The sequence below is a fragment of the Lycorma delicatula genome, chromosome 3, assembly GCF_047948215.1.
Source record: "Lycorma delicatula isolate Av1 chromosome 3, ASM4794821v1, whole genome shotgun sequence".
Classification (NCBI taxonomy): Eukaryota; Metazoa; Arthropoda; class Insecta; order Hemiptera; family Fulgoridae; genus Lycorma; species Lycorma delicatula.
Genome location: NC_134457.1, coordinates 203,866,364 through 203,980,981, shown reverse-complemented (window position 1 = coordinate 203,980,981; position 114,618 = coordinate 203,866,364). Strand labels below are relative to the sequence as shown.

At 30.6% G+C, this 114,618-nt stretch overlaps 2 protein-coding genes across 12 annotated transcripts; one reads left to right on the top strand and one right to left on the bottom strand.

Annotated features, from left to right (window-relative positions):
- The first annotated feature begins 19,556 nt into the window (after positions 1–19,556).
- On the top strand, positions 19,557–52,880 carry LOC142322376 (presenilins-associated rhomboid-like protein, mitochondrial). 5 transcript variants are annotated; one of them, XR_012755830.1, is made up of 7 exons: positions 19,557–19,850; positions 22,788–22,912; positions 25,303–25,404; positions 29,014–29,111; positions 37,427–37,550; positions 45,699–45,888; positions 52,646–52,880. XR_012755830.1 is itself a non-coding variant. In XM_075361391.1 (6 exons), exons 1-5 carry the CDS (start codon positions 19,727–19,729, stop codon positions 37,515–37,517), a joined length of 540 nt encoding a protein of 179 aa, XP_075217506.1. In that variant the 5' UTR covers positions 19,557–19,726; the 3' UTR covers positions 37,518–37,550; positions 52,646–52,879. The 5 variants fall into 5 exon arrangements, 4 of the variants coding, with proteins under 4 accessions (XP_075217506.1, XP_075217505.1, XP_075217507.1 ...); XM_075361391.1 differs by lacking the exon at positions 45,699–45,888 and having other exon boundaries at positions 52,646–52,879; XM_075361390.1 differs by lacking the exon at positions 52,646–52,880 and having other exon boundaries at positions 45,699–46,414.
- LOC142322375 (glycine dehydrogenase (decarboxylating), mitochondrial-like) lies at positions 41,237–102,263 on the bottom strand. 7 transcript variants are annotated; one of them, XM_075361384.1, is made up of 21 exons: positions 102,111–102,263; positions 90,941–91,049; positions 86,764–86,842; positions 84,415–84,550; positions 81,116–81,280; positions 78,453–78,678; positions 75,032–75,228; positions 72,382–72,584; positions 71,355–71,494; positions 68,778–68,864; positions 67,600–67,674; positions 63,290–63,466; positions 59,418–59,602; positions 56,159–56,360; positions 53,459–53,575; positions 51,929–52,074; positions 51,595–51,736; positions 49,705–49,915; positions 47,937–48,044; positions 44,560–44,705; positions 41,237–41,658 (listed from the first exon to the last, which is right to left on the bottom strand). In XM_075361384.1, exons 2-21 carry the CDS (start codon positions 90,962–90,964, stop codon positions 41,548–41,550), a joined length of 2,877 nt encoding a protein of 958 aa, XP_075217499.1. In that variant the 5' UTR covers positions 90,965–91,049; positions 102,111–102,263; the 3' UTR covers positions 41,237–41,547. The 7 variants fall into 7 exon arrangements, with proteins under 7 accessions (XP_075217499.1, XP_075217497.1, XP_075217502.1 ...); XM_075361382.1 differs by lacking the exon at positions 102,111–102,263 and having other exon boundaries at positions 90,941–91,307; XM_075361387.1 differs by lacking the exon at positions 102,111–102,263 and having other exon boundaries at positions 86,764–86,822; positions 90,941–91,018.
- Between the last annotated feature and the right edge of the window lie 12,355 nt (positions 102,264–114,618).

Below are 114,618 nucleotides of genomic sequence, written 5' to 3'. Positions count from 1 at the left end.
CCTTTGAAAATAAATAGAATGCAATAAAATATTTTATTAGATTTCATAAATTTTTATCATATTTAAGGAAAAAAGATTTCAATCTACTTGATTCTGATCATTAACATGTATGCATATCTTCTACCTTAACCAAATACTTATGTTGAAACAATGATTAATGAAGTTTTAAGAAATTATCAGTCATTACGTACTTTGTGTATTACTACTCTAATACTAAGCAGCCAATCAGCATTTGGAGTGAAGAAATTAATATCAACAGTATTAAACTCTTTAGTAGTATTTATTTCATTGTTAAAATAACCCAGAAGGCATTTTCTTAAAAATAAAATGGAGAAATAATTAAATGCATTTATAATTTTTGTTTTTTTTGTCTTGGTAAAGAAGGTAAAAAATTATACCACAATATGCAAAAATCTCACTTTACAACTATGTTTATTGGTGATTCAAAACCAAATTTCAGAAAGTAATAAAGATGCAATATTTAGATTATTCTCATTACAAATTACCTTCAGAGTTACATTAGAGTAACTGAAAGTAAGTGGAATAGTGCTAATAGATTCTAACCTGTTGTAAACTTTTAATTTTTGCTGATCTGATAGATTTTAACTCATTAAAATATAAACTTTGATGCCTTTCACTTATGAGAAGCAGCATACAACACTTTCAACATATTCAGATTTAATCTACCAGGGTGAAATTAATGAAACAACAGAATTAGATATTCTTTGTTATACTATTCTAGATTTATTTTATCCCGAAAGTTTATATTAAAAAATAAGTTCTGATAATTCAAATTTTTGGAGAGAAATATTTCCAACTTTGAGGTAATCTTCATGAATCTCCAAGATAGATTCGTGTAACTAGGGTAAAAGAATGTACATTCACCTGTGCCTTCTGGAATTTAAGAACAAAATTCTCATGGAATTTCGATTTTGATGTTAATGATATTGATAAAAGATTCAGACACTTCGATACCCTCTATCTAAATTTTTAGAATATTCTAATTTCACTACTGAAGAACAGAACTCAGTACTAGATGGAGTATTACCTGAATTGGTCCTGCTGGTGTAAATCAATCAATCCTGTAGTTTGATTAATCTTTCATTAGCAAAGATTATAATCCATTTACGCAATAAAAAATTGTATTTGACCCCTCCATATGTTATACAAATTTTGGAAGATGAAACAGTTATGTTGAAAAACTTAATGTTAATTTTAAACTAAATTTGTGAAAATTCATTATTGATTTCAGTTACCTAACAAAAACCAAGTTTTATTAAAACAAAAAAAGATATGAAGTGGAACTTGCCAGACATTAGTGTGTAGTAGCTCTTTCCCACCTTAACCATGTCACCTAAGGTAACATGCCTGCTTCTAGCCGAAGCAGTCAGTTGTAAGAACATGACTGGATCCATCTCTTAAACATTTGCTGCCAATACTGCAGCTATCATAGCTGGAGTCCAAGTTTGGATTTACAATATAAATTTGTCAATAATGAAGTCATTGTTGTGTTATTTTCGTTCAATTGTGTTTATGCTCTTTGTAATATTTCCTCCATTTTCCAATCCTGTAATTTGAAAGATTGTACATCAAAAGTTCTTTTTTTCTTGAATTATGAACCCATTTTTCTTTTTTAAGCCACTTCGCCCTTTATTTCAGCCCAAACTGTATGAGGTTAAAATCACAGTGGTAAAATAGACACTGTCGTGAAGGAAAGTGACCATGCTTCATTATAATTTTGTCCAAGATAAACTATATCGTTACAAAAATGATAGTTATGTTTTGATTAAATATATTATGAGGCAAGACTCTTTTCTTGATATTTTGTAATTATCTTCTTCCATCACGGTATAGACGATTCACCTGTTTTGGTTTCAAAGGGTTACCCTTTTCTTGGCTGTGCCACACTTCTTTTGCCCTTTGTTGGATAGTGTATTATTTCCTTAGGAAACCTTCTGTCTACCTTCCTATTAACATGGTCCTTCCTATTAACCTCTCTCTGTTTTCGACTATAGCCTCACACAAGGGTAGAACATTTAACGCTCTTCTGATATCCTCGTTCCTAAAACGATCTTGTCTAGTGCACTCCTTTAGCAAACGCAGGTATTTCATCTCTGCTGCCTGAATTTTACTGAGCTATCTGATAAGACCTAACTGTCAGAGCCATACGACAGAGTAGGAACAGCCATCACTTTATAAAACTTCATTCAGCAGCTTTATGAGTCTCATTCAGCACCTACCGGGTATAGTGTTCTTATTGTTCCACAAAAGACTTGAAATCTAGAGATCTCATCGCAATCTCTATCGTTCTTGTAAGTAACATCACAGCTTAGGTAACTAAAAGGAGACACCTGCTCAAGAATCTTATCTCCTAGAATGATTTTTTATCTAACAGGAAACTTTTCCAGAAGTGCCATGACTTGTCTTTGTCAGGGTTAACTTCATATTATATTGAGAGCTTAAACCATTCAGACGGAACACAGCCCTCTGCAAATAATCTTTTGTTCTTTGAAGGATTACCTGATCATCCACAAATAAGAATGTTATTGATGGATACATCAGGGTTTATTTGTATCTTTTGGCTTATTGCACTCTTCCATTCTCTACACATTACATCTATATATATTAAACAGAGAGGGAGAAAGAGGACAAACTGCTATACACCTCTATTTATTACAACCTCCTCAGTCATCCTCCCATCACAGGTGATTGCTGTTGATGTCTGCATACATACTTTTAATCACATTTATTAAATGTGGAATCCCGCTTTTCATGATGATGTATCATTACTTTCCTCTGAGTACCCTATTGAAGGCCTTGTCATTGTCTACAAAACAGAGATGTGTCTCCAAATTAACTCTAATATTTTTGCAATGATCTGTTAAAGAGAAAAAATACCATTCATGCTTGACTGGCCTCTCCTAAAACCCACCTGGTTCTCCATTAAAAGTTACCTCCAAATACTTTGCAGTCTACGATTGACAATACTGCTTGCTATATAACTTATAGCAGGTGTATAACAAACTTATCCCTCTGTAATTCTTCACCAAACTCCTCTTAAAAAGAGATATCACTTTGGCTATCTTCTATTCCTTAGGGATTTTTGAACTCACCCAACACAAATTAAGTGTAAGAGGCACAACTTCAATAATGTGCCAGAGCTCAGAATTAATACCATCTACTCCTACTGCCTTTCTGTTTTTTTGTTGTTTTCAAAGCATTTTCCAATTCTTCAGCAAAAGTTGTAATAAATGAAATTATTGAAAAGCTGAGTCTTTACTTAGTATATTTCTGTAAATATGGCATCAAATTATACAATCTTTCTTTTCTAGATGGATACATTGATAAAATTAGTATGTAAACAGGTAAAAAAATGAGTAAGGAAGTGAAGAAGGCCATTCTTACAATGTTATAATGAAACTTAAGATCTGATCTCTTGAGAGAGTATTGCTGATAACATTTTTATTTGAATTTACTTCTGGCTAAATGTCTTATTACATGTATTTCTTTACAAAGTAATGAATGTAAGAATTTACAGTTAAAAGCTAAAATAAACATAAAAAATGGGAAATATTGTCTCAAAAATAAAGCTGTCAAATTCGTGAATAGTCTGTTGTTATAAAGACAAGGATATTTTAATAGATATTTCAAGCTGTTTTCAAACGATGTACAAGTTGTTTCAAATGGAAGACTGACCTGATGGTAAAGATACTTTTTCCTTGTTTTGGAGTGTTACTGCTGATGGTCTTCTGTATCGAAATCCTGAATGAATCTTGTCTTCTATGTTTTCACTTTAGTTTTATACTCAGGCACTCAAAATCTAGCAACAAGCCTTCCTTCAATTGGATATTAGCTTGTCTGCCATTTTAACTTATGATATTGATGATTACAACAAAATTCTTATTGAACAGACCTGCTTTATTATGTAAATACAAGCAATTGATTAACTTTACAATACCTAATGACATTCACTATTACCAGCCTCCATGTTATGTCATGGAAAGGGGCTTCATGCCCACTCTAAGTTCTGATGTAACTTTTTTTTTTATATAGTTTTTGACAATTATATTATTTTCCAATTTATTAAAACTGCTGAACATTTTTTTAAATTATTTTTCTTATAGTTTTCATTTCCATTTTTTAGGTTTATTAAATAAGAAACAACATTTTCACACATTATTTTTATGGGTAAAATTAGTAAAGGAATAAATTGTTAAAATACTGATCTGAAATAAATAAATAAATATGGCTTCTTATTTGTTTTCATATGTCTATATGAATAAAATGATACCAGATCCCTGCTGGTTAATGACCAGTACCAGTACCTAATACAATTTTGATTCAAAAATATTTGTAAAACCTACCCAAACTGAGATTTCAATGAGTAGCCGAGATCTCTTTTCAAGAGTTTATTTTTGTAAACACTATCAAAGAAAAAATAAATTATAGTAAAATTTTAATAATTCTTCAATGAAATAGCCTGTTTTTGTAGGAATGAAAGTTTATTTTTTAGTGTGGTTAATCAACAGCTGTAATATCTCTTCTTATAAGTTTTGTGAAATTGTGTGAGAATGACCTGTCACTGTAGTTAGTTAGGTGATCCACTCAAAATGCTACAAGCAGTATCCAATTCTTCAATATTGTGATGTGAGGCAATGTATTGCTCTGGGTGTTCACATTCATACAGTTCTTTGTTCTTCTGAAAAAAAAAACTTATTTATTTACCACAAACATATACAAAAACATTTTAAGTTGGGCAAATTTGAGATTTCTATCACCAGCCCATCAGAGTTATTTGAAGCCAAAATCTCAAATTTGTTAAAAAAATTAGTTTTCAAAAATTCTTAAAAATTTAGGGGTAAATATGTATCACCATTAATATTATTTATGGTAAAACTACTAACATATACCTACATATAAAAAAATAATTGAAACTGTGTATGCCATTCCTGCCAGTTGAAAAAAATTACCAAAAGTGAAATTTCACAGTTTTTCATGTTCAACATTATTGATAATTTTCTGAAAGAAAGATATAAACCACTAGACCAATATTTTACTTTGAGAAATAAATTGCTTTTTGTTTCATCCTTCCAGGACCAGTAACTTTTTAGGTATGAATTTTTCCGTAAACCCTTACAATCACGTTTTCAGCCATCAACTCCTCGACTACAAAACACTGTACATCTTACCAGTGCCCTTACCAGAACACCATGTGTTCCCGGGAGTCGACGACTGCACAGTACATACATGGGGGGGAGGGGGAAGCTCTTTTCCCAATCCTATGCAGGTAAGCGCCAAAACAACTGTGGCCACTCAGAAACTAAGTGAGTTTGTATGACAGGTTTTTGGACTTCCTCCCTATCCAGGCCTTGATTTCTGGGACCTGTCTGCGATGCCTGCCACTGTCCGATAAGCCAATCGCAAGTGACACTTGACAAAGCACTCTGTTGTTTCATCACCCTCTCCTCTGCCATGAGACTCACCCTCTCTCTTTTTTCTGTTTAGTCACACCGGTAATTACCGTACAGATAATACTTCAGAAGATGAGTGTAAATGAAGTGTAGTCTTGTACAGTCTCAGTTCGACCATTCCTGAGATGTGTGGTTAATTGAAACCCAACCAACAAAGAACACCGGTATCCACAATGTAGTATTCAAATCCATGTAAAGATAACTGACTTTACTAGGACTTGAACGCTGGAACTCTTGACTTCCAAATCAGCTGATTTGGGAAGATGAGTTCACCACTAGACCAACCCAGTGGGTTCAGGGGCGGCACCCTGGTGATGACAAACACGGCCTCACTGGAAACTGTCCTCTAGGCACGTGCGATCCGCAAAGCCGCACCCACTGCAAGCCATCCAGGAGCTCCCTGGCTCACCTAGTACTAAAAGCTCTAGCCCAAACCAGTACCTTGTACAGGCAGATCAACCACGCCATCGAAGCAAGAAGTCTCCTTCTTCCGTTGGTTGGGCCACCCCGATTCCAGATCAGCTTGGCTAGGGCATCAGCCGTTCTCTTGGCCTTGCTTACTGCTTCTCGGACATGCTCCTGCAACGACCTTCAATGGTCCAGCCACACTCCAAGGTATTTTACCTTGTGAGGTCAGGACTTTGGTTGCACCAGCAGTAAGGCAATGGTGTCTCAAGTTCATGTTTCCCAGCCATGACCACTGCCTCTGTCTTCCACTCTGCAAGCTTCCGTCCCCTCGTTGCATGCCAGTCATTCACCATATGGATCATCATATGGAAGAACAGTTTTTTTTTCACTTGATGGAATATAGTATTATTTAACAGAAAAGTGACATGTTTGTTCTCATTCTCTTCACCATAGTGACTATTATTTGAATGGGTTATTTCAAAAAGGTAACCTTTCTAGATTTTCACTTTTTTATTTTCCATTTTTTTCTCAATACGGAATATTGTTTTGAAAATGCATAATTTCTATGATTATAATACAGAAATTATACAGTCTTAATTTCTGTTAGAGAAATTATATTAGTCGGACACTGAATGTATTTTGGAGTAATAAATGTCTTACTCCATTTCAGATGGAGTAATACCACTTTACTTTCTTCTTTATATGCCAGTCCTGTAAAAAGTGTGGATCATGCTACTTGATACATTTTTGAGAAAAGATATTATGAAAGTGTAGAAGGTTGTATGGAAACTTTACCATTTTCACAAGAAGTGTTTTATTATAGACAGTTATTTCTGTCACAAATGTGACAGAAATTTTGTAACTAGTAAAAGAAAGAACACAATTTGATGAATATTCACATCAAAAAACAAAAAATTAAAAACTTCAAAAAATGAAAATTTAATGTACATGTAGTAGCATCCCAGGTAATTATATTTAAAAAAGTGGTTGCCTGCTAACACTAAAACATCAGTTTTATCAACTAAGAGTAAAGAAACTAAAGTTCTTTAAAAATAAAAAATCACACTTCAAACCTTTAATTTCATTTCAAATTAAGAAAATCTGCAGTTCTCAAGGTAAAATATTTTATATCACCCATTAATAATAAAAAACTTTTAAATCAAAATGAATATTAATGACATCAAAAAATTATTTGAATACAGTCTGATTGAGAAGAAATATTTTTATTAAGAACTGGTTATTTGGTCAACACGTGAAAAATTATTAGATAAAAAATAATTTTGTGATATGTCATACATACCACAAAATTATGTAAGACATGTTAAAGCTTTTGCATCTAGTTAAATCTTAGTAAACTAGTACATTTTTTTTAGGTGAAAACAGATTATTTTGATTATTTTAGATTATTTTGACAATTTTCTTGCGAATATCAGGTATACAAGGACTATCCAGAAAGTAACTTATGTTTCACTGTTATTCATGAAGCAATGCGGGTAACTGCACCATCTTCATTGTCGTTGCTAGCCTGACTTGATACGCAACTATCAAGGAGCTGCGCACTATTTGAAGGACTATGAATTACTTCTTATTGATTTTTTACTATTGTTTAAAATGTGTGCCACTAGAAAATCTTATCAGTTTTTTGTAAAGTAAAATCAGTTAGATTTCTTTTGCCAAAAAACTACAAACCCATTGAGATTTATCAGAAACTATTCTAATTCTTTTTTCTAATGCATAAAATGAATCGAATACCTTTTACCTCTCTTTGTGGGAAAATGTAATGAACAAAAGTATAATGAGATCTATCATGTTTAAAAACAACTGCTCAAATGTTCACTATGAAAAATGATGGGGCTAGCCTAGTGTTCTGTCTGAAAAACTGGTAGCAAAAGTTGATGAAAATATTCACACTAATTGGCGCATTACCAATGAAGTTTTAACAAAAAAGTTGGGTTTATCATAAATGTTGTGCTCAATGGGTTCCAAACTTCTTTCAGAATAACAATTTTCTGGAGCAGAAAAGGGCTAATTTGTTGAGCCTGGTGGTTCAATAAATGCAGAAGTGTTTTTTGAGACGCTAAAATATGCAGAGAGCAATCCAAATAAGAGACACATGTTAACTTCTGAATTTTCTTCATCCATGACAATGTATGTTCACAAACGGCTCTGTACTCAATAACTTTAAGAAAATTCTCAATTACTTTGTATACAACCAAAATCTGGCACCAAGCAATTATCATTGGTTCTCTCGCATGAAAAACTGTCTCACAACTAAGCGCTTTGATGATGAGAAGGGGTTAGAGTGGCCAAAAAACCTCGTGGCAGAATTTTTCTATGAAGAGATACAACTTCATTCACCAGGTATGACAGTGTCGCAGTTTATTTAAAAACAAAGAAGAGGATGTATCCTCTAAGGATACATCCTCATCTAATCTTCATCTAAAGATACATCTTAAGGATGTATTTTCAAACTGTATGTATATCGTGTTCAGCATAAGAGCTGTCCCAGTTGTTTGTAGTAGTGAGATCTTACTGTAGCATATGCAATTGTTTGTACAGTAACGTACCAGGTGACTCAATCTGATAGTCCTCTCCAGTATTTATATAATACTTTAACATGTCATGTTTTTATTAAATTGATTTTATAAAATGTGAATTTTGAAAAATTGTTGTTTTATAAATTTTGAAAATTGTTTTGAATGAATATGCAAATTCTGCTATCCAGTACTAGAATGATTAATATTTAAAACACATTTTCCTTTGGTCTAATGTCATTATTGCAAACAATAGAAAAATTAAAAACTTATTATAGAAACTTTTAGACCACCAGTCTTTTTCTCAGGAATTTTTTAACAGCTAACTTACTCAGAGATACCGAAGAAAGCTTACCTCCCGTATCAGCTTCTTGTTGATAAGCAGAAGTTGATGGGATTGGATGGATAAGTGATGTGTTCTCTGGCAAAGACTCACCTCATAGGTTCTTGTTGAGGAGCAGAAGTTGACGGGACAGTATGGACAAGTGGTGGTATCTTCTGGTAAAGACTTATCTCTATTATTAGCTTCTTGTTCAGAAGAGGAAGTTGATGGGATTGGATAAACAAGCGATGTCTTCTAGTATTGCCCCCCTCCTGGATCAAGTTTTTGTTCATACCTGGAAGTTGATACGACAGGTTCCAAGAATATGAGTCCTTCTTCATCGTCATCATCAGTTAAAGATAAAAAAATTATAATCTGATGGATCAGGAATAAAAAAAAAACAGGTAAGGTATTTTTCTTTTTTTCTGTCATCTTCATCACTAGAAAACTGAATATAATCTGGGTCATTATCATCATCGCAGTAGACTTTGCTCACCATAAACTGCCATAAAATGCACAACTACAAACAAAAAATGAAAAGTAGGGTAGGTAAATGACTGACCAATATTAGTATCATTTAATTAGTGTTACTATTTTTTTTTTTTTGATACCAGTCACTGTAGGACCATTGTTGAATAGTATATTTCTGATTAGTTTCCCATACTCCTGCATAGTGTAGTTTCACTTCTTCATAGTGAAAGAAATTCTCCTATATAAGATAAAACTGTTTACTTTTTGTCCCCTTACTCTAACTAAAAAGATTAATATAAAAGGGATGGTGCCACAAAACAGGCAAGACTCTTGTGGACACCTAATCTTTCATCTTTTACAAAACCCACTTCCGATTATAAATCATATAAATTAAGTATAATTAAGTTAAGTTAAATAATAAATATTAAATTGTAGTATAAAACAATGCTAATATTGGTTCAAGACTATGAATAGATAACCTTAGAGTATAATTATAATATAATATTTGGAACATTTAAAATACTACACTACATAATGAAAACTATTAATTATTTATATATTGATCATGATACAGTAGCTACATAACTTTTGAAACTCAGTAATATTTTTTCCAACAGCAGAAGACAGCTAAATTCACTACTTTTATATACTTAGATTTTAAAAATCATGAACTCATATGAAACCATGATCTCAAATAGCAGATACTGTTCCAGGTTGTAAGTGGTGCAACCTGTTGAAGAAACAATGAACAAGCATAGCTGTCTGATGTCCTTACTAAGGGACGTGTGTTAAATGAAGTTATAATAGTTCTCAATAGAAAAAAATAAAAAATTGGTTGTGCCATATATGGCACTTTATTCAGTAAAGGGTTAAACCGTATATAGCTTGCAAAGCTTAGACACAACTGCTGTGGTTGTAGCCATACATAGCTTGCAAGGCAAAGGCTATTGGACTTATTCCCATAAATAGCTCAGAAAGGGTTAAAATGTAAATATTTTTTGTAATCATAATAAGATATGAAAATAATAATAGTTTAGAGCTATTATTATCCTTCGGAAATTCCTAGGAAGGTTCATGAAATTTTTTAATAAGTAATTTTAAAAAAGAAAAGGATTAAAATACTGACAAATATTATGCCCTGAACAATGTGTCCATGATGGATCTAGGGATTGCAACAACACATAGTACACTGCTTTTAAAAGGTTTAAACTTTAAAAATTTTTAACATATGCATTTTTAGATAGGCAACTCTAATTTTTGCCAAAACCTTTTGCCTCGGTGACACTTGGGAAGATTAAAGTAGTATCATTGATAAAGCAAACAACTCTGGCATCTTCAACTGTCTCGATTACAATAGTAAGATTAATAATAATAATAATAATAATAATAATAAAAAAAAAAAAAGAGCCTAAGGATGGTTCTCACAGGGCTCTCTCCTGGTTCTCAGACATCACAACTTGTTTGTGAACTGTGGACTACAGTTCCACTAATTCATCTTTTGTACTCTCACTTTGAAATACAAACTGGTCTTTGACTATTTTTTTATGTTAATCTATAAAACTTACAAGTTTTGCCTAAACCACCTGTTGTTATATTATCTTAAAAAAAAACAAACAAAGCAGAGTAATGGTCCAGTAATTTGAACAAAATTTTGCCATTCTTTGTACAGAGGAGTTATTTTGGGATGACTGAGAAACTCTCCATCAGTGAAACAGAGATTAACAATTTCAGCATAATTTTTAAAACCTTTATAAATCACTCCAGTGCCCCCCAGTTTTCATTAATTAGATAAAAGATATTCCAGTATCCAAACAACAAGTGAATCAAAAAGCAGACAAATCAAACCTAACTTCAAAAAGGAATAATTTACAGAAAATAATATACACAAAAATAATTCCGTTATATATATATATTTTTAATTGTGTGTCATTTTTTAGACAGTATTGTTAGACAACCAGACACCCACCTTTGGAAACATAAGCTTGGACGTATCAGTTTGGATTATTTGTTTTCATTTTTCTTTAAAAGCTACGTAACATCCATGAATAAATTATTTTCCTTTGAAAATAAATAGAATGCAATAAAATATTTTATTAGATTTCATAAATTTTTATCATATTTAAGGAAAAAAGATTTCAATCTACTTGATTCTGATCATGTAACATGTATGCATATCATCTACCTTAACCAAATACTTATGTTGAGACAATGATTAATGAAGTTTAAGAAATGCTCAGTCATTATGTACTTTGTGTATTACTACTCTAATACTAAGCAGCCAATCAGCATTTGGAGTGAAGAAAATAAATATCAACAGTATTAAACTCTTTAGCTGTATTTATTTCATTGTTAAAATAACCCAGAAGGCATTTTCTTAAAAATAAAATGGAGAAATAATTAAATGCATTTATAATTTTTGTTTTTTTTGTCTTGGTAAAGAAGGTAAAAAATTATACCACAATATGCAAAAATCTCACTTTACAACTATGTTTATTGGTGATTCAAAACCAAATTTCAGAAAGTAATAAAGATGCAATATTTAGATTATTCTCATTACAAATTACCTTCAGAGTTACATTAGAGTAACTGAAAGTAAGTGGAATAGTGCTAATAGATTCTAACCTGTTGTAAACTTTTAATTTTTGCTGATCTGATAGATTTTAACTCATTAAAATATAAACTTTGATGCCTTTCACTTATGAGAAGCAGCATACAACACTTTCAACATATTCAGATTTAATCTACCAGGGTGAAATTAATGAAACAACAGAATTAGATATTCTTTGTTATACTATTCTAGATTTATTTTATCCCGAAAGTTTATATTAAAAAATAAGTTCTGATAATTCAAATTTTTGGAGAGAAATATTTCCAACTTTGAGGTAATCTTCATGAATCTCCAAGATAGATTCGTGTAACTAGGGTAAAAGAATGTACATTCACCTGTGCTTTCTGGAATTTAAGAACAAAATTCTCATGGAATTTCGATTTTGATGTTAATGATATTGATAAAAGATTCAGACACTTCGATACCCTCTATCTAAATTTTTAGAATATTCTAATTTCACTACTGAAGAACAGAACTCAGTACTAGATGGAGTATTACCTGAATTGGTCCTGCTGGTGTAAATCAATCAATCCTGTAGTTTGATTAATCTTTCATTAGCAAAGATTATAATAGGAAGATGAAACAGTTATGTTGAAAAACTTAATGTTAATTTTAAACTAAATTTGTGAAAATTCATTATTGATTTCAGTTACCTAACAAAAACCAAGTTTTATTAAAACAAAAAAAGATATGAAGTGGAACTTGCCAGACATTAGTGTGTAGTAGCTCTTTCCCACCTTAACCATGTCACCTAAGGTAACATGCCTGCTTCTAGCCGAAGCAGTCAGTTGTAAGAACATGACTGGATCCATCTCTTAAACATTTGCTGCCAATACTGCAGCTATCATAGCTGGAGTCCAAGTTTGGATTTACAATATAAATTTGTCAATAATGAAGTCATTGTTGTGTTATTTTCGTTCAATTGTGTTTATGCTCTTTGTAATATTTCCTCCATTTTCCAATCCTGTAATTTGAAAGATTGTACATCAAAAGTTCTTTTTTTCTTGAATTATGAACCCATTTTTCTTTTTTAAGCCACTTCGCCCTTTATTTCAGCCCAAACTGTATGAGGTTAAAATCACAGTGGTAAAATAGACACTGTCGTGAAGGAAAGTGACCATGCTTCATTATAATTTTGTCCAAAATAAACTATATCGTTACAAAAATGATAGTTATGTTTTGATTAAATATATTATGAGGCAAGACTTCTTGATATTTTGTAATTATCTTCTTCCATCACGGTATAGACGATTCACCTATTTTGGTTTCAAAGGGTTACCCTTTTCTTGGCTGTGCCACACTTCTTTTGCCCTTTGTTGGATAGTGTATTATTTCCTTAGGAAACCTTCTGTCTACCTTCCTATTAACCTCTCTCTGTTTTCGACTATAGCCTCACACAAGGGTAGAACATTGAACTCATCCAACACAAATTAAGTGTAAGAGGCACAACTTAAATAATGTGCCAGAGCTCAGAATTAATACCATCTACTCCTACTGCCTTTCTGTTTTTTTGTTGTTTTCAAAGCATTTTCCAATTCTTCAACAAAAGTTGTAAAAAATGAAATTATTGAAAAGCTGAGTCTTTACTTAGTATATTTCTGTAAATCTGGCATCAAATTATACAATCTTTCTTTTCTAGATGGATACATTGATAAAATTAGTATGTAAACAGGTAAAAAAATGAGTAAGGAAGTGAAGAAGGCCATTCTTACAATGTTATAATGAAACTTAAGATCTGATCTCTTGAGAGAGTATTGCTGATAACATTTTTATTTGAATTTACTTCTGCCTAAATGTCTTATTACATGCATTTCTTTACAAAGTAATGAATGTAAGAATTTACAGTTAAAAGCTAAAATAAACATAAAAAATGGGAAATATTGTCTCAAAAATAAAGCTGTCAAATTCGTGAATAGACTGTTGTTATAAAGACAAGGATATTTTAATAGATATTTCAAGCTGTTTTCAAACGATGTACAAGTTGTTTCAAATGGAAGACTGACCTGATGGTAAAGATACTTTTTCCTTGTTTTGGAGTGTTACTGCTGATGGTCTTCTGTATCGAAATCCTGAATGAATCTTGTCTTCTATGTTTTCACTTTAGTTTTATACTCAGGCACTCAAAATCTAGCAACAAGCCTTCCTTCAATTGGATATTAGCTTGTCTGCCATTTTAACTTATGATATTGATAATTACAACAAAATTCTTATTGAACAGACCTGCTTTGTTATGTAAATACAAGCAACTGATTAACTTTACAATACCTAATGACATTCACTATTACCAGCCTCCATGTTATGTCATGGAAAGGGGCTTCATGCCCACTCTAAGTTCTGATGTAACTTTTTTTTTTATATAGTTTTTGACAATTATATTATTTTCCAATTTATTAAAACTGCTGAACATTTTTTTAAATTATTTTTCTTATAGTTTTCATTTCCATATTTTAGGTTTATTAAATAAGAAACAACATTTTCACACATTATTTTTATGGGTAAAATTAGTAAAGGAATAAATTGTTAAAATACTGATCTGAAATAAATAAATAAATATGGCTTCTTATTTGTTTTCATATGTTTATATGAATAAAATGATACCAGATCCCTGCTGGTTAATGACCAGTACCAGTACCTAATACAATTTTGATTCAAAAATATTTGTAAAACCTACCCAAACTGAGATTTCAATGAGTAGCCGAGATCTCTTTTCAAGAGTTTATTTTTGTAAACACTATCAAAGGAAAAATAAATTATAGCAAAATTTTAATAATTCTTCAATGAAATAGCCTGTTTTTGTAGGAATGAAAGTTTATTTTTTAGTGTGGTTAATCAACAGCTGTAATATCTCTTCTTATAATTTTTGTGAAATTGTGTGAGAATGACCTGTCACTGTAGTTAGTTAGGTGATACACTCAAAATGCTACAAGCAGTATCCAATTCTTCAATATTGTGATGTGAGGCAATGTATTGCTCTGGGTGTTCACATTCATACAGTTCTTTGTTCTTCTGAAAAAAAAAACTTATTTATTTACCACAAACATATACAAAAACATTTTAAGTTGGGCAAATTTGAGATTTCTATCACCAGCCCATCAGAGTTATTTGAAGCCAAAATCTCAAATTTGTTAAAAAAATTAGTTTTCAAAAATTCTTAAAGATTTAGGGGTAAATATGTATCACCATTAATATTATTTATGGTAAAACTACTAACATATACCTACATATAAAAAAATAATTGAACTTGTGTATGCCATCCCTGCCACTTGAAAAAAATTACCAAAAGTGAAATTTCACAGTTTTTCATGTTCAACTTTATTGATAATTTTCTGAAAGAAAGAAGAGATATAAACCACTAGACCAATATTTTACCTTGAGAAATAAATTGCTTTTTGTTTCATCCTTCCAGGACCAGTAACTTTTTAGGTATGAATTTTTCCGTAAACCCTTACAATCACGTTTTCAGCCATCAACTCCTCGACTACAAAACACTGTACATCTTACCAGTGCCCTTACCAGAACACCATGTGTTCCCGGGAGTCGACGACTGCACAGTACATACATGGGGGGGAGGGGGAAGCTCTTTTCCCAATCCTATGCAGGTAAGCGCCAAAACAACTGTGGCCACTCAGAAACTAAGTGAGTTTGTATGACAGGTTTTTGGACTTCCTCCCTATCCAGGCCTTGATTTCTGGGACCTGTCTGCGATGCCTGCCACTGTCCGGTAAGCCAATCGCGAGTGACACTTGACAAAGCACTCTGTTGTTTCATCACCCTCTCCTCTGCCATGAGACTCACCCTCTCTCTTTTTTCTGTTTAGTCACACCGGTAATTACCGTACAGATAATACTTCAGAAGATGAGTGTAAATGAAGTGTAGTCTTGTACAGTCTCAGTTCGACCATTCCTGAGATGTGTGGTTAATTGAAACCCAACCAACAAAGAACACCGGTATCCACAATGTAGTATTCAAATCCATGTAAAGATAACTGACTTTACTAGGACTTGAACGCTGGAACTCTTGACTTCCAAATCAGCTGATTTGGGAAGATGAGTTCACCACTAGACCAACCCAGTGGGTTCAGGGGCGGCACCCTGGTGATGACAATCACGGCCTCACTGGAAACTAGGCACGTGCGATCCGCAAAGCCGCACCCACTGCAAGCCATCCAGGAGCTCCATGGCTCACCTAGTACTAAAAGCTCATATGGCATATTAAAGTCACAAAATAATAATAGTAAGCAAATTAGAGATACAATTTATTTTTATTTAATAAATTTTACAAAAAATCATAAACATATTTACTTTATAACATTCATGTTTTGCTTTTTATTACAGCAAGTAAATTTACTACAACTGGAAGAGGAAGTGCTTGATATTAGTAATGGTGATATTGAAAAAGATCCGTTAGAAATTGAAGGGACTGACTTAGTTAAATCAGAAAATTGGAAAGATGAAAATAAAGTGGTAAAAGTGTATTAGATTTTACACACAGTGGAACACCAATTATCCAGATGGACCTTTGCAAGGCCAAATTTGGATAATTGTAAACGACAATTTAAAAAAGTTTTATCATATATACTGCAGATATCATTTTAATGTTTAATAGGTAAGACACTAAGTAAAAAAAATAAAAAAGTAAATGTATCTCCATAAAATTAAGAAATTTGGAACATATGTACAATGTAAGAAAAAAAGAGATATAGTAATACGGTACAATGTGTAGAAATTTGCTTTTATAATTAGTTTTACAGAGGCTGGTATCTATATGTTTTTGCTAAATGAATACAAAAACGTCAATTGAAAAACTCAGTAAAATAAATATCAATAAAAATAATTTACATTGAAGCAAAGATTTATTTTTTCAAATAATGTATAGGTTTTTTTTTAAATTCCCTAGTTTGGATTTAAGTAGTCCAGTTAGTTGAACATCTGGAAAATTTACATCCTACTGTATTTTTCATTGTTATTACTTATTTGTAAATTGTAAATTTTGGATTACATGCAGTTCATTTCTTAACTCATATATATATATATATATATACACATATATAAAAAATGTTTTTGGGTCTATGCCCATCTTTAATGATATTTTTTGTTTAATGAATTCTTCTTTATTTACATTTACACATTAATTTTAAGCTTTTTACATTTCATTTTTTAAAAAATTGTTTGTTAATAAAATTAAAATATTTTAAAACTTTCAGAACAAATATTTGTTCAGTCAAGAGAATGAAAACGTATTCCAATCTTACGATTGCAATTGATGTGTGTGTATATATATATATATATATATATATATATATATATATATATATATATATTTATTTATTTATATCACATTTGGGTATAACATTTAAGATCAGACTTTCTAAATTTTCTTCAAAGTAACTTTTACAAAAGTCAGATTGAGCCTCCACAGAGAGCTGTTGGCTATATGTGGAACAAACATGAGAATATTGTCTGGTGAACTGAATCTAATCAAACTTCATAGCTTCATTTATCATCAAATCACACCTCACTAGAGCACATCTAGAGTTGTAACTCAGGACCTAGTCTCACTACAGGTAACCCCTTGACAGTCAACCATGAAAGGTCTTTTAAGAAATACTTCACCGTCTGAACTAAACAACACCAGAGTTCAGAGAAGGCAGCATTTGGATATGGTGGACTGCCATTTAGAAGATAACATGCAATCGGAGGACTGGAATGCCTCAACACTACGTAAACAAATAACAAAAATACAAAGTCCAAAGTCAAACCAAAGCAAATCACCTACATTTCCATACACAATCTACGCTCACTGATGCAGACTGGTAAACTAAAAATAATAACTGGCCAAATTGACCACCGCAAAATAGTTTGAGACTATTTGTGTAACCGTGCGGCTCTGTTTGGAGATGCGCCGCTCTCTGTGGAAGGTCCTCATCGGGGGAATCCTGCAGGGTTTCGTTCTCGGTTCTCTGCTCTGTAGTTTGGTATTTGACGGATTTCTTTGGCTGACATTCCCGAAAAGGTTCGCGGCTCGTGCTTTCGCCGATGACTGTCTCCTGTTGGTTCGTGGTGGTTTGCGGCCGCGGCTTGCGGAACGGAAGCGGGCTGCTTTGACGACCGGTTACGGCTGGATGGGTGTGTAGAATTTTGGGATTTCTGTGCCCAAAACGAAGTTTTTGGCACAGAAATCCCAAAATCTTGTAGACTGTGGTGAACCATCACTTCGGGATAGACGAAACCAGCTTTTATTATCTTATTTTGCTCGTCTCAAAGGACAGCCAAATCACCCAGCTTTTGACTCGTTCTTTAGAAATCCTAATTTAAGAAAGTACGAGGACCATCCACATTGTACTGCATCAGTAGGTGTTCGTACCCGACGTCTACTGCAGCATATAAATGTTTACACACCGTCATTCTTTCCAACGTATCCTTGCTCATATCCACCGCGGGGAATAAACCTTATAAATTTTACTTTTGACCTTACGACATACAATAAACAATCAACACTATTTATTGTCTTCCAGCAAATATTTCAGTGTGTTCTCTCCAAGATGAACCCAGACGCGGTGGTATACATTGATGGATGGAAACAAAACGATACAGTTGATTGTGCATTTGTTGTCAATGAAAGAACTTATATGTGTTGGTTCTGTGTTCTGATTTTGTTATCCGAGTAGGGAGTCTTTTACACTCCCTATCGGAATTTCTCAAATTTTATTTGTTTTTTTTTTTTTTAAGTTGTAAGATTTTAGTGATATTAGTTGTAAGTAATTCTGTAAATATAATAGTTTTAAGTTTTATTTCACCGTTTTAATTTTTGCTTTTAACTCAGTTTTAATTTTTTATTATATAATTTTATATTAGTTTTAAGTTTTATTTAATTTTACTATTTTAGTTTTTAACCTAGTTCTAAGTTTTATGTTAGCGGTTTTATATTTTTTTATTTTTGTCTTTTTGTTACCCGAGAATGGGAGTTTTGCACCCATCTCGGACCTTGTTAAATTATATTTACTTTTGTGTTTACCCGTGATATTAGTTTTAAGTTTTACTACCTCCGTTAGATTAGTTTTTAATTTATTTTATTTTTTTCATAAAAAAATGATAACACATAGACGTTTTTTGCCCTCAAAAAACAAAAAAAAATTAATGCCTCTTTGAGAGGACGAAACAAGTGGTAATCAGAAGGGGCAAGATCAGGACTGTACGTAGGATGAGCCGGTACTTCAAAGTTGAGTTTCTGGAGCTTTTCATCAGTGCGGGCAGCAGTATGTGGACGGGCATTGTCGTGCAACAACACAAAAACTTTCGACAGCAGTCCTCGGCGTTTGCTTCGAATCGCAGGCTTCAGCTTGACAGTAAGCATCTCACTGTAACGCGCACTGTTTATTGTCGTGCCCCTTTCCTCATAATGTTCCAGTACTGGGGTCTTGTGAGTCTCAAAAAACCGTAAGCATCAGTTTTCATCAAAATATGATGAAAAACCCGTGTCATAAATCACAGATTAGTAACATATGTTAGTATAAGTGAACGTAGATTCAGAAAACTACATTTTATAAAAATTCCCACCACTCAAAAGGCTATTCATATTGACAAAAACCCATTTTTACTGTAAACTCTTATTCATTACGAATCGTTATGTGTTACATGTTTACCGATATCATTTGTCAGAAAAGATATTTATAGACCTCAAATAAAGTGACGTATTTATTTCTAAGTGCGTGCAATCCACAGCACCTATTACGCTCGGCATTTTAAAGCGAGAACTCCATTTTCTCTTGGCTTCATTTAACTCATGAGCATTCTGTGGGAAGCGAATCCACTCAGATGCCTTTTCGTTTATTTTATTCAGAACGTAATCGAAAGTTTTGCATACTGTAGAACGGTGATTAGCCCTAAGAGAATAGGTTTTTGACAGATTCTTCATGCCTATAATTAATTTTTTTTTTTCAGCTGCTTTGTGTTGGCCATTAGTTCTCTCAACTTTTAGTCATTATTCATTTCTACATTTAGCTGCAAACATGTATGTATTGCATAGTTTTTCTGAAGGTAAGATAATCAATTAAAACTTTTTCATTATTACTTTATTATCAGATTAAAATTTAAATATTGAGGTTATTTTTTTATTAGTTTATTTTTTATTTTTTTTTTGTATTATATAAATTGGAAATTTAGTATTGATATGGTAATTCTAAAAAAAGACAATTCATTTTCAGTGAATCTTATTCTTTTCATAAATTTCTGTCCTAACACTATTTTCCATATGGTTCAAGACATTATTATGTAACATATATTTCATAACAAGAAAGTACTTTTCTGTATTTTTCATTGTACAGTGTATATCATTTGCTCTCAGTCAAATGATGCAATCTTGCAAGTGCTTCCGTTTGAGTTTGTAATCCACGGTCATAAAATTTCAGAAACTACGTAACTCCACTACTATAGTTTTTTTTACAGTATCAGAGTAATGTTTATCATTATGTCTTGAAGTAAGAATTCAGTTTTCAAAGCCTCCTTGTATCTTAACAAAAATATATATAATTGAAATTATTTGCTTGAATTTAGAAGCCAAGTGATACGCTTATATCTGACCATAAAATTAAAATCTAATTTTGACATCATGAATGTTACTCATTCTTTGCTTGTTCACATTTTTTGTTTTTGCATGTGTTCATTAGTAACAGTGTTATTATAGTGTACTGATTTATATATCTTGACTTATATAATAATGTTTTTCACACTATACCAACTTGCATATCTTTATTTATTTGTTATAGACTTACTGTAGATCAGCGAAATTACAATATGCTAAATAAACAGCTCAAGAATTCTTGAGAAATTATTTCCAACAATTATAATTGTTTTAATTGACTGGTTTGATTCAGACAGTGTATTGGTAAAGTTTGATAAAACAAACTATTGATTTTATTTAGAAAAAAATATTCAATGTTATGATCTGACCAGGTCTTACAGTTATTTTGTTCTATCACCAATTTTCAAGTGGTAACTGAGGTAGTCTTCTTAATTGCTTTGTGCATTTAAATTTAACTAAAAATTTAAGTACCATTTGTTTTATTTTACAAAATTTAAACCATATTTTCAATTCTGAAACAATGCTTTGCATATTGGTTTTAAAAAACCCATATCAGAATAATTTTTCCTTTTTTTAATTTGAAAAATTAACTACTGAACTTTTATTCTATTACCATTAGAGAATTAGCTAAAAAAAATTAAAAATAATTTAAAGGTAGGTTAATGACTGACTGTCTTAAATACCCTATGGTAATCGTTGGAGTATCAAATATCAGAATACCTTTAAAAGAGGAAGATATTTTTGTGTATATATATTAGAATTAAAATTTATAATAGATGATTACCAATCAGTGTGAAAAGTATTTCTGGTGCTAAGAATTCTACAGCCAAGAACAGACAATTTAAATGAATGTGTAATTAAATTTAAATTTATTTAACTTAAATATTTACACCGTTTAACTGCAAAAACTAAAGTTATGCCATTCATCTTGCATTTACTTAAAAATTATTTTAGGTTACCATAATGTAGGTAGTAACCATCGATAAGTTACACTTTCTTGAATTCATGAATGTAATTTCACTGTAATCCACAGTAACATCTTAAAGAAGGTCCATTGAAATCTTGTCAAATTCTAGCCTTCAGTTGATTAATTTTATTTTGGAGGTAATGAGAGAATGCTCAGCTCTTTAAAGATCCCCATAAAAAGAATTTTATAATAAGGTGAAAAGTTTGTGATTGAATGAAGGCTAATGAAGAAGCAAGATAAAGGAGCACATACCCCAATTTTTGAAAATATTAATGTAGGGTTAGTGTTTTATGGTTGTAAATTATGGATAATAGGAAAACCAGAAAGGGAAAGTGTAAATAGAGATTTTTGAAACATCATGTTACAAGAGGATGTTGAAAGTTGGTAGTTTAATAAATCGCTAAAGAAAAGATCTTAACAGAAACATGAGAGAAAAGAAAGTTTTGGCAGAATCTTAACAGTCAAAGTTGGTTGGGGGTGAATAAATTTATAGCTGATGGAGATCAATAGTTTGGTGATGGAGAGATAAGTAGTTAAGATAAAAACTGTAGAGGAGTTGATGATTATAAAATGTGTGAAACGGACAATGGAGGATGAATGATGTAATAAATATACTAATGTTGAACGATTAGGATAGAACAGAAGAAAGGATTTGTGAATAAATAGCATGAAACCAGGCAATTGACTGACTTCAAAATAAATTAAAGATCCAATAATTTCTCTGCTGCTGTTCCAGGACATGTTTGCAGCTTCTAAAAAGATCTTGTTGTGCAGTAATTGATATTCTTGGATTGTAGGTACTAAGTAGTCAGTCCTCTTCTCCTAAATCCATACATTTTAATTCATAATATAATTTTACTGTTTATAGCCAAAAGACATTTGAATCATGTCATTAATTTGTTCTGAAGTCACAATAGCCTCTCTGCCACCATAATTTTTATATTTATTTTTTCACAGCACAGCAGTCACCATTTTGTTTTTTAAATGTGTTTAATATTAATGTATTCTACACTTCTGACCAATCAATATGACATGTAACTAAATGGCAATGACTAGAAAACTAAATGGTGTCATAAACTTTGAATTTACTCTGAATAATTCAAAATTATCCATTCACACCCGCCGCTTTTTTTTAAAATGAATTTACGTTATTGAATGCAGTAATTATATGATGTATGCAAATCTATATTCAATAAATAAATAAAACTGTAAATAAAAGATGGTATTTTTGGATTTACAAAATATTGACTTCACTGTGGGTTTTTTCAAATTTTATTTTTCTTTATACTTGGTGTTAAATAGTTTTGGAATCATTCTGCTGTGGTAATCAAATTTATGGACATAATTTGCATTATCTTTAAAAATATATTAATAAAAGAAATTATGGTATCGTTTACATTGTTTATAATGTTTTTGTTCTTTTTAGGAACTGTCGCTGCCCTGGGCAAAGAACAATTTGTTGGATTGTACATGGCGGCTGGTTGCATATCCTCATTAACTAGTTTATTATATAAATCTGTTTTTGGAGTATCTGGGCTTTCATTGGGAGCAGTATGTTTTTTTTTTTTTTTTGTTTTACTTTATATAAGTATATATAGTTTTTTAATAATTAAAATACTTTTTTAAAATTTAATATTTTAAAAAATAACTGAAAATAATAACTGTAAAGGTCATCCAGAAAATAAAAACCATTCCATTACATTAACTCATTCTAAGCCAAATTTCATGACTAAATACATTACTATTGTGTCCTGTATGAAATACATGTAAAACACTGAATTTCTCTGAAATTTGCAATTCAAAGGATGATCCAGTTTTTTCTACTAAAAAAGCTCATCCTGTAGAAAGAAATCGATAGTCAAATTAGAAAAGTGTATATGAGGTTGTAAATTAAGTATGAGAAAATGGGAATCATATTTAATAAAAAACGATCAGCTCATCATTCATACAGTATTTTACAAGAAAAATTGTTCTGGTTATTTTTATCTTATGACTGAAAAACTGAATCAGAAAATTGATATTAATTGAGATTCATAAAAATCGGCAACTCATTCATTATTGACAGATTATTTATTATACACAGATTTTCAAAGTCTGTTGTAAGAAATATGTTAGTGAACCTCTAAAGTACAAAAAAATTTGTACCGATGAGTTCATTGACCTGCTGCCTGAAGAAAGCAATAAACAATGCATGGAAGCGGCTTTTGATATTTCTTCACTGGTATAAGAAATAAGTTGGGGATTTTTTTAAATATTTTATTCCATACTGCCCTTATCTGGCCCCCAGTGATTTAAACAAATTTTTTCATGAAAATTTTTAAGCTGAATCATTTTATAAGTGACAAAAAATTATGCATTCTGTATTTTACTTAACTTTTAGTTAATTTAACTCTTAATATGAGTATTCTCTATATGTATTTAATACAATGTCAATTATTGTGATAAAATTGTAATGGTTTTTGTGCGCTAGTATAAGTGCTAAGTATAATATTATCTTTAACTATAATATTATCTTTGACAATTAATTTTATTTTTATAACTGTTTAATTTAAATACAATTTTATCAAATCATTCACCTAGTCATCGATTTACTATATTAATATAGAAACTGTTAAAATAGGTTGCTATGTATTCTATTTTTACACAAATCTTTCTCTTAATAATATCTTTAGGAAGTATTCTTTAGTGTCACTGCTTTTATCTGCCTGTAGCAATTAACAAGTTTCCTTTCTATGCGACATTATTTTTTAGAAAAGAGAGCAGTGATAAACCATAAAATGGTTTAGATTGTTTTTTTAGTTTTAATTGTTTAGATTTTTAGTGAAGCATTCTTTGTGTTGTAGTTATGAAAAGCTCACGTAATTAGAAAAAAATTCAAATTTTAATATTATAGCGAAATTATAATTTTTCAGGAAATATGAAATCACCATAAAAAAAAAAAAAACATTCCAATGTGTTATACAGAATATAAAAGTATAGCATGTAAATGATTTTGAAAATGTAAACTTGTTACAAGCACACTAAAAGAATATATAAAATTAAAATAAAAGACTAATGGAAAGAAAAAAATTATTCCAGAATTTAATTGTTTATTTGTTCATTATTCATTCACATCAGACCAAAATTAGACTATGAAATGTCTTATTTCATTCTATTTATTTCATAATACTCTGGTAACTTCATTAATATCTTTTGGCTGTTGTACGATCTGAACATTTCATGAAAATCTCATCTATTCCTTATTCCTTTTGTTTTCAGGTAAAATTCATCTGCTCCATAGTAAATTTTCTTTAGCACAAGAAGCAGATTTTTCAAGCAAAATTTTGATATCCTGTGTCAGACATGTCTTCTCTTGCTCATATTATGTAACAATTTTCTTCTAAAGTTGACCTTTCTGGTTTTGCATGTATTTCTTACCAGTATTGTTGCTTTTAATACCAGTAAGCCGTGTTAAGTGATATGTAAAAATTAAAACAGGTTGTTCTGGTAAGTGGTTGCCAAGAAAAAAATGTTTTCAAGACTGTGAGATCCAAAATAGAACAAGTGAAACACTTATAATTAATTAATTTAATTATCCAGTAACACTGAAAAACACTTTTAGCTAACATTATCGATTAGCATCTATACTTCAACTTTCTGCAGGCATGCTCCGAGCATATTCATTGACACTACACATTTCTCACTTACTAGTACATGATCCAAGTAATCAAAAGCCTTGCAGTAAAGAAAAAGGTGGGGTCCCTCTTCCCTACTTGGTTTACTAAATACTGAATAAGCACTAGCATAACAGTTGTTGACTTATCCCTATCAAAATAAATTTAAATAAGTAAGTAATAAACTCAATTAAGTTAATTTTAACTTAGTATTTAATTTATTTAGGTTATATTAGTTTTGATTAACGCTGTAATTTTGTATTTTTGGAATAAATTTTTGTGTTATAGTCTGGTGCTATAATGGCCATCATTGGTTATGTTTGTACTGCCTACCCAGATACTGACATGTCACTAATATTTTTACCATTTGTACATTTTAAAGCTCATCATGTAAGTTTAATTACATATAATATTTTATTAATTAAAATTTATTTAAAAAATTTTATTATAGTATAATAGTGTTTTTTTCTTTTTTGAGTTTACAGGTAGGCTTTATTTCAGTGTTTATGCACTGTGCAGATGCTTTATAATTATGTGGTGCATTCCTTTCGACGTTAGGTTAGTTGCTCTGTGGACAACCATTGGGTGTAATAAACCGAGATGTCAGTTGTTGAGCTGTGATTGAACATGCTTCAATTCATGTTGTTTCATTTATCAGAGTCAATTGTTGCAAGAAATATAATGTTTCTTTCTGTTGAGGAGGGCATTTTTCTCGTTGAACACATTTTTCATGAAGGTAACAAGTATATCGATTTAATAAAGCACTAGTTTTCTGAATTGAATTGCTCAAAGTGGAAGACCACCAAAACTAAACGAACAGAAGCTGCTGGAAATTTCAGCATGAAAGCCATATCTTGGGGTTAACCAGGCCCAACTATGTCATTCCTGAGCGCCCATCCAAGGACCGTGACTCAGTCTGTACATTTTCTTGCATGCCTATAATCGGGACCCAATTATGTTGGGCCCTGATTAACAAATGAACTTACATTTGTTAACCACCAGTTTCAGTCCATGTGTTTGTATCCGCTTGTCAGTTAAAGATAATGCAGAATTGCCTCTTGTCTGTATTTCCTCTTCCGTCCTTCCGCTGACAAGGACCACAAGGTCATCATCGGCATATGCAATGGTCTCCGTCTGTGCTGGCAGACAAAGTTTCAACACGCTGTCATAAACCACATTCCAAAGCAGGGGCCTCAGCACTGACCCCTGTGGAACACCTCCAAACAGCTGAAACCAATAACCGCCTTGTTGTGTATCAGCTGTGGCCCACTTATCCTTTAGATAATCTCCAACCTGCCTGCACAGTTAATTAGTAATGCCTTTCTCTCTCAGCGACACCATAATGGATCCCCACAGTATGGAGCCGAATGCATTCTTTACATCTAACAAAATCATCATCCGCATATTCCTCGTTCTCCATGTGCCCTCTCTTTCTCTCGCAGCCCAGTTTATCACTCTTGAGATCACCTGGGTAGTCGACTTTCCCTTACAGAAGCCATATTGGTTTAAGTGAATATCCATCCCAGCTTTTAGTTCATCAATTACTGCCAGCATCCTTTTCACCACTTTAGCCGTGGTATTTAACAGGCAGATAGGATGATACTCTGCTGGCCAACCAGCTGGTCCTCCCTTGGGGAGGAAGACCACCCATACCTCCTTCCAGCAAACCGGGAAGAAGCCACTCTCCAGACCCCTATTAACCATGATCTCCCAAAAGATCCATCTCACAAGGCTTTTGAGAATCAGTGCAGGAATCCCATCAGATCCAGGACTCCGTTTGTCACCCAATCTACCAATTGCCCAGGTCACCTCATCCATCGTGAATCTGCGTGCCTTAGAGTCCTGTTGTCTCTCTATGTCTTGTTCCTGACAGAACCCCAACCCCAATGAATTACACAAACAATCTTACAAAAATTGGAGTCTGGGTCAAATACGCATTGTGGGTCCAAACTTTTTTAAAAATACTGATATTGTGAAAAAATAGTGACTGTTATTGTGCTGTTTTAACAAACTTCATTAGTCAGTTAACAGAAATGGAAATTATCACGGTTTGTTCAAACAAGATTGTGCCACAGTGTACACAACTAAACAGGTCAATTATGTTTTTATGAAATGTCTTCGGTGAATGAATCATTTGAAGGGGTTTGTAGCCTGCACAATCACCCAATCTGACTATCTTACTTTCTACAGCAGTGAAACAAGAAGTGTATCACAACAGATCACACACAGTTGACAAACTAAAATCCTCATTAACGACATACGTAAGAGACATTCCAGTACACCAGCTGGTTAAAGTGTTTGAAAACAAATTGAAATGTGTGCAGTTTTGGTCTGATGTTGGAGGAGGTCATTTTCAACACTTTTTATAAACTATTCTAGTAATTACAGTATCCATTTTTATAAAGTAATACTAAGAAAATTTCATTACTTTTTTCTTGTGCACAGCAATTTTCTGAATGCACTGTAATCTAACTGCCTATGTGGTTGAAAAATACTTAGTTTATTTTTGTCTGCTCCATAGCAAGGGAAGGTTTAGTAAATCCCCCGTTTCTACCATCCTAGTCAAAAAGAATAATACTTAACATCCAATTTGTTTATGAATAATTTTAATGATGAAAAGCTAAATGGTTAATTTGACTAAAACACTACTTACTTGCAAGTTCTTTTTTTTCTTTTTTTTTTAATGATATTTAGTCTATGCTTATGTAAATTTAAATGTGTTTTACACTTTGTGATTACTGTACAGTAATACAGTAGAAACCTAGTAATCGTGACTTAAAATAGTACTTGGTCTGATCACTAAATATCTTGATTAACCAGAATTATCTTTCAGTCCATTTCTTTATTTAGTATTTTAGACAGCATGCATATTGCTATTGTGTAATGATTTATAAAATCTTAATCATCATAAAAATAGGTTTGCGGTTCTGACAATCAAAAGAATGAACATGAGAAGGTGAGATTGGAATATTATAGGCGGGTACCAGATAATTTTCTTTCCAAGTATGTCAAAAGAATGTTTATGGGAAAGAAAAGATAAATTTTTAGACAAAAACATTATCAATACCTGGTAACATATTGTGGTTACTAAACAAGTGTAAAATAGTTATTAAATGAAGTGCACCAACTGTCCTTTCTTGCCCGCTTTAAAAGGAGTGGAGGAAATCTCCCAATATACCAATGCCAAAATTTCAGATAACTTAAATAGGGATTATTTAGTTAATAAATAGTTTTTCTAATTATTCCTTGAAAAATATTTATTTCTAAACCAAATTATGTAATATTTATATTCATAAGAATTAAATTATGTAATTCTTATATTACATAATTTATAATAATGTAATCAAATTAATATAATTTCTACGTAATCTAACTTACTTTTGTTTCCTTTATTAGCTAAACCTCGGTTTACATTTCTACTTTTCTCATTTTAAGTATATAAATTTGTGAAGAACATAGCTTCTAGATGTAAGACAAGTCATTCATAATTAGAAGATTAAAAATATAGGTGTAAAAAAAGATTAAGAAAGATTCCCTTGACATTCAAGTTGAATATATAGGGTAGACTTGACCATCAGTTATCTATTTTTTTTATCAGTGTCTATTTAAAATTCTAAATTTATCTTTAGATCTTACATATTCAAAATTTAATCTTTTATGAAATAAATAAAATAATCAGTTCTACAACAATCTGTTTTTCTGTCTACAGTAACGTTGTGTACAACAATAATGTTTTAAATATTAAAAAACATGATTTTTCATCATTTTAAGTTGTTAAATTTTAGAGGAATACAATGTGATAAACAAGTGATAACAATGCGATATGCTCGTATATATATAAAATCCAAACATGGAAATTGTTTTTATATTTTCATTCATTATATTTGCTTCAAAATTGTTATTAGAAATAATTATTTTATTTGACAGGCCTTAACTAGTCTGTATTAACAGGTATGTTTTGCATTAAGAAGTAAATTTAATAATTTTTATTTTTTTTAGGCTATAAAAGCAATAATGACATTGGATGCTGCTGGTATTTTATTTAAGTGGCAATTTTTCGATCATGCAGCACATCTTGGTGGTGCCATAGTAGGAATGTAAGATATAAATTAAAAATGTTATTCTTTTACTTTTAAGAGATTAACAGTTGTAGAGATTAATAGTTAATAAATTATAAGTGCAAACTTACGTCTTAAATATAAGCTAAAAATAAACAGATCCTTGGAGATTTAATCATTTTTGACAATCTTTTATATGATATTTTTCTTCATTTATACATCATCATAAAAATATAACTAATTGCTGATGAACTTTTATGAAATAAATAACATAATCAGTTCTACAACAATCTGTTTTTCTGTCTACAGTAACATTGTATACAACAATAATGTTATTTTATATTTTAAGATAACATGTGTAAAATACAATGGAATGCCGATTATCCAGACTGCCATTTACAAGGCCAAATCCAGGTAAATGGAAAATTAAAAAAGGTTCATCATAAGTGTGGACATACCATTCCGATGTATAATGGGTATCACACTTAATAAAAATATGAAAGTATAAAAAATAATTGTATTACAGTAAAAAGATACTCAGAACATAAGTAAGTACAATATAATAAAAAACAGATACAATTAGACGTTACAAAAATCGAATGTGGTAGAAATTTGCTAATAAAAGAATCTGAATTTATAAAAACTATTTTAAATAAATTAAAATTTACTACTACCTTACTGTTTTATAAAAAATGTCATTTCAAAAACTTACAAAAACATATTGAAGAGAAATTGCATTTATTATAAAAATATATTATTTTAAAACTGTTAAAAAAATAGAAAAAAAATTACAGTACGTTTCATAGAATAAAACTTTAATAATACTAACATTTAATAATTTAAACATACCTTTAAAAATACTATTTCTTTTTAAAAAAAATCAAGAATGTATATTTGCTTGTATGTTGATCTTCATTTAGGAGCTACAGTAGCCAACATGTAACAGTGCGCTTGGATGATCAGCCCACACATCTGCTATATTATTGTTCTCTAAAACACTGGCACACCATGATTAGTCAATTCTTAGTAGCATAAACATGATGTATGATACGTTGGGTAGTAATTGTCGCCACTCCAAGCTCACCGTTATTTGGCGGCAACTGTACGAGATCACATAATCATTTTAACAAAGAATCTGTATGCTTTAACTGTTCAATAATGATGGAAAAAAATTAAGTTTGTGTGAGACAGCCCTGGATGTAAGTCATTGCCTTTTTTTGAGCTGTTGGCTGATCATATATGGTATCTACAATCTCATCATTGCACAAAATTTAGTACCCTGGGTTATTGTCATCACTAATGATCCATTCATCAACATTCTCGAAATCACAGTCTGTATTGCCCGATATGAAATCTCTTGTGTAAAATTCCTTACGTTATAAAATCTGCACGATGCATTACATCAGTATTGTTGGCATTGTTTTATTTAAAATTTCATTCCACATTCTTTGCTAATATCACCCTTCTGTCAGAGTTCCATGCATAGGCCACATAAAACAGCAATCTTTTAGATTAATGTCTTTGATTATCTTAATTATGCCACGTACATCTTCATTATCAGCCAAAAGAGTTCTTTCCATGTCCTCTGAAACCAGGGTGAACCCAACTGTACATAACCCTACCTTCTCCAGTATGCGAACGCTGTGCTGGAGTCTTCTGTTGAATCGCTGGTCCTTTGGGAACAGAATTTCGGTTTTAGTTAATAATATTTCAGTACTTGTTGTTCCTCTTGAAAAAAACTAACAAACTGGGAGTTTGAAAAGACTTCGACCAACCTTTTCAGCTGAAGAGGTATCGAACGATAAAGAAACAAGTAATGTAACAGAGAGTGCTAAATTATTTAATGTATGGTTTCTTTTAGTAAAGTGTAACAAGGAAGTTAAATCTTTTTCTAAGGTTTCTCTCTTTGTAATAAGTAAGTGCATAATAACAGCTCTGGCTTTGAAATTTATTAAAAAACTTAGTAATGGTGCCCAGGTAAGTAATGATAACAAGAGTCGGAAACTCCTAGCCCTTAGGTGCATGGGGAAGGACAAAGTGATAGTGGAGCCCAATAATACACTAAATTCCAGCAGGAGAGTGTATCTTTCTAAGAGTGATCTTTTACCATGAGTTGGCTGGTATTGAATTATCTGAAATATCAGAAGATCTATCATCGCAGTCAGTCACTTCTGTGCAGAGGATTATGAATAAGTAAAATGGTTGTGTCAACATTTTCACTTATCCTAACCTTTTTTACTCCAACTGTTCCTAAGCGAATAAGACTTGGCTACCTCTCTGTCTGTGTGTGACCATTCATACCAAACCCAAGATGCTGCGTACAGTATCAGGGTTTTGATCACAACAAAATTGGTTGCATGAGGAACAGATTTGTCTGCATTGCAGCCGTACAGGACATGATGATAGTGCATGCTTTGAAGCTGAAAAATGTATTAATTGTAAAGGTTCGCATTTGGCAAAACTTCAAGATTGTTTCGAGGTTGCCCCCTTTCCAAGGAGGAACAGGCTTTATTAAAAATTTGTACCGAGCAGAAAGTGTCCTTTTGTGTAGCTTGTCAGGAATATAGAAAATCCCTCAACATGAGGAATCCTATACAACGCACTGTTAAGTTTTGTCCAGGCTCTTTCTAATAATGTACAAAAGGAGAATGCATGTCCATCATGGAAAGAACCGACCAAATTGGTCTAGGCTTTGTCAGACCAGATAAAATTCCTTACGTCTGCTTTTTCGTCACTGAATTCTTTTTAGGCAAGAAAAAGGAGGATATTTTTGGTGGAAAGGCTGATAGTGAGCAGTTTATTGAAAATCACTCAATCAGTACATCACCAAATAAAATTCCTGCTGTACCAAATATGCAGCAAACTATCAAAATCCCTATGAAGGGATGTATTAAAAAAAAAAATTGTTACCTGGTATGGTATCTCTGCCCTCCAAGGTTTCCAGGTCCCCACCACATCTCGAGGTCTCTTCACAGATATGGTGACAAATGAAGTGCCTGAAGAAGCAAATTACTTCCTAAAGGTTATAAACACCAAAAAGAAAAACTGGATCGTATTTGATAATCTACATGCAGGGTTTATATATTTTTTTTACTAACGGAAGAAAATTCTGTGGTACATTGTCTGCAGGAAATTCACCTCCTTCCCCATAATGAAGTGTCTTCTCGCAGCTAGGTCTATAAGAGATGCGGCTAAGTGTAGGTAGAGGACATGAAGGTGTGGCTGTTTTCCTGAAGGAGGTTGATTAGCCGCACAGATTCCCCTGGCTATAAACATCCCTGCAGCTCAGTGAAAGTATTGGCATCATTTAAAATGAATATCTGCAACTTATACTTTTCCCCAAATTCCAGTATCAGTGAAGACGATCTTTCCAATCTGCTTTCCCAAATACCTTTGTCCTGCCTAATAATTGGTGATTTCAACACCTTTACTATTCATCATTATGTTCTTCTTTAGGTACTATAGTTGATTGAATGACGCATAACTTTTATCTCTGCATATTGAACAATGGGTCATACACATGTATGTCATCTTCATCTGGTACATTTTCATTTGTTGATCTGCCTTTGTGTTCAACATCCCTACTTTCATGTCTTACCCACTACATGTCCTAAAACTTTAGAAGCAGTTATAGACCAGTTTTTACCTCAGTTGTTAATTGTGATTTGCCTCAGAGTCAGCCAAGCAGATGGATAGTTGGGAAAGATTGGATGCAAGAATTCCTTTGGGCAATACAACAGGAGTCGTATAGTGTGATCCACCAACTTGTCGCATATATGGCATTTATATTTGTATTGTCATGGCATTTATAGACATAGAAAAGTCATTTGATAATGTAGACTGGAATAAAATGTTCTGCATTTTAAAAAAATTTAGTGTTGAGAGCATAAGAAAGAAACCGTAATAAAAAAGGGAGTCTGAAAAAAGATGTTCCCTATCCCCGTTACTTTTATCTTTACATAGAACTAGCAGTTAATGATGTTAAAGAAAAAGTCTGATCCGGAGTAACAGTACAAGGTTAAATGATAAAGATACTACGATTTGCTGATGACATAGTAATTATATCTGAGAGTAAAAAAGATTTAGAAGAAGCAATGAATAGCATGGATTAAGTCTTACACAAGAACTACCGCATGAAAATAAACAAGAACAAAATGAAAGTAATGAAATGTAGTAGAAATAATGTTGATGGACCACTGAATATAAAAATAGGGCAAGAAAAAGATTATTAAGATAGAAGAATTTTGTTACTTGGGAAGTAGAATTACTATAGGTGGAGCAATATAAAATGCCGAATAGCACAGGTGAAAAAAGCTTCAGTCAAAAATATAATCTGCTTACATCAAAAATTAATTTAAACGTCAGGAAAACATTTTTGAAAGTATATGTTTGGAGTGTAGCTTTATATTGAAGTGAAACTTGGACGATCAGAGTACCTGAGAAGAAAAATTAGAAGATTTTGAAATGCGGTGTAATAGGAGAAATCAGATGATTGGATAAAGTGACAAATGAAGAGGTGTTGCGGCAAATTGATGAAGAAAGAATCATTTGAAAAATATAGTTAAAAGAAGAGACAGGCTTATAGGCCACATCTTAAGGAATCCTGGCATAGTTGCTTTTATATTGGAGGGACAAGTAGAAGGGAAAAAATTGTGCAGGCAGGCAATGCTTTGAATATGTAAAACAAATTGTTAGGGACGTAGGATGTAGGGGATTTACCAATATTAAATGACGGGCACTAGATAGGGAATCTTGGCAAGCTGCTTCAAACCAGTCAAATGACTGAAGACAAAAAAATTTATATTTTTAATATTGTGTCATTGTGATTTTATTTCGCCTTTAACATATGACATAGGCACTTCACATTATGCTGTACTGTATAAAAAATATTTTTGTTTTGATATTGAGCATTTTAATTGCTGATTTTATTTCTTTTATAACTCTGTAATTTAATTTTTAAGTTTGGTATTTTTAACTAATTGTTCATTCTAGTAATATAGTGTCCAGGTGTTGATAAAGACATTTAGTTGTCTGTCCAGGAAAAGATTAAATAGAAATAATCATATCAATCTGAAAAAATTTACTAGAAAAAAAAAAAATTTTCTTGCGGTCATCTCTATGATCTTTTTGACTAATCCAATCAGTATAAGATTTAATCGATGATCTCAAGTTGTGTTACTACCAACCAACAGTGTCAAATATTTTGTAGCCTGGAGCTGATTCTTCTTTGCTGGGAAATAAAGTTATCTTAGGAAGAGCTTTCCATTCAAGGACATATTGTCACAATTTTCAATTAAATTCAATTTATTCAGGTACTCAAATGTAACATGATAGACCTCTATAAATAGAATGAATCAGTTCAGCTGAGAGTTACCTCCTGTGCTCAGACCTGGATATAAAAATTACAAAGATTTACATAACATACAAGAACATAACAAAAGATATATGTACAAGAAATAAAAATCTAATTTCTAATTACAAAGTACTTTATAAGCAAAGTATTCATCATAATATTTTAAAAGAATCAGAAAATTGTTGAATAAATTCATTTGCTACTGGGATGTTTGCTGATGATTCTCCATGAATTTAAAGTTCCCAAATTCCATCATGCTGATTAAAATTTTGAAGCCACCTGTATTTGCAATAATATTTTCATTCCCATTTAGATTCTTATTAAAGTAATTGCTTTCTCTACTGGAATTGATCCACTAATTGGTTTATCAAGAGATCACTTTTGAACAAATCACCAAAAGAGCTCAATTCCCCTCATCATTTGATGCTTTCTTCATTGTCTTACTGGAAATACTTTATTCTTTTTTGAGTTGCAAAACATTAATCATAATGGTTTCTCCACTTATCTAAATATCTGAAAGAGTGGATGTTCCTGAACCATATTCATCTGATTACCATTATCCAATTTTTCTAAGATCTCTTTTTTCTGTAATTGATAAAACAATTGTTTTGTTGCAGACATGATATTAACAATCCCTAACAATATTGATACTTATGTTAACAGCACCAGAGTTACATTATTATAAATTGTATTTATAAGAAATTTTTACATGTACTGTCTCTCAATATCCTTAATTATCAAACCAGATTATTATATGAACTGAAAACATGCGATATATATATATATATAAATAAAATATGTCCTTACTTACTTACTGATAATCAAAAACTACAGAAGATAAATTAATGAAAATTTGTATACACATTCTTCTTATGATGTAACTGCACATTAAGAAAGTATTTTTTTAGATTCTGAGTTTAAAGAGTTAAAATGGGGTAATATTAATTTTTTTTTTTTTTTTTAATTTCTTGGTAGCAAAGTATTTAAAAACCAGTTTCTAGATTTTTTAAAAATTCTATCTTGAAACCGATGAGAGGTAAAAAAATGTTGACAATGATTGTAAATTTTCCCCATTTCCTATTATACTAAACGAGATATTCATTCGATTTGGGCTTACAAATACTCTTCAGATAATTATCTTAAAACCATTTTTAGATTTTTTGAATTTTAACATTTTAAGGGATAAAAAATAAATTATTTATTATTTTTTTTGCTGTTTTATGCTACAACTATTGAATCAATCTTTATGAGATGTGGATGTGATTGTAATTTATGTTTTAGATTTTTTTTTAATAACGTGTTACTTTTTTAAAAATTGCCTAGTGCAGATAGATGTAAGGAGTCCAGATAGTTGGACATCTGGGAAATTGGCATTCCATTGTATATTGTGGATATTGGCAACAATACATTTAATATTTCCACTAAAGTATATATTAAACTGAAGATTTGTCCATAGTACATATTTTAGTTTTCTTTCAATCATTGCAGCTTATTATTAAAACATTACTAGAGCTATCACAGAAAACTATAATGATTAAAACTGCATCACAATTAAAATGTACTCTTCTTAGAAGATTGAAGGTAGTGTATATTAATTGGAAATAAAAATCAATCGAGTGTTTTTGAGAAAAACATCTTAATTTTTGTGTGTAGTTTATTAAATATCATATTAATATAGCTTAATTATATTAAATAAGATTTTTATCCGTAGAATATATGCTTTTGCATAACTGTTGTAATATTATGTGGATTATCACATGAGTACTTTTTACCAAAATTTAAATTTATACTATAAATAGTATCACGAGTAGGATTTAAATATAGTACTTTCTCACTTTAAAATTTTTACTGAATGACCATTTAGTAATGTTACTTTCTTCTACAGTATAAGGTTGGGTTGTTTTTTCCCCAATGTTTATTTTAATTTACCATCTTGAAATGATTTTACGTGGTCATTTATATTGAATTTTAATTAAATAATCTAGTTTTAAAGTATATATGATATAATTATCATTGTCACCATGAAATAAGGACAGTGTTACATCTTTTAAGCTTTCATGTCAATATCTTGGATTTGGATTGATTTTTCCAGTTCTTTCTAGAGCAATTTTTTATAAAATCATTTATCAAGAGTTGGATGATAACAAAATTTATGTATGTTACTACTCATATTAGTTAATAAAAGACCATAAACTAGTGGCATTTTTGTCATAGTATACAGAAGAAATGATGAATTTTTCAATTTGATTGTTTATGGTAATGAAAATGAGTATTGCATAGCACTTTAGAAATGAAATGCCAATCATTTTTGTATAGTACATCTGTTGTCACAATTGAAAGTATAAGCAGGATTTGCTTTTTAGGCATATTTATCACCATAGTTATTCGGGATCAATTCGGTACATTGTTGATCGACTTTCAAAAAGGAAGCACATAACAAATGCTGCGCTAGCCTTCTATCAAATGATATAGAAATTGCACACCAGAATATACAATCAACGACACCTAACAAAGAGCATTGTGTTATTGCATGATAACATAAGCATGTAATACTTGTGGGGCATAAGGTTTATTAAAAAATTATGATGGAAAAAGAAAACAGAAAATTCAAATCATTGATAACTGGTAAAAACAAGTAAGTTGAAGAGGTTTTTTGGTACTGATTTGGGAATGTGCTGAGTTGAAAGAAGCTGTCTGTTTTATGCGTTAACCGTACAGTTGTAACATGCTTTATATATATATATATATATATATATATATATATATATATATATAAGCATAAAAAGATAGTAAATCAACAAATTATGTAATATATTGTGTCATCAAATAATATAATATACAGGCTGGTTTGATTATTAGAGTAATTAACATAATACAATTTTTTCCTAGCAGACTTATTGCAGAGGATTTGATAACAGTAACTATTGTAATCATAAGTAATTTCTAGTATAAATTTGTTATTATGTATATTGTGTTGAATGCATATAATCTTCTTTTTCAGAGGATGGTATTATTATGGAAATTATTACATTTGGCAGAACCGTAAATATGTTGTTCAAGCATGGCATGATTTTAGGTCATCTTTTGACTGATAAAAACAATGTTAATAATCAAATATTTTAAAGGTAAATATATTTCCTATGCAAGTAATTTGATTTAATTTTTTTTTTTTACCTTTCAATATATAACAAAATAAATTATGTTCACATAACCAAATGAATGAAAATGCAAACAAATGTTAGAGTACTGTTCCAGTATGTCATGAAAAGTACTGTTCCATGTGTTACAGGGAGATTGTACTGCTAATCGGATTGAAGGTTCTGAAAATCATATGTACTATAAAAGATGATGTTCATATAAACATTGTATTCCTTTAAATCCCATCAAACCTGAGAATACCATCAAACCAGTGTGACAGATGACAGAAAAAGTAAATATAATATTAAACTTTTTAAAGCCAGGAAAATTAAAATATAAAAATATGTGGAAACAAAAGTTTATTTTTAAAATCAAATTGAAATGTTATATTTTGTACTAGAGCAGTGGCTTACTTACCTAAAACTTCAGATTATTTTCAATGTAAAAATAAATTATGGTAGCATATTAGTTGAAACAATAACTTCTGCAAAATAAAATCTAAGTTCATTACTTTCTGGTGGGTTGTTACTTTAATCAAAGTCTAAATTCTTACAGTACCTTTACTATATTGTTATCAATGTAAAAGTTCATACTGCCATCCTGAAATTACTTCAGCAACAGAAATGCATTCTGAAGTAATAATTCAGACCATCATCTTTGCTAACATACAAAACCCAAATTATTACTTTTGTTATAATTAAGTTTATATAATATATATGCGATGTTATTTTCTTTTAAAAAATTCTTCATACATTTTTAAGAGAGAAAAATTTCAATTTAATAGAACAAACACCTAAAGACAAATTACACAGAAAGTGGTTTAATTTTACAGTAACAGTAATTACTCAAAATACAGACACAATAACAAATGATGTGTTCAACCAAGAAAAAGAATTAAAAAAAATTAAGAAGTGCGATAAAGTTAAAGATAGAATTCTACATTTTAATAGTAATCCTTGAATTTTTTTACTAGCAATAGTTCAGAGTATTTTATCATAACAGAAATATCTGATGTGGACAACACATGACTTCCTTGTACACAGATTAAATTAAATTACATTTACACATTTTTTTTTTTAAATGAAAAGTACATAAAATTTTATTTCATAAAAAACTTCTAATATTTTATCTTTTTTTTGTTATTGAATTATTATTCATTATAAAAATAATTTTACAGTGAGAGGTTAACATAATTATTAATAAATCAATGTGTTTAAATTTTAAAAAAAAGTTAAAGAAGAAGGAGATGAAGTCTGTTTTGAACCGATGTGAACCTAAGATCCAAATATTTCATTAATAAAAATTTTATTTGGTTATAACTCTGAAACCAATGAAAATAAGTACCACTTTTGATATATCGTTAAAAAGCTATCAATGAGGGCTTATTACTGCAGTTAAGAAAAAGTCCAAACACCAATTTTATTTTTATTTTGGGCTTTTTTTGACACTTTTGGTTCAGGCAATCAAAAGGAGAGGTGCACAGTTAGATGTTACAACAGTCCTAAATCCAAAATTTCAACATCATACGGCTAATCATTTTTTAATTATATGAGATACATAATACAGATGTCATGCCGCAACTAGTCAAAATGGATTCAGGGATGGTCAAAATTGATATTTCTGTTGAAATATGAAAACCAAAATGTTTCATGATCACAATACTTTCTTTACTTCGTACAAGGAAGTAAAACTAATTTAATTTTATTTAAATTACTTCTATTTTATTTATTAATAAAGTCTGTAATTTTCCATCAGCCAAACCTTTCTGGATGTCCTTGATATAGTCATTTTCATACAAATTATGCTGCGCTTCATTAAAAATATTAATTATATTCAAAACTATACCTAAGCAAGCTAAAATTAACTGTAAAAAAGTGATTGAACAACAAAGGTGGACTAAGGAGGATAAAAATAACTTCCAAAGACCATGTTATTAGTAATTTTAGACTTGTGAAAGGAATGTGTTTTGAAAATAATTTTTTTAATGACAAGCGTAATTTATTAATATTTAAAACTAAGCATAGTATAATTTTAGTATTTTTCCTTTTACATGTCATAAAAATGTTCAAAATATCCATCTTGAGCACTGATGGAGAAATCAACTTGTTTTTATGCCCAGTTCAATTTTTCTTAGTTACCGCAGCACTGACTTCAGCTAGCAGAAATGCTATCTTTTGATATTTTCTTTAAATTCACCAAAGTGTGTATGTTGTTCTTGTTATAGTAACTTTCAAATGAACCAAAAATAGAAATTTGGTGGTGAGAAAAATTTTGAGACCACAGATACCGTATTCCACAAGAAATTACAGTTATAAAAAAATTCATGCAACTCCATAGCCAAATTGGAAGTGTGACACAGAGCATCCATCTTGCTGTAACCAATATTTTTGCTCTTTATTTCAAGCTAAGCTATAAGATTTGTAATTTATGAATAATTTTCTGCATCCCAATCCCATTGGGGAAGACACACCCACTTTGTGGCAATTCCAGTCGCCATACCACCCTCTCCATTTTGAGCCCTGAAGGGCATCTTTAGACCCTCTTACATCTCACAGTCATCAGTCGGGATGCCACCGATGCAAATTGCTCGGCAGACATTTACAACAGTAAAAATTATGTCAGCCAACACCTTCGCTTTAGGCTTCTTTCGGACAGCTTCACTCTTTTTCCTACAATATCACCCTCTGAACTGCTAAGTGAGTCCGTGGAAGCGCGAACTCTGTATCTAGTTCCAATTTAATACCAATTCTTGTGACTAAATGCCTCAACCATCAACTAAGTAATGAGTCATTACAACGCTAAACTCATACCATTCAAAATGTGTTACATGTAATAAAAAAATTCAGATTACATCCCATCGCCCATTATAAACATCATACCTGAAGACCGCCCCTTGGCAACACAGTGCCACACCTCATGGCTGCATGGACTACCATGCCCTCAGTAGCACAGTCAAGCCCCGCCAACAGTGGCTCCACCACCCAACTTTAACAGCTATTGCTCTAAATCAACCGCATGACATTTACTTCATCACATTCACTCACTCTCGGCAAGACAATACATATGTACCTTTATGTGTTAGTTAGACAAAAGTACAAACATCTTGGACCTACAGTCAAAAAACATGAATGCAAACGTACATTTAAAATGTATGGAAAACTTACTATAACTGAAAAAATTTGTCATACATAACATTTAGTCATCTCAATATCATAAACTTCTAACTTTCAGACTAATACACTTCATTCCACTTAACAGAGATAAATTACATGAATAAAATTTTTAATTAAAGCAAATGACCATTACAGTACACTATTAGACAAACTCCTACACAAATTTTATTATTAAAAACAAAATTAATTACAAAAAAGATAAATTCATTAAAATAATTTATGTTAACATCGCATTCAGAACTATAAAACAATATACAAATTATCAAACAATTTTGTTCTCCTGTGGTGTACAAATTTTGACTGCTGAGACTGAAATAAGTTTTACATTTGACAAAACAGATGGAGTATTTCATAATAAGAGCTCATTAAAACATTTCACTCCACCATTGAGTATACTTTCACAAACTGGCTTGTTGAAACAAATCTAAAATGCACAGGAATTCATAATTAAAAAGATCTTAAATAAACAATAAAGGACACAAATTAAATACACTTGTGAATAATCCAAAATATATATAATAATAAAAGAGGTTTTACAAAAACACAACTTAATATCTTACATAATTTTTGAGCATGTAATTAATAAAAAAAATGTTACAAAATTAAGTTCAAACATCATTATTACTACAGCAATCAGCATCGACAGAGGCAGACTCTGTAGAAGCTTTTATCACCAAGAAAATACAACTTAGACTCGGATAAAATTTTTATAATTTTAACCTTAAATAAAGTACACTGAAATTGATATAAATTTTTCCATCTTGATATTCCATTCTCAAGCACTTATTTATTTTTGAATAGTATCCCAATATTAAAAACTTGGTAATATTGGAGGGCAAGTGCATACAAGGTGTTTATCTCCATATATATCATCAATACGTCCAACTGTTGGCCAGATTTTATTATCGGGTCGAACAAATTCCTGTACAGAATTTAAAATGAAATATGAATATACAAATATACAAAATATACAAAGTTATAATCTCTTAACTTTTAATTTTGCCACAACATACTTGTTAATAAGTTAATGTAATTTATTTATCTCTTGCTTTGGAGGTTTTATGGCATACCTTTTTTTTCAATTATTAAAAAGTTAGTTTTTCCACCATTTTGGGGGTGGAACAAAACACTTGATCTACAAAATTGATATTTTTATATTTTATGCATTTTAGTAAACCTTACATTACCATGTTTGAACCAACTTGATAGCTTACCCCGTTATTGTGTAATGATTATTATAAAATTTATATTTTGGCGACCATGTTGAGGTAAACCCAATGGCTAATTCATGTAACGAATGGCTACATTTGTGTAAATCAAAATCCAAGAGAAATGTGTCCACACACATACATACATAATTGAATCTAATAACATACTGTACATTCATTGAAAATTACATCTCTAAATGGCCGGCCTCGGCCTCCATGGTGTGAGTGGTAGCATCTCAGCCTTTCATACAGAGGTCCTGGGTTCGAATCCCAGTCAGGCATGGCATTTATCATTTATCAGGGAATTTATCATTTTGTAACTCTTTGATAAGGTAAGAGAATTGTTCCCCCTCTGTTAATGTCTAATGCAGAGAAAACTAATAAATATTCAAGGAGACAGGTTGAAACAGTGAAAAATTAAATAAAAAATCATTATTGTAACTCCTTAAAGAATGACTTAGGTTTTGTACCAAATTAAGAATAATTTAATAACGACTTCAAACACTGAAATTTGAACAAGTCAAAAAGTCATTTTGGTTTGTAGTATGATTTTTAAAGTTAGCTTTACTTTTTTTTAAAATTAAACCTGTAAACAATGTAGCTATATGAAAAAATAAACGATTTGCAAGAAATATAAAAGTAAGAAACTTCATCTCGATAAAAAAAAAAAAATCTGAAGTGAACACCACATGACTTCCTTGTAAGCCTATTAAATTATATCTACACATTTTTTGCTGCATTTCATTTAAACTTATTTCATTTGAATGTAGATACAATCCTCCAATACTTTATATAAAGTGGACAGTTACAGAATTGCATTGTGGTGGACACCACACTGATCACATTTTTTTGTGATGTACATATCAGCATTTTATTTCAGTTTATATATTAATTTTGTTACACGCCACTCAAGTAGTTGTGTAGTGTAAGTGAGAACGTGTCAGATCTGTAACCATGGACACATCGGTTGGAATCTTGACTTCATTTACATTTTTTTTTTTTATTTAATTATATTGATTTGCTAATAATAATTATTAGCCTGTGTAAAAATTTTTGAATTAAAATGAAAAGAATGTAAAGTTTTATTTCACTAATAACTTCCAATTTATTTTTATTTTTTTTTTTTTGTTATTGAATTTTTATTGCAATTTGTTTTTACAGTCAGAGGTTAACAATTATTAATAAATCAATATATTTAAATTAAAAAAAAAAGTTAAAAAAGAATAAATGTATATGAATTCAGATTTGAACCGATGTGCCTTCCCCTTGTAAGATCCAAATATTTCATTAATTAAATTTTATTTGGCTATAACTGTGGAACCAATAAAATTAAGTACTACTTACAATATATCGTTGAAAAATTCTGAGGGCTTATAATACTGCAGTTAAGAAAGAGTCCAAAATACAAAACATTTGGATTTTTGGCTTTTTTTTTACACTTTTGGTTCAGTCGATTGCAATCAAAAGGCCAATTATTTTTGAGTTATCAAGATACATTCATGCTTTTTTACATACAGATGTCTCGCCGAAACTAGTTAAAATGGATTTAGGGATGATCAAAGTGGATAATTCCGTTGAAATCTAAAAACCAAAATTTTTTGCGATCACAGTACTTTTCTTACTTCGTCCAAGGAAGTAAAAAGAGGAATGATAATGTAAGTAGACTGCTACCAACAGTGAACAGGCATATCTGTTTGTGTTTGTCCATTAGAATTTGTAAAATGCAATGTGCCTATTTTCTGATAATCGAGTTGATTTTTGATAGAGCTATCCAGACTGACAACACTGATATCAAATGTAGAAGCAATATTCACTGTAATTCGACAGTCATTTTGAATAATTGTGTTAACCGTGTCAGTCATTTTCTGTGTTGCCGATGTTTTCAAACAACAAGAGTGAGGTTTATTCTCTATATGTTTCGACAGTCTTAAAAGATTTACTCCATTTATAAATGCTTACATTTGTCAACATTTCCTTCACTATAATATCTTTTAAGTCTTATGTAAATTTCTGACAGCTTCATATTTTCTTTTGTAAGAAATTTTGTAATAATAAACTTTTCCACTTATAACGAAATAACATATAACAGCTAAATGCTGAACTGTTGGAATAGGTTAATGCTAGTTTCCAGCCATCAGATGTGCTACTACTTCAGCTTTTATTTCTTATATTTCGCACCAGATTCAATTTATAATTTAAATTTTAACACTCCTCATAATTAAATTTGAAATTACTTTGTATTATTGAAAGACATTACAAAAAGAAATTTACGGTGCTCTATTTTCTATGAGAAAGTTGTGTATTTTCCATGAGAAGTTTGATTATATATTTGAAGAATTTTAGTTCATCAAACGGCAGCCAGTTTGTCTGTTGGCTTTGTCATCTAGCGATATTTTCAAACATAAATGTTATTTATTTTCAGTAACTATATAAAAAGGTAGTTGTATTTAAAATTAAATTTTTATTACACCCACATGCATATATATATAACACAGCTAGCTAAAATATTAATAAGAATTTCGTTATCTAATCGTACAGTAAGTGTTGTGAATGTTTAATTACAGTAATTTTTAAATTAAAATATTTTTTTTTCCTATGAGCAAGTAAAAATATACCATTGGAAATGCTGCTTGTATCCTGCTATAAGGTCGATTCCATTCATCAGCCATAACTTGTTCTTGTGTGTGCGGTGATAGTTTTAAAAGATTTAGATTTATATCCATTTGTTTATTTTCTATTGCAGCAATTTCTTCTCTGATACCTATTAAAACAAACATCTTATTTAAACAACTTAGAAAATCCATTAGTGTAAATTGCAAAGTATTACTGTGCTACTACTTTGAACAACTACATTCTCTAGTATTAAATCTGGTACAACTTTACTTAAAAATTTGTGGGAATATATAATATTAAAAAAAAACCACAAAATTATAAATGATAATTGAAATCAACTCCCATGACATGTTTGCTAATAAATGTGAACTGAGGAATGCATACCAATAATGTCAACATGTTATTATTGCAGTTTAAATCAATGTAAGATTAAATTTATTTTTTATAAATTAATGTTAACATTAAATATGATGTGTGTGCAAACGTGTATATATCATTAGATCACAATGCAGGGCAAAAAAAGAATGTAAATTTCTACTCATTCATTTAAAAAAAAAAAAAATTATTTGATTATAGTTGCATGATAGCTTTAATAATAGTAAAAGACAAAATAATAAATATATTTTATTTTTTAAATTATCCACTCAGTTAAGAAACACTTCTGATATATTGAGAAACTGTAAAAGATGAGTTTTTTACTTTTGATAAGCAACAAAATGGTTGCTTAGATGGATGGTTGGATAACCATTTTTATCCTATTAAAAATTTACAGGCTATATTCTGTCGCCAAATGGCTTCAACAATGCATGGTACCTTAAAATCTTGTGGTAGTCCTGAAAAGTGCCATTTGAGGTTTTTGGAATGATGGCTTTGATAGGGGTCTTTTATGAGATACCCTGAGAAAAAGCTGGTCTCCAGCAATTTCGGCTCAAATGTAGTCGGAGAATTGCAGCTTGCCCGAGCTCTTCCCTCAGCGGCAGTGGTGGCCCCCCGGCCCCCCACAGCCTCAAAGTGTCGGTCATCTTGCACTGAGGCGGTTCTCCCAGAGCAATCCCATGGTGGGCCCGACAGCCAGCAAACTTCTTTCTTCTTCTTCTCCAGGCGGTGGTTGATGATGAATTGAAAATTCGCTCTTTTATAGGTGCCTGCAAGTGATGGGACTGCTGTGGTGGGAGAGTTGCACAGTCGGCTACTTGGTGAAGAATGAGTGGCACTTGTGCAGGCACGTAGGTATACTGTACTCCCACTGATATCTGAATGCCTAGCATTGCAGTCACTGTTTTGAAGTTTGGCAACAGTACATTAACAACAGATTGAACAGCTTGTAATTTGTAAGCTAGAGTTTGAATGATTATTATATTATGAATGAAAGGCAGCTTCAGATCAATAAATGGCCCTCATTTTCACAAATAAAGGGTCTGATTAAGTAGTATCCCATCAAAAAATATGTAATTTTTGTTTATTTTTAAATTAGAAACAATTAATACATAAAAATATTAAGTGTATATGAGATAATAATAAAGTAAAAAAATCAATGAAAATTAAAATAAAATTTAGAAGGCATCAATTGAATTTTTAAAAAATAATTAATGAGTTATTAATGAAAGCATATTTTGATTTCTGTTTCTTGAAGTACTGTGCTGCATAGAGGAAAATGTTTGGTTTGGTTGATATGGATATTGTTATTTTTGTTAGAAATAATAAGACTTCTTTATTTAGCAAAGATAGTATTAACATAAATATATCAAAATTAATATTTTTATTTATTAATTATCGGTCCTTATGTTTATATACATATGGGTACCAGCAAGCAATCTGATAGTCATGTATTTTCTGTAATTTTGTTCTTACACTAGAAGCCCAAGATAATCTCATTATGGTTTCAATTTGTTGGGCTGAAAATCAATTTCATTATTTTATGAGATATAATTTTCAACAAAACACATAAAAATTTTATTCATCAGGCAACAGTAATTCAACTATTACCAAGTGATCAGATAGATTTTATGAGAAATAGAAGACTGGGCAAATTGAACTGAAGGGTATTTTAGGTCTAATTAATTTGGCTTTTCATGTAACTTCAACATAAACACAATCCACAGGCGCAAAAGCTTTGCTACTCTACTGAGCCCAAGTAGAGAAATAGCTGGCCTCCAGGCTACTAGAAGGCACCACAAGAAACTTGAAACAGAAACAGCTACTAGAAGGAACCAACGTAGTGACCAGTGTTTAACATTCATCCAAGGAAGAAGAGAAGGAATAAAGAACAATTGAAAAAGAAAGATAGAGAGGCTTTCTTAAATTAGGGGTATTAAACCAAAATATCATAAAGTGAAACGGATTCTTATAATACAAGGGACAATCAGAAAGTAAGTTACAACCCCCTCTATGAAACAAATACATATTTATAAAACTTTTCTTTTTTTTTTGAACAAAAAACTACATATTTTTATCTATTTTTTGGCCTAATCACCAAAACCACACTTCTCATTTGAATTTTTGCAGTAACTCTACGTTACATAAGCTGAATGAGAAGTAATATTGTCATGAAGAAAACCTACCCCATCGCTCAATCTTCCGGTCTTTAATGGCTTTACACAATTTTTTTAGTCTCGTAGTAAGATCAGCATTCATTGTTCCTCGAGACATAAATTTACTGTAAACAACTCCCTCAGAATCGAATGTTGATGTTTGTGGTTGTCGGTCTAACAGATGTGGCACCCATCATGCACACATCTTATGGTAACCAAGCTAAATAATTGCAAACACAGGACCGTAACTGATGTTAAGTTCACTTATAATCTCTCTAATTTTAATGCACCGGTTACTCAAAATCATTGCATTCACATGTTACCCATCGTGCTTACAGTTGAAGGACGCCCAGCACACAGTTCGTCACTCACATTTATTTTTACATTTCTGAACATTTGGCACCATATTGTGATCATGGGGTGTGACAGTGCATTCTCTTCGTATACCTCGACAATTTGGCAATGAATTTCACAACTGTAATTTTTTGCCCACAAAAATCATACTACTGGACGAAACCTCTAGAGGACACGCCATATTGACAATGATACTACACACATACCGAATGTCATACAGAATTGCTGCTAGGGGAGTGTAAAGACAACAACATAACCAGTGCTGCCACCGTAAGACATTAATATACCCCTTTAATTCAAGAACAGCAAGGGTGTAACTTATTTTTTGATCCACTTCTCTTATACCATACTTAAGTAATATAATTACTATCCAGGTTTCACGCTTAAAACTTGTACTATTAAGGAAGGTTTAATTTTGTAAATCAAATCTTATATCAGATATTCAAATATTTCTTATATGAAAAAAAATTATTTATCAGAAATGCTGTATTTACCGATGAGTGCGCAACAGAATCTGTCCAATTCTTCTTTGTCTTCAGATTCAGTCGGTTCAATCATAAGAGTACCAGGAACTGGCCATGACATAGTCGGTGCATGAAATCCTAAAAATAAAAAACATTAAATGTTAATTTTAATAATTATTTAAGATGTTTAAGAATGTAAACCTACAATAATTTATATAATCTATTAAACATGGCCTGTTGGTATGATTATACAATAATAATAATAATTTATAAAAACCTCTTGCCTACAACTTTCCTTTAAAAGTTGTTGATAAGTGGTTTTTATAAATTATTATTATTTAATAGTTTATATCAAGAAAAATGCAGAAACAACACAGAAACAATGGAAAAAGCTTATAAAATAGTGTGTAAGGTTTGGACAATAGATGTTTTGAAGCCATTACCCTTGAATGAACAAGGGATACGATTCAGCTGCAGTTACATCAGAATAAGCCCTAGGCCTGACATTATAGATACTACTGAAGGCCAGCTACAGAGAGTGTGCAATAACATTCAATGAATATGTGCGGTAACATTTGAGCATATGAGCGAAATTGTAACAGTAATCTGTTTTGCAATCGATTACAAGAAGCTGTTCACCAAGTACAGAAGACATTATTTGTTTATAAAAATAAGTCACTTTCTTATGTAAATAGTAAAAGTAAAATATCTTTGTATAAAGTTTATTGGAGTCTGTAACTGTAATCTCGCTGCAACCTCACTTTTTAGTTTTGTATGCATTTTTATTAATTATTGTAAATTTCATAGATAATCAGAATTATTGTTTGTGAAATATAATTTATCTATTTTGTAAGTAGTAAGATACTTAAGAGTAAATAAATTGCATTTGTAAGAATTTTAATATGTGTAATCCTCTAATATCTTTATCAAACTGGTAGCATGCAACAGCATGATATATATTTTTTTCATTTGTAAATAGCTTACAACTCATAAATTTCATTAACAGAATATGTTCTTTTGAAAAAACTATTTAAAAATTATTTTCATATAAAGCAAATTATTCCCATACTGTAATAAAAAATAATGGAACTGTTGAAATCAAACATAAATCAGTATTGTTGCTTCAAATGAATATTTTCAATTCATTAAATATAACAATAATTTTCACTAAATCATTAGTTCTTCAGAATTTTTATTCCTGCCTTTTTAAATATTTGCAAACAAAAACTATATTACACGATTTGTATTTCCTAAACTTATAATACAATTTAAGCCAGATCGATCGTAGCGGATGATAGAAAAGCCTTACACCAACACAGCCTGTCCTTAAAAATGTAGGTAAAAATTTTTTGATCATTGTGATTAAGAGAATATGCAATAGCCCTATTATAATAATAAAATATAAAAACAGTACTTTCTACACATAGAAATACAAAAAGATTAGCAATCATTATAAAATAAGAAGATAAAAATGAAAAAAAGTGACTGGCTTTTCAAAATAAAAAGCAAACTTCCTTGATTTACTCATACCAGATTTAAATCTAAAAGCCTGTATAGTTTCAGTTGTACTAATACTTATTTCATTATTATTGAATTTTGACAATACAAAAGAAAAAACTATAAAAATATGTTTTCTTCAGTAGCTCTCTATGTCATGAAGTGCACAGTTAAGTGCTATAATGTAATATGTTTTATTTTATGTTATTTTAAATGTTCTAAAAAGTGTTCGATACAAATGAGTTGTAATGCTGCAGACCATTTATAATACAGAAAAAAAAATATTTCATTCATGCCTTACCATAATCCATAAGTCGTTTAGCAATATCCACAGCCTCAATGTTGGCAGTTTTTTTGAATTCTCTAACATCAATAATGAATTCATGTGCTACTAAACCACTTTTAGGACTGCGATAAACAGTTTTGTAATATTCTTTTAACTGATTACTCATATAATTTGCATTTAAAATTGCAACTTGTGTTGCTTTACGAAGACCTTTTGCACCCATCATCTGAAAAAAGTAGTGAAAAATAATATAAAAGTATAAATCAATATAAATTAATGAAAAAATAATACAATAACATAAGAGAACTCATGAAATGAAGGTATTATTTCAATAATTACAGCATCTTCAGTCTTGATTTAAATAATTATCATCATCATTATTATTACCACTATGCTGATCTCCATGAAAGTCCTGCATTCATCACCATAGAGGCCCTGCATTCTAATCCTAGTCAGGCCTGACATTTTTCATATGCTACAAAATTCACCTTTCATTAGTATTGTAACTGTAATTATAATTAGGCTGTTTGCTAAAATAAATAAATTTTAGGTGTCATAAATGAAATGGGTACAGGCAAAACTTGACATGAGTTTCAAGTTTCTCCCAAAAATGTCACTCTCCAAAAAAAAATACCATACATAGCTTACTACTAAGGAAAGTGAGGAATGAAGTGATTTTCCACTGCCTTCTCTTCAAGCCAAATAAATAAGGCATATCGATACACTAAGCCCATCAAACTGCTACCGATATTCAACCCTACAAATGACTCCTTCACTCTGTTTACCACATGAACTTGGTGTACAGTTATCATTATTTTCAGAGAAAACAACTCTTATGGGTGCCTTTATACCTCTAGTGCTTTACATATGTCTCCACCATAAAAAAGACAGGAATTGTTACTGTCTCTCTTTCAACTCTGAACAGGGAATTATTATTATTACTATGAATGAAGTAAAAACAAAAAAGACATGTTTTTTTTTTAATTTAAAAATTTGTCTGATTTTTTCCATTTAATAATTAATATATTACAATCAGGTACAAAGAGCTTCAAGTTTATTATTTTCTTTGAATTGGAAAATATAATTAACAAAAGGAATATTCCATTTGAAAACGTCTTTAAATTCGTAAATGAAACTTCAAAGAAATTACATATTGTATTTTTCAAATACTTCTATTGAAAAGATACATTCATACACAGCCGTAATAGCAAAATAGTTCAAAGTAAAAATATGAATAGAGATTAAAGCGCATAAGGTAAATTATGTATGTAGGTAGATAGACATAAAGCATCTTGAGTAAGATACAAATTGCCTCTGAACTGAAGAAAATTATCTGCTTATTTTAAATGTGGTTAGCTGTTTTTTCTTTTTAATATATAGATCATATATAAATGATGAGGTTTCATACTCCTGACAACAATTATAATTTTGTGATGTACATTTTTTGGAGAGTAACAGATTTAGATTTTGTTATCAATGTTTGCATGTTTTCTATATTTGAAAATTTGTCTATTTTCCCTAATGTGATCAGCATAATTAGATTTTTTTAATTATATTATTTATAAAATTTTAATTGTTTTTGAAAATATTGGGCTTTTTTAATTTCCATTTCTCATTTCTGTATAGAATTTTTTTCTTTCCACATTGTACTATAAAGCAGGTGTTTACCTATATAAGTATTAAAATTAGATTTATTATTAATTATTTTACTTTTTTAATGTTTTGTTTTAAAGCAGTCATATATAATTAGTTAATCTTTTTGAAAAATTTATGTTGTGTTGGTTTTAATTTAAATGAATATAAAAGTAATATTTTTATATTACTTTAAAGTTAATTTATTTATTTTATTAAATTCTTTATGTATATATATATATAATATATTTAACAGTATGAATAATTGATTACCTTAATGTAAGCCCATGATATTGGTAAAATTGCAGATGAGCCGAAAGGTGCAGCACTTACTGCACCAAAACTTTGTGATTTCTCTTCCCCAGTTAAATCAATAACAGGATGATTGGGTAGAAATGGGGCTAAATGAGCTTTACTAAAAAAAAAAAAAAAAAAATTGCATAAAATAAAAATAAAATTAAAATATTTAATAAATCTGTGTAATGCATGGACTATTACTGCACTACATGCATTGGTATGAGTATGTATTCTACAGTGAATTAAATTTTAGTTACTAACCCACTATTACAATCATATTTGTTAGTAAATTACAATTTCAATCACTTACACTGCAATAGGTCCCATACCAGGACCTCCTCCACCATGAGGTATACAAAATGTTTTATGCAAATTAAGATGAGATACATCCGATCCATAATCGCCTGGTCTACAAAGACCTACCTGTGCATTCATATTAGCTCCATCTAGATATACCTATAAAACAGATCAGTAAATATTTAATTAGACAAATTATTCAATAAAATAGAATCAGGAAGTGGCTAATATCATAATATCTTATAATAAAACCTGCATTTAACAGCATGTGAAAATACTTTCCTAATATATTACTGCAAAAGAAAAAGGTTGTTTATAAAGAAATATATCTTAAAAACCACTCAGTGGAATAAATTAAGTTTTATATTATATTAAACCTTGTTCTTTTTTGTATTATTATTGAGAGTTTCAATTATTTGAATAAAACTTGTACAAATTAAACATAAAATGTACCAATTTTTTGGCTATTTTTCCAGGTAAAGTGATTTCAAATTTCATTAAGAGGTTATGCAACAAATTATTGTTTAAGCATATTTAAGAACAAAGTTTTTATTTATCTACTGTTTAAGTGTTAACATTTTTTTCTGGTAAACAATTTCAATGTGCCATTACAAAAACTACTATTTTAGTACTTCTTAATAAATTTACTTTGTAAAATGTTTAGATTAATTTTTAAACTGAATTATCTATTTTAACATGACTGTGTATATAACTACTTTCATAATTTCAGTTAACAATGGGGTGAATAAAAGGTGTGAAAGAAAGAAAAATTAAAATAAAACTGCTGATAATCTTGGCCATCTGGCAGAGAATAACAAACATTATTGTTTCATAGTACTGCTCAGCAAAACAACTGTACCGTTAAATATAAGGTCTACACCTAGAATATGACTGTACTATAAACAGAATTATTTATGGTAAACTGAACTACCAGTATATTTGCAAATTATTATTTTATTATATGTAAGTGGGTTTCTTTAAACCATCCTTTTCCTTATCCTTTTCATTAATGGTCCATTAGGTGAAGGTCTGAGCTCCTAGTTAAGATGCTATAACCTTTGGACCAACTATGTAGATGTACTGGAACTATGACTCTGTTTCCTATCTGATAGCCAAAATTTAGCCCAATGGTTATAGTATTATTGAGTAAAGCTCAGCCTTCTAAGAATTGTGTCCTAACCGCTTCAATATGGATTTGTTAATTGTAGTACCATCTGCAGCATTAAATGGCAATAAGTTTCACATAATAGCCCTAAAAAAAAATCATTTGGAGAAAAATCAATATATTTTTTAAAAAATAAGCATTTTTAATCTGTTTAAAACACATAAAAACAAAAATATTGTTTCTTCATGCTGACCGACAAAAACCAGTTATCCATTTAATAAAAACTTTATTACTATGCATAAATAGATGTATTTGTTTTATGTGTTCACAATTAATGTCCTTTATACATATCTTTAATTTTCTATACATCTAATTCTCAACTCGATAAAGTTTGTAAACGGTAAGTCTTTTAATTAAATGATATATATAAAACCTAACCTGTCCTCCGAAATTATGAACCATTTCACAAATTTCAGCTACATTATCTTCAAACACACCAAATGTAGATGGATATGTGATCATAATACAGGAAACTCGTTTGTTAAATTTTTCCAGCTGTAAATGAAAAGAAAAATTGTAAAATAATTAGATTATTCAAAATTAAAAAAATATTATTGTTAATAGAGTTCTAGAAAATCAATTAGTTTTATCAAAAAATGTTGTTTAGGAAATATATTTACACATTCATATTTGTGTATACATACAATACTCATATTAATCTTTGCATAACTGTAACAAATAAATATTTAAAATACCTTCCATTTAAATTATATAAATACTACGTTAGATTATATTGTTTGTCATCACCTAGACAAAATATTGAAGTAGAATAAAAAAAAAAATTCAAGTATTTTCTTTAATATAAAGAATTATTCTTTTATATATAAAGGCTGTCAAGAAAGTTTACTGTAATGATGTGGAATTTTTACTTGAAGCTTTTGAACATATGCGCCATTCTGATCAATGACGTCTTTTTACAGACTCCTCAAAGCCTAGTTTGAAAACAGTCCTTCTTCATGTTCGAAATAGTATCCTCTCAATTTCTTTAGCTCATATGAAGAAGTCATAAGAAAATATGAAACTTGTGTCGGTAATGATTCAGTATTAGAAACATTTGTGGAGACCTGAAAGTGATAGCGGTGTTCCTTGGGCATCCTAAATTCTGCTGCTTCTAGATTTTATAAACAGATGAAAAGAAATTGATTCCTTAAATTCATTACCTTAGTTCTGAATTTCATGAAATAGGTGTTTCTGTTGCAAGAAAATATCCATTCTTAAATTAGCTGAGATTTTTTAAAAAGAAAAGAGTTATGAAATACATCATTTCATCATCCAAATCACCCAGTGATGTTATTTTAAAAATGTTATCTCCACATTTATAAATTGCATTAAAAGAGAAGCAATCCAAAAATGTGATAATATTCATCAAACTGTGATGAGTGAATCAAACGTAATTCAAAAAAGAGTGCTTTCTTTAAGATTTTTTGAGTACAGTGAAATCTCCAAAGAGATTACATTGCTAGAAAATATGTCTTGTGTTTGGACACATTCACAGTTCGGCAGGCTTGTAAAAAACCATTTTATTAGTGTACTAATTAATGATGAAACTAATGAACTCATTTACGACACATTTATCATCATTATACTACATTCTAAAAAGAAATTATATGACAAATTAGCTTACAAATGAGACAATATATCTACAATTTATGCATAATATGAAACAGTACAGCAGACCAAAGCAGCAAACAACAGTAAGTGTTAAAATTTTTTTATATGATGTTTGCTTAAAATTCAAGAAACAATGGGCCAAGCTAAATGATCCTTTTATCAATGGTATTATTGATTTAAGGATCATTCTAAGCATAAATTTATCCACGTAACTCTAGAACTGGGGAATGAGCAAATCATAAATAGTGAGCATGTCATTTTAATGACACTTTCATATAGTAGAATTTTGAGAAGCTGACTAAATCGCATTATGTAACAACATAGCCATAATTAGCAAGTAAAATCTTCAAAAAAGAGACTAAATTTTATTTCGGTATCTCGTTTATTCAAATCAAGTAACCTTTTCTCAAGATATCAGCAACATAATAAAAAATGATATTGTACCACAATTTTCATAGGTAGGTGAATGAATAATTCATTGAAGTGAGTGCTATCTACATACTGTAAGTATAATTAAAGTTATGTCTACTAATAATTTTTCTAAGGTGTATTTTATTCGATATTATCTTTACATTCCACATAAAACTAAAAGAAATAAGGCTTTTGCTGTAATGGCTTAATTTATTTTGATTTATGCCCATTACCTCAATTTTTGTCAGTTATATTATTTATACAAGTGCCACATGAATGGCATTACTTGTATTAACAAATTCAATAATATTCATTATTTGACATATAAGCTAATGAATATTGAAGGCTTCGTTAATGTATTTGCATTCTTAACAATGTACATGGTTGAAATCCTCTGTTTCACAATATCTTCTATTTCTTCATTTAAAATATTTACCAACACAGGCTATTCATCTCAACAAAAAAAAATAGAATTTCTACCATTTACTCACTCAAGATGTACTGTTCTAAATAGGATAAAAAGTAAACCTGTACTCTTTTAAATTTTAAATGAGGATTTCTTCCCTATGTTGCAGGAGGTATTTTTGTTATTTACATGCTGTGTATATGTTTAAGTAACCATTTTTTGGGGACAAGGAATTAAAAGATTAAAAATTGAAACAATTTCCACACAAATATTTTTTTTTAGAATTTTAGCTGCAGGTTTTTTCTACTTAATAAATCTGTTATCCAGAGGGAAACCAGGAAGTCTCATTTTGTAATAGAAGTACCACAGACAAAAAACAGTTTCTCAAAAGAACAGACAAAAGGAGAGAAGATTTCAGGAATAACATAGAAGGGGATGAGTATTCTTCTCTCCTAGCCAACACACACACACACACACAAGAACTGTTTTTATGTTCATAGGGGGCTAAAGTTTATAAAATAAATTTAAAATTATTTCAGTTATGAAATTGATCACCATTAAAAATTAATCTTCTGAAAATAATAGATTAGGAATGAGGGACCTGGCAATGATTTAAAGTAACAATGATATAACATAAATAAAAATATAACCTTTTCTTTTAATTGTTCTATTTCAATACTGCCATCTTTGGAAACAGATATGGGTTCAACAGTCATGCCAGCCATTTGTGCAGACGCAGGATTTGTACCGTGAGCTGAAACTGGTATTAAACAGACATCACGCTGAGTTTCACCAAGTGATGCATGATATGTCTGAATAGCTCTAAGACCAGCATATTCACCCTGGGCACCACTGTAAACAAAAATTATAAAACAAAATATATCTAAATATACTTTGAAAACTAAAATAATTCATTTGACCTTTAAAATTAAAAACAACATCATAGGTGTGGTAAAAATTAAATAAGGCTTTCTTTCTCTGTTTGTGACAAAAGGGAAATTTTAAACATTGCCTAATTCATTATAGTACATTAAAAATAGACCAAAAAGAGATTGTACGGAAATAATTAGGAGAAATTGACTTTTCTCTTTTAAAAGTATAGTTTTAATATTTATTAAGAATTTAGAGGTTATTAAGATTCTCTGCAGACTCCTAATCAATATGTAGTTCAAAAGAAGTTGAAAGAGTGAGCAGTAAACGGAGGTAAAATGAGATCTTTTTGCAAATATTTCAAAGATTATTGATTTTACAAACAACAAAAAATGTTAATAAAACTTTTCTTAAAAATTAAAAAATTCAGTTTTCTGCTCTTTCATCCAAAATTTTACCTGAACCTACTATTAGAATAGAATTATTCAGATTATTTCAAAAACTTTAATTAAAAATACAGTTTGTGTATTGTCAATGATGATACAAGATATTTGACAAAGGAAAGTAATAAGAGATATATGTCAAGTCTCATTTGTCAAAGACAATATCATGTTGTAAAGTGCAGGATTGTAATGAAGTTCTCATCTACCATATGAGTACAATATTTAATTTGAAAAGGAAATAAATTAATTTTGATGAAAAATATTCAAAGGTAATTGGAGACCAATAGAATTAAAAGTAATACTTTGAAAAAAAAAAAGAGTTACACAAATACTGAAGCATTCAATTCACAAAGTTGTCAAATTTTATAAAACTAATAAAATAACAGTTAAAATTATTTCTTAATATTCCTTTTTTCCAATAAACTGTAACACATTTATCCTACAAGTAATACTAAAAAGAATTTGAGATTTGACAACTCAAATATAACACTACAACATAAAACTTCTACATTACAGCACTGTCCTACGCACTGAACACTACATCCAACAGAAAAGCATATTGTATGCTTCTAAAACTCTCAAAACATCTTTGAACATTGGAATCCTTGCTTAAAAATGTTATTTCTGAATATTTTATCCTACTATCAAAAGAGCAATACTGCTCCTTTTATTCAGAGTATTTCTTCATTGCATCTGGTTTAATTTGCAAGGAAATAATCAGATTCAACCCTGAATATGGTTTAGTGTTTGTTTTCTTAAATAAAAATGAACAACACATACATAATAATATTCAATTATTATAAATAATAGTCAATTATTTTTTAGATAAAAATAACTGCTAAATATTCCAAAATTATATTAAAATAAATTAGGATTAAAAAATTTCCCTAAAAAACATTTAGTCCTTTATCTTTTACTTTCCTGTCTAGAAAGTGCTATAGCAGAGCTGTAGTTCTAGAAAGTAAAGTACTGTAATCAGTCCAATTTGGGCATATGCAGTTTTCACTGGATCTTAACATTTTGATACCTAAGGAACCTAAAAACCAGATAGAAATTTTTCAGACGTTAATTTTTGTGTGTTTGGTGTTGGCCTCTAAATCACCAAATCACCATTATATCTCCAGTACTACTGGATCGATTTTGACCAAAACTTGGTCAAAATTTCAACTTAAACGGTCAAGAGGTGATGCTGCAGAACAAGATCATCATCAGTACCTCGAGACTTCACCTAATTAAGGTCATATTTTTCTAACACATTTGTTAACAATTAAAAATAATATTTGGAAAAAAAATTTTTTGCAGCATCACTATTGTAGTCGTCTGCAATGTTGTGATGTCACAGGTGAGTGGTAGAATTAAATAAATGAATAATATTTAAGTGTAAAAAAGTAACTTCATCTGGCCGGGTCTCGGAACTTGATCGCCCGGTTGACTCGGTACCTTGTATTCAGACTTAGGTTACTTTAATTTTTAAATATTCTTTACAAATTCATATTTTGTTATTATCGTTTAAATGTTGGAGCTTTAATGTATTTAATAGGATTTTTAAATTTAAATATCTTCGGCTTCGGTCAGATTCATTCGAATATTTACAGAGCACTCGGCTTCTTTCATACGCACTTGGCTGCTGACAATTCAGTAGTTCCTTATACATTACTCGGCTCCTTTCGAATGCACTCCTCCTGACAAAGCAGCGGATCCAGCAACATTATTTAAGCAAGTCCATCGTCATTCTTGTGGTCATTATTCATTCTTCAGTCATCACTCTTGTTCAGTTCCAGGCGCCTACAAATGGCAATCGCATTATTCTTGTATAATTGCATTAAATAGCAGTTCCAGTTCATAATTCAATTACAATAAACATTTAATAATATATAAATAATTCATTTAATATTTCAAGTATATTAAACATTTAATTTATTCATACATAAGTATTTTCAAATATAATATGGAATTTGACAATAACATCAACTTATGACTTTAATTATTTAAAATCAGCACCGAACTTCATCTGTTCGTACAACCGGTGTGTTAAGCCTTTTGGCTACACCAGTCTGCCGACAGTACAAACAAAATTTGCTCTATGTAAGTTGTGAAATAACATTAGTTTAGTTAGTGTCGACCGTCGCTGCTAGTATCGCCACACCCGCGCAAATTAAATACGTTTTGCGTGCGCACTTTAGTTAGAATCATTGAATTAAATAAATGAAAAAAATATTATATTTAAATAAAATAATAAATATTTTAAATTTTACTGTAAGTGTAAGTCGTGTATCAGAAACCTGTGTTGTCAGATTTTTTTTAGTTTTAAACATTTCAGTAATTATGTTTTTAGATTTGCTTTATTTTAGTAAAATAGATTTTATTTATTAGGTCTATTAGATTAAATTATTAAATTTATTAATTTTTTAATGTAATAATCTATATGAATACATAAGAGTAAGTATAGAGGAAAAATACATATGAATTAATTAACAAATTAATTAATTTGAAATTAAAATAAAAGACTAAAAACAATGATTTGCATATTGAACATTCAAGGCATTCTAATCTGAGAAAACTGGTCTTAATCTTAATTTATACACAGAAATTTTACCTGTTAGGTTGAAAGGATATTTTATCATAGCCAGTTATTTCACAAAGATCCTTTTCTAATTCAGTAAACATAAGCTGATAACCTTGAGCTTGTTCTTTTGGTACAAATGGATGTAAATCAGTAAATTCCTTAAAACTGCAAGGCATCATTTCAGTAGTACTATTCAGTTTCATTGTGCATGAACCCTGTATAAAAGATTAAAAAATGCTTTTATTAACATAAATCATGCATTTAAAACACAAGTCGACATCTTTGTTAAATCCATGAATCACATGAAGGGGAGTAATTTTAGAACTGTACCTTTTTTATATTAGACTTAAGTGGACCTGTCCTAAACTCACAGAACATGGAAAGATCAATGATAAAAAGGAGTGATAATAAATAGGAATTTACCCAGGAAGAGATAAAAAGAAAATAAAACACTAAAAAATTGGTACCCACAAGCTTAGGAAAGTACAACAGATGCCCATTCCACCCATAATCCCTCTGGAGATCAAAGACTTTTTCTTAGGAGGAGAGTAGCATATTACTACTATTTAACAATTTTATTAAATCAAGTTCAAATATACACTCAACAAAATTACTTTTCCATCCCATCCATACTGAAAACCATTTCTTATCTCTGAATAATGTGACATGGAACTATTCAAGCAGAGCATATGTAAACTGAGAGCATGGAAAATTGCTGTCAGGATTTGAAATTATTCTATCAGACCTATGCTTCAGTCAAAGAAGTCTTTCATTTGTTCATTCAGGTAGTACAGTAATCTTCTTCAGCATCCTTTTAAGATTTAATCACACTCTACCATATTTGTTTCTGCATTCAGAATTGTCTGCTCTTAGTTAATTAATGCTGTCCAGACATTGTTTATGGTATAGGATAAGTTGACAAAAAAGATAGCTGGACATCAATATCTAACGACAGTCCTGGAAGCAAATAAAAAAGAAAAAAAGATAGACATAGAGACTAATACTGGATCTACGGAGATGGCTGGACCACAAAGCATGGAAAACTGGGGGTACTATTTAACTCAGTTCCTGATCGGTCAGTTACTTTAAAGCATACTTGTTTACACAAGCATTGAATCCCTCAGCCAAGTGTAATTATTGCAGAAGAGAGGATATCGCAGAACACATGGTTTTCAAGTGTCCAGTTCTTGCAGCACAGTAAAGCATGCCCGAGAGAACTTTGCATCATGATAACTATGCTACAGACCAACAGCTTTGATGTCAAAGATGTCGGTCAGAATTATCCACACAAAGATGGCAGAAGAAATACAGGGAGGAATTCACTCTGATTTTCTCTTGGAGCCCACTACTGCCCGAGGAATAGTAATAGGTAAAAAAGAAGAGTTTTATAAAAGGTACCATTATCCATTCATAACCCTACAACTATCAGTTCAAACCCTACAGAACAGTTTCTCCATATAACAACATGAGAGCCTCAATACGATAAGCCTTTCAGAACCATGAGCCTCATTGATCCGATGAATGATATTCATTCAAAGAAAAAAATCACTCTTAGGCCAACAAGGAGAGGTAGAAATGAAATGATTGTAGAATGCAAGTCTTAAATCTCTCATCTTATTCTTTGCTAGTAATTCTGTAATTGGTAATTGAAGTATAGAAGTGCTACCCTGACCAAAAAATAATTTTTTCTGAATTTGTATCAATCTCAAGCACCTACTAACTATTCAAATGTATTTATTCAGTACCAAACAAATGCATGATATATGCAGATACTTGCTGTTTGGATGTTGGATAACCACCTGCTGCAAAACAAAGCACTAAGGTCATCAAGCAAAGGACTTCTGATTATACTTCCCCTCTGTTAATTTAACAAATAATTCAATTTTTTCCACTAATTAACCTTGAACTTAGACAATGATGCATAACAAATAGGGTCAAGTCCATCATAACACCCATATACTTTGGTGTTTGAATGTCATTTATCTACTTATATTAAGACGTGTTCTCTGTTACAAAAATGTAGGTCAAAATGAGGTGTTCCCAGGATTTGAATCTAAGTGATTTGTTTTTCATAATATACTGTTAATCTTCCTAATATTTTTTAGACTGGATATCTCATTTTTGCACCTTGCCACTAAGATTATGTCACGTATATACATACAGTTATTTGTATAAGATTACATCTATTAGAGGAATTGTCTAAAATTTCTCACTTGATGGTCTCCAACAACTTTGTATAGTAAATAAGAGTATGGAATTTGAGGCTAACCTTAAACCAAAATTCCTTACTACATGTTAATCATACATCAAAATTATTTAGTTCATTGTAAGCTGTAACATTTATCAAATTTCCTAATATATTTGTTTAAAAATTGCCAGGAAGTGTCAAATTGCCAAGATGTTTAAATAGTTTATTTATAGGTAAAATAGTCTTTGTTTCATCTGCTATTACTATAAAGTTTAGAAAGCTTTCTTTGTTTTCCGTAGCAAAAAAAAAACAAAAACAAAAAACTTGTAGATAAATGTCAGCAAAATTTTTGGGTACACTCTACATAATATTTCTAATAGCCTACAATTTTAGTCGAGATCTAATAAAGAACAGTTCTTAATTCTACCAAGCCCTGCTCAAGAAGTATACCGATTAATTACTGAATGTCTATCACTGAAATTGTCTTTATTAGCTCATCAGTGAATTTTGTTCATCATTAACATCCATTGTTCTTTCTTTAAATGAACTGATCTTCCATGCTTTGTCTACTCGTAATATCTTTACCGTACTGTAATCACTAATTATTGGTGACAAATCTCAGCTAGAATTAGTCCTTTTATGCGGAAAAAATACAAGGTAAAATGAACCTGACAGGTCAATTTGAATATTGTTTTTTGCCCTTTCTAGCACTGTCACTCTAACATTTGTAGTCGATGCGTTATGGAGTACCTCCATTCTAAAAACTACTTTTGGCATTAAGTGATTGCTAAAAGTAGTTTTGAGAATGGCGATACTTTGATATTTGCCAAATACGAACGGGTAGAATAACAATGCTAGGAAAAGCAGAAAATAACAGCCAAATCAATTATGATAATCTAGAGGAAATACAAAATATTGTGAAAACCTAACAGGTTCATTTAGCAGGGCTAGAATGAAATATAATAAAAGTAATTGATATTGAATAATGAAAAGAAAAGTAATGCAGAGGTTGCCAAATCAGTTTAAGAGAAGTATAGTAGAGAAGAGAAAAAGGATGGAGTAAAAATGAGACTGTAAGCAATGAGAAGTACAGTTAGAGCAATAAGATGGTTTATGATAGCAGTGGAAGATGTAAGAACTTGCAAAAAAGAACACTGCAAATGTGCAGCAGCAGGTGAAAGATAGTGCAGGACAAAAATTAGAAGTATTTCAGATGACCCAACATAGATAAAATCTTGAACAGAGGATAAAAATAATGTTAGAGACAGCACTAAACTTTATTTTAATTCTGTTCACTTTTTTTAAATTTTTATTCCTTTCTTTTCTTCCGGTAATTACCTTTCAGATAATACTTCAGAGGATGAATGAGGATGATATGTATGAGGGTAAATGAAGTGTAGTCTTGTACAATCTCAGTTCAACTATTCCTGAGATGAGTGGTTAATTGAAACCAACCACCAAAGAACACTGGTATCCACAATCTATTATTCAAATCCGTGTAAAAATAACTGACATTACTAGGGCTCTCGAGTTTGCTCGAACTCTCGACTTACAAATCAGCCGATTTGGGAATACGCGTTCACCACTAGACCAAGCCGGTGGGTTAATATTTTTATTCCTGGAAAAAATGAAAAAAACACTTCCTAGAGCCTAACTGCATAGAACAATTTTTTAACTATTCTAAGTTTATTTAAACAAATCAGAAAATACAAACCAGTGGAATCATAGAATGAACTAAAGAAATATCTTTGTTTTCTAGTGACTTCATATATCTTACAATTCTTGTTTCAGAATGATAAGTGTTAAAAATAGGATGAGTCATAAACTGTGACATTCTTTTGAATTCTGTCTTCAAAATACTGTTGCTTAATATATCACTGTTTTCAGCAATCTAAAAACAGAAAATTAATAATTATTACTAAACTTTATAAAATAAAACATAAATACAAGGTTTGTTCAAAATCTGTCTGACCATTGACCAAGTGGCTATAAATCTTTGTTTCCTACAAAATAGCCTCTTATCATAATACTGAAAATATTTTTTGTACATCTCTTTTGATATTTCTACAAGTTGTGCTATCACATTCATCATTATATCTCCCAGCTGTGATATCAGAACACTTTCAGAAGCATTTGAAGTTACCAGAAATTACAAGGAGCCATATCTGGTGAGTAGTAATTTCAAAAAAATGTCTTAGGTTCTAGTGAACTGAGGATTTCTGTATTTGACTATACAGAATAAATACTTTCTGTATTTGAAGTTCTGGATTACATGTGACAAATAGGCGTGTGTGTTATGATGCAACTGACATTTATGTAATTTCCATAGATCCAATCTCTTGCACCAAACTGCATGACAAAGGTAATGGAGATCCTTTAGAGAGTTCTGTTTCTTGATAGTTTAGAATTCTGGGGCATACTTGGGTTGCACAACTCTGAGGAAATTAAAAAAAAACAGTCAGCTTCATTTTCATTTGTCTTGCTTTCTTTGGCCTTGGAAATGATGGTGATTTATTTAGGCATTAAAAAGATCAGTAACAGCTAAAAAATTACACTCAAAATCCTACACAACATCTGTTAAGCATAAAAAAAGCATCAATGATATTGATCATCAATTTTTTTCTACAACTTCAATTTAGTAGAGTCAGTGAAACTTAAATTTAATAAAGTCAGTGAAACACATTTAGTGAATGTGGAAAAATTGTTTGTTGTATGTGGAGACATAGATAAAAATTTCAAGGTATTTTATGAAACTCATACTTTTTTTATTTGTCATAATTTTTTTTTTTTGATTGACAAAGATAATAAAACTAATGATAGAAATAATAAAATTAGATATCTTTCAACCTCCCTTATTTTCAGAATATATTCTACTAAAAAATGAACTTGGTTAAAATAATAGTATGGAAAAATAAGTAAAATTTTGCAAAATTTCTACATCAGTAATAAATATTTTATGACAAATAAGCTCAAATTCCAAGAAATTTCCAGAACTTAAAGATTTTTCAAATTCCAGGTTTTCCAGTGTGCATGGAAATCCTGATAACTGTCAACTGAGCTTTCGTTTCTGGGTTATATCCATATACCCAAGATTCATCGACAACATGGTCTTAAGAGATTTAGGATCACATTGGTATACTACTATGCAACATCAAAACAAATCTTTTTCTGCTCAAGTAAAGCAACTTTGGCACAAATTTCATGGTCTGTGTCTACAAGCTCAATTCATCCTTTAAAATCAGGTGAACTCATCACTAATCCCAATGTCCTTTGTAATTTCTTAGTCAGCAGATGATTTTCCATGTCAAATTGCATATATTGTTAATGATATTTGGAGTTCGGCTTGTTAATATCCTATTGGTGTGTTGTTCACTCTCAACTGAAGTGTCACTATTTTGAAAATTATTATTCCATTCTGTAATATTTATTACCCCTGTAGCTTCACTCCCAAAACTCTGCTTAATCTTCTTAATCGTTTTTCTTTGTGTTTCACTAAGCTTTTGGCAGAACTTGATATAATAATGTTTAGTGTATATCATCATTATTCACAAAATAAAATTGCAACAAGCCCTGCAAAACTCATGCATGCAATAGCTGCTGAATAACAAATGACATCCTCTATGCAATTACAAAAAATACACGTGGAACATAGTCCTGCACTTTTACCAAACTTTACTGATCACATTCAAGTAATTTTCAAGAAAAAGATAGGTATGATACTTTTTGAACAGATTTCACCAAAACACACACACACCATATACAAAGAGTTTGGTTTCAAATTGAAACTTTTTTTTTTTTGTCTTCAGTCATTTGACTGGTTTGATGCAGCTCTCCAAGATTCCCTATCTAGTGCTAGTCGTTTCATTTCAGTATACCCTCTACATCCTACATCCCTAACAATTTGTTTTCCATATTCCAAACGTGGCCTGCCTACACAATTTTTCCCTTCTACCTGTCCTTCCAAAATTAAAGCGACTATTCCAGGATGCCTTAGTATGTGGCCTATAAGTCTGTCTCTTCTTTTAACTATATTTTTCCAAATGCTTCTTTCTTCATCTATTTGCCGCAATACCTCCTCATTTGTCACTTTATCCACCCATCTGATTTTTAACATTCTCCTATAGCAACACATTTCAAAAGCTTCTAACCTTTTCTTCTCAGATACTCCGATTGTCCAAGTTTCACTTCCATATAAAGCGACACTCCAAACATACACTTTCAAAAATCTTTTCCTGACATTTAAATTAATTTTTGATGTAAACAACTTATATTTCTTACTGAAGGCTCGTTTAGCTTGTGCTATTCGGCATTTTATGTCACTCCTGCTTCGTCCATCTTTAGTAATTCTACTTCCCAAATAACAAAATTCTTCTACCTCCATAATCTTTTCTCCTCCTATTTTCACATTCAGCGGTCCATCTTTGTTATTTCTACTACATTTCATTACTTTTGTTTTGTTCTTGTTTATTTTCATGCGATAGTTCTTGCGTAGGACTTCATCTATGCCGTTCATTGTTTCTTCTAAATCCTTTTTATTCTCGGCTAGAATTACTATATCATCAGCAAATCGTAGCATCTTTATCTTTTCACCTTGTACTGTTACTCCGAATCTAAATTGTTCTTTAACCTCATTAACTGCTAGTTCCATGTAAAGATTAAAAAGTAACGGAGATAGAGAACATCCTTGTCGGACTCCCTTTCTTATTATGGCTTCTTTTGAAACTGAACTTTTGAAAATTGAAACTGTTTATTGTATTTAGCATGTATCTAATCTTTGATCTGACTTGTCTTAAAGAACGAGGCATTTTACCAAAATGATCTGATATTCAGAAAAAACTTCAGGTATCAAGAAATAAAAGGAAAATTCTTTTTACATACAAGATAAAAAAACATCCTTTACTAAGCACATAGAGTATGGCATAATAACTATATCTTTGTAAAAAAAAAAAAAACAAATGGAAATTAGAAAAATGTTGTTTAATATGAATGATTGGTGTAATTCCAGGGCAGCTCTACTCAGTTACAGATGTGTTTCTTTAATTACACTGAACCTTTATAGAAAGAAATCTTTAGTTTTTCTTATAGCCTATATTGTTGGTAAATATGTTCCTTTATATACCTGATTTTCTAGGCAGTACACTATACTATTCAAATCATTCATAACATTATGTAATATTTACGAGATGAATTTTAAAATAGTTTATTTAACTGCAATTAAATTTTTTTTTTATTAATTTCACCTAGATTATAATTTTATTTGATAATTAGAAATGAAACTGTTTATCTTACTTCTTGTTTATGGTTATATGTTTAATATAACCAGACTTTGTGTTTTAAAGATTCTTCTCTGTTACACCTAATAAATTATTTTCAAAGATATTTTTAACTTTTTAGAATACTTTGTATAGTTTTATTTACACGCTATTTAATATAAACAATTCCTACAATTAAATAAAAAATATGTTACAAAAGGATTTTGATGTTTACTTAATAGCACATATTTGTCAGATCATGTGGCTCCACAAAATAGGAGTGTATCACATTTGGTTAAAGACAGGGATCAGTAAGTTCTTGTTTATTATATGTTCTTATTATATAATGTTTGAAATTACAACAATCAGTTTTTACTTTTTTGTAACCAATTTCTTCTATGGATTTCACTACATTTTTAAGAAACCTAATTAAAGTAATTTACATATTTTATTAATTTTGAATATTTCAACCTTTATGTTAAAAAATCAAGTTTTTTAAAATTTCCTATTCTAATTTCTTTAGAGCATATTAAAATTTTAAAAATGTACTTTCATAATGAATGTCCCCTTATTTCTCTAAAATAACACTAATGAATAATAAAAGAAATTTTCTAAAAAAAAGGTTTTCTTAAAAATTATAAGATTCTAATCCCTACAAGAATTAGGTTAATTGTATATAATTTTTCTGGTGATTTGAAAAAATTTCAGACATAAGTTATATCAATAATCAGTTTATTTTCCTGTTAACAAATAAAAATAAATAAAATCTTACATTTTTTGTGGTCCAGGCATGAAGAGGAAATAGTGCTTTTGTGAGGAATGGATTCTTTTTAGGAGGTTCCAAATACTGAAAAATTTTTAAATATTTATTACAATTCCTAGTGTTCAGTCATGAAAAAAATTATTTAGATAGGTGTTAAATAACTAAATTTTGGGTTAGGTAACAATCTACAAATCTTACAATCTCTCTTTCTATATAAAAGAAACAAAAAATTGGAACACCTATTTAAAAATACAACCCTACAAAGATTTAACAAGTAAAACATAACATTATCTATACAATGTCTGAACATTATTTATGTTTCATAAAACACGATTTTGAATGCTTTTGAATAGATTATTATTTAATGGGTAGAGTACGGAATAGAGAGGATGATCAGAGTATACCAGAAGGAAAAAGCATTAATTGAAGGTAGAGCAAGGAAACAAAGAAGTAAATTGCTTGACATTTCTTGTAACAATATTTATTTATATCTTAAACAGTACTAACATATGCACACACACCGTACACAAAATGACAATCGTATTTGCTATCTGATTTTGTGTAAATCCCCTTCACTTAAAATTCTCAACATATGCAGCCCCCTACTGCAAGATTTTTATTATAATAGTAAAAAAAGAAACTATCATTCCTGAGAAGACAGTAAACTAACCAAATCAGGACCAATCGGTTGATTGTTCCTTGCCTGTTCCCTACCCTTTTGTTATCCTTATCCTTCTTACTTAGGAACTTAGGTAAGTATTACGGTCAGCTGCCCTGGTTCCATCTATGTACTATGCTACCACCTACAGATTGGTATCAGTAAGACCTTGCCTGAAGAATTAGTCAAGGACTCTTGTTTTCTATGAAGGGATTGCACAACAAGCCAAACTAATGGTAAAGCCAGCCCTCCTGGCTGGAAAGAAAGAAATATGGTCACTGACACAGTTTTAGAACTAAATTTGTCATTCATATTTACTTTAACATATTACTAGAGCAAGATGTACGGCTGAAAGTGTTAACTCATTAACAATTTCAGTGTGAACATAAGAATTATAGATTAATGCATTAAAAAATATTCATAAAATGTACTAAAATGTTTATGAAATTACATTAAAATTTACACTTTTTCAAAATAATAGTAAATGAATTCAAATATTGTTTATGTAGTTTAAAAATATATACTATACCTCTTCTAACGATGTTTCACATCCAAAGATCCAAAGCAAATCGCTTACATCATCATGCGATACAGTTTCATCAAGTGAAATACCAACCTAAAAAACACAGATAAAAAGTCATTTTAAGGAATATTAACTCAAAATAAAACAAAACTTTTATAGGATAAACTTTTTATTTAAAAAGTTATATAAACAATATATCAAAAAATATATTTTAAGATGATCAGTATTATGGCAAAATTGATATAAAATTTGATTATTATTATTAATATTATGAACTGCTATGGTAGGAGACAAACACATTTAACCATTTATAATGTAAATACTCTTGACGGTTCAAACCAGTTCATGATATGTCATTCATCAACTTCTTCATTAACTCATTATTAACTTATTCCCACCATCTGCATTTAGCCATTAACCATCTGTATTTATAAACCTTACTGAAAACCACCAACACTATTTGAAAGGTATATTTTTACAGCTTTTACATCTTAATTACATAATGAGAAAACTGGTCTTCTGAGCAGATTAAACATATTGCTACAAGGCTTGCAGCAATGCGATTAGATCACTTTTAAATAAAAACTAATTTTTTTCTGTATTCTATCAAATTTATATCGATAGGAAAAAATAAATAAGTTATACGTACTTCATAACTATTAACAACTGAAATAAACATATCAAAAATCTCTCAAGATTACGCTGAGTCGGTTATGAAAAATTCCTTTCGACATGCTGAAAGGTGGAGGTATATTTCACCGGAGCTAAGTAAGAGATAAAAACGATTTCCACCTTAAAGTTAAGAAAAACTACAAATTTACTCAATATGACAATGGTTGCACGTGAAAAAGGTTTCACATGTTTAGCATATGACAAGCCCCCCTCGTCATCTTACAATTCCAGCAAAATTTTGGTCATCCCTTGTCATAAGGGTTGGTCATTGTTTCAGACAAATATTTTAAGTAATGTTTAGAGGACTGAAGACCACTTTCAACCGATTTGATACTGTATCTACTAAGGGAGGTATGATTTTTTTTTGTCTTCGAATCTTCCCACCGCCTGGGCCAATGGTTGGTGATATCAAAAAACTTTACTTAGATAAGGTTTAGGCCCTTATCCAAAGAATAGTAGGAACTTTAAATTAATTTGATATTTTACTTAATAAGAAAGTTACAGAGATATTTTGTTTTTTTGAAAAAGCTTCCCCCCATGGTTTGATTTTACCCATTTAGGAGCTCGACCAAAATTTTGGGTCATTATACTTTGTGTCAATTTGAAAGTGACTGGCACAAGATTATGGCAGTTATCGTGTCCACAAGAAAGTGAAATATATATATATATATATATATATATATACAAATAATGACATTTTCTGGAAATTGAATCATGGTATTCGTTACAACAAGTAGATTTCTAAGAAATCTACCTAAAATGGATTGGTTTTGCATCTTAGAACTGCATTATTCTACAATAATTTGTAAGTATTATTTTTTTGTAAACATTTACAAACATGTAGATGTGTAAGTAGTAAGAAGTGCACATGCTCAGACTAGCTCTCTTAATAATTCAGCCTACAAGTAATATTGTTTACAAATTGTTTTCTTGGGTGGTACCTTAAACTCATAGAACTTTTCTTAGAATGTCAAATATATTGTACATCAATAATTTTCAAACAATTTAAATTAAACAAATTATAAAAATCATTATTTGGATGTTTTATTTCATTACTCGTAGTTTTAAAATTTGTAATAGTTTTTTTCCAAATTTTTACTAATTGCTGATTGTTTTTAGTAAAATTCAGTATTATATTTGAGCTGGTATATAAACAAAACTTATTGTAGAATATAATGGAAATGGTAATAAAGTCAAAATAAAAAATAAATAAATAAAACAACAGCATAATCCAACAACATAAATATGTTGTACATATAAAGTTATAAAATATTATATTTGGAAATTATTAAATTATTAGTTATTCCTTTAAGCAAAGTGAATTACTTTTACTAAAAAAAATGACTTACTATTATTAATGACAATGACAAATTAGTCACAAAATTTTTGTGAGTAAACAATGAAGTTTGTTTCAAACTTGCAGGTGTAATATTAATCGTTTGGTAATTTCCATGAAAAATTAAAAATCAAACAAAATTGCATAGTACAAATATCTTATCAAATTATCCAATCCAACATAATTTAGTCAAACCAATGAATTTTAACCGCTTTACAAAATGCTGGAATTATTAAAAGGTTTTTTCTTTTAGATCCACACATATAGTTTTTAGATTGTAAAACTTACATTATTAACAATTGTCAACAGAAACTTAAAAAAAGAGATGAAAGAGAAATCGGTTGATATTTGTATTGAATGTAGGGGATGCAATTTATGCTTCATCAACCTAATTGAGTTCTTAGTTTATTTCTACATCTCTACATATCTGAAAAGCTTGTGTATTCAGAGTTGACATGTTTTATCTGAAATATTAAGACCAAAAGCAAAAAGAATTAGGTAGGATAAGTACATAAAACTACATCGACCCGTGTGTTATAAACTATGAAAAACAATTAGAGTTACAGTTTACTTACAGAACCGTCATTGAAATATCGAAGATTAATTTTTTTTGATGAAGCTCTTTCAAGAATATCATTCAGATCCATTAATGGTTTAACATGCAGTGTATCAAAGAAATGTTTATGACAGATAATATTCCCTGAATCTTTTAAACCTGAAAAAACAGTGCAAATAAAAATCAATAGGTCAATAATATCTAAAGGATTCTTACTAATAATTTTCTATGGAAAACAAAAATTTTATGAGATGTCCAAAATCAGGCATACAGTATCATTTCTAACATACTTAATTAAATTATTACTTTAAAATGTATTTATATATATATTTTCTACAGGTATCCCATCTATTCGAGGAACCTTTCTGCCAATCAAATCCTTTAATGCTCTATTAAATTCAGATCTTAGTACTGTATCTCCCTTTTAATCCTCTTCAACTTCTTCTTCTTCCTCTATAACACCAGTTAAATTTGCTCCGTATAACTCTTCAATATATTCCACCCACTCATCAGCCTTTTCTTTCATATTATAAATCTGTTTACCATCTTTATTTAACACACTGTTAGATTTTAACTTATGTATCACAAAATTCTCCTTAACTTTCCTGTATGCCCCCACCTATTTTACCAATGATCATTTGTCTTTCCACTTCTGAACACTTTTCTTTAATCCACTTTTCATTCACTAATTTGCACTTCCTGTTTATAGTATTTCTTAATTGTCGATAGTTCCTTTTACCATCTTCATCACTAGCATTCTTATACGTTTTACATTCATTCATCAGGTGTTATATATGCTCTGTATCCAAGTTTTTCTATCCAAGTTGTTCCGCCTAAGTTCGCTTCATAAACTTTAACTGTGCTTTATTCAACAACAAAATATGACAATACTAAAATCAGAAATGCAAAGAATAGTTGTATTTAAAATGTAAACCTGAAGAGTAGTAAAAGTTTAGAAGGCTTTTTAAAATTTGACAAAAAAAGAAACCTAACTTGTAATAAAATCTTATAAAAAACATATACCTTAATTAATAATTAACATATACCTTGTGAAAGTAATAATGCAAAATTATGAACTTTTGTGGCAATATCTTTTAATCCTTTAGGTCCATGATAAACAGCAAACATAGCAGACATATTTGCAAGTAATGCTTGTGCTGTACAAATGTTACTTGTTGCTTTATCTCTTCTGATATGTTGTTCACGAGTCTGGAGGGCTAAACGATAAGCATCATGTCCATTAGCATCACTATAAAATGATATCCATAAAAATATAATTAAAATAAAAATTAATATATTTGAAAATATTTTCCTAACGTATAACTTAATTAGTGTTCTACTATTTTTATAAAAATGAGATTTTTTAAAAATATAGATAATATTTTTCAAATGCAACATAAACAAATTATGTTTTTAATCTTAACGAGAAAATTTTTTACTCATTTGTCATGTATATATATATATCTACTAGACGGCCTGTCTATCCAGAACCTACTCAGCAGCACTCATATCAGCTCAGGCAAATCCCGGGACCAACTCAGAGGCTCCTTGAGGCCTCCTGGGGCCTACCCCATGGCTGCAGAGCTCACTTTACTCATCATTCCCAATTTTCCAGGGGGACCAGTAGTGGTTGCTTCACCTCCAGAACTTGCTTTGGTCGCCATTCCCATCTACCAGGGGGCTCCAATCTCTGGACTCTCATGCTGTACGTTAGCCTCATGGTTGTGAGAATAATATTGATAAATTATAACTATAGTATTAAGGTTTTACACAAACCTAAAAAAGAAACTAAATTACAAAAGATAGAATAATAGTAGCTTTTCTTTCTTTTTTTCCTGTTTAGCCAGGACTTATTCAGGTATTATTACTTCAGAGGATGAATGAGGATGGTATGTATGAGTATAAATGAAGTGTAGTCTTGTACAGTCTCAGATCGACCATTCCAAAGATGTGTGATTAATTGAAACCCAACTACCAAAGAACACCGGTATCTACAATCTAGTATTCAATCCATATAAAAGTAACTGCCTTTACTAGGACTTGAATCCTTAAACTCTCGACTTCCAAATCAGCTGATTTGGGAAGACGCCTTCACCACTAGACCAACCCGGTGGGTTAGAATAATAGTAACTAAGGTAACTAAAGTGCACACACCTTTGACACAAAAAATCCATAACTTATTTCTTTGCTATGCTGGCAGAAATATAATAATGAAGTAAAAGGATTAATCTATCTTTTCCTTAATGAATATTTTTAATTCACAACTTCATCCTCCTTGGGGCGAAGAAATAATGAATATTTTTACTAGCTTAACCTTCAAGGGAGCAAGGTCCCTGTCGATGGCTTAATAGCTTTCCTGGGATAACACGAATGTATTCTGCAAATTTGAAAGTAATCGGTCGATTGGTTCTTGCGTGATGCGATAATAAACAAACAGATAAATATTTCCAAATAAGCATCTGTTATATCTAGAGTAGTATACCTGATGTATGAAGACGTTGGCCTTTATCCTACTAACAAACACCTAATTTGAATTTTGAAAATTGGATAATTGTTTGTAGAGATATTATATTAAGAACACCCCAGTGCCCCAGGGGCAACGTGTTTGTTACCAGTTGATGGTGATGATTGTTATAGCTTCCCATGAAGTGCTTGTGTACCTCACCACTCTAGCTTCAAACACAGGCCCCATGGGAAGCACATTATTGTTAAACAGAATTTTTTTAATTTTTTTTACCATAAATTTAATTCTATTATTTTTATAATATACATTTGATTGAGTCAGATCATTCAGTTCAAACCTAGCTCACACAGTGATACAGACTCAAAGTTCACAGTTCATTAAGTTTTGTGCTTCAACTGGCAAATTTCCACTACTACAAAACCTTCTCACTTATGCCAAGAAACGTAGGTAAAAATTTGGTTGCAATTGATTGAGTAGTTTTTTTGTTTATCATAAACAAGCAAAAACCCTCTTCCTCTTTATATGGTAGTAGATTAGGAGTCCTAAAACAATATTCAATTTTACTGATGATTATTTTTACTAAACGTCACCGAAGCAATGTACATAACAAAAGTTAATTGCCATCATGTCATACATTCTGAACAACATACACTCTAAAACTTTTTCTAAAAGATCTTATTTTCAAAACCATAAACCCCTGGGCAAATGTTTACCCTACAGACTACCTCCATATCTTCCTTCTTCATTACATCACAACCCACATATGTGAAGAAAACTTGCAGGTTTTGAAGCAGGAAGATAACAGCCCTACGATCGACTTATTCTATGCAATAGTCAGTGATACCAGGAGCTAGAAAGATTTTTTTAACAAGCAAGCTTCAAAAAGCATTGGATGAGACAGATTTTTTGGATGATCAATTAATTCTTCAAATCTTATTCCAAAAGCTGTTTATATGATAATTGCATTAATCGTTTATATGTTATGTATAATCATTATATGTTAAAGCATTAATCGGTCTAGTCCGGCCATAGTAGTATTTATGTCTTTCATTTGAATGTTCATGGATCAGATGTTACAAAAAGTAATTTCTTTCTGTAATCGCAAAAACAATGAGTAGTTGTAATTGGTATTACTCTATAGTTACTGAATAAATAGCACATAACAAATTTTATAATTTATTTTTATCTCAATCGAATTCATTTTTTATAAAAGGAATAACAAACTATATTACCGTGTAATACCAATCATTCTTCCAGGCATAAGACGTACTAATGATTGACGAGAAGCAAAAAAACCAGCATGTGGACCACCATACCCTAATGGTACCCCAAATCTTTGTGAACTTCCGACAACGATGTCAAATTCCAATTCACTTGGTGGACGAATGAGACATAGTGCAAGAAGATCAGTTGCACAAACCATTAGTGTCTATAAAATAATAATAATAATATGTAAATAATTTCATTTACAATTAAAAAAATTAAGTAGTTTACATTGCAGTTCATAAAAATTAAGAATGGGAATTTTACTAAATTAAAGTTTTTGGAGTTATTATAATAGGTGACAAATAGTATAACAGAGCACCATTTTCAAAAAAAATTTGTGAATTCTCTTGCAGGAGTGTAAATGCAGTTTTTTTAAAATTTCTAATAACGATTGTTTTTACAGAAAAACATATAAGCAGAAATTCAGATTTCATCAAGTTTCCATTAACTTGCTAATTCTAAAAAAAATGAAGGAAAAACAGTATAATCAAAATATTTCATCATTATAACTAATTTGGTTGGAGCTGACATGGAACAGCTGTAAATAACAATGTTGCTGTAATTAGGTTTACCATACGTCCAGGACAGTCCTGGTTTTTTAGTGCTGTCAGGGGTAATGTCTGGGGTTTGAGAATTATATGATTGGCGAGGGTTTTTTTAATTTTAGACCTGTATGTTTGACATCAAGTTTTTAAACAGTTTCTTACGACCACCGTGCATCTCTCAGCCGACCTTGGAGCAAGTGCTGACATCGATTTTGACAGAGGCGTGGCTACCGATCTTGCCACAACTTTTTACTTAGTTATTTGACAACACAACAGGGGCAATGTGTTTATGTTGATTTCATGTGTGAAGTAACTTTTCTAAACATTTTTGATCATTAATTTTCAAAAAAAGTCCTGGGTTGGACCCAAAAAAATATAGTAAGCCTAGCTGTAATGTACTTTATGTTATAATTGAGTTATAGATGTATGTCTTACATGATACTGGATCTACCTAAAGCCTAGTCCTACATTTGAGACTGAAATTGAGTATACTACTCAGCTTTTAACCTGTGTATAAAAACTGATAAATTTCTGGTACCAGGTGGTTGCTAGCCCCCAGTGATTGGTGTTGTTAAAACATTCATTGTGTTAACCAACAGGAGTTAAACTTATGGAGGCAATGGTGGCCACTAGAGCTTAGGACATGGAGGAAGATTGCATCCCTGGGTAATGTTTCAACCCGACTACATGGATGATAGCATCTGTTTTACTTCTTCCTTGACCAGAACCGGGTACTAATCTGTGTAGCTAGTGGTCCAAGGCTAAGGGTCAGGTCTTCATCATTAGTCACTCACTAGCAAACTAATGATTCATTGTCTGCTATGTACGGTGATTGCAGCAGGGTAAGGTTACATACCTCCTGCATGAAGTATTTCAAATCTATTTTTTTTAATAAAGAAATTTAATTTCTTCCAAACTGCTTACTTTATACGATCAACTTATACTGAGTATGGCGGCTGTGAATACAAGTTTTGTTAGTGTAGATAAGTGGACAACTTTCTTCCCTAAATTTCTGAATCTGTAAAAGAAGTAGAATGTTTTTTACTGTACGTCAGAGGTCGGCAACCTTTTTGTCAATAAGGGCACAAAATAAATTCAAAAGTTATTGGGGGGGGAACATGACAAGTTATCAGGGGTGCCACACTATTATTACACAATAAGAGATACATTTGCCTTTAAAGTCAATAAAACAAAATTGTTCTTCCCAGTCAATATTAAGAGAATAAATTCTTTTTCTTTTACAATTATTCATGATGGGTTATTTATAAAATTTGTTTAACCAGTATGATACGTATTTGATAGTGAAAAGCGTTTCTATCTTGCGTGATATGGTTACTAATAAAGCGTAAATAATAAAATATAATCAATAACACTTAAAATACATAGTATCAGAATACGGTAACGGTAACATACTACCAAATTTATCAGAAGCGAGAATATTCCTACGTGCTAAGTAGCAAGTATGACCTTAATTGCTATTTTCTGACACTGACCTTGTACAATATATTGTCTTACATACACAAGACACCGATACAGTTACTGGGCTTAGTAGGTGTGTAATATAGTGAGGGTATATAAAAATCCCATCGAGAGCGCCATGGCACCTGCAGGCACCATGTTGCAGACACCTGCTGTATGTGATACTCTTCTACAAGAACCAACCTGTTTACATTTTTGCCACTTAAATCCTTCAAATCTTAAAATTTTGATTAAGTTGTCTTTTCTAATTGAAAGTAATTTTTTCTTCTTAAGTTTCAAAAACACTACCAAAGTATAGGAATTCATCCTTCAGTTCTGTAAAACCTGAGAACCATCTGTCTAATAGCTCCTTTTAAAAATAATCTACAAAAATTCCTTTTTTTGATAAGTTAAGTTTTAACTAAATTAAGATGAGTTGCCTTGTTTTTTTCACATCGCTATTCTTTTCTAACACTTTTGTGACTTTTGAAACAAATTCTAAGACTTTTTTGTATTTATCAGACATATCCCATTCCTTGCTTCCTCGGTCATAACCGATCACATTTTTCATCAATTCCTTAGACTGCCTGCTCAGTGATACTCTTCCCTAGTTAGACATTTTTTTTTCAGAATACTACGAGAGAAAGTTTTATTTGCACAATAACTGTTCAGTAAAAAGTATGATAAAGCATTTGTAAATTATGTACTACGCATATCCCTCCCTAAAATCGATCTATACAAATAACTAATAAAATAATTTTAAGCATCGACCTATGAGGTCCACTAACAAATAATAAAAATTATTATATTTAAAAATGCTACATTTAAGAAATATTTTCAATAATTTAGATACACAATTTCATAAAACTTAATAAAACAACAAACAAAAGATTGATTTGCTCTTGTAATTTTACAAAAATAACCATGGCTTCACCAATGAAACAAATGAAGTAAGCAGTCAGGCCATAAATATTATATAGGTGTGGTGATAAGAAATATAAAATTAGTAAAACAACAAATAAATCAATAATTAATGAATGTATAAAGGTAATGTGAGTTTACTATATTCTGTCAGTACAAATGAGTTAGTAGTGCAATTAGTAGAGTTGGGCAAACAGGTTGCACTGAACCAGTGAGAGGTGAAGAGCAGGGTTCCTTCAATACTAACCAACAGAACTTCCAAGCAGATAGACAGCCTATAATAATGACAAAATGATCTGATTCTGCCGTTAACTCCACTGACAATGGAGCTAAAAGGTTAGCTCCAAAAAAGATCTTCTGGAGAATAATTTTCATGTAATTTGAGAGAAGCTGTCATTAATGTTTTATATTAAATTGTTTAAAAAATAACTTAAATTCTAGAAATAAGAATGTAAATACTTACACCATGAGAATGAGCGTGTTCTATAACTTTTGTTATATCTTCAATATTTCCTTCAGTATCAGGATATTGAAATAATGCTCCAGCAATATCACGATTTGAAAAATCAACTTCATGTATATTTCCGGCCTCAACAGTTAAACCTAATGAATCAGCTCTTGTTTTTACTACACTTATTGTTTGGGGATGTAATGTTTTTGACAAAACTAGTTTACGTCGTTTATTGTGTCTGAAAATAAAATTAAACAAGTTTAACATAATATTCATATTATCCTAGTAATAGTCATAACTTCCTACTTTACTACAGAAGCCTCCCATTAATCAACTTCTGTAAATGACCCACCGATTTAACTGACCCTCCATAACTAATGATGTGAGATAAAAAAATATTTCATATACATCTCTGCTTACTTCATAAAAAGCAATTTCATTTTAAGAATACCCTCCTTGATTCCTTGGGATATATACTGGACAAATGGGATGAGTATCACATGTGCCAATGACATCGCTTTTTATTTTTTGCATTTGCATTTTGTTAAAGTTATCACAGTTATTTTAATACTGCATACTTCAACTAAAATGTTCATTCTTGACTACAGTTCATATAGAAACTAAATAAAAACAATAAACTAAACTTCCTTTGATAAACAACCACAAAAATAGAACACAAATTTTTAAAATATATCAGACGTATACTACAAAATATGTTGTAATGCATCAAATCATCTTGCATCATACAAAATTATCACTTTTCATTTATTTTCTACATTGTTTAATTACCATTCTGTGACCAAGAATTACTTCAGAAGTGAGTTTAACACATTAAATTACATTACACATTGAAATTACCATAATTTTATGCTCAAATAATTCAAACATAAGAAAAAACAAAAACTGCAATGAGAACAGTAACCAAAACTGTTACATCAGGAAAAATGTATACATTTGTATTTAAAATCCACAATTAAAAAATCTGTTAACCCACAAAAATATTTAAACAAACACGACCTCACTGGACTTTAATATTTAATAATTTAAAACTTAAGAATGATTTGAAATACACAAATATATCTGTCCGGAGCCAAGTGATATTTTTAGTGACCACATTCTTCAAATCTCAAATTCTCATTGGCTATTATTGAATCAAAAAATTTGAACGTTTTTTCACTAATTACAATATTCTATTTTCATCTAGAGTACTCCCATCTGACTGCAGCCATTTTAAAACTAAGTTTACAATTAGTAGAACAATGAAAAAGCTCAATATGTGAGCAAAACATCTCTGTTAATCCAAAACAAAAAAAATTTATTAATTTATATTTTTAATATCTATAATTACACTCATGCAAATTAATTAAAACAAAATTAATTTTGTAATATAATGACTTTATTTATTTTTAGTGACAAAGCAAATAAAATAACTTGTATTAAAGTTATTTTTATAGTTAGTACAATCTCCTTTAGGTTTAATTAACATTTTAATCCTATTAAACATTGATTTAACCAAAAATTTACACTTTTGGTTACAAATCGTTTGGTTTATGAAACTATAAGTAATAAAATCATATGCTCTTTTATTGTGCAGCCCATTTTCCTGAGTTTACTTTTACAAATGGACCGCAGGTTTTCAATCAAGTCATATCTGGTGAATTCCTAGGCTAACAAGTACTTTATCTCTTTGTCCTGAAAAAATTTGATCTTTCCAAAACATGACAGAATCACTGAGAAATATACTTTGACTCCAGCTTCTACAAGATCTTTTTAAAGGTCAATTTTTTTTTTTTTTTTAATCAAAAAAGCAGTATCTCATGAAGGGATACTGTTGGGAAACTGGATAGACCAGTTTAATTATTCATTTCAATTATTTTTTCAACTATATTTAAACTCAACTTACATCTGGCAGATATATCTCATTGAGTAAAGGAAGTGTGTTTCACCTGTGTACTCAATGGCGGCCTCGGGTAAGTAGTGTGTATGATTTGTGAGCATGAAGTGTCTGATGTGTGTGTGTGAGAAATGATTGATCGGATGTGATGTTGTGCGGTGTATGTGGTGAGATTTGTATGATCTACTGTGTTCCTGTTCTCTGTGCATAACTGGTGTATGACTGTCTGTGAGGGCGTATTACTTCCCTCCTGATGAAATGCTTCATTAGCAATACCAGGAGGTGGGTAGCCAGGAGTGGAGGTTTAATGGTAGTGTGCAAGTATACATATACACCTAATAACACCTTGCAGAACCTGTTAGCGAGCCCGACACTGCCTAGGCACCTGCAAATGGAGTTCCTCCACCTCTTAAAAAAAAAGGAAGAGCATATTTATACAAAATAATTATAGCATCCCTTTTTATAAATATTACATCCAATATTATAAATCTTCTACTCGCATAATAAATATTAAAAAATATAGAAAAAACTTAACAATATGATAAAGAAACAAGAAAGAAAGAACTGAGTATTTACTGAACAAAGTTTTGAGACTCATAACTTTATAAATATTACTCAGCTAATATTTGGTGGAAAACCATTGAAAACAGGTTGACTAACCGTGAAATATAAAAATGTTGTACTTCTTTCAATTGATTTGCACAAAGGTATATTAAATTATTGCTTACATTATGGTTATATTGTTTTACTTCTTAAAATTTATGTTTAATAAAATTATTACCTATGAGATAATCCCATAGCTTCTGCAGCAGCTGTACTTTCATCTAACAAAGAAGCATTAGCTACTTCCATACCAGTTAACTCACAAACCATTGTTTGATAATTCAAAAGACCTTCTAATCTTCCTTGTGCAACTTCTGGTTGATATGGTGTATACTGTGTTGTCCTAAAAAAAAAAAAGACTATTAAACACCTTACAGATATTTCAAATAAAATATTACACTTATTACAGATAGTTCAAATAAAATAACAAAGAATTTCATTTTGGCTCAACAGCAACCTGCAGTAACTCTTCAATTATCTGAAATTCTCTAAAGTAACTTTCACTTTCAGTGAACTTGAAAATATCATAATATTAATAACTATCGTGAAATAAAAAACATAAGAATAAAGGATCAAAAAGTAGGTTTGTTTCTGCATTCAGAAAAACATCTTTCATTCTATTTTCTTAAAGTTTTTTTTAAATTCATGATTTTCTTTTTTAATGATAAAATGAACAAAATTTTCAAGCTCTAATGTAGGTTTTTTTTGAGATGACTGACATCAAGTGGCATAATGTGATGTAGTCCCAATAATTTTTTAAATATTTAATCAGTCATTACTAACACGCAGTTAATGTGGTTATTGTGGTTAATGTGTTAATGGTTATTGCATGTGTGGTTAATTTGTTACTGAACTACACAATGCAATTCCTATTTCATAATTGTTGATTCAACTGAAAACTGGTTTTGTGAGAAGTTTGATCAATCTAGGGTTTTTAAATTTAGCTAATAAACATAATATCTTTATTTTTTACCTGTTTTAAGAGGCAGCAAGTCTTAAATTTTTAAATAAAGTGTACTACATTGTTTTTTGAAATAATTCTATTATAAAACTGACAGGATTTAAGTCAGTCAAATTTAAAACTCTTATCAGAGTAAATAATAAGACTTGAATAAATTAGTCACTAGGATAAATAAAAAGATTTTCATATAATAATTTAATTTCATACATTTCAAAAACATACAGAATTCGCGTACATTTTTTTCTTCTTTATCTTTACAAAAAAAAAAAAAAAATGAGTACAATGTAGGAATATTGATTAAACATCTATATCAAAAAATTTATGCTGAAAATAGCATTTTTCCAGTCAAGGGTGAAGATGTTGGAGAAACCTCTTCCTAGATCTATCTAGTAAAATATATTTTGGTTAAACTACTTCAGATCATGAATTTCAAAACTCTCTACTCTTACTTCTCCTACAACTATCCTGTTCAACAATAAAACTTTTTCATAGTTAAAAGAAACCACTACAGTAAAAGCAACTACATCTGAATCACTAATATAACAGCAATACTAACCCCTTGGTTTTCTGTTTTTGTAAGGTAATATGGAACGGAGCACAAGTATGTCGGAAGATGTTTTACCCTCATATTTGTTGCAGGCCCTGGACTTCTATCCCTTGCTGCTGTTTCTTTCTAATTAGTTGGCATGTAGTTAATTTTAATAACAGGTATTAAAATTATTTGTTTTTAAACTGGATGGAATTTTGTATTGCGTTCTGATCTTATTAGATTGTGTAAGTTTGAAAATTTTGACTACGGTTATTCTTGGGAGAATTGCTAAATTTTTGCATCCTTTCTTCCTCTGTTCTCGGAAGGCCTTGGCAGTATCGTTTGGTCTAGCAGGGGGATGCACCTGACGGGGCCTTAGTTTATGAAGGGGATAACACACTCTCTTTAAGTGAGTTGCAAAGAAATGCTGAGGCAGTCACCTTTCTTGTATACAGACTGAGATGAAGAAGAGAAACTGGATTTTATCAATGTTTCTTCTTCATCTTTTTCCATTAATTCTGGTTTCAGGAGATGAATTTCTTGCTTCTTAAGTCTCTTCTTTTTTTGTTTACCTGACTTACTGAGTTCAATGGTTGTAATTATTTACAACTGGTAACATTATAACCGCTTCCTCATCTGATCATTATTGCCCGCCCTTATCCCTTTTTTCTTTTCTGTTTAGTCTCCGGAATCACCACAAGGTATTACTTCAGAAGATGAATGAGGATGATATGTATGAATGTAAATGAAATGTAGTCTTGTACAATCTCAGATCAACCATTTCTGAGATGAAACCTAACTCCCAAAGAGTACCGATATCCAAAATCTAGTATTCAAAATCTCGGTATAAAAGTAATTGCCCCTATCCCTGACCTTTGTTTATTTCACTTCTTAAAATTGTTACATTTTTATATGTGATATGGTTGATGATAGCAACACCTCTCAGTCTTAAAACATTTGTTTGTCTTTTTCATTATTTAAAATAAAACATTTTAATCTTCAAGTCCCAGCAATGCAGTTATGAATGAAATTTTCTTCTATTTCATAACGTTTGAGTATGTTAATAAGCAATTCTTTTCTGAAAATTAAGAATATCAAGTTTATTATTAATGTCGGTCGACATGCTTATTGTGTCGACAAGATTACTGGCAAATATTGGTTCTACGTTGATGTGGAAAGCTTTTATAATATTCATTATATCTTAGAATGAAATTGTACCCTGTTTGACTGATGTAGAAAATTGTGTGGTTTGAACAATTCAGTTTACATACTACAGAATAGTGAAATATTCCAGGTTGTTTCTTTTCTGTGTAAAATTGTTTATTTTGTCTGATCAATGTTTGAAAAGCCACACTGCATCCAGATTTTTTTAATTTATAAGCTATTTTCTCCGATTCTTTATGTTTTATATATATTAATATGATGTATTTTTTGTTTCACTTACCTTTTTTAGTATTTTTATTAATTTTGTATAAGACTATCGATGAGTGTGCTGTTACACAGAATGAGAATCTGGGTGTTAGACATTCTGTAGTGAAGAGTCCTTATGTGCTCTTTAGGGGACATGAGTAGATTATACTTAAGCAGATAGTTTATGAGGCTGATTACTTAAGATGTTGTGGATGAGCATGTTAATTATCTATTGTTCTTGGTGTATTCTGAAAGTATGTTTTTGTTTATTCTTTTGTTAGGTAAGGTCAAAATTATTTTTTATTATCTTTAAAGTTTAATTTGTGGCATTTTCTTAAAGTATTTTAATAGTAATTCACAATGCTTCGTGTTATCTTAGGGATCATTGACTTATATGTTTCAGGAAATTATTTTACGGCCATATTTGTTGTAAGAAGTTATTTTTGTTCTATACTTTGAAAAAAGATTTCTACTATAATGCTGCATTATATAGGTTTGTAATAAAAGAAAAATAACAAGTACTGATTAAAAAAATAAGAAAACCATGAACATTTAATACAGAGATAAATTGACTTACCAGCCTGGATTTTCAAAAATATTTCTCATTATAGTATGCGGGACGCAACAATTATGGTATCCCATACCAATATATGACCGCCATACTTGGTTAAGTTCTGCAATTTTTCTAATTTTTTTTATAAGTTCATATTCACCTGTAAATTTAAATATGAATAATAATTTTTAAATTAATTCCATAAAGTTAAGTACAAAGCACTTTATATCCATCCCCAATAAATGTTCTTTGTGCACCTCCCTAAATCGAATTAATCTGCAAATGAATTAATTCATTTGCAGATTAAATATAATTAATTTTTAAGATATAAACCACCTATATGCATCAGAACCATTTCAAGGTCAGTTGTTTTCTAACAAGTATTTTATATATTTGAAAGTTGCACTTTATTAATTATTCTTTTACAATACTTTATAAACAATTATTTCAATTCATCGCGTAATATATATTTCACATTGCAAATGCCACAATACATAAGATATACAAATAGATAAAATAAATCACACATTTAAAACAAGAATTAGTTCATCAGTACTAAGTGTCAATCAAGAAGTAATCTACAAAACTTTCCAATATCCTGATACTGCAATCAGGGTATTGCAGGAATTGCCCCTCTCTACAAAGAAAAGAATTAAACTAACTGTTTAAGCATTATGAACTTTTATTTGGGAGTTATTCAAGTATTACAAAGAGTCCTTAACTATAAGAAAAGACCAACAAACTGTTTTCAATTTGGATTAGGAATTTTCGATTTAATGTGCTGGGTAGAAAATAGTAATGGTCACCTCAAATTTACACGATCAAGGGTAAAATTTATGTTATTCTGTTTGTTAGATGACAACATATTCAAGGATAGTCGCATATAACAATATAATAACATTGATAGCCCGTTAACCAGTTCTGTTCCCTATAATTAAATTATGCTACATAAATTCTGTGAGAATGGGAGTTCAAAGAATCAAAGGGATTCTGTAAACTTAAATTTAATAATATTAATTTTATTATTGATAAATTAAAAAGATAAATTTAAAAATTTTCAGGGATTTTCTATATTTACTTGAATTTTAAGACATTCTCAGGATACCCTACTTATCCTGGGAGGATGTAGGATTTTAGTGAGGCATTTCATTTATGTCACAAAATTTAAGACATTATTCAGATATGAACTGCAACCTGCTATATCTCAAGATATCCCCTCAACATTCTGTATATCTCAATTCACACATTGCACTTGTGGAACAAGTTTTGAGTTCCAGAGACATTATGTGTTGCATCAACAGAAGTATAAAAAATATTTGATTCATCAAAAAACAAATAAAAATATGATGAGATAAAATTCAAATAAACTACAAGATTTTCACAATTTTATAACTTTAAAATATTTTAATAATATCTATAGTAGTAGCAAGATCACAAAGCAAAGTAATAGCAGTAACTGATGGCTTGAAATCTTTTACACTAAATCAGCTCTGCACATTTATGTTAAAAGTCCTGATCGGTGTTGGTGAAATTTTTATTTGCTTTTGTTTGTTTGTGCTTTTATATTTTGTTTTACAATTCTTTTTAATTGAAAGTACGGTTACAAAACTTTCTTAGCTGTAATTAATTCCACCACCTTGTTCAATTTTCATTAAAATTTAACATCATCGATATTACGTATATGCAGGTTATCATATGAAATTTCATGAATGTATGTTAGACACATTATGGTAGATAAATGCCAACACCCAAACAAATACACACCTACAGAATTTTACCCTTTTTTTTTAACTCAAAACAATCAGAAATTAAAGAAGTTAGATCCCCAAAATTTTGACTAATTGCAATACTAATGCTTATTATATTTTGTTAGGTCTCTAAAACATAAAGCCCAATAAAGAATTTTCATATCATTTTATGATTAACTAAAAATGAAACAGATACATTTTACAATAAAATGTTAATTGGAATATCTCTTTTATATATATATATGTCATGAAAATGATATGAAAATAAGTTGTCATCCAAATTATCTTTGAACCAGATCTGTTTGTCAACTAAATTAATGCTATTTGTTTAAAAATAACATTATTATATATATATATATATATATATGTATGATTGAATGTATGAATGTATGCATGTATGTGTGTGTGTGTGTGTGTGTGTGTGTGTGTGTGTGTGTGTGTGTGTGTGTGTGTGTGTGTGATGACATCTTATTTACGTGGTTTTAAAAAAAAATTACCACTAATAATTTTAATTGAAATCATAGTGCAACAATGACAGCAGCACTTTTGCTGAAAACATTTGTGTTGTCAAAAGGATTTAAATAAAATTCTTAAAAAATACATAAAGCCATTAAAAATGTATTACCTAAAGGCTCATCCAAATGTAATGGTCTTCTCAGATTTATATTATCAGGAACCGCCTTACTGCTTAATTCATCCAATGACTAAAAAATAATAAACCACAAATCAATATATTCGTGCAATTTATTCATAAAGTTTAAATTACAAACTAAATTAATTCAGACTGATATAGACTCAATATCTGTCATAAAAATTTAGTACACACAAAGGAAATAGAAAATAATTTTGGATATGAACATCAAAAAAAAATTGAAAAGAAACTTCAGTTAGGAATTTACAGAAAACCACCAGGAGAATGCAACAACATGATCAAGAAAACATCATTAGCAAAGTAATGAACACCATTATATTAGTATGCTATTGAAAAGTAGTACATACAATAAAAGCCCTAACATAAATAAAAAGATAAAAGAAATGACCAAATATGTGATTTTAAGTTAATTTAATTCATCTATTTGCAAGGATGAATTTGGATAAAATGTTTATCAGTTAATGAAACAGTCGTATTTTAGCCATATATTACTATACAGACAAAATAGACAGACATTAAGAATATGACTTTAATACTGAGAAACTCTATTTGCAGTCATTACCTAATAATTTTTGTTAATCTATTTTTTTTTAATATTTTGCCGTTATTTTTAATATATACGAGTATGTATACAGAGTGGTGCACGAAATTATCTAACATTTGGTTTTGTTAAAAAATATTTATTTGAATCACGATACAGAAAAGTAAAATACAATGTGTTTAGTATATACCTGGAGATTATGTTCTGCTTATCATATGTTCAATATGACCACCATCACATCTAGCAAATTCATCAACATGAACTCCTACATTGTTAGTAACTCGACGACAAATATACTCAGTTATCTCATTGCACGCCTCGATGATCGGGACCCACAGTTCCATCACTGTACAAGGATGTTTAGGAAAATTTTTTTCCTTCTTTAATCCCCAAAGAAAATAATCACACGGATTCAAATCAGGACTGTTCGGGGGCAGTTCTATTCGCACACAAAACGATTACGAAATCGGTTTGAAATGACATTTGCGTTAAAAGTTTCATGCAAAAAGTCTAAACCAACATTAGCTGTGAGTGGTCTGGCTCCATCCTGCATGAATAGAGTTGCTGTACGTCCTGATTTTTTGAGACTGTCACTTGTTTTATCCTCAACGTCCTGGTGTCCCGAGAAGGATTTTCAGGATATTAAATTATCCCGGTTTGGTAAATAATGTAAACATTATTTTTCAGAAGACAAATTTCACTCTAATTTAGGGAAATTTTATGCGTTGAGGGTTGACAACTTCTGACCTGCGCGCCTGCCTGCAGACAGCAGATGTCAAACCAAAACAAAAGCCAAATCAAGGTTAGTCACTTCACTGCTCACAGACAGTCTGTGTTATTACTGTTATTTTGGAGTTTAGGCTATTTCATTGTGCACATATTTAAGTTGCTGCATGTTAGTGTAGCGTTTGCATGTACAATGCCAAAATGAAAATGTCATTTCAGAGAACAATATTCTAAGGTGAACTTTTATTAAAAAGGAGAAGAATGAAGAAGAAGCATATTGTTCTTTCTGCAACAAGTTCATCTCAGTAAGTCACGGCATTAGAGCTGATCTGTTAAACCATTTAAAAACAAACATAAAAATAGCATGTACGGTGTGAATTCTTCTAAGATGATTGGCGAATTTGTTTGTGAAAAAGGATTCGAAAGAAGAAATAATCATAGCTACTGCTGATCTTACAGCAGGTACCATGTTGTAAAATAGCATCGCTCTTTTAAATCAGTTGATTATTCAAATAAGTTAAATCTGAATATTTATCCCGACTCTAAGGTTGCAGTAAAACAATAAACAGCACGCACTAAAGCTACTCATTTATCAGTTACATGCTTTCTTCACATTCAGTTAGTACTTGGGTTTCAGAATTAGAAGAAATTCCATATTATGAAGTTTCAACTGATGCTAGTGACCATAAAGCAGAAAAATATTTCCTGTTGTTGTTCAATATTTTAAAGAAGATGATTATATTACCAGTAAAATAATAAAGGTTTCATCACTGAAAGATAACAGTTCAGATACCATAACCATCTACTGCTTAACAAGCAAGCCTAGCTGAAGTAAACCTCCCTTTAGATAAATATTCATCATTTTGTGGTGATAACACAAAGGCTAATTTTGGAGGTGCGAACCACAAAGGGGTAAACAACATTTTCCACAAACTGCAAGGTAATTTGCGGAAAGACATAAGAGGGGATTGGGTGCCCTGCACACACATTGCACAATACAGTTTCTTGTGCAGCTGATGTCCTTGCAATGGATTTTGACACAGTAGCTGTCAAACTGTTCAACTACTTCTCTACACAAGCAGAACTGAAGTTTCTGTGAGTTTGTTGATATAACTTACAAACAGTTGCTTTACCACTCAAGAACAAGATGGGTATCTCTTACGCCTGCAGTTGAATGAATTTTAAGTTTACAGGAAGCTTTGAAGGTGTAGTTCCTCAATCAGGAAAAATCCCCTAAAATACGCATGGACTTTTTCTCAACCACACTAAGTGAGGCTTATATATGATTTCTCTACAAGCAGCTGTCTTTATTTCATAAAAAAAAATTAAAAACAATTGAATCTTCAAATATTCAATTATTGAGGTTAAATCAATTCTCGACAAAACTTTGAAGGCTCTTAAAAAACAAAAAGAATCTCTCTTTATTGCGTTTAAAATTAAGCAAATAATTGTTAAAGAGAAAGAAAGTGATAAGATGTTTAATGGGGAATGTAAGGAATTTTTCCAGACAGCTTATGGTTAATTGGATAAGTGGAGTGAGTCCCTTCGGCACTTATCCACCTTTAACTGGATAATGCTAAAGCCAATCCCTAATTGGGATCAAATAGAAAAAAATCAGACATATTTTACCTCAAAAACATTTCTTTCCCAAAAAGTGAGGTTTATGATCAGTTTCTTTGCCTAAAGAGCACGGTTACAGTTTTAATGGACAAACAGCACGACGAAGGAGAGCCTAAATGGGAGAATTTAAACTCAAGTGAAAAGTAGTATTCTCACTTGTTGAAAATGTTCCAATACTTATTTTTAATACCAGCTCACATGCAAACGTGGAGAGAATTTTTTCAGTGATGTCATCTCAGTGGACTAATGAGCCAACGGCCTTTCAGTGAAACAGTTTAAAAATTACTAATTTGTCTGTATTACTTCAACAAAACCTGTGTTGAATGTTATAATTATGGGAAAAATCAACCAGATCTTATAAAAGCTGCGAAGTCATCTGATAAATATGAATGTGCACTGGTACTCATACTTCTTTAGACTTAACTATGAACTTAAGAAGTATCCTGAGTTTTTAAATGAGCAACATTATAAACATCAGCAGTATCTCCAGTGAAGATGATGCTACTATTTTGCTCTGAAAGGACCTTTGGAAGAAATATTTTCAGTATTTTAAAAATAACTTTTATTAATTTCTAACAAAATATTAATCTTTCCAACAAACCAAACAAATTGTTTTTATACGTAATAAGACCCTTAACTCTTATCAATAGACAGAGACTAAAAATTCACTGTACTAAGTCACTTTATCTGAAGTTTAGAATGAGTTAAAAGAAATGAATGACTCGAAATCATTAGAGAAAGTCAAATGAAAAATAAGTTTTATTAAACTATCATTAAAAGTAACTAAAACAATGAGAAATCAAATATTAAGATAGGGGAACACAATCTTTTTTTCAGATGTAAGGTTGGATAACAAATAAAATATCAAAAGCAGCCTGGAATATATTAGGAGAGCTTAAACACAAAAGAAGAAATTTTCCAGCATCAAAATACAAATACTGTTATTAGAAAGAAATTCTTAAATATATTTATTGTATACTATATTATGACAATTAATACTAACAATAGAGAAATTATAAAAAGAAAAATTAGAAACTACAGTGAATGTTACGTATGAGGAGAAATTTGAAAACTGTTTTCTTCTGTTAGATAAAATACGATTTAAATTATGAGTTGCATATAAGAAAATTTAAATTATGAGTTACATATAAGAAGATTAAATTTTTATGAAATATACAATATAACAATATATACAATACAATATATACAATACAATACAATATATATATACAATATAACAATACAAGAAAATAATCAACTTACTCTAAAACCTAATGAATCAAGCATAGAAGTCTGATCTTGTTCTCTTGGTCCAATATGTCTAGATGGAAATCCTTCAGATTTTGGTATCAATTCATCAAGTTTCGATCTACTATAAAATTTCATACAATTAGAAAATGTTCTATTAATGCCAAGACTTTTAAATAATACACTCCTATTAATTACATTTTTATTATATAAAACAGAATGTAATCGTAATTGTTTAAAATTTATTTTGTTTGTCATATTGTTTAGCATTTTTTTAAATAAAAATCACCCACTTTATTAAATTAGATAATATTTAATTCAGAAAATTAAAACGAATATTAAGTAAAATATAATCAAATAATAACTAGTAATAAAGCAAACCTGAATTACAATAATTAAATTAGAACTAGTACTCAAATATTTGTAACATAACTACTGTTATTTTATACATTTATAATTATATATTATTATCATACTGATAGTTCAAAAGGTTAATATTAAAAAAAAAACTACTGATATTAGTCAATTTAAAATACTATAACTGCTGTTTAATCTTTTTTTCATCTAATTTACGTGGTTAAAAATATTGTAAAAAAAAATAATTCACCACTAAACCTCAAACTTTGTACGTGAGAGTATGGAATAGACATTTTTTAGTGTATGAAAAATACCACGCCTGACCAGGGGATTCAAACCTAGGACCTTCTGAATGAAAGACTGAGATGCTACAACTTCTCCATGGAGATCAGTGAACCAATATTTTAATTCACATATATGTAAATAATGCATCATTTTATACAAAAAGAAAAAATATATATATATATTTTTTTTGTACTGGATTTTTAGCAGTTTACAACCATTATATGTTTATGTTCAAAAGTATAATAATATATTACATATTCAAAAAGGAAAGCTTTAAAAAAACTGGCTCAGTTGTGGTGAGATTACTAAAAGGTAAAATAGCAATAAAAAATAAGGGCTATAATTCGAAATAAATGATAAAATAAAACTTTTATGCACAAGTTGTACTGTGCACAAAAACAATAAAACTATTCCTATTTCAATTTTTTTTTTTATTTCTTCTTTTGATAAGCTCACACTAAATTAAAAATAAATAATCATAAAAACTTACTACTAACTCCTTGTTTAAAGCTGACTTGCAAAATTTTAAATTTAATGAAAAATTTAACAGATATATATATTTAGTGCATTTTTTATGATGATATTTTTTTATGTTTATCAGATTTGAAATTTTTAGTTATTTTATTTTAATTAAATAAGCCTATAAATGTTCCCCGTGTGAAAACAACACTTCTAAAAGAAAGTAATCTGGATCTTTGATAAAAAGAAATGTGAATAAATGTAGAAAAACAATTTAGAGCGAGCTAAAGACACCTTGGACTAAGCAGGTATGCATTATTTTTATACTGAAATTTACTAATTAGTTTTCCTAAATTTCTGTTTGAAAATATTTGATATCTGAATGCTCCTCATTAATCTCTAATAATCTAATTTTAAGCAATGAAGATGATGAAAAAATGGAAAATATCTTCAAATAATCTATGTAGACAATGTAATTTTTCATTTAAAAATCCTACACTTAATCTGGAAAAAATTACAAAGGACACAGTTCCTCTCATACATTGTAGAGGTAGTTGCCTCTACTCATAAAAAGTAATTATCAAAACCAGTCCATTTAAAAGAGATTAAGTTTACATCAGCACCACAATGTTGTAATATCACATTCTTAAGCAAAACTCATACAATTCAACTGAGGGCTGGCGGTCCTTACTGATGATCAGCTGCAAGGTTGTGTAGCTGCGCAATTCCCAGAAGGTAGTGACACCAGAAGAAAGGAGATTATCGCTGACTATATCCCTCGGTTCCCCTTGGAGGAACTGCTTTCCGCTACCCGGAAGATGAAGACCGGGAAAAGTCCTGGGCCTTACAGTATTCCTGTTGAGGTGGTCAGGATTGTTGTTGACGCGGCTCCATTTAACGTCTTAGGTACGTTCAACTACATCCTGGTCAACGAGCACTTGCCGGAGAACTGGAAGATGTAGCAGTTGGTGCTGATCAGGAAGGAAGGACGCTCTGCCGATGACCCTTCTGTCTATCGATCGCTTTCTTCGATCGATAACTTCACGAAGCCGTTTGAGAAGATTAGATTAATGAATACGGTTGACAGTACGGTTGTTAGATCGAGACATAGAAGGAATATTCCGGTTTTCATCTTCTTTGACTTTAAGAACGCCTTCAACAGTCTGTTATGGCCAGCGATTTTCGAGTCGCTGAACAGACTAATTGACTAGTTAAGATCCCTAAACACACGTAATAGATAGACTCTTGAGCGGGTCCAAAGAAGGATTCTCTGCATGTCTGCACGAGCTACGTCTACGTAGCTCGTGCAGACTACGAGCTACGGGCTATGTCTGAGGCGGCGTTCGTTATCGCCAGTACACCGCCAATAGACTTGCTGTCAACGGTTCAGGGACGACTATTACTTGGCGGGGGGGGGGGGGGGTTAAGGCGTCGTCTAACGGTGTTCTTCTAGAAAAGTGGTACTCCAGATGGGATGAATCCGACAAGGAGAGACAGACATACAGGCACACTAAACGTGTCACGCCGTGGATTAACAGGGGGTTTGGAAAGCTAGAGTATTCCAGTTCCTATCGGGTCATAGCCGATTAGGTCGCATCTGTACACAAGGGAGCACAGTGTAGAAGAATTGTTCCCGTATTGTGGCGCCCTTGAGGATGTCAAGCGTATTATTTTTGTGTGCGATAGGTGGGAAGGGCCTTATATGCAGCGCTAAAAGTCCCGCTAAATGCGGACACATAACCGATGTCCTGCTCGCTAGCGCCGAGAAGTGGAATGCGGTCTCCGAGATGGTGAAGAGCATCGTTTGGGTGAAGGTGGCTGGGTAACTGGACGGGAGCCAGCCTGCGTGGGTGGATGGGTGTGTCCATTTGCGTCAGTTGGATTAGATTAGACCAGATTAGGTTAGATTAGATTAGACCAAGCCGAGTTTGACCCGAACGCGAATGTACGTGTTCTGTCGTGGGACACCGCTGAGTTCCTTGCCGCCCTCTTTCTGACAGGTAATTCTGTGATTACACCGGAGACTACAACACAGCCTATGGCGGGCCCGGTCTTCGCGTGTCCTATAGGAAAAGGGGTTTTAGTCGGCGAGTGGCTGTCACTCCCATCTGTGCGGGCGGGTGGTGTCTTTTAGAGATTTATTCTCCTTCAACGCAGTAAAATAAAAACCCTGAGAACAGGACTATCCGCTCACCTACCTGTAATAATAGATGGCAAGCCATCTTTTTTTTTAATAATCTATTTTTTAAATTTAGGCGTAAAAATTTTTATATATTCAGTTTTATAAGTTTAAAAATTTTTCCCTAAAAGTTTAACTTCTTTTTATTATAATTTATTTTCATTAATTCATAAATCAGAAGTATGCGTATTCTGTATCAGAATAATAATCTCTGTTTAATTAAAAAAAGGTTAACTTCGCAATAACTCGTTAATATTCTAATAATATTATTATTCTTTTTTTTTCAGTAATTATAAAATCTAATACATTACAATTGCAATTAAATTTATTCAGCAAGATATTATATTATTGTAGACGAGTACTATGGATCTGATAGACAATTTTATTGAAATGTATTTAAGGGACAGCAACCGTAAACGAAAAGGAGATAATAGGTTAGAGAGAAAGATTGAGTATGAGAGGTAAGACGTATAAAAATATATAACAGTATGGTTTACCGCGGCTGTCGGTCGCTATCAAAAAGGGTAAGGTGTCAGAATATCTGTTGGAGGATTGCAATTTCGTAGAGTCGACGGCTTGGCTTTGCGCACAGCTGTGCCACTAAACTCTTGTGTTTTACGAGCCTCCCTGAGCGGCCAATATTGACCCACTTTTTTGCATTATGTTGTACGCAGTTATTTTCTACATGTTACGAAAATTGGATATTGCAGTATAGGGTTTTTCTCGCAGGATCATTTTGTATCTTAACAAGACAGGGCATCATATCGGTCTAAACAGTTCTGTTTTTTTATCTTCATACATTACATTATAATTTTCCTTAATGTAACACACTGCCTAAAAAAAATATTTTTCAAAGAAAAATCTCCGCTTTCAATATTTTTTCTTTTATTTCAAATTATGTTTCCAAAAAATTATAGTAAGTAGAGGTATAATTCAATAATTTTAACTCGAACAGCCTGTTACAAAATAATAAAAGTTTAAGTTCTACGAAATAATATTCAACGATCATCTGATAACAAGGAAAAACAAAATTAAAAGTGATTTACTCGACTGAAATCTTTTAGCCTGGATAAGATCAAAGAATACTCATTACAGCTTTTTCATGAAGATGCTTACTTATATTATAGGTTTATATTAGAGATTACTTTACATTATATTACATTTATATCAGAGGTTTGCATCCTCTAATTTTTTTTTTTTTTTTTTTTTGTCTTCAGTCATTTGACTGGTTTGATGCAGCTCTCCAAGATTCCCTATCTAGTGCTAGTCGTTTCATTTCAGTATACCCTCTACATCCTACATCCCCAACAATTTGTTTTACATACTCCAAACGTGGCCTGCCTACACAATTTTTCCCTTCTACCTGTCCTTCCAATATTAAAGCGACTATTCCAGGATGCCTTAGTATGTGGCCAATAAATCTGTTTCTTCTTTTAACTATATTTTTCCAAATGCTACTTTCTTCATCTATTTGCCGCAATACCTCTTCATTTGTCACTTTATCCACCCATCTGATTTTTAACATTCTCCTATAGCACCACATTTCAAAAGCTTCTAATCTTTTCTTCTCAGATACTCCGATTGTCCAAGTTTCACTTCCATATAAAGCGACACTCCAAACATACACTTTCAAAAATCTTTTCCTGACATTTAAATTCATTTTTGATGTAAACAAATTATATTTCTTACTGAAGGCTCGTTTAGCTTGTGCTATTCGGCATTTTATATCGCTCCTGCTTCGTCCATCTTTAGTAATTTTACTTCCCAAATAACAAAATTCTTCTACCTCCATAATCTTTTCTCCTCCTATTTTCACATTCAGTGGTCCATCTTTGTTATTTCTACTACATTTCATTACTTTTGTTTTGTTCTTGTTTATTTTCATGCAATAGTTTTTGCGTAGGACTTCATCTATGCCGTTCATTGTTTCTTCTAAATCCTTTTTACTCTCGGCTAGAATTACTATATCATCAGCAAATCGTAGCATCTTTATCTTTTCACCTTGTACTGTTACTCCGAATCTAAATTGTTCTTTAACATCATTAACTGCTAGTTCCATGTAAAGATTAAAAAGTAACGGTGATAGGGAACATCCTTGTCGGACTCCCTTTCTTATTAGGGCTTCTTTCTTATGTTCTTCAATTGTTATTGTTGCTGTTTGGTTCCTGTACATGTTAGCAATTGTTCTTCTATCTCTGTATTTGAACCCTAATTTTTTTAAAATGCTGAACATTTTATTCCAGTCTACGTTATCGAAAGCCTTTTCTAGGTCTATAAACACCAAGTATGTTGGTTTGTTTTTCTTTAATCTTCCTTCTACTATTAATCTGAGGCCTAAAATTGCTTCCCTTGTCCCTATACTTTTCCTGAAACCAAATTGGTCTTCTCCTAACACTTCTTCCACTCTCCTCTCAATTCTTCTGTATAAAATTCTAGTTAAGATTTTTGATGCATGACTAATTAAACTAATTGTTCTGTATTCTTCACATTTATCTGCCCCTGCTTTCTTTGGTATCATAACTATAACACTTTTTTTGAAGTCTGATGGAAATTCCCCATTTTCATAAATATTACACACCAGTTTGTATAATCTATCAATCGCTTCCTCACCTGCACTGCGCAGTAATTCTACAGGTATTCCGTCTATTCCAGGAGCCTTTCTGCCATTTAAATCTTTTAATGCTCTCTTAAATTCAGATCTCAGTATTGTTTCTCCCATTTCATCCTCCTCAACTTCCTCTTCTTCCTCTATAACACCATTTTCTAATTCATTTCCTCCGTATAACTCTTCAATATATTCCACCCATCTATCGACTTTACCTTTCGTATTATATATTGGTGTACCATCTTTGTTTAACACACTATTACATTTTAATTTATGTACCCCAAAATTTTCCTTAACTTTCCTGTATGCTCCGTCTATTTTACCAATGTTCATTTCTCTTTCCACTTCTGAACACTTTTCTTTAATCCACTCTTCTTTCGCCAGTTTGCACTTCCTGTTTATAGCATTTCTTAATTGCCGATAGTTCCTTTTACTTTCTTCATCACTAGCATTCTTATATTTTCTACGTTCATCCATCAGCTGCAATATATCGTCTGAAACCCAAGGTTTTCTACCGGTTCTCTTTATTCCGCCTAAGTTTGCTTCTGCTGATTTAAGAATTTCCTTTTTAACATTCTCCCATTCTTCTTCTACATTTTCTACCTTATCTTTTTTACTCAGACCTCTTGCGATGTCCTCCTCAAAAATCTTCTTTACCTCCTCTTCCTCAAGCTTCTCTAAATTCCACCGATTCATCTGACACCTTTTCTTCAGGTTTTTAAACCCCAATCTACATTTCATTATCACCAAATTATGGTCGCTATCAATGTCTGCTCCAGGGTAAGTTTTGCAGTCAACGAGTTGATTTCTAAATCTTTGCTTAACCATGATATAATCTATCTGATACCTTGCAGTATCGCCTGGCTTTTTCCAAGTGTATATTCTTCTATTATGATTTTTAAATTGGGTGTTGGCAATTACTAAATTATACTTCGTGCAAAACTCTATAAGTCGGTCCCCTCTTTCATTCCTTTTGCCCAGCCCGTATTCACCCACTATATTTCCTTCCTTGCCTTTTCCAATGCTTGCATTCCAATCTCCAACTATTATTAAATTTTCATCTCCTTTTACGTGTTTAATTGCTTCATCAATCTCTTCGTATACACATTCTACCTCATCATCATCATGGGCGCTTGTAGGCATATAAACGTTAACAATCGTTGTCGGTTTAGGTTTTGATTTTATCCTTATTACAATGATTCTATCGCTATGCGTTTTGAAATACTCCACTCTCCTCCCTATCTTCTTGTTCATCACGAAGCCTACTCCTGCCTGCCCATTATTTGACGCTGAGTTAATTACTCTAAAATCACCTGACCAAAAGTCGCCTTCCTCTTCCCACCGAACCTCACTAATTCCTACTATATCCACATTCACCCTATCCATTTCCCTTTTTAAATTTTCTAGCCTACCAACCTTTTTTAAGCTTCTAACATTCCACGCTCCGACTCGTAGAATGTTATTTTTTAATTTTCTGGTGACCCCTTCCTTAGTAGTCCCCACCCGGAGATCCGAACGGGGGACTATTTTACCTCCGGAATATTTTACCAAGGAAGGCGCCTCCATTATTGTTATGTGAAAATGCAGAGCCACATTTTCTTGGAAAAAAAAAAGCAGCTGTAGTTTTCCATTGCTTTCAGCTGCGCAGTACTCAGAGGACTGAGTGATGTTGATACGGCCGTTTAAGTCGTCCTGACTCACGCCCCTAACAACTACTGAAAGAGCTGCTGCCCTCTTTCAGGAATCATTCCTTAGTCTGGCTCTCAACAGATACCTCTCCGATATGGTTGCACCTTCGGTCCAGCTACTCTGTATCCCTGAGCACTCAAGCCCCCTCACCAACGGCAAGGTCTCATGATTCATAGAGGAGGCATCCTCTAATATAAGTTTAATACTATTAATATGTGGCTAAATGAATTTTACATTTAGCAAAACGTACATGTTTTTGTGTTCAAGAATGTCATTTATCCTTTAATTGTACACTTTCAAACTCAAAAAAAAAAACAAAAAAAAACACATCAGTTATGTATCTGAGAAGTGCTGCAAAAGTTTTCAATCATTACATAACTTGTAACGTGGAAATACTAAGTCGCCAATCGAACAACCTGTAGCGAATTATAAGGACGAAATACATTTTTCGTAAATTATAAATACGAATTACATTAATGTTCAGATAAACATTTTTTTCTCAAATTAATTGAAGACATATATAGCTACACTTTTATGTTGTTAGCAATCTTGCAAACTATAATCTATGTTACTGTGTTACAGTTTTTTTTGAAAATGACTCGAACAGAATTCGATGTTTTTAAAAGTGCGCGTATCTACACGTTTGTTAGCTGCTGTCTGCTGCTGCCTTTATTCTTTCATATACGGAATCATAGTACTCTAGATTAAAGAAATCTAGTATTAACCTCTTCCAGTAAAAAACATTCTTGCTGATAATTACACTTTGTTTAAAACTAAAGATAGAATAGTTGGATTTTATTAATAATTAAAGGATAATAATTAAAGCTGTATCTTATTTAGGCGGTGTTTAAAAAAAATTACATCATAACTGTTTTTAAAGATATCGCAAACAGGTGTGAATTTGTGAATACATAGTATTGTGAAATACTATGCCTGCAAATTACCTGTTTTTTATAAGCGAAATTACGCTTCATAAACTCTTTGTTGAGATTTTTTATAGGTTAATTTATTCCAGCGAGCGATATTTATAAAACAAATTTAAATCACATGGGTGTACAATGAGTATTGTAACGCAAGAGTAATGACAATTGGGCGTTAGGTATCTGCAATGGAGTCTCCCTACTCCTCGTTCGCTAGCAGAGACGTATTTCGTTAGTTAATGGAAAAAATAAACAGTAGGGCCAGAAATTGGTGCATAATGGGCGGTGGTTTAAATCGATGTGTAGAATGAAAAATAAAGAAAGAAAGAAGTGACATTGTCTTCTACAAATTTCGATCTTCTTTCCTCTCCAAATTAATTCAAATCAAAGGACACTGGAACGTTACTAGCAAAAAAAAAAAAAAATTAACTGAATAGAGGCGAAAACTGGTAAAAGAACAAATCTCTTCTAAGGCTGTCTAAGACTTAGACAACAGACAATATGACTTAGATTCTTTGATCTGGAATTTAGTTAAAGTTCTGTACCAAGGGAAAATTCTGGTATAATTTCAAAACCGACTAGTTGTTAACAAACCAAAACATAAAGACTTGTAAATATTTTATAGCAGAAGTTCGAGTATCTCAAATGTAGCATCTGTCACGTAAAACTTTTAATAAAGAAGTCGTTAAAAAATTACCGATGTGAAAAAATTGAAATCGTAATAATTATCCTTCGTTATATTTAAAAAAATATATTTTTTTGATTTTCTGTATTTCGTCCTTTAATATGAAATGGATATACTTATAACAATTAAAAATATAAACGCATTATTATTTTATAATCGATTAAAAAACATATTTATTCTAACCAATTTCGTTTTAGTTACTTTATATAATGAATCAGTAATGCATAGTAATAAATTTTATAATAAATTTTGTTTTAGTTCGGGATAATTTATTTAAATTATCTTATCGTGATCTTTTATAATTATAAAAACCTCATTACTATCTGCCTCTACTATCGGGACTTAGACTCGCCAAAGCACGTGATATTCCAGTGCCCGCGGTAGGACAAGGAACGCCGCGACTGTGCTGTCGTAACTAGGCATCTCGAGATAGGGTAGAAACCATTGTCGGAACGATGTTACGCAGTCTGGTGGACTTCGACACTGTGGCGGGTTTTGTGTCGGGAATACTTCAAATGAAATATCGGAAAGCGAGAAGGTGAGGGACAGCTCCGTATGGAGCTGCCGTTTGCTCGTGCTTGCACGGGTGGTCGGTGGTGATGAAGTACGGGAACTCTCGAGCCCCTGAGCTAAAAGACCGAGTCCCAGCGAGGCCGTCCCTTCGTGGGTGTCCCCGTTAGAGGCGAAGCACAAAGGACCGAGTCCGGGTTGCTGGATGAAGGAGGCGGGAAACGACATAGCCGAACCTGGTGTTTCCCTCTTCTGGCTGCTAGAGGCGAAAGCACCTCCCGGAATCGTTTTCATGCTTAATTGGGGGTCTGGTTCCGGGAGGCAGGGTTAAATATTAAAAAAAGAAGAAAACCTCATTAAAATTTAAAGTTTTTAAAGTCAATAACTTTGCTCGTCTCTTCAATTTCTCAGAGTTTTATTTGGAACTAAGAAGCCAAAGGTAGTAGATTCACAATTAAAATTAATTTTTTAATTTACAACGATCGCTCTTGTAAAGCCTGACGCGTTTTTCAACTTCTGTCTTACCAATGTTTATTGGTAAGATAGCAATTACATAACATTGCAGATAGCAATTGAAATAAATAAAAAATCCGTAACGTCTAGTTTTCAAAATATTTATTTAGGTATGTCAGAAGAGAGAGTCGGCCACTTTATGAGACAGTTTTTTTCTCTGACTGGCGGAGTACAGTTATCTAACCATTCTTCTGTACATTATCGCGTGTTCGCGATTTTATAAGGATACTAGCGGACCCGACAGACGTTGTCCTGACGCGGCATTATTCTGTAATAAATGCACACACATAAATATAAGTAACTTAATTAAGTTAAAATTAGCAGGAATGTGTTCTAAATTTCATTAAAATGACTATTAGTATGATATTATCAGTTTGTGATTGTTGTATTATTGTAATGGGTTTATTGATTAATTATGTGTAGTATGGTTAATATTTATTTTCACTAAATATTGAGATGTCCGATGAAAATTGAATTAAAAAATCGAAACGTCGTAAAATTAATAATTAGTGTAATTAATACATTTTCATCATTACTAATTTTCACTTAATATCATTCTAAAAAAGTACCTCCTAAATATTTTTTTTTTATTTAATAATTTTAACGTTTCATAACTATGTAACAGCTTAATTAATCAATTAATTAAAGCATTGTAAAAAAGCAACGTAGTTAAAATTTTAGTCGAAATTTTTATCATTTTTCTCATTCTTTATTTTAACATCTATTTTACCAAATTTTAGATAATTGTAAATTAAAAATAATTTTAGAAAACTTTTTATAACTTTAATATATTTTAATTTTATAAATGTTATAATTTATTTTACAAACTTAAATTTTTATTTTCAAAAAGGCGTTCAATACTTCATAAGTTGCATAGAATCAAATGAGAACTGACAATTTATATTTGTAGGTTAAGTTGATTGTTATTGAATGCACGTGTATACATTATTAAAAATTAATGAAAAAACATGTAAAATACTCACTTCAATACTGCACCTTACAAATTTGCACAATGTATATTTTTTAATATGTAAATGTAGCTCTTGCTACATTTGACTATGCATACAGATTAAATGAACACAATTGGAAGTTTCATTAAACCTTTAAAAACTGAACATTAGAAACTTCACAAAATTTAACCTTTCACTTTATAAAAGTCAATTAGTCAAGAACGTAAATCAATTGTCAGAATAGCACTACCTATAGGATTTAATTCAAACTATTCTCTAAATACGAATTTTAATATAAGAACAACACTAAGCTACGACGTAAGTAACTGATATGCCAAAAAGCAACAAAATAAAAAAAAAATCCTAGAATCCGATCGCAGCACCAACTACCGGGTTTGACTGATAAACCAAAAATTAAAAAAAAAACTTCTAAAACGCGATCGCAGCTCTGCCTACCGGACCCAATTGTTAACCTTAACCATCCCAAGATCAACAACACATAAATTAAAAAAACATTTCCACTTCAATACTGTACCTTACAAATTTTCTCAATGTATATTTTTTAATTACACTTTAAAACGTTATTTCAATAAATAATAATATAATATAATATTTCTCAATACGCGCACAATTATAAACGCGATCGCAGTACTGCCTACTTGTTACTTAATCAGTTGTGATTTTGTTTACATTGGCAACGGCCATCTTGCATTGATCTGATTGGTTTGACTTTGTTTACATTTCCATCTGATTTATTAGCCTCTTATTTATTAAAAAAACTGTTTTCTCGCGATTTTTTGTAACACAATAATAACACAAAATTACGAAATGTTTTTCTCAATTTGATCGCAGCACCAACTGTCGGGACAAACAAAAATTAAAACAGAATATTATTGAATATTCGATGCTGCGATGGTAGCGCAGGCTGCTGGATTCAATGTAAAACATTCCAAAATCAACAACTACTTATAAATAAAAAATTAATTAAAAAAACATTTTCCAGTGGACCAAATTGTGAATCTATATCATTTTCGAATCCCCCTGAACACACACAAAAAGTTTCATCAAAATCGGTCCAGCCGTTTAGTAGGAGTTCGGAGACATATACACGCACACAAGAAATATATATATAAAGATTGAGATAGCAAACGTAAAAATTCTTTCAAATACGATTTATTTACTTTATACTCGTTTACCCTATATAGAATAAGTTATAGCAAAATACAGCTCCGATTTTACCTTAAACCTTATAGTAACTAATACTAAACAAAATTAACAAAAAATTATAACAGCAAGAAAACGATCACAAAATCAACATTCTACTTTATTATAAGAATACGAGTATTCTTATATAAAGAATAAACTTTTACAAAAACAAACTAGCTTACACTCTACACGAAAAATGTCACTTTTTCCCCTGTTCACAACGAACTCATCGAACAGTTTCTCGTACTTAACAGCAAATAACACTATTCCAAAACGGAATACTCGTGACGCACACTTTGCTCGTTTATTACCTCAAACTCACTCCGAATGCTCTTGCATACTGTCCTCTCATTTATCACACACTGTACTGAACTGAAGTTCGTTGGTCCTCGGCAGTATTTATACCTCCGGACCAAGGACTTGACATGTAGTAAAAGCAGCCGACCCATCCTTTTGTTCTTTCAAGCGTGACGATTTTTATTCTATAAACTCTTTTCTATAAACGCTTTTCTATAAACTCTTTCTAGAAAAAATTTGTTTGTTGTTTTTTTAGATTTTTTTTCTTCAATCTGTTTGTTAATTTCCATTCTTCGTTTTCTCTCTCTTTCTTACTCAGGAGCTTCTTTATCCATTACAGTATATTGCCCATGAAGGTCTTTCTTACCAATGTTAAATCGTGTAGGCTGGTTATAAATAGATCGAGAAATAATTGTACGTCAATTAGTGCTACTTTAACGAAAGATTGTAGATTGTGATCTTTAATAATAATATATTCTATTAAAGGACGAATATAAATCACAATTTATTTTTGGATCAGTTATTATAGTATATTTTTTTGACTATTGTTTTGCGTATATCATTCGGTCCAACCACAAAAATTCAAGAAACCTGATACCTGATAGCCCCCTAAAATGGTAAAAGTAGAAGTATATCTGTATTTTCACCGAAGAAAAATCGGAACGGGTAAGTTAAGTAGAAAAAGTTCTAGTAATATGTTTTGTAAAGCATCTACAATCGTTTCGTTAATATTGATGAAACTAAAAGATAAAATAATATTCATGGAATCACTAATTAATTGTTGTTTTTTATACGTAAAGTTATAGTTACGTGATACCGAAATCTTCGTGTATAATTTTCTAAAACGATACCGTTTCCCAACGTTTTCATCAGATTCGTTCAACCATCTAGCCTATTTCAGTATACAAATATTTTTAGTTGATCTGAGTCTCAGCAACTTACCCGGTTGACTAATTTGAGCCTTTAACTATATGTTATATACAAACTAAACTTAATGTTATTCGTATACGTTCAGCTGTTTAAACAAAACTGAGTCACTAAAAGGCCTGCCAGACGTGATTTTTCATATTTATAAGGACTAATATAATAGTAAAAAATGGTGAACCGAATTCTTTTCTCTTTCTAAATATAAAATAACTTATCGATTTCTATTACAAGTGAAAATGAAGTAGCGTTTTCACTTATAAATAAAAATCACTTACATTGATTGCAACTTTATCGGCAATAAGTGAAAATTGATGAAATTCAGCTTTACGTTTATTGTATTATATGTAAATAAATTTAATGTAATGTAAATGTAAATAAAACTGTGGAAAAACAATAGGTTATAGAAAAGTAGCTTCTGTTTTAAATAACAGTTTATTGATTATAATACGAAACTAATTTATACAATTCCCAGTTGATTATTGTAGCCTAAAGAGTTGTTCAAATAATTCAGTATTTTAATTTTGAGTAAAATTATATTAACAAACATAGCCATGAATGGTCGCTCACATAGCTAATCGTGAATTAGGAGCAGAATTAAGCTCATTAAAGCTAGAAGCTTGGTGAAATCAGTCTAATAAGCACATTTTCTAACTAAAAAGTAAATATTGAAGACAAATTAAATAAAGCAATCTACTTACATCACACACACACAAATATATTTAGAGAGTATGATATTCACTAGATGTATTCATTCGTTAATAATGGAATGTATTCCTGGTAATCACCTATTTCTGAATAATCAGATGTTTCTAAGAATTATTATTGTATTAGATCCCTTGTCTTAATATAATATTTTTAGTTAGTCACTTTATAGAACTCACCAAATTAACATGTACGTTTAACTAATTAAATACACATTAGCAGGTACGCTAAATGGTTTAAACTATTTAAAGAAATATTAAATATTAATAATTATAATTAAAGGCATATTAATCTACATAAATAAAAATGTAAATGTTCGTTTGTTCAGAACCTTAAATCTCCGAAAGTACTTCACCGATTACTTTGAAATTTTGACACAACGTTTCATTTGAATACGCGAGTGTATACCTACTATTTACTACATCTACTACTTAGGTATACACCTACTATTTATATATCTAAGATGTCACACCTGCGACAGATAAAAACATGATTTTTTTTAAAAACAGCGCTTTCTGTTTGAAATAAAAGCAACACACGCTATACTAAATATTTTACGATTCCATTTCAACGTTTCCGATTTGTATGTCTGCTATAGATTAAAAAACTACTGGACCAATTTAGAAGAGGGGAAAAGGGAGAAAGGGAAAAATTAAAAATGTAAAAGGTAAGAAGGTAAAAAGGGATGAAGGGGAAAATGGAAAAAAGAAAAAAGGGAAAGCGGGGAAAAGAAAAAACGGGAAAAGGAAAGAGGAAAGAAGAAAAAATAAAAGTGAAAAAAGGGAAAGAGGAAGGGGGAAAAGGAAATAAGGGAAAGAGAATGTAGGAAGGAAAGAGAAAGGATGGGAAAGGGGGAAATGTGGAAAGGAAGGGAGGAAAGGGGAAAGAGGAAAAGGAATATGGTAAAATGAAAGTGGAAAAAGGAAAAGGGGAAAACGGAAAGAGAGAAAGGGAAAAGGGAAAGGTTAAATTTTGTGAAGTTCCGTAACTTTCATTTAGTTAATATTTTATTAAACTTTCAATCGAGTTCATATAATCTATATATATATATATATATATATATATATATACTTAAATCTAGCAATAGCGAAGCATTGCCGTGTCTGCTAGTTGTAAATAAAATCATTTTTAAAAAAAAATAATAAAAAATAAATAAAAAGATTTGCATTAATAATTTGAATATTAGAAAAAATAATCTGTTTTATTTATTTAATTATAATTAATATATAAATAATACAATTATTTTTTGAAAATTCAAATATTTTATAAAAATATTTATCAGTGGGTTAATTGTTCTTATTATAATATAATAAAGAAAACAGCAAAACACAGTTACAATTTAGAAATTTTAGAGACTTGCAACGACAATAAAAAGATGAATATATTAGAAAAATATTAAATTTATATATTCAAAGAAAAACATAAAATGATCAACCAACAAATTATTTTTAAAAAAACATGATTTACTCAAAAGACACAATAAAACATCAATTTGCAACAACATAATTCACATTTCAACTGATTTTATACCTCTTCCCTTAAAATTGTATTTATGTATTCATTCAGTCATATATCACATAATAATAATATTAATTACGAAGGACGATGCGAGTAGTCCGCTACAGTTAATTATTGGAACTTTAATAAATTGTTTTTATATCTGCGGTTTGGTATTTTCTTTAGTATATTATAAATATTTTATAGAATCTTTCAGAATAAAAAATTGTAATTATTAATTCCAAATATAATACAGTTATCGTAGTAGGAAGGTTTATAGAATTCTTATGGATGCAACATTTAGTTTAATATTGTTTTTCGTAAAATCAACGGTTTACAAGAAATATCAAGGAAGCCAAGTAAAGAATTTACTGAGATTAATCTAGTAATCAGTAGATGATCTTCAAGTTTTGTACGACTTTGGTACAATTTATGAACTGATAATTATAATGCATTAAAAGATATTGCTTGTAAGAAGTAATTTCATATTCGCGTAAAGTAACAGAAAATGTAAAGGATGTTCATAATGTTTTAAAGCAGAAAACACTTTACTTCTTTCTTTTTCGTGGATAGATGGACTCGTACTTTTTTTTAAATAAAAATACCTTTAGTACGTTGTCACTCTTAATCTATGAGATGAGTTTTTCAACTTATTAAGTTTTATATGTAATATTAACTTTTAAGTATATCTAAATATAATCTAATTCGATATAAACTCACAAAACTTATAATTCAAACTTCTTAACAAATTAAAAAAAAAATTATATCTTCCTCTAGAAATATAATATTAATTAAAACGTACTATGATGATAAAATATAGTATAACCGAAGTTTATGGGAAATATTTTAGTATTCTGTATGAACCATCATTAATTGTAGCGGATTCTTGGAAGTAAGTCAGGGAGATATAAATATTGCAAACTTAGATCAACTTATGTACAAAACTTTCAAATGTATTTCCAGCGACACACCTGCAAATGTTATTAGGTGGTTTTAAATAGATATCGCAACAAACATTCTTTAATCATGAAAATAAGCAACATTAAATCTGATTTACAGTTCAAGTACTAATTGTGTCAGCCTAGACACTATAAAGAACTATAAACTTCCATTATACAAATTTTTTGAAATAAAAATAATAATAAATTTTAAATTTTTTTAAATAAATTAATATTATTTTTGAAAATAATAACAATAAATTTTTTGAGAATGAATTTTTTCGAAAATAAAAGTAAAAGAATTTTTTTTTTAATATCTATAAAGTAAAATAAACGTGATTTATCTGTATGTTTATCTCTCTGTTTTTGTCTCTTTCTCTCAATGCGCGGCCGTGGAATAACATCAAGGATTTCTCCGCGCGTTAAAATAAATATTAAAAAAAATATATTCCTAGGCTTACAGGTTGAACGGCGATGATCCATTGAAGAACTGAAAGGTATAATTTAACTTTGAGTTTTGCTGCTTACGAACTCCTTTATGTAATTCACGTTCAAATCCCTATAGATTTCACCTTGCAAACAAACCAAGGTGTATTATTATTAAACTCCAGAGCAATTTATAATTTCTAAGAAAATTCATTAAAATAATGTAGTTTAAAAATTGCTTCTTGTTTAAATTACAATAATATAACAGGGAGATTCGCTATATTAATTGTTTCTGTAACCTATGGTACTGTGTAATTAATAAAAATTATAAATATATGTATATGTATATATATATACTATACGCTACGTCGTGTAGTAAAGTAAAATAGTATAGTATAGCTTAAGTGAATAAATATGATGAACTTTTTTTTACTAGATTTGATAAACATTTACTACCAAGAAACTTATTGCTGTTTCAAAGTTTTATACTAATCTGTAGTCGCTTAAAGTGGAGGGTTAAACCAGCTCTCAGGAACCGATGTAGATTTTAGTTTTCTTTTTACTTATCTTTGTTTCAATTACATTTATGAAATAATAAAAATTTGATGCTACAACTAGTAAAATTCTGGTAGTACTCTGAATGGAATAAAATTCGAAGCCCCTTTAATAAAATAATTTCTTCTTTCATTAAGCGACTAGTTTATTCGTCACCACCAAACGCTGCTTAAATAATAAATTCAAACAGCATTGTTTTTTTGTTTTTAATTACTAATAATAAACATTTCTATAACTAATTTCTGCATCAGACATTATTCTGAGGACAATTTGGTGAGTTCAGAGCGAGAAATTGAGAATATTCAATTCATAAAAAATATAAATATTATTCTAAAAAATATGTTATAGTCAAAAATAATAAACATTAAGGCTATTAGTATGACGCGACTAATGAAAGAAGAACAGAAAATGTTTTTTTTTTGTACTTTACGAAATGAAAAAGAAAAAACCTTATTGCTTTTCACGTATCAAATAAACACAATAAAAATGTCAGTGTTTATTATAAAATTATGTATGCTTCGTGACATCGTCCAAAACCAAAATTAGTTTTCTATTTCACTATGTATTAGGGGATTACAGTTAATTGTGACTTTATTAGTACGTAATGTTATGGATATGAGATTTATATAAAAGTTAACAAGTATGATTTTTTTATTTATCAAAACCGATTTTCTCCAGATATATTTAATTTAATATGTTTAGTAGCAGAGAAATAATTATGGTTAGTAAAATAATTGTGTAATATTCATATTCCTTTGTCTATTAATAATCATATATATATATATATATATATATATCATATATATATATATCATAATATATATTGTCATAATGGATTCTAAAAAATTCTTTTTTCTTAAATAATTTAAATTTAGTTTCTGTACGTTGTAATATAACTATTATTTCAGAATTTATTTGGTAGAATGCATTCAGTTTACAAAGTTACATTATATTTGGTGTCCTACATATTTGGTCAGAGTTTGATTCAAATTAACTAACTTGATAGTAATATAATACGCTAAAAATCATTCATCTCATCCTCTTAAGTAATATCTAACGGTTGTCCCGGACGTTAAGAAAAAAAAACTTCGTGACAATAGCCCATCGAGCTGGTCTAGTGGTTAACTTGTCATCGCAAATCAGCTGTTTAGGAAGTCCAGATTTCTAAGGTCAAATCCTAGTAAAATTAAGAGTTATGTAAAAAATTTTTCTATATTTTATTTTTTTATATGGAACTCTTCAAGATTGTTTGTTATCTGTTGTCTATTTCATATGTTCTATATATATATATATATATATATGTCTATATAATACATATCACATGTACTTTTTTTAAACAAAATTCTAAATTAATAACAGATTTTTACAATAGAAATGTAGTGTCACCTTTTTTGATATCAGTATCGTTTTGTTAAAAACAGTTTTATTTATATTACAGGAATTTTTGTTTTTTGAGCGGAAGAAATGATATCTGCGAGAATCTTATCGTACGGTTTACAATTTCATTGTAATTTTTTTTTATATCACTCCATTTTGTTCAATTATTCTTTTATTTTTTTTATGTATTACTGATTATTATCTTACGGATTTATTATTAAGATTTATTGACTTTCTAGAACAAAAAAATATGCATTTTTTGAATTTCTCGAACAATTTTTTTTTGTTGATATCATTTATTTCATACCATATTATTCCTTTTTTAATAAAATTAGTATAATGACCTTCAGGAATCGAAGATCCGTAATGTAATATTCCACTTATTGCTTTGTAAGTGTAACCCTCGATTTTTATCGTACCCGTGGATACACTTTTTATATTATTATTAAACGAAGTTTTTTTATTTCCCCATCAATTAGTTCAAGTAGGATGGGTAAAATGTTTATTCTACAATTTGAATTTTGTTATTTGAGAAGTAGAATTACTAAAGATGGACGAAGCAGGAGCGATATAAATTGCTGAATAGCACAAGCTAAACGAACCTTCAGTAAGAAATATAATTTGTTTACATCAAAAATTATATTAAATGTCAGGAAAAGATTTTTGAAAGTGTATGTTTGGAGTGTCACTTTATATGGAAGTGAAACTTGGACGATCGGAGTATCTGAGAAGAAAATATTAGAAGCTTATGAAATGCGGTACTATAGGAGAATGTTAAAAATCCGGTGAGTGGATAAAGTGACAAATGAGGAGGTATTGCGGCAAATAGATGAAGAAAGAAGCATTTGGAAAAATATAGTTAAAAGAAGAGACAGACTTATAGGCCACATACTAAGGCATCCTGGAATAGTCGCTTTAATATTGGAAAGACAGGTAGAAGGAAAAAATTGTGTAGGCAGGCCACGTTTGGAATATGTAAAACAAATTGTTAGGGATGTAGGATGTAGAGGGTATACTGAAATGAAACGACTAGCACTAGATAGGGAATCTTGGAGAGCTGCATCAAATGACTGAAGACAAAAAAAAAGTAGAAAAATGAAACCAAATAAAATAATGAGTTAATAAGGTGAGAACAAGAAAGAAGATAGAAAAAAAGCAGATGTAAGGAATGTATTTAAGGAAAATATAGTGATTATAGGGAGTGGTATTAAACCATCCTATAATGTAGCAGAGGAGGAAAAAAGAAAAAATGATTGTTTCTGAGGTGATTATTCAACGATTTAAATTTGATATAGCTTACACGTTTTAAAAAAATAAGTCTGTAGGAAGTATAATAATCTGAATTGGTATACCGATTTTTGTCAAGTTAGTAAGCTAAGTTTATGGGGTTAGATTAACTTCAGTTTTAATACAAGAATTGTTTTTAATATACCTTAGAAATCAGGGTTAGATACACATTAGAAATTGTTGTTATTAAGATAATAATTACTGTTATATTTTCTGCTAGTTTCTATGTTGAGTACTGCTTACCTTTCTTAGCTTCATACTTTTATCACTTGTTGACGCGTTTCGGAACCACTACATTATTACTTCTTATTGTACTGGTACTTCTAAATGTCTGTTAATGTTTGCATAGCGTTTAGTCAACGCCTATATTTGACGTCATGCAAAGAAGCCCAGGTAAGACATGACGTCAAATATAGGGAGCGGCGTTGACTAAACGCTATATAAAGATGAACAGAGGTTTAAAAAGTAGCAGTACAATAAGTTTTGACAACAGGGGTTCCGAAACGCGTCAACAAGTAATAAAAGAATGAAGCTAAGAAAGGTAAGCAGTACTACTCAACATAGAAACTATATATGAGAACTTCCTTAATATTTCATGATTTCTAAATTAATAAAAAATTATAAAGAAATAGAACGTTAGTTTGAAAGTATTATGTAGACCATTTCGGTTTCATAAAAGTCATCGAAGTACGAAAAGAAATTCTAATAAATGAACAATTTTAAAGGAAATAAAACACAACGCTTAGATGTTTGCATTTATTCTTATACAGAAATAAGAAATCAGCCCTAAATCCAAAATTTCAACATCCTACGGCTAATAGTTTTTCAGTTATGCGAGCGAGATAAATACGAGATACATACGCACATACGTTCGTACGGACAGACGTAACGACAAAAGTATACAAAATGGATTCAGGGATGTTAAAAATGGATATTTTTGTTGAAATCTGCAAACCGAAATTTTTCGCGATCACAATACTTTCTTTACTTCGTACAAGGAAGTAAAAAAGATTAAATTCAAATAATATAGTTTTGTAAATTTCAGTATGTAGAGATTAGAGAATTATTTGAAAAAAAAAAGAATATAAAGAAATGCCGTTAGAATTCTGAACATAAGAATTGAGAGGAGAGTGGAATAAATGTTACGAGAAGACCAATTTGGTTTCAGGAAAAGTATAAGGATAAGGGAAGCAATTTTAGTGCTCACGTTAATAGTAGAAGGAAGATTAAAAAAAACAAACCAACATCCTTGGCATTTATAAACCTAGAAAAGGCATTCGATAACGTAGACTGGAATAAAATAATCAGCATTTTAAAAAAATTAGGGTTCAAATAAAAAGATAGAAGAACGATTGCTAACATTGACAGGAACCAAATAGCAACAGTAATAAGGGAAGAACATAAGAAAGAAGCCATAATAAAAAAGGGAGTCCGACAAGGATGTTCCCTGTCCCCGTTACTTTTTAATATTTACATAGAACTAGCAGTTAATGATGTTAAAGAACAATTTATATCCGAAGTAACAGTACAGATCAAAAGATAAAGATGCTACGATTTGCTGATGATATAGTAATTCTAGCTGAGAGTAAAAAAATTTAGAAGGAACAATGAACGGCATGGATGAAGTTCTACGCAACAACTCCCGCATGAAAATAAACAAGGACAAAACAAAAGTAATGAAGTGTAGTAGAAATAACCAAGACAGACCACTGAATGTAAAAATAGGAAGAAAAAAGATTATGGAGGTGGAAGAATTTTGTTATTTGGGAAGTAGAATTAGTAAAGATGGACGAAGCAGGAGCGATATAAAATGCCGAATAGTAAACGAGCCTTCAGTCAGAAATATAATTTTTTTACATCAAAAATTAATTTAAATGGCAGGAAAAGATTTTTGAATGTATATGTTTGGAGCTTAGTTTTATATGGAAGTGAAACTTGGACGATGAGAGTACCTGATAAGAAAAGATTAGAAGCTTTTGAAATGCGGTGCTATAGCAGAATACTAAAAATCAGATGGGTGGATAAAGTGACAAATGAAGAGGTGCTGCGGCAAATAGATGAAGAAAGAAGCATTTGAAAAAATATAGTTAAAAGAAGAGACAGACTTATAGGCCACATATTAAGACATCCTGGAATAGTCGCTTTAGTATTGGAGGGACAGGTAGAAGGAAAAACTTGTACAGGCAGGCAAAGTTTGTAATATGTAAAACAAATTGTTAGGGATGCAGAATTTAGGGGGTATACCAAAATGAAACGACTAGTACTAGATAGGGAATCTTGGAGAGCTGCATCAAACCAGTCAAATGACTGAAGACAAAAAAATAGAAATGCTTTAAACCAGTGAAATTACAGAAAAAGTTGTCGATTAAGTAGATAAAAATATTTTGGAAAGGTAATTTTTTATAGTAGAAACTAACTTATCCATATCAATAACATAAGAAGTATTTTTGCGTTAGTAACGTAAAATATTAAATATATTAACACTTGATTATGTTTTTAATGGAAAGAACTGCGTCAATGATGATCCTTTTTTATTTATGTACAAAATATAACAACAAAGAAATTAAAACAAAAAGTTCAAAATCAAAGTAACAATAATCCAAAATTGAAAATTAAATATCGCTGAAGATAATGTTATTTTCTTTTATTAAACTAAGTGTGATTCAGAGGAAATAATAAATTGTATGAATTTTTTCTGAAAGACTATTAAGGAAGCAGGTGTAAAACAAAGGTAAAAAAGTGTGGCAAATAAAAAGTTAAGATCAAAAATACAATATATTACAGCTGGTAGAAATTTTTATTCTTTATTATGTAATAACAAAGGATGGAAGAAATAAGAAAATAAATAAAAACTTGCTTGGAAAAGTCAGGAGTTTTACTGAGGAAAAATCCAATTCACAAATAGTCTAACAAATTAAAAATGTTTAAAACTATTAAAACTACTTTTATGGAAAATGAATGGACCTTATTACAATATATTTGAACAAATTAAAAATAAATATAAATTAATAAAATAGATCGATTAATAAAGCATATGAAATCAATAAAAAATGTTAAAAATAGAGGAAATGATAAAATTGGGAGAGAAGTTGAAAGATGAATTAGTGGAAAAAGACTATTTCCGTAAAATCAGAATCAAAATTGAGATCGAAATAAATATTAAGGTATCGAGTGTTGCAATTTAGTTTGCAATAAAAATTCATTAGAGTAATATACAAGTAAAGAAAAAACTGAGTGGACATCGCATGACTTCCTTGTACGCCTATTAAATTACATATACACATTTTTTTTAAATGAAAAGTACATAAAATTTTATTTCATTAATAACT

Bases quoted from the DNA above. Each gene is read 5' to 3' on its own strand.
- LOC142322376 (XM_075361391.1), top strand. From the start codon at position 19,727: ATGCCTATAATTAATTTTTTTTTTTCAGCTGCTTTGTGTTGGCCATTA. The intron at 19,851-22,787 runs GTAAGATAATCA...TGTTCTTTTTAG, and splicing joins ATTGCATAGTTTTTCTGAAG to GAACTGTCGCTGCCCTGGGC. The intron at 22,913-25,302 runs GTATGTTTTTTT...TTTGTGTTATAG, and splicing joins CTGGGCTTTCATTGGGAGCA to TCTGGTGCTATAATGGCCAT.
- LOC142322375 (XM_075361382.1), bottom strand. From the start codon at position 91,195: ATGCTAAACAATATGACAAACAAAATAAATTTTAAACAATTACGATTA. The intron at 48,045-49,704 runs GTAAGGCATGAA...TTTTATTTTTAG, and splicing joins TAAACGACTTATGGATTATG to GATTTCATGCACCGACTATG. The intron at 44,706-47,936 runs GTAAATACAGCA...TTGTTTTAATAG, and splicing joins ATTCTGTTGCGCACTCATCG to GTATCAGAGAAGAAATTGCT.